The 144,179-nt window shown below is 36.8% G+C and overlaps 8 protein-coding genes across 15 annotated transcripts; 3 read left to right on the forward strand and 5 right to left on the reverse strand.

The window, feature by feature from the left end:
* Window positions 1-1,715: 1,715 nt before the first annotated feature.
* LOC132104162 (protein asteroid homolog 1-like) lies at window positions 1,716-8,935 on the reverse strand. Its single transcript, XM_059509420.1, has 5 exons — window positions 8,806-8,935; window positions 5,099-6,484; window positions 4,811-5,024; window positions 4,483-4,675; window positions 1,716-3,149 (listed from the first exon to the last, which is right to left on the reverse strand). The coding sequence occupies exons 2-5, from the start codon at window positions 6,467-6,469 to the stop codon at window positions 2,801-2,803; spliced, it is 2,127 nt and encodes a 708-aa protein (XP_059365403.1). The 5' UTR covers window positions 6,470-6,484; window positions 8,806-8,935; the 3' UTR covers window positions 1,716-2,800.
* Window positions 8,936-9,836: 901 nt separating this feature from the next.
* On the reverse strand, window positions 9,837-19,756 carry LOC132104163 (KAT8 regulatory NSL complex subunit 1-like). The gene is made up of 12 exons (XM_059509421.1): window positions 18,046-19,756; window positions 17,140-17,281; window positions 16,987-17,060; window positions 16,744-16,909; window positions 16,456-16,606; window positions 15,846-16,040; window positions 15,364-15,479; window positions 15,152-15,273; window positions 12,763-12,889; window positions 12,532-12,635; window positions 11,488-11,656; window positions 9,837-11,176 (listed from the first exon to the last, which is right to left on the reverse strand). Exons 1-12 carry the CDS (start codon window positions 19,737-19,739, stop codon window positions 10,868-10,870), a joined length of 3,369 nt encoding a protein of 1,122 aa, XP_059365404.1. The 5' UTR covers window positions 19,740-19,756; the 3' UTR covers window positions 9,837-10,867.
* A 607-nt stretch (window positions 19,757-20,363) lies between these two features.
* smarcc1b (SWI/SNF related, matrix associated, actin dependent regulator of chromatin, subfamily c, member 1b) lies at window positions 20,364-31,627 on the forward strand. Its single transcript, XM_059509423.1, has 28 exons — window positions 20,364-20,601; window positions 21,278-21,397; window positions 21,608-21,693; window positions 22,362-22,443; window positions 22,535-22,627; window positions 23,827-23,896; window positions 23,999-24,068; window positions 24,179-24,254; window positions 24,423-24,545; window positions 24,671-24,750; window positions 24,910-25,031; window positions 25,108-25,167; window positions 25,257-25,291; window positions 25,590-25,702; window positions 25,941-26,012; window positions 26,105-26,218; window positions 26,313-26,466; window positions 28,042-28,152; window positions 28,306-28,365; window positions 28,813-29,071; window positions 29,183-29,335; window positions 29,786-29,835; window positions 29,956-30,049; window positions 30,243-30,376; window positions 30,483-30,617; window positions 30,919-31,078; window positions 31,161-31,232; window positions 31,329-31,627. Exons 1-28 carry the CDS (start codon window positions 20,425-20,427, stop codon window positions 31,373-31,375), a joined length of 2,922 nt encoding a protein of 973 aa, XP_059365406.1. The 5' UTR covers window positions 20,364-20,424; the 3' UTR covers window positions 31,376-31,627.
* Window positions 31,628-32,837: 1,210 nt separating this feature from the next.
* Window positions 32,838-52,382, forward strand: cspg5b (chondroitin sulfate proteoglycan 5b). Of its 4 annotated transcripts, XM_059509424.1 has the most exons (7): window positions 32,838-33,588; window positions 41,203-42,007; window positions 45,859-46,047; window positions 46,584-46,659; window positions 47,001-47,057; window positions 49,072-49,197; window positions 51,607-52,382. In XM_059509424.1, the coding sequence occupies exons 1-7, from the start codon at window positions 33,495-33,497 to the stop codon at window positions 51,895-51,897; spliced, it is 1,638 nt and encodes a 545-aa protein (XP_059365407.1). In that variant the 5' UTR covers window positions 32,838-33,494; the 3' UTR covers window positions 51,898-52,382. The 4 variants fall into 4 exon arrangements, with proteins under 4 accessions (XP_059365407.1, XP_059365408.1, XP_059365409.1 ...); XM_059509425.1 differs by lacking the exon at window positions 47,001-47,057; XM_059509426.1 differs by lacking the exon at window positions 51,607-52,382 and having other exon boundaries at window positions 49,072-49,924.
* Window positions 52,383-63,982: 11,600 nt separating this feature from the next.
* Window positions 63,983-69,564, reverse strand: LOC132104684 (large ribosomal subunit protein uL3m-like). Of its 2 annotated transcripts, none has more exons than XM_059510247.1 (10): window positions 69,331-69,564; window positions 68,894-69,072; window positions 68,647-68,738; window positions 68,045-68,143; window positions 67,216-67,315; window positions 66,904-66,964; window positions 66,547-66,658; window positions 65,478-65,555; window positions 64,788-64,865; window positions 63,983-64,351 (listed from the first exon to the last, which is right to left on the reverse strand). In XM_059510247.1, the coding sequence occupies exons 1-10, from the start codon at window positions 69,423-69,425 to the stop codon at window positions 64,208-64,210; spliced, it is 1,038 nt and encodes a 345-aa protein (XP_059366230.1). In that variant the 5' UTR covers window positions 69,426-69,564; the 3' UTR covers window positions 63,983-64,207. The 2 variants fall into 2 exon arrangements, with proteins under 2 accessions (XP_059366230.1, XP_059366229.1); XM_059510246.1 differs by having other exon boundaries at window positions 68,894-69,075.
* Window positions 69,565-71,946: 2,382 nt separating this feature from the next.
* LOC132104166 (copine-4-like) lies at window positions 71,947-96,005 on the reverse strand. 2 transcript variants are annotated; one of them, XM_059509428.1, is made up of 17 exons: window positions 95,775-96,005; window positions 92,929-93,111; window positions 90,614-90,793; window positions 89,232-89,303; window positions 89,067-89,141; window positions 88,561-88,644; window positions 88,383-88,472; window positions 83,445-83,543; window positions 81,390-81,431; window positions 80,984-81,070; window positions 80,584-80,643; window positions 79,831-79,964; window positions 79,363-79,417; window positions 78,449-78,500; window positions 77,806-77,939; window positions 76,542-76,778; window positions 71,947-73,296 (listed from the first exon to the last, which is right to left on the reverse strand). In XM_059509428.1, the coding sequence occupies exons 2-17, from the start codon at window positions 93,097-93,099 to the stop codon at window positions 73,165-73,167; spliced, it is 1,704 nt and encodes a 567-aa protein (XP_059365411.1). In that variant the 5' UTR covers window positions 93,100-93,111; window positions 95,775-96,005; the 3' UTR covers window positions 71,947-73,164. The 2 variants fall into 2 exon arrangements, with proteins under 2 accessions (XP_059365411.1, XP_059365412.1); XM_059509429.1 differs by lacking the exon at window positions 81,390-81,431.
* Window positions 96,006-104,303: 8,298 nt separating this feature from the next.
* Window positions 104,304-123,574, forward strand: LOC132104167 (cytoplasmic dynein 1 light intermediate chain 1-like). Of its 3 annotated transcripts, XM_059509433.1 has the most exons (14): window positions 104,304-104,458; window positions 104,687-104,760; window positions 106,259-106,375; window positions 107,676-107,906; window positions 108,109-108,269; window positions 109,081-109,174; window positions 109,498-109,633; window positions 109,845-109,956; window positions 110,057-110,116; window positions 110,251-110,295; window positions 110,501-110,621; window positions 111,237-111,368; window positions 112,051-112,069; window positions 122,018-123,574. In XM_059509433.1, exons 1-13 carry the CDS (start codon window positions 104,355-104,357, stop codon window positions 112,056-112,058), a joined length of 1,395 nt encoding a protein of 464 aa, XP_059365416.1. In that variant the 5' UTR covers window positions 104,304-104,354; the 3' UTR covers window positions 112,059-112,069; window positions 122,018-123,574. The 3 variants fall into 3 exon arrangements, with proteins under 3 accessions (XP_059365416.1, XP_059365413.1, XP_059365414.1); XM_059509430.1 differs by lacking the exon at window positions 112,051-112,069; XM_059509431.1 differs by lacking the exon at window positions 112,051-112,069 and having other exon boundaries at window positions 110,501-110,591.
* A 5,709-nt stretch (window positions 123,575-129,283) lies between these two features.
* On the reverse strand, window positions 129,284-133,846 carry cmtm8a (CKLF-like MARVEL transmembrane domain containing 8a). Its single transcript, XM_059510248.1, has 4 exons — window positions 133,496-133,846; window positions 130,413-130,580; window positions 130,090-130,209; window positions 129,284-129,839 (listed from the first exon to the last, which is right to left on the reverse strand). The coding sequence occupies exons 1-4, from the start codon at window positions 133,637-133,639 to the stop codon at window positions 129,759-129,761; spliced, it is 513 nt and encodes a 170-aa protein (XP_059366231.1). The 5' UTR covers window positions 133,640-133,846; the 3' UTR covers window positions 129,284-129,758.
* Between the last annotated feature and the right edge of the window lie 10,333 nt (window positions 133,847-144,179).

Below are 144,179 nucleotides of genomic sequence, written 5' to 3' on the forward strand. Positions count from 1 at the left end.
CTGATTGCCTCCATGCCACGCCGCATTGAAGCAGTCATTTCTGCAAAAGGATTCCCGACCAAGTATTGAGTGCATAACTGAACATAATTATTTGAAGGTTTACTTTTTTTGTATTAAAAACACTTTTCTTTTATTGGTCGGATGAAATATGCTAATTATTTGAGACAGGCATTTTGGGTTTTCATGAGCTGTATGCCAAAATCATGAGTATTAAAACAATAAAAGACCTGAAATATTTCAGTTGGTGTGCAATTAATCAAAAATATATGAAAGTTTAATTTTTATCATTACATTATGGAAAATAATTAACTTTATCACAATATGCTAATTTTTTGAGAAGGACCTGTATATGAGGAGTTAAATTAAATGAAATTACATTTTTGCATTTAGCAGACGCTAAGGAGTTGTATTTTGTTCTCCATCTTACTTAGTTGTCTGGGGAGGGACTTCGCTACCTTTTTCTGTTCCTTACCTGTGGTCCAACGGGTTCAGGAGGTCCTGATGGTCCTGCCACACAGAATTCCTTCACAACCTCCTCTCTTACACTCGTCACCTCCATACGACTAGGCAAGCTCTTGAAAAACAAGGGTCAAATCATTTCAAGACATCATTTAGATCCCGGTCTAAAGAATAAACCACAAAACCGACCTAGATATTTGTATGAAAAGGTGCATATGTACGCAAACATAACACAAGCCACACGTTCTCATCACAAACTGATAAAACCCTCACGAGCGCGTACACACATTTGCTCTCTCATACCTGTAGGAATCGGGAGGATATTTTCCAGATTGTACAGTGAAAGGTAGGCCGACACCGAGTACAGCAGAAACTGCAGCTGTAATCTAGCTCATGGCCATATTCCTATATGAGTGTGTCAAAAATACACAGATATACTCAATCCCTCTCCCATCCAGTTTGAACTGCCAGCAGCTCCCCTTCTCACACACAGCTTTCGGCTGTCTCGGTCTCCTCTGTCAGTGTGGCTGTTATTAAGAATGCTTATCACAGAGTTTATGGGAATCTCCAGGTGTGAATGCTATCACAGTCAGGGTTCTGACATCTGATCCATCCTCTACAGCCCCTCATGCAAAAGAATAGACGCCTGTACAACTAACTATACTTAATGCACAGGACAACAAAATTACCTGATGTAATTAGGGACACGAATGAAAAAAATTATATAAATAAAAAAAACTGTACAAAATGGTGCATATGTCAGTCATAAGACCATCACGTTCTAAACTCAATGTGAAAACATTTGCAACAATTTTATTAGGTAGCAGGTAACTTGATTTGTAAATTGAGCGTATAATAAATTAAGTCCATTAGCACATTTGTCTATTTACACTTCAGTTCAAAACTTCAGGGTCAGGTTTTTGTCCTTAGGGTTGCATTTATTTGTTCATAAATTCTGTAAAATCAATAATACTGTGAAATAATATTAATTAAAAAAAAAAACTTTTATATTAGAATATATTTTAAAATGTAATTTATTCCTGTGGTGCCAAAGCTGAATTTTCAGCATCATTACTCCAGTCTTCAGTGTCACGTGATCCTTCAGAAATCAGTCTAATATGCTTTCTTGTTATCCATGTTGAAATCCAATTAAATAATCTCAGAGTTACTGTAATATATTAAATATGCAATACAACAACAAAAATAAATGTTATTGAATACACCCCAAATGTAATAAATCTTCCAATACATACAAACACATTTGAACATAATATTCTTTTAATAATCCATGTGGATTTGCATTTTATTACAAAGATGAATTATAATTCATTTTCAATTCATATTAAAACACCAGAACAAACAGGTCATGTTCAACAAACCTCATGAGATTAAAATTCATTGAGCAGCCCTGACATCATTGGGCAAGCCAATCAATTTGAAATAATGTTCACTTGTAAATTGCTTTTTCTACGTTTATGTTAACGTGTTTCCATTTAGAGTCTTTAATCATCAATATGACTTTTCATGTTTAGGTGCAATCAGACTTTTCAGAATCAAATACTTTGAAAAATAAATGACACTTTCACTCAATTAAAATTTACCTCAAGCCAATACATCCTTTTTATGCTAGAAACACTCACTTCTGCTACGAGATATGAAATTTAAGACAAGTCTCTTGTAAGGATGTGCCTTGATTGACATCCACTAGAGATGCACAATAACAATAAATCTGCACTTGGTAATTTGGCTATTAATTTCAGTCTGCAGGTAATTTCAGAGCGACAGCAAGGAAGCAAGCTGTTTTTAAAAAAAAAGAATGACACTGAAGGTTTCTACACCATATTAGTGTCTCAATGACACAATAATCAAGCTTTACATAATTAAGGAGAGGAATCTGGTCCACTTAAAAACATTAATTGCACTAGCCAAATTATCACCATAAATATTTAATAAAAAGGCATTGGTCCTAAAAGAGTCATTTGATAATATATAAAATCCACATTATTTTTCATAGAAGTTCATTCAATTAAATAGTATGAAAGACTACATGAAACATACCATTTTCATGATATAGCTGCAAAACAGATTAACTTAGTGCATGTAAAACAGCTCTCATAGTAAAACATTAAAAAACATTGTGTTTCCTGAAATGAAGTTGGTAAAAGCTACTCTCTTCGAAAAAAAAGTGGCACATCCTCAGCCATATAATACTTTTATAGTGAAAGGCAGCATAAGAACATAGATAAAACATATCTATCTCTGAAACTCTATGTTCTCCTCTCCTACACTCCTACACTAACCTTTCATATCTAATCGATAATTTCCCGCTCCCATTTCAAGCTCACCACTGCTGATCTTCGTCAAAAGTCAGCAGTGCAAACCTGTTGTCCAAAGCATTGTCTGAAGAGGTCATTGCTCTGCTTCTGTTGCCCCTCCTTCCTCCCCCACTGCCCCGCCCTCTCCCTTCATTGCCCCGCCCTCTCCCCTCGTGGCCCCTCCCTCTTTGTTGTGCAGGTCTCTGCCCCTCTCCTCTACCCCTGCTTGCTGCTGCTGCTGCAGGACCCGTCAATGCCTCAAGCAGGATGGAGTAGAGCTGCCAAGCAACGGCGTCCCCTGCAAGCAGAGACTCACACTGGTGACCCCCTCTTATGGCAGCCTCGAGACCATGCAGCAGAGTACCACTGAAAACCCTTTGAGAAACACAGTCACCAATATGATCAAATAAATATACTGTACATAATATACATAAATTAACATACTTATAAAACTCTTAAATAATAAAGTAATAATACTGTAATACACTTTTAATAATATTTTTAATATATCTAATCATATGAATTATGTAAATGTATATTTTTTATATATTTAATGTGATTTATCAAAAAATATTACATATTAATATAAAATTATTTTTAAATATTTTAAGTTATTACCATTACTTATATACATTTATATATAGTGTATTACACACTCAACGGCCACTTTATTAGGTCCACCTATTTAATTGCCTGGTAACACAAATTGCTAATCAGCCAATCACATGGCAGCAAATTAATGCATTTAGGCATCTAGATGTGGTGAAGATGACTTGCTGAAGCTTAAACCGAGCATCAGAATGGGGAAGAAAGGGGATTTCAGTGACTTTGAGCGCCCCATTTTAACGATCTAAATGCAAAGTGTAAAGCGCACTGCGCAGGTGCACTCAGGGCATGTCCAAATTCACTTTTGCTATTTTAACGACGGAAAAACGGTTGGCACGCCCGGGCACATGGTCTAAACGGGTTGTCCCTATTCTCTTAATGAGTAATGGGTGTTTTTTGGGTGTTACGTGCAATAAACCAATCAGAGTCTCATCTTCCATTCCTTTGAAGAGACAGTTGCACTCGTGCCATGACGGATTTGCTATTTACACAGTGGAATTTGGCAAGCGCAAAGACAGAACGCGTCTCCGAGATGAAACGGAGCTGCTCGTGTGCGAGCAAATAGTTTGTGTGCTGCTGTGCGTCCCTGTGTTTAATAAGCAGCGTGTACGCTCTTTAAGCAACAAAACATTGCGCCAGACTTTAGACCAGGTTTGAGTTGTACTTTATTAATATGACATTTCCTTTCATATAAAATATATATATATATATATATATATATATATATATATATATATATAATTCTAGTCTACATTCTGCAGTGTTATGGATTGTAGGCCAAAGGACACATGACCAGAACCCAGTACTAGCAAGGTGTACCTAATAAAGTGGCCAGTGAGTGTATAAAGTAATAGTATATGTGGGGAAAATACAACTATATACTACAATATAATCATATTTGTATAATATTTTTGGACAAAACAACTATATATTTAGTCCAAAAATATTACATACAAATATGATTATAGTTTAATTATTTTTTTCCATATACTATAATCTTTTTAGGGCAAATCTGATAAATGAAGAAGGTGATAATTTATTCAAAACAGCAGAGGAGAACTACAAAATATTTGACTGGGATTGTTTCATAGCCATACCCTACCAGGCACATTGAGGTTCAGGAAGCGGGAAACACAGTAACTGGTTCAGGAACAATGCTGCCCACATACATGACTGCCACTGGCTGAGCAAATGGGCCAAACCCACATCAAGACCCCTCCTTTGTCCTGGAATGACCCTTAGCTGAGATAATCTCTGACATACAGAAGCAGAAGCTTTGCTGCCAAATAATGGGTCTGCATGACAGAGAGAGCAAAACAATATATGAAGTGAAATAGATTTTATCTACAATTTATGTGAATTTCTCAATATATTTTTTCTCAAACCAAACACCTAAGATAGATGTTGAGTAAAAAATGGATCAGAGATACCGTTAGGATAGGCCCTTCTCCAGCAGAGATCCCCATACACAAGTCCCAACAATATGGCCTGCAGTAGATGATGACTGGCCTTTGGTTTACAGTTGTTCATCCAGAAATACGTCACACACACTGGAAGGCAAAGATGAGGGGGTAAAGGCTGTAAAACACTGTCCATCACACCGAGTGTTCCCAACAACACCTGCAGCCTTACTTGTGCAGACGCCTAAAATACAAAACCAAAAGGTAATTGGTTTAACAATATACAGACAATATTTATATGCAGAAATAGTTTCTCACCCTGTCAAGTGCCCCAAGAGTCAGCGATGGCACACAGTTTGGTCGGTGAGCCTCCACTGTGTTTTTCTTGAGATTCAGTTCTTGTCTGTCATACTCATCAACACATGGGATGTCACATTGCTGTCCTCCTTTACCCTGAGATTGTCTTCCCCTTCCTCTTCCTCTATGGGTGACTCCCTGTGGCGTCTGGCTATCCCGTCTTGCCTTTTCAAGCAGAAGGCTGTAGATGGTCTTTCGGATACTCAGTGAGCTTGTATGACTGCTAGGCAGGTGACTATTCTCCACCTGTGCAACCAGCAGAACCTTCTGGTGTACAAGCACATCCAAGACAAAGGACGAAAGCCTACCCGATGCAACCATCCTTAAAAGCCATTCAGGTTGAGAAACAAGTGCTGCTGGGAGCCCCTGGGCATCTGGAAGTGCAGGTTGGGGACTTGAGAAGTATTGAGCCAAACTGCTACTGTGAGGAAGCTGGTAGTCCTGTATTCCTGCGGAGAGCTGCGTACGTAAGGTTCCTTTCCGTTGTTCACCCAAAATCTCCAGGACTTCATCCTGAGCAACTACTGGGCTGGTAAACCGAGACAGCCACAGCAAAAAGCCTTCGATTCGAGGACTGGAACTTTGTCCGTACCTCCGACCGCAGGGTACTCTTTCGAATTCCACACGGCTGAAAAAAACCTCTGTTATTTTTGCAGGTGTGTAGTCGTTCCCGATGACAACAGCAAATAGAGGAAGGAGCTGCTTGTTCATGTGGTTGAAATGTGAGCAGAAGCGGTTCACGGTGAAATGGCGTGCAGGGATGTAGCGTTCTGTAGCCTTACCGCTGATGTTATTCCATTGAAAGAATGAAAATGGTAGGTAGCCACCTTTGAGGTCGAAGATGTAGAAGTCACTGTCATTGGTCAGAACTGGACATCCCCAGTGTTTGGCAAGAGAGGCTATTTCAAAATCAGCTTCGGAAATGCATTGAACGAAAGGTATGCCAAGCTCTGAAAGGACCTGTTTGAAGACTTCACATGTAAGCAGAGGGAGAACGCAGCCGTGCGATCCTCGGGAAAGAGCATTAGCCTGTCGAATCTTGCTTTGGGCTCTTTCCTGTAGTGTCTTGAACTTCTTGTCTGTCTGGTCCATCCCACCATCTAACACCACGAACGGCTGCACTCTGCATTCAGAAAGTGCTGCAAAAAACTGTCGAACCAACACCACAAATGTGTCATAGTCTCCACCCCGTGCCTGATCCAATCCAGAGTTGAAATATAATCGAAAATACAAGCTACACCCATCAATCACAAGGCAGCAGTCTCGCAGTCTCATATCTGTGAAGAACTGACCATTTCCTTCCACAAAACTTGTAAGTCCGTGAACCCCCATGATGCCACAGAAATGCTGCAAAGAAAACATAAAATGAACCAATAAAATGGGACAGTGAATTTTCCCAGATTTCCCCAATACTGGAAGATTCTTAATAACAACCTTTGTGTGTGTGTGTGTGTATCTTCAAGACAGTAGCCATGCATCTGTGTTGTGTCTTTTTTGTTATTAATTTATAATCATTTAATCAATCATAATTATTTATGTTTTAATCCTTTTTATTTGATTGATTTTTATTTTACTTACTGTCCTTGTGTTTTTATTGTTGTTTAGTCTGATGATTATGTGGTTTCAAGGGACATTTGTCTTCAACAGTTAGAGATAAAAGCAGGGCTTAATTTGTGCCGGAACAAGCCGGATCCAGATCCGGCACCTACGAAATCGCACAGCCTGGAGGAGACAGATCTCCTCTTATTCGCAAAGCAAGGGTAAACAAATAACTGTTTGAATAGTACAGCATTTTCTTTACTCAAACACTATGTCTGTAAAGGATAATGTCTTTGTGTGTTTGAAGATTGGAGAAGTAAGTTTTTTGCCATCTAGCCAATATACTTTTGTACGTTTTGAATATCCTGTGCATAAGCGCTTTATCGTTTATATCATGAGACATTGGCCAAGTTTACTAAACAAAAAGAGAAAAACTAATCGCACATATAGCAACAATAAACGTTATATAGCCTGTAAAAGGTGATGATAGCATATAATGCGCTGCACTTGCCTCAGACACGGAGAAAACACAGTTCTCCTCATTCGCCGGCCAAAGACTCCATTTGAGCTTGTTTTTCATATAGCCTAAAATATTTGATTTCACCCCCCTTTTCCCCCCCCCCCGCTGGGAGATTTGAGAAATGGGCCCTGTCCCAAATCGCGCACTTCATGTGGACTTTCGGTCTCGTGGACTTGAAATGCGCGTGCTCGCCGAGTCTACGAGTCTGTAGGCCGTCCCATTCAGCATTTTAACGCTCCGAAGTGTGCTCAGCAGCGCCCCCTTTGTACCCTTGAAGCGGTCTTCCGCGAAGCCCGCATAGAAGCAGGCTCCACGCACTTCAACTACCCAGGAATCCTTGCGAAAGACCAATCAGACAACAGATGGGAGGATATTTCGCTCACGGACTGTAAACATGGCTGAGAAGAGAATATTTAAGTGTAAAAGTATCAATGTTTTTTATGACATAGGCGTACATTTTACCAGTTGTTACTTACAGTTATACAAACATTATCGACCAGTTGATATCTCAAACATAATAATAGCGCGTTAAATAATACGATCGCATTATGATTCATTACATAAATAGAACCGAATGTCATGGCTTTATGAGTCATATAAACGTAGTATGAATATTGAAACCTATACATTTTTCTTAAACTCATTTTAATTTTGTGTTAAAATTTAACATTATGTATTATTATGTACAAATGTATTTATCATTTAAATAACCATGACATCTATTCTAATGCCCAGGTGGCATTTACAATTATAGAACTGTAAAAGCAGGCTGTGTATTTCACATGGACATATTATTTGGGAAATTAAAATTAATCCTGTTCTCTATGCTAAAGACTGTAATTTGTTTAATGATATTTGTGATATTTTTCTAATAAAGGGACTGATGAGATGACCTTTAAGTTTATTCAGCTCCGTATGGAGAGGGATAAGTCAACCAGACCTTCTTCCTGTTTCCGGCGTGACGATCGAGTCTGTCCCAAAATACCTCTCAATGCACCCTCGCGGACTCGCGCTAAGGGCCCTATAGGTCTACACTACATGACGTCACCGAAGTGTGGACTCTGAGGAAGTCCACAAGGCCGGAGTGTGCCATTTGGGACAGGGCCTTTAATGTTCGTAAAAATGAACAGTGTAATGTTTTCAGCGGGGTGGCAAGGACTTCGTTTAATTTTGCAATTGCCACCCCAACTAGCCCTCTGGCTCCGGCACAGCTTCAAATAAATCAGCAGCTACGTCTGTTTTTACACTTCTCAGCGCTGCAAAAACACGTTGAAATAGAAATCGATCTCCAGAGCGCAAACCATAGCTCATTGGATAGTTTTGCCAAATCTGCAATAAAATGCCATTATAACAGCTTTAACTTAGGGAGTTTTTGATTTAGTTTGAGGGTATTTTCAGCACCCTCTAGCACCCCTGTAGAACCGGGCCTGCTGTAAGAGGAGGAGTGACTGTCTAAGGCAGAGGAAGTGTCTGTCTGCAAAAGTTATAAATAAACCAAACATAGTGCTGTCCATTTTATAAAACAAGCACCCACTACTGCAATGTATATATAGCAATTTTTTTCCAGTCCTGAATTTTAAGCAAACATTTCTTAACAGGTTGTACTTACCAGAATGTTGTCAGGTGTTATTCTCTGTATTTTCTTCCCGCAGATCGATCCGCCTCGTGGTTCGTCATTTGGACGTGACAGACTATTTTAGCGCATTAGCGCCACCTGGTGTTATGGAAGAGAGCGCTGTTGTCCCGCTGTGTAAAGCGCATTTATTGGTTATTAAATCCTTAAAATGTATGGAAGGATAACAATGCTGCAAACCGGTTAATACAAGTTTATACAGGAATTTAATGTGTTAGGGAAGGAATCAAAAGACAGAAAAAATCATAAAACGCGATACTTTTAAAATAGCAAGTGCGTTTAATTTATATTGTTCATATTAATATTACTGTGATTCATTTCATCTAGCTGACGCTTTTATCCAAAGCGACTTACAATTGCTGTATATGTCAGAGGTTGCACGCCTCTGGAGCAACTAGGGTTAAGTGTTTTGCTCAGGGATACATTGCTCACAGTGGATTCGAACCCAGGTCTGTCAGACCAATGGCATGCGTCTTATCCACAGCGCCAGCGCCACCCCTATTATTAATAATTAATATTAATAATTAACATTGTTCAGAGGCGTAACCAGGTCTTTGTCTACCAGTGTATATTTTTTATGAGTAAAAGTTACTGATCTATAATATACAATCATTATATAGATAAGTGGTAAAAGTATACTTAAATGTTACTTTTGTGTCTTTCCATTTAAAATCACCATCTTCTTCAATGTATGAAGACGCCAAGATCTCCTTTGTGTAGTACAGAATAAAGGAAATGGGTCGGTACTCCATGGGGCAAGTAAACGATGACAAAAACAAAACAAAACAATTGTATACATATATAATAACAATGAATAAATGAAATATTTATGAAATATTATTATCCCTTTAGGACAAATAGGCAGGAATATGAAGCCCATTTTCAACAGATGTCATCATTTGAATTCTCAGAATTATTATTGTCTCATAATAATTAAACTTTGTGTAATGTTTTTTTAAAAATGCTCTTCCATACAGGAACATAAGTAAATAAGCATCAAGCAAAAGTAGTTTGCATTTGTGTTTACTCCTTTTATTATGTCTTTGCATTGAGATCATCATGTGCGTTTCAAATATAACTTCCATTTATTTTTATCTTCTCCTGTTGTGTTCCTACAAAATGATGTTTTTATTCACCAAGACTACCCCCTAATGCAGCAGTACCACAGACCTGTCTAAATCACACACACACACACACACACACACACACACACACACACACACACACACACACACAAACTCTCTGATTAACACAAAAACTATCACTCTTCCTTTAACATAATATACACACATAGAATGTCATATGTAAATAATAATAAAAAATACTTCTTGTGTTGAGCCCAAAAGGGAGGAGGAAAGACATGGGTAGCATCCCAGAGAGCATGTAACAGAATTGAAATGCTATGATTCTTAGGCAGTATGCATACATCTCTGCAGAATACATACAATAAAACACATGAATAAGGTAACCAAGTCACAGAATATGAAGATAATATGTAGGGCCTTAAATGGAGATCAAGAACCAAGAGTTTTCAAGTTGGGTTTGTTCCATGTTGGCGTGACATTGTTATCTGTGAAAACAGCATAGAGCTTTAAACAAGGATTTAACTAAAACACAAAATGACTGACTGACATAGCTGGAGAAAAAGCTTTAGACGTGTCAAAAAAAATGAATAAACAACGGAAAAACAGACACCATCTGTTCATTACAGTAGCATCAGATTGAACGGCAGCTGTATCGGGGGCAGGCTGGTGAAGAAGAGTTTAAAGGATGTATAAGGAAGGACCAGAGATGCTCACTGTCAAACTGGGCTGTTGGTGAAGATGCACTTGTTATTGGGCGAATGAGTGAAGGTTTAAGGGGAAGATTATAAATAATAGGCTCTGTGGTTTTATGTAAGGCTCCAGAGGGTTCAGGGAATGAGCTAAGGATGTAAAGACACTAAGGTGCTCGTGTTTAGATAAAAGGGTCAATGGCATTGGGAGCTGTGGTTTTGTTCTCATACTAGAGCAGAAAAAACAGTTGGACAAATGATGGGCTATGATAAAGGAGAGGGTGAGTGTAAGGAAAGAGGAAGTGTGGGAGAATCCTGAGCTGTAGAGACTGTCGTCGGGGTGGCTGGTTTGCAGGACAGTGTGTGAGGGGTGGCTCGCTCTGTGCCTGAGTGCTGCTGAGGGGTCCTCGGGGAGAGCTCCAGGCTGCCCACAGAGATGCCCGAGTCCGTGCTTTGGCTGCGGCCGCTGGCGGTGCACGGGTCCTCGTCGGGCTCCGCCTCTTCCTCCTCCTGCAGCCAATGAAGTTCTGACTCCTGCAAGGGGAACGACCGGCGTTCCCATGGCAGCGCAGTCTGCAAGTGTAGAAGAAGATGATTCATTGAGGTTATTAAACTCCAAAACACTGGGTTTATTATATGCATATATATTCTCTCACAATGTAAAGAATATTAAGCATATATATCTTTCAGGATTCACAAATAGCCCCCAAAAGAAGACTCAATGATTTAACGATACATGGAGAAATAGAAAAAGGCAGACTTTTTTTTTAACTACAGGATGTTCTTCCAACTAAATAATTGCCATGGTTACAGCAATAATAAAGTTGAACAGAACATTAAGTCCTCCTCCTCTCTCTCTCTCTCTCTTTCTCACATGCACACACCTGCTGTTCATCCTCAGCCTGGCTGAAGGGATCCTCCGCTCCAGTACAGAAGGCACTGCATGGCGAGACATCTCCTTCTGCAAAATGACTTTGCCTGGAATCTGGAGAGCCAGGTGTCTGCTCCAATCCCCTGGAGCTCTTCCCATCCCCATGGTAGGAGGAAGAAGATCTGAGGGAGGAAGTCAAGCAGAGACCGCAGCTTCCTGCAGTTTTGACATGCTATACTTCATTTAAAACTATTTTAAAACTACCCACTGGATTATGGCCACATATTAATCGAGAGAGTGCTTAAAATAGCTGTATATTTAAGCTTCAGTACCAAACTAACAATCTGTAAATTTTAACCTACATTCTTGAAGTTATTTGCCAACTACACAAATACATATTTTATGTAAAAGTTGTGATGTGACATCACATTGACCATTCATGCAATCTGTTTCTAACTTCTATTGCAGAAATTTGAGGTCTGCAAGATGTTTGTTAATGGTTTCTGAAAGAAGTCTCTTATGCTAACCAAGGCTGCATTTAGGTGATAAAAAATACAGTAAAAACAGTAATATTGTGAATTACAGTTTTAATATTTTAAAGTATAATTTATTCATGTGATAGAAAAAAAATAATTTTAGCAGCTATTATGCCTTTTCAGGATTCTTTTAAATAAATATCTTTGTAATATTATGAATGTCTTTACTATCATTTGGTCAAATTTAATGCACCCTTGCTGAATAAAAAAAAATAAAAAAAATAATATATATATATATATATATATAATTTTTTTTATTTTTTATTTGATATTCTTTTTGTGGTTTTTCTTTTATGTCATTTAATATTTTAATTATTTTTGGAATTTGTTTCACCCTCATAAGCCTAGTGGCTTAATATGTTGGAGAATGTGCCCTAAAAGCTTATCTATCTCTAACCCATTGAGTTTAATATTCCAAACATACAGCACTTTAAAAATATTTAATTAAAAATCGATCCCTGTTGTTAAAAGACATTATACTGACACCCGTTTAAATATTCTCCATCACATATGCCTCTCACCTGCCCCAGCGACGTCTGCGAGCCCAGCTCCCCCACCGACTCCTCTCTCTGCTCTCACACACTGCATGGCGCCTCAGAAAAACAGTGTCAGAGAGATCCTCCACCTATTCAAACATTGCAAACAAGTATTGTCATACTAATACAGCGATAATTTTCAATGGTAGGCAAAATACCAGGTATGTTTCTGAGAAAGCATGTAAAAAAAAAAAAACTTGTTAAAGGCATACACACCTCTCCCTCCTCATTGTCCAGTCCTTCCCCATTGGGCTGGTACTGTGTGTTATTGTAACTGAACAACAGGGCATGTGCCCCTTCCTGATTTTTAGAGAGCGCTGAGAGAGAGTCCAGCTCCCTCCAGCTAAACACATGACATAGGACACACATTTTTCATCAACGATAGTGCTAGACTTATATATCAGCCAACAATTTAAGACTATCAGGATCAGTCAAAAAAATAAAATAAAAAATAAAATAAAAAATAAAAAACCTGCTAGCTTGGCCAATTAACAGAAGTGACAGCTTCTCTCTCTCACATACCAAATCTACTAAAAGCTATGTCAACAATGACAATTTTTTTAAGTAAATGTAGTGTAAAATAAGAGTTTGTTTAATCATTTGCTCCCAGATGTTGTGTATATTTTGCGTGTGTGTATGTGTGTGTGTGTGTGTGTGTGTGTGTGTGTGTGTGTATGTGTATATATATATATATATATATACAACCCGAATTCCGGAAAAGTTGGGACGTTTTTTAAATTTTAATAAAATGAAAACTAAAAGACTTTCAAATCACATGAGCCAATATTTTATTCACAATAGAACATAGATAACATAGCAAATGTTTAAACTGAGAAAGTTTACAATTTTTTGCACAAAATGAGCTCATTTCAATTTTGATTTCTGCTACAGGTCTCAAAATAGTTGGGACGGGGCATGTTTACCATGGTGTAGCATCTCCTTTTCTTTTCAAAACAGTTTGAAGACGTCTGGGCATTGAGGCTATGAGTTGCTGGAGTTTTGCTGCTGGAATTTGGTCCCATTCTTGCCTTATATAGATTTCCAGCTGCTGAAGAGTTCGTGGTCGTCTTTGATGTATTTTTCGTTTAATGATGCGCCAAATGTTCTCTATAGGTGAAAGATCTGGACTGCAGGCAGGCCAGGTTAGCACCCGGACTCTTCTACGACGAAGCCATGCTGTTGTTATAGCTGCAGTATGTGGTTTTGCATTGTCCTGCTGAAATAAACAAGGCCTTCTCTGAAATAGACGTTGTTTGGAGGGAAGCATATGTTGCTCTAAAACCTTTATATACCTTTCAGCATTCACAGAGCCTTCCAAAACATGCAAGCTGCCCATACCGTATGCACTTATGCACCCCCATACCATCAGAGATGCTGGCTTTTGAACTGAACGCTGATAACATGCTGGAAGGTCTCCCTCCTCTTTAGCCCGGAGGACACGGCGTCCGTGATTTCCAACAAGAATGTCAAATTTGGACTCGTCTGACCATAAAACACTATTCCACTTTGAAATAGTCCATTTTAAATGAGCCTTGGCCCACAGGACACGACGGCGCTTCTGGACCATGTTCACATATGGCTTCCTTTTTGCATGATAGAGCTTTAGTTGGCATCTGCTGATGGCACGGCGGATTGTGTTTACCGACAGTGGTTTCTGAAAGTATTCCTGGGCCCATTTAGTAATGTCATTGACACAATCATGCCGATGAGTGATGCAGGGTCGTCTGAGAGCCCGAAGACCACAGGCATCCAATAAAGGTCTCCGGCCTTGTCCCTTACGCACAGAGATTTCTCCAGTTTCTCTGAATCTTTTGATGATGTTATGCACTGTAGATGATGAGATTTGCAAAGCCTTTGCAATTTGACGTTGAGGAACATTGTTTTTAAAGTTTTCCACAATTTTTTTACGCAGTCTTTCACAGATTGGAGAGCCTCTGCCCATCTTTACTTCTGAGAGACTCTGCTTCTCTAAGACAAAGCTTTTATAGCTAATCATGTTACAGACCTGATATCAATTAACTTAATCATTAGATGTTCTCCCAGCTGAATCTTTTCAAAACTGCTTGCTTTTTTAGCCATTTGTTGCCCCCGTGCCAACTTTTTTGAGACCTGTAGCAGGCATTAAATTTTAAATGAGCTAATTAAGTGGATAAAAGTGTAAAATTTCTCCGTTTAAACATTTGCTACGTTATCTATGTTCTATTGTGAATAAAATATTGGCTCATGTGATTTGAAATTTGAAAAAAACGTCCCAACTTTTCTGGAATATATATATATATATATATATATATATATATATATTAGTACGATCTTGTCGGTCACTGTTGCACTACATGCTTATGTAACTAGACTGGCTCCAGTTTGGTATGTACCTGTAATACTTTATAAACGATGGGTCACAAGGAAACTGTGGATACTTGCCAATGTGTTTGAAAAACATTTATGGGAAATTACTTTAAACCAAAGCCACTTTATACAATGGCTATCTGACAAAAGAACAACATGCTTCAAATGTTAAATGTTTATTGTGTAATCGCTCATTCTTGTCATATTTTTGAGTAAGTACTAAGTAGTACATATTCATATTCAGTGGCATTATTTGTACCTTGGGGTGATGATTTCCTTGTATTGTAATCTTTGTACTCGTGCTCCTAGTCCAGCCAGGCCCAAAGGCATCACCAGGTTGTCGATGTCAAATGAGCTTTCTGCTCTCCTCCTTCGCAAAGGCTGAGGAACAAGAGAGAGGTTTAGGAAGCCATCCACAACACATAGAATTGTGAGCTGCTGACATTTTGCTTTTTTTTTTACCAGATGTACCTGAGTGGGTGTGTCTGTCATTGGGGGTGTTGCTGGCAGAGTGGGCAAATCTAGAGCTTGTGGATGAAGACAGTTGGGAATAATCACTCCCCTCTGACTTCTGCTTCCAGCACCACCTACAAAAGCATTTTTGTTAACTTCTTAAAAATGGTTCAAATATTTTAATCTTTTTGCTCAACAAAGTTGCAATCTGTTTCCACAAGTTATTGGATGGATAGGAAGTTCAGAAGAACAGCATTTAATTGTAAAATTTAATTGTAAAAACAATGTTAATTGCAAATAAATATCTTTACGGTTTGTCCATGATGTTATATATATATATATGTGTGTAATGTTATCAATATAAATGTGTTTACTGCTGAAAGAAAGCCCTAATTTCTTATTATATATAAAACTTACTGTTACCTTCAAACATTTGAGCAGTAGTGTAATACAGACTGTTTTTGTGTGTTGATATAAGTGACAATATATATTTCACCCACCAGGTGTGTTAAATAGAGGAGGCAGTGCGTTGTGCGGACGAGGACAAACTAGTCTCCTCCTCATTCTCCCAACTTGTCCCTGGCCCCGTCTCCCTGGCCAAGAGGACATTGATGACATGTCTGTCCACTGTAGTGAATTCTGAGAGTGGTGCCCGGCCAGCGGGCGTATCCCACAATGCAGTGCAAGGGGTGAATCTGCAATGGAGGAAATTCAAAGTATAAGGACACTAAAGCCACACTTATACACACACACACACCCTATATATAAATTCAACCGTAAGTATATATAATACATACATACATTATATTATTATCTTTCAATAATATATAATTAAATAATTATAATTTAATATATAAGTATATAAATAAGAAAATTCCACAATGTCAACAATCGTAAAATGAAAGCCACGCAGGATACTTTCAAGGACATTGATCTAAAAAAAAAAAAAAACACACATTTAAACAACCTTGTACAGTTTGTACTGTTGAAATTCAAGCTAAATATAGATGGATTTAAATAATATACAACTTAACACAATTCTGCGCTTTCACACAGAAAACAAAAAACTAATAATCTTGAGATTATACAGAGAGAAAATCCCAATTTCACCTGATGGCATTGAGAGGACAGGGTGAACAGACATATCGAGCCAGGTCTGACGCATCCACAGATGCTTGATGTCTGAGGGGGAGCGAGGAGTAGCACCAGCACATAACACACACACAGCCGGTGGTTCACACCAGCACTGTAATGAAACTTCCTGAGAGGGACACACAAATTCATGAATTCAGCATTGAGTCCTGTTTTTTATCTTCTCTTCAAGGCATCATTCAAAATGAAGAGCAGCCAATAATAATAAAAGTTATTGTGCAACAGAAAAGAAGCAACTGACTTCACCTTTGACCCCAGCTCTGTGCAGTCTTCCAGGCGAACGAGTCTGTGATGTCGTTGCCAGAGTAACGGTCGAACCCGTGCGGCAGAAGGTGGAGGACTGGGCATAGTTTGTGGAGAGGTGGTGTCTTCTGTCTGCCACTTCCTGTTAGGATCACCAGCAGAGGACAGCCTAGGGGGTAGTGCAATAGTACATTAAATGTCAAACCAAAAATCAACCAGTGTGTGTTTGTATGCAAGTCTACTGACTTGAAGTTGTGTGATGCGGAGGAGGGGTTTGATGCTCTGAGGGGTGTGTCAGGGACAAAGTAAGTGGACCGAACCTGGATGAAACATCAAAAATACAGATGAGTCAAACCACCTATAATAACTGAAAAATATACAAACTTTCACCCGAAATACCTTTCCCTGTCGAATATGTGTGTAAAGCTCTGTCAGCGCACGGATCCGATACTCAAGCTCTGATACTTGAGTCTGCAGCCACACCCACCTGCTGCCAAGCCACGCCCTACTCTCTGCCCACTGCCATTCTTTGCCAGTGACACTAAAAGAGAAAAAACTAAATATTGAGTAAATGCATAAAACACATGATCTTGGCGTTGCTGGTGCCATGGTGTACTGTTCAAGCTACAGGAATGCAAAAACATTGCAAGTGGACCATTTTGGAGGTCCTAAAAAATTGAGGATGAAGCTTCTTCTGACCCATTTTTATTCCCAACAGCCAGGCGTGAAATGGCTTGATAGCCTCCCAATATGGGAGCCATGAATCAACAGCCAGTGCAGCATGTACACTGCAAAGTACAATGGGGATTCAAAAGGCAACACCAACATGCAATGACTCATCTAAAACTTTTCTACATATGTGCATGTAGGTGTACATGCATGTATATACAGGCACGCTGAGCACTTAAAGGAACAATCTCCCCCAAACTGAAAGTTGTCATGACTTACACACCCATATGTCTTTCCAAATCTGTATGCATTTATTTTCTTTGCTGAACACAAAAGAATGAATGTATTTTGAAGAATGATTATAACCAGTTTTGGTTCCCATTGACTTCCATTTTATAAAAATACTGAAAGTCTTACACAAAAAAACAAATGCATACAGGTTTGGATCAACATGAGGTTGAGTAAATGATGACAGAATGTTTTTGGATGGACTATCCTTTAACACTGGGTTATTTTGCTCCATCTTGTGCCTGGGCCTTTTTTATATTTGGCATCTCATGATGGAAAAAAAAAACATTACTTAACTCTGGGTTAAGAGATCTTAACCTGAGGTTAAGCAAAGTGATAAAAGCTTACATTGATTTTATTGGCAGTGGCCTAAAGCGATGACCCCCTCTCTCCAATCCCTCATCTTCCTCACTGTCACTGTCACCTCCGGAGCTGCTGGCCGTGTGGTCCGAGTCCAGGGTGCTCTCAGCAGTCCGAAGGATCTCGCTGCAGCTGCGTGCCAGCCTGCTCAGCTCGGCTGAGTTTCTGGATATAGCACTGGGCCTTCTGGTGCAGCTCAACCCCAGCCTCCTGTGTAGGCCATGCAGCTGCTGCATGACATGCCTCTCCACCTGCTTCACCTGTATGGCATGCAGGCGCCGCCAGAGGTGGTCGGTACGACCCTCCAGCTCTGCCTGCCTGCGCTCGGCTTCACCCTTCACTGCCTCTATTTGCTCCATGCTGGGGCCCTCAGTCCCATGTGCATCAATAACCACACCTGTATGGTCACACTTCGGTGGCTCTGGCTCTGTCCCGTTAGGAGGGCCACTCTCAGACTGAGGAGAAATGATAGAGAGGCCACACAGGGGCTTTTTTACACAATCACGTAGGTCGGGCTCAGCTTGGAGGGAGGATTGCAGTGGGAGGCTATTGTGAGGGGCACCATTTCCGCTGACCCCGTTGTTATAGTTGGCAGAGCTGGAAAGAAAGGAGCGCACCCTGTACAGTCTGACGCGTCCCTTCGCCGTCCTGCATGTGGGCAGCTGGGCACTTTCATCAGGCGGGCACGTTGCGAAATTAATTTTTTGGGCCACGGTCGTTATTTCGCAGTGGTTACGACGTAAAAAAGTGCGCCTGAAAGTCTCGGCAGTGCTCGCGGAGCTCTTCACATGAGCTTCACCATTGGAACCAACGCGGGCCGCGGCGTCCGAGCTGCCGCAGTACGTGCCCGAGAAACACACCCTCTTGGAGGCTCGGGTTAAACTGCCTCCCCGGCGCTTGATGACCGCGGGCTCGGAATTCCCGTGACCACACCTTGCAGCGACTGTCAACATCGCGTGCGCGGTCTCGGCGTGAGCCGTGTGTCCTCGTCGGGCTCTCGCGGTGCGCACCGGCGGCAGTCTCGCGCTCGCTCTGCGCTCGTCCCTTCTTGACTTAGCGCTCATGAAACACCGCAAGCCAGCTCCTTCATGATCAATATTAATGGTGTTATCCTCGCCCGCTCCAGTGCTTTGTCTACAAAAACGCCCGCGTCCTCCGCCGTATTCCCCCGAATCCGCGCATTCGTCTCCCTCCCGTGTGATATCAGCAGCGCCGTTCGTAAAATATCCCTCCTCGTTCATTTTCTGGGCCGGATCTGCATCGCTGGAGGTGGCATCGTCCCATTCGCGGAACGCCTGGGCCTCGGCTACGCTGCTCCCCCTGTCTGAGCTCCGCACTGGGGCAGCGCTGGTGGCTGTGGCCGCAGCGGCCGAGCTTCCGTCACCGCTGACGGGCTCACCGCAGCCTCCTCCCCCGCAGCAGCGACTGGCGCTATGCGGACACCCGGCCCCGCAGATCTCCACTCCAGGCCCTGCTGCACTAACGCTCATTTTATTCCGATTGCAGTAATAATACATCGCTGTGTCGTTGGCATGGCCGGGTGTGACATACAACGAAGCTCCCTTAACGTATTTTTTTTTTCTTTTTCGAAAGGAAGACGGGCTTCTCTTTTCACCCGTCTTGCCTTTCCCTGCACTGCTGGCTGTCTCCAACACTCCCTGTTCCCACTGAGCATGCGCCATTCACTGGCCCGTCCTTCAAGTAAAGAATTAGGGGTATTTCAAAAACTAGTTCACATTATACATTTTTTCACATGTCCTGGGTTGATCTTAATTGCTTGCAGTATTAAGTTTTTAAGGACACATACATCATTTATCTAAGGTCGTCTGAACGTCTGGTTTGAAAAAAGTAGTGTTCAAGGACAGCTGCATTTCGACATTCATAACAATGAAAACAACATGATATGATTTGTACTATGATGGACCCTTTTTTTTTTTACATTTCTCCGATTTTATTATATTTGTATATGTAGCAGCAATTAAAAATAAGAAACGGTATATATATATATATATATTTAGAGAGAGAGATAGAGAGCAACAATTAATACAATTATATTTAATTGCCTCTCTCTCTCTCTCTCTCTCTCTCTCTCTCTCTCTCTCTCTCTAGGACCGTATATAAATGTTTTGTCATCCTAATCTTAAATATCCTTCAGATTGCCTGTTACAGTTTTTAATTTCTATTTACTTGTACCTACCGTTTATTGTTTCCTTCTACTTTTGTACTAATCTAACGAAATGGCAAGTACGCAGTTATGTACAGTGTGTATGCAGCAGGCGTCGTTGGCGCCTTTTTTGGTCTGGCCGCTAGAGGCGCTGCGGAGGCCTCAGTTATTCTGGGCAGCGAAGGCTAATTTAGCATGTAACAATGGCTACACAAGCGCAAGGATCTGCTGCCGCGGGACCTACGACAAGTCAAGCCGGTTGCAGCTCTTCGTTGAGTCGAAGAATGGATGGTGGACCGTGCTGTAAATTCTGGGAAAGCCCGGAAATAATCTCTCAGTTGGAAACGGTTCGCAGTTGGATTGGAAAACATTATAAAAAGGTTAGCGAGCTAGATAGCCGGAGGACACCATGTATGATGTGGTTAACTGAAGCTTTCTTTTTGATTTCTTTACAGACCGCTCTGGTTGTCTTGTGATTTTAGTGGTTTTCTGATTCTTATTACCGCCACAAACTGCAAAAGACTGTTTTATGTGGTAGTATTTTGTCTGTTTGCCTCATATCTAATAAAGGAATGAACCGCTAACTCAACAGAATACGGTCTCAACGTAATTACGTTACTTGTGACAACTTTCATTCTGTTAATTTTAGCGGTAAAGTTACATTTATATCAAGCCCCACAAATCCACCGTTTGAGTCAGCATAAAAAAAGACTTCTTTGTAGTTTCCATGTGACGCGGTGTAAGTAAGTGTTGATGTTAGCAGCATGCTAGCAGCTTTAAGTTTGCAGAAACAGGTTTGTGGTCAAAGGTACTTGTTTACATTGACAGACACACCCCCTCTCAATTCCATGGCATCACTGTAGGTAAAACAGTAGGTAAACTCTTTAAATGTGTAAACCATCCAATAGTACTAGTACAGTATGTAGCAGAATCCATTGAAGTGAAAGCTCTTAGACACTCAAAAGTGTATAGGCCTCTTTGCAGTTGTTGTCAGTTTTTGTTGCAATTTGTATTAGGTTTTAATAATACAGTATTTTGTTTCCCCCCTCTCTTTAGTATGTACAGACTGATGCTCCCTCCAGTAAGTCTCTGTCTGGGCTGGTCATCCAACTGCTGCAGTTTCAGGAAGATTCATTTGGCCGGCGAGCAAATAACCCAAGCTTTACAAAACTCCCAGTGAGTTGCTGCTTTTCCTCTTCTTTCTCTGACAAACCATCCATAATCACTTTTATTCCTGTAGATTTATGTACATTCCTTTCCATTTACCTTTTTGATATAGTCAAGTAGGTAATCATCACCACCACAACCAGATCAGTCATAGCATGAAACCTAGTTTTGCAGAATTATGAGTGATCAGTTGTTTCACTCTTGTTTCTTTGTCCTCAGGCAAAGTGTTTTCTGGATCTAAGGCCAGGCGGTGCTCTCTGTCATATTCTGGGATCAGTGTACAAGTTCAAGACAGAACAGGGCTGGTTAGTAAGAATGCTAAATAGTGCTGGATTGTATAATGGAGGAAATGTGTATTTGTTATGCATTTGAAAGTTTCTTATGCTCACCAAGGTTGCCTTTATTTTATTAAAAATGCAGTTAAAACCGTAATATCGTCAAATATTATTACAACAATGAGTGTAATTTGAAATGACTCTTTTCAGTCTTAATATATTTTAAAATGTAATTTTTTGCCGTTTTAGCAAAGCCGAATTTTCAACAGTCATTACTTCAGTTTTCAGTGTTACATGATCCTTCAGAAATCAGTCTAATATGCTGATTTGCTGCTCAAGAAACATGATCAATGTTGAAAACAGTTGTGCTGCTTAATAGTTTTGTGGAAATGAAATGGAAAGTTCAAAAGAACTGCAAATCTTTTGTCATTTTTTATCAATTTAATGCATTCTTGCTGAATAATAATAATAAAAAAAACTTACTAACCCCAATCTTATAAACGGTAGTGTATATATATATATATATGAATGATTTAATTACAATATAGTGATATTAAAGTTACTTATACCATGATGTAAGTTTTTTGGCCTCATACAGCTAACAGTAAATGTTAACTGTAATTCTTTAGCCAATAAAATTGAGTGTCCGATAAAGATTTTAGACTTACGTCATCCACTTATTTTATTTTTTATTAAAGGAGACGCATTGATCTTCAGAACTCATCCAGAGTGGATCGCAATGTGGAGATGTTCATCTCTGTGGAGAAAACTCTGATACAGGTATTTGTGCTTGGATCTTTTGTGAAGTCAGAGATCTTAAGCGTGTCTGTGTATGGTGCAGTATTTGACCTCTGTGTTTTGTTCATGCTAGAATGACTTATTAAGCAGACCTGTGGTGTACCTGTCTCCTGATCTTGAATCGAAGCAAGCTCTTAAACTCAAAGACATTGTTGTGCGACACCAGGTCAGTGGGAAAAATAAAAGAACCAAAGAAATGGTAAAATATATCCAATACACACTAGACTCTTCAGATGTGCATTTAGAGCAATTTTGTAGTCAAGAACTTAAATGCATAAAAGCTGTTAAAATGTAAAACGTTACAAGTATGATGCATATATGCCGTTTCAGTGCTAATTTCAACCAGTGCTTTTTATTTAAGAATAAATAACCAGTTAATAACTGGGCTTTCTGTAGAGTAAAAAAAAAAATTAGTGACAAAAAAAGTGTTTTGTTAGTGAACTAGTTGATTACTAAGGGTGATTTTTTTTTTGGGCCAATAACCGATTGTTGATTACAGGAAGCAGTATCTGCTGATACCGATCACTGATACCAGTCTTTATGAAGCCTTATGTTTATCATGTAGAATTATTTATAGTGATGCTCCAGTCATTCTTTTTACAAACCTTCATTCAAGGCCTAAATTTCTTTTTTGAAAATGGGGGAATTCCCCTCTTAGGTGAATCTGTGATTGATTGAGGGGGGCAATATAATCATTATTTACATTTTTCTTTAAAGATATATAGTCGCACCTAAATGTTTGTTCATGCAGTGCATTTTTGTTTTTACAATGGGGCAATTGTTGGCAATAGCTTAGACACAGCACAAGCCTGGGTTCGTGAGCTGTATTTGAGGCAGCCTCATGCCAGGTTCACACATAGGCCTTATCCATTTGCAGTGCGTGTGCAGTACGTAAGGGGTACAGAAGCAGCACGGACTCATTGTGCTTTCACACAGGAGCTTGCTACTGATCCATGGCTGTTTACCTCGAACACAACATTTATCCATTTTGATTTGAAATCCAAACGTTGTTGCTAAAATTGCTTTTTGAGCATTGTGATTATGTAAGTTATTTACTGAAGAAATATGAATTGTACCTCACCTTCAGCATAGAATTAATATAAGTATTTCACCCATGCCAGACAGAGATTGAGGCAGTGCTGATGCATGTCATACCAAACCTTTCATGGCAGGCGCGTCATCAGCTTGAGATAGGTTTATGTGATCGGCCTTTATAGAGACTGCCGATCAAACTTCCCAAGCCATTATTGTCTGATAACAATTGGTAGCTGATCAGTCGGAGCACCCCTATTGATTACTTGTGCACATCCCTAATATAGACATTATTGATTAGTGTATTCACAATTTTTTTGCTTGCATTTTCAGGGCACAGTGACAGAGGAGAAGTCACAAGCCACCCACCAAATACATACATCACCCTCCACAGCAGATGAAGGTGTTTTAATTTTTTGGATCTTTCAATCCATGCAGATTCTTAGTATATCTGTGGAAATGTTCCCATCTTTGTGTATAACGTTCACTGTTGGGTCTTTTTCAGAAGAGTGGCTTAGACCAGTCATGCGATTGGATCGGCAAGTGATGGTACATTGGGGCATGTGTCCAGACAGGTAGAGAATACATCACACCCACATTTGCACATGTGCTCTAAATGTTCAGATTAGTAAATGCTACTTTTTGCTCTGTATTCAGTATATGTTTTCATATTTAATTTTTTCAGTTATGACTCACTTATATCAGCAAGGGATGTAGATGGAGAAGTAGAAGAACCTGCCAACCCAGACAGGTGCTGGAAGGTGAAAAAAATCTTTTTATTATTAATACCCTGAGTTCCCCACACTAATCTTTGCATGTCATCTTGTATGTTGTTGGGTTCCAACAGTGATTAAAATATTTAGATGGGCTTTTATTTGTAGTTATAAGACAGTAAGAATGTCTACTTAAATGCCAGTATCTTTTCTCAGGTTTATACCAAATGGGTTCTCGACACAGACACATATAATGAGTGGATGAATGAGGAAGACTATGAGATTGACGAGAATGGGAATAGAATAAGTTTCAGGCGACGTATCTACCAAAGCACAGAGGTATGTTAATACATAATTTCATGCCATTGTTTAAAATCAGTTAGTTGTTTTGCTAAATTAAGTGTAGTTTTGTAGTTTGGAATTTTGTTTTTATTTGAAAGTATTTTTTTATTTTTTTTCACAAGGAACAGAAACCTGTAAAGAAGCGACGGCGCTCCCCGTCTCCACCATCCTCTGAGTCTAAGAAGAAAGGAGGAAAGAAAAGGTTTAATCTTACTTTTTTGTCAATGTTATGTCACATTTTTGTCACCAATGCAAGTTGATGTTAGAAGTCACTGTAGCCTAGTAAATCAAATTCTCTTAAGTTCGAGGCAAAATTGCGTTTGATTTTTATTAACGTATTTGATTTGGCATTATCCAATAGCTCAGGTGTATATAAGAAGCGTGGTCAGCCAGAGGAGGCGGAGCCAGAGGAGGACCTCACTAAAGAAATGGAGGATCCCACGCCTGTCCCTAACATGGAGGAGGTCATTCTGCCTAAAAATGGTAAGTTTCTTTTTCCCTTCTGTGTTAAGTTCTTATGTTGATGTCAAGAGTGTAACACGTTATTTCTTTTTCACAGTAAACTTGAAAAAAGACAGTGAAAACACTCCAGTCAAAGGAGGCATCATGGCTGATTTAGGTAAGTTTGTCTGTGGAATTGACTGTTCAGTGAATCATGATCCGTTTGTATTTCATCAATAACCTTAAATATCTGTGCATTTCTCTCAGATGACCAGGAAGAGGACCTGCTTTCTGGTGTCAGAGTAAGTCAGTCTAGCTAAACAAAATGTACATGACCAAAAACTTCCAAGAATGCCTTCAGAAAAGAGCAAAAGGACAGCACACTGCAACAGTGCTCTTAAACTCAATTCTAATAGTGAACAAATAATGTTTCGACCCTTTCAGCCATGCGTTAGTCTGTCATGGTTACTTCTATCCAGCCTTATACAGAATCTACAACCAGAAGTCAGTTTAAAGTCAAGTCCCAGTTTAAAGGAGCTCTGGCTCACATTATCTACCATGTGCTTTAAATATGTACGTTCTGACCTATCGTGTGTGTAGGATGAGGAGGAGCAGAGGGAGTTTGGCCGTGGGATGGAGGGGGAGGAGAGTGCCACAGAGCAAACACATCACATCATTGTGCCCACCTATACCTCCTGGTTCGACTACAACTGGTGAGGGTTGAACTGTAATAGTGTCCAGATTACACCAACTCATGTTCTCAGTATTACATAGTTGACAGATTTGAGGCCTAGTGCTCTGAACATATGCAGGCATTTACTATTCTTATATATATATAAAATTACAGATAAACAGATAAAATTTGACTCTTTAAAGTTTATGTATTTACCATATTTTAATTATTATTTTTTTTACGAGGAGTAATACTGCTTTTTTATTTTTGTGCGTCAGTATTCATCAGATAGAGAGACGAGCTCTGCCTGAGTTCTACAATGGGAAAAATAAGTCCAAAACACCAGAAATGTAAGTCAGTTTGTATACATTGATACAAATAGTATTTGCATATATGATTCATCATCTTGAACTCTTAATAAATGTTCATCTCTTGTTTGAAGATATCTTGCATACCGCAACTTCATGATTGATACATACCGGCTAAACCCTCAGGAGTATCTGACCTCAACCTCCTGTAGACGAAACCTGACAGGAGATGTGTGTTCACTAATAAGGTGTGTATAAAAGTGTCACTTTTACCCACTTAATTTGACTCCAGTTTATGAATAATTTGTAATTCATTTATAAACCTGCTTGTGTGCATTTTAGGGTTCATTCATTTTTGGAGCAGTGGGGGTTGATCAACTATCAGGTAGATGCAGAAAGCCGACCCCTCCCCATGGGCCCACCCCCAACACCACACTTCAATGTTCTCACAGACGCTCCGTCCGGACTTGTCCCACTACAGCACAGACCCTTACAGGTAATACAGAAGTACTTTGACATTACATTGCCAAAAAACTAATTTGTGCTTTAAATGATTAGTCGGCCGTTCGTGTCACAAAATAAATCCCAACAGACTTTTGACTGTGCCTTTTTCCTGTTATTACTTAAGTGTCTTGTCTCTTTTTTTTTTTGCATTGGTTTAATTTTACATGCATAAACAACATAACAGGAGGATTCACATCATCACATCATGCACCTGCAGCGTAGAATAAACTCATATAGCCTGTATAAAAGGAAAAATATGCTAAATATATTAATTTAAACAAATAACAGATTAACAAAAGAAAGAAAAAACTGTATGAGAAATTGTAGCCTACGCACGTCAATTCTAATACGGCTAGACATTGCAGCCTGTTCATTATCAAAAATAAATGAAAAATAAAATACCAAGTAACATTTGTAATTTTTTTTTTTCGTAGGCCTATAAGGACACTTCGGAGCTCTAAAAACATGAGAAAAAAAATAACCTTTCTGTTTTTGGTCATGCAGAAGGAACCAATTTGTTTTTAATTGCTAATTTTTGACAAATAACAAATATCTTTTAGCTTGACCAAGTGTAAAAAAAACAGCGCTACACGTTAAGGAAATTAAACGTATCATTCTTACAATCACCACCAGAATGTCCACCTTCACAATGAATTGTTAAACTCTGTTCAGTTCAGCAATTGTCTTCATGAAACGAAAATCATTTCAAATACTGGATAAGAGCAGTGTAGAAATTAGCAACACTAACATAACAATAAAGCTAATGTTTTATATTAAGCACAAAGTAAGAAAAGAAAAACAAACCTTTTAATTAAATTAGGCCTACTGAATCGCAGGCTACTGTCAGATAAAGTGCAACCAAACTGATGTGTGTTTATGGTTCATGTCAGCTATGTTGTCTCTGGCAGGGACGGGACTTGAATTAGGGGTGAATGATTTTGACAAATCATAATTGTTGATTATTCCTTTGAAATTGTAATTGTGATTTATTAATTACAATTATCACAATTTCTATTGAATGATGTTTATACCATTTGTTTGATGCAACTGCATGCCGTATTTTTATATGAAAATAAACCAGCTGAAAGCACTCGAACTGAAAAACCTTTAGTGCTTTTCTATAGTAGCCTCAAATGTCAACTATACATCGGATTGGTTTCTTCTTTAAATGATAAAAAAGTAAAAAAAAAAAAAAAGAAAAAAGAATGGTATTATGATGTTATTTTAAAATTTAAATAATAGGAAAAACCCTTAAGATAACCTGTAGAAAGAAAAAAAATGCATCTTAAGCACGCCGAATATCATAAGTGGACTTTGAACGATTAATTGTTGCTTTGAACGATTACGTAATTGTGGCATCCATAATTGTAATCGCGATTAGAAATTCGATTAATTGTGCAGCCCTAGCTTGAATAAGACGATATTGTATTTATTAAATCGATTATTGATAAAACATATCAATAATCATTTTAACATATTGGCCAGCCCTACCTGGAACCGTTATACAGGTCAGTGATCATTACAAAAATAAAAATAATAAATTGAATGTATTTTTTTGTGTTTGAAGGTTTCAGCTTCTCAGCATATGTTGCACTTCCCAGAGAAATTGATAGAAAAACCATCTGACCTGCAGAACTTTGGTCTACGGAGCGACATTTATGCTAAGAAACATCCAAAGGTAAAAACCACAAACAATGTTTGCAACATCTTTTAAGTTTAGCAGTGTTTAACAAAACTTTCTAGACTCTCTTTGTGCATTGAGATTCGGCACCTAAAAAATTTGTGCTTGCTTTCTGTCTTTTTTTTTCTTTTTCTTGCTTTCATCTTTTAGAGTAAAGGCGCAAGTGCAGGGAGAGAATGGACAGAACAGGAAACACTCTTGCTTTTGGAGGTAAGCCAGTCAAACAGTCAACAAGATTCTGAAAGCTTCAGTACTCAGGAGTCTTCAACAGCAGTACTGCCGGGGGTTGCCAGTTATCTAAAAAAATGTTTTGCCCAAAGCTAAAGTTAAGAATCTAAAAATCCAGCTGTATTTTTTTTTTTTTTTTTTTACATTTTACATTTAACAGTTTTTCATTGTCTTTCTCACATAAAAATGTATTTTGTATTGTATTTTGGGTGAAGTAAAACATTAAATGTATATGGCTCTGTACATGTATCACAATAATTATGATATAAAGACATATACGTTTTATGCAATAATGATTTAAAATGGTTTAAAATTTTATACAATGTGTAATATGGAGGACCTGCTCCATCTCTCTCTATCCTCTAGGGGTCCTTGGCCTGAAAAAGGTTGTGATTTATTTGTTTTTGTATGCCATATCTCTCTTTTCAGGCACTGGAGATGTATAAGGATGACTGGAATAAGGTGTCAGAGCATGTGGGCAGTCGCACACAGGATGACTGTATTCTTCACTTCTTACGGTTACCCATCGAGGACCCATACCTAGAGAACTCTGAATCCTCAATGGGTCCTCTAGCCTATCAGCCTGTCCCGTTCAGCCAGTCAGGGAACCCTGTAATGAGCACGGTTGCTTTCCTTGCATCTGTGGTTGACCCTCGAGTTGCCTCTGCAGCCGCCAGGGCAGCTTTAGGTAAGAGTTAGTCTGTTAGTGTGTGTGTGCGCTGATTAGTGTGTGTGTGCGCTGATTTGAAGATGTGTGTGCTAAGAGAAAATATGTATGTAATGTTTGAACTGTCTTCAGAGGAATTCTCAAGAGCAAGAGAAGAGGCCCCACCTGAGATATTCAGTGTTAGCTTTCACAGAGCACAGAGAGTTGGGCATAATTTAGATCCGGCCTTTACACTCCAAACTGGCAGCATTGCAGAACTTCATCCTGACCATTCAGAAAAGACTGGTACTTACTTTTTTTATTATTTTTGTATGTTTCAAGTGTATGTTTGAGTCAAGATTAAAAAATAACTCTCCACTTGATTTCACTTTTGAAATGCATGTTAAGACTGGTTATAAGAAACTAAATGTCTCCCCCCTAGTAGTTAAATAATATTTTTCAACATTTCTGTTTTTTACAAAAAAAAATGTTACCCAATAAATGCAGCCTCGGTGAGCATAAGACCCCAAACTGTTAAATGGTTGTGCATGTTAAAACCATTTTAGAGTCATTAAAGAATAATTGGAGTGGTTGTACTTGAAACATCCAGGGGAGGGCAGTAAGTGAAAGAAAATGTTCATAATGTTTAATGTCATTTAATCAATCATCTTATATGGCCTCTGAACATCCAATATTATATAAGGTGGCTTATGATCAACATTGGAATTATGACTAATAAATTTTTATTTTTTTTAGATGGGAGTGGTATAGAAACAATGAGCACTGAATATGAGCAACATGAAAAGGTATGAGAAGCATCTCCAGACACAAATAATCATCCATTCTGAAGTTTTATGTTGTTATTTCACAAATCTTAACAAAGAAAGTTCGATTGCTTGTCTCTGAGACTGTGCTGTCTTTTGTAGCTTGAGGGTGATAGCATCTTGGGAGAGGTAGCGCGTGTGAAGCATGAGGAGAAAGAAGAGAGTGAAGGAGAGAGGGGAGAGGAAAGCACAGCAGGTCAGAGGATCACCAATGCTCTGCATATTAAATCTAGGCATTGACAGTAGTTTATATGCATGCTTTTTTTTCTCAATCATGTAATCTTTGCTTCTCACAAAGTCTATTTTCGGGACAGCTAGTGAAAAAATGAGTTGTCATGCAATCCCTACTGCATTTCTTCATCTTTATAACTCTTCGTATGTCTGTCCAGAGGAGAGTTTTGACATGTGCCTCACCCAAGGGGATGGAGAGGAGATGAAAAGGAGGGTGGAGCTTGAGTTGGTGGAGGGAAACATCGCCACAGCTGCTGCTGCAGCACTGGCCTCTGCAGCTACCAAAGCAAAGGTATATGTCAAACTACTTTTCTGGCAACCGCTTTCATGACCTTTAATAGTGACAGAAAAGCCATTCATCTGAACTCACTGTTCTCTTTCTTCTTCTGTCCCTCTAGCACTTGGCTGCAGTAGAGGAGAGGAAAATCAAATCTCTGGTGGCTCTGTTGGTTGAGACTCAGATGAAAAAGTTAGAGATCAAACTGAGACACTTTGAAGAGCTGGAGACCATTATGGATCGAGAAAAAGAGGCTGTGAGTTTAGACTGCCTTGTTCAAACAAGATCTGGCATCACTCCAAAAAACTTTTGAGAGCACACTAAATTATATTTCAATGTTTTACGACCTGGCGTTTTAATTGCTATTTAATTATTTTTAGATAATCTCTTAAAGGGATATTTCACTTAAAAATGAAAATGTTATCATTTACTCATTTACCCTAATGTTGTTTAAAACCTTTTTTCTCTTTCATTTAAACAGAGAAAGATCTTGCTGACTGCATTTTAATGTAGATATTCAGGGTGTTTAAACTTCATTTGATATCTGTGTGTTGTAGCTGGAGCAGCAGAGACAGCAGTTATTGTCGGAGAGGCAGAACTTCCACCTGGAGCAGGTGAAATATGCTGAGATAAAGGCACGACAGAATGTGGAACAGCAGCAACAAGCAGGATCCACACAGAGCAGCAGTAGTACAGCATACAACCCTCTTCACCAGGGTATACTCTCCTACATCAGTTAACCCTTTTGTCTCATGCACACTGCTATACTTAATAATATTGTTTTTTGCATCCCTCTCAGGACGTTCGGTGGGCAGTGCTAGTACTGGACAGATCGTGGGTGCTCGGCACTCTGGAGCTCCCAATGGCATGTGTGAGTAACGCATGCCTCAAATCAAATGCTGATCAACATCGGTGCAGTGTTCAAAACCTTTTGAATCCTGCTGCTTTCTGTTTTTTTCCAACTCAGACCAAACTCCACCATCCTCACAGACTGATGGGGCAACACCCATGTAATGTCTTCACCTCCTTAAGACCCAAGATGACATGAAGGACACGGTCAAATCATTACCCACGTTCATCTCTACAATAGCACTTCTTCTGTGTATATTTAATATTTTTTAAGCATTGATGCTGGCATATAAGGATAAGATTTGAGGCTTTTCGTTGCCGTATGTGTCTGTACTTAATGTTTGTAGAAACGTTTTTGTATTGCCACCAAGCACCAAAACATTTGTTTTAGTAAGAATAAATCTTTTATATGGAGTTATAACTTCTTGAGTCAGCTCATCTGTTGAAGTTTACTTCAGAAGATTTTCTATTACTTGTATATTCTTTTAATTTAGTAGCTTATTCTCTGATGCGTTTAAAACATTTAATTTGATATTTGTGGTACAGATATTTCAACAGTCAACTATTTTAAGGGAACACTCCACTAATTTTAAAATAGGCTCATTTTAGAAGCCATTTAGATTTTAGAACTCCCCTAGATGTTAAACATTTGGATTTTACTGTTTTCGAATCCATTCAGCCGATCTCCGGGTCTGGTGGTAGCACGTTTAGTTTAGCTTAGCGTAGATAATTGAATCTGATTGGGCCGTAAGCATCTCGCTCAAAAGTGACAAGAGTTTCTATATTTTTCCTGTTTAAAACTTGACTCTTCTGTAGTTACATCAAGCCTATTTTCAAAAATAGTGGAGTGTTCCTTTAACTATGAAGAAAACTTGACTGCGCCATTACTTGATCTGTTCCAGATGTAGTTTTAACCGCTTTCATTTTTAAAGGAAACTCTTAGATCACCGGTCACTCTAGTGCACAAGGGTTGGGAGAAATTATTAAATGCTCTTTTCCATACACGTGACTAAATGAAGCTCAAGTGAGATTTGAGGGCGTCAGGGAAAGATTTTCAGCAAAAACACTTTTAGTGTATGGAAAGGAGCGACTTATTTTCCTTAATATCGTGTCCTGTGTGTTTGACTGAAGACAGAGTCATAAGTTTGGAACAACAAAGATGAGTAAATAATTATAATTTTATGCTGAACTGTCACTTTGAGAATTGTTGAATAAATCTATGAAAAATGTTAAAGAAATATTACCATGGTTTGTTGAAGTACTAAAATTATTAAAGCTAAAACTGAAACAAAATTAAAGCTATTTAAATATATATATATATATATATATATATATATATATATATATATATATATATATATATATATATATATATATATATATATATATATATATATATATATTAATACTAAAAGAAAATTGCAACAGTACAACAAAATTACTATAACTTGGAAACTGAAAATATTAAAATCTAATTCTAAATATTTATAAATATAATTTAAGATTCTACATAATACTACTAATATTGATTTAAAAAAAATGCAAATACAAATTGTCCTCTTTGACCAAGGATAATTTCCAGAGATTGCTGTGATTTTTGTTATAATGTAGTTAAGGAGCCTCCCCTCTACAGGTTTGGGCAGTCGTCTATGGGTGACCCAGTTTCAGACGCTTTGTTCGGGGGAACCGCCTGCATCAGTTTTGTAGGCTACCTTTATTCAAAAGAGGTCAGTTAAATTATTTATAATGAAACAATTTATATGACAGTATTTGATATATATAAGTTAACTTCAATGCATTTGGGAACAGCAAGTGGGGACATATTGGGGACATTTTAGTGATTCTCTCACACGACACAAATTGTGTCAGTAATGAGGCGCATGAGCAGATTCAGATTCTTCACATCAACCGAGAGTTCGACTGACACAAAACACTCATCCGCTGGAATTAACCTACTGTAGTCGGTGGCAGCGCTTTCGTAGTGGACCCCTGATACTGGCTCTCATTACCAATGAGACTTGGCATCTTGTTGGAGTTGGATAAGAAATGACGGGTCCCTAACGACGCTAAGTGTGGACTGAATCTCAACCAAAGAGGAATAACAACTGAAGACAACATCTGAAGTTGAGCATGAAGCATCGCGGTTCGTAACTCATTCAATCGAAGTAGATTTATGTCTAGGATAATTGCTCAGATTCTCCGAAATATTTCCCGTATGACTATATGTTAAATAGAAGATCCACCTGGTTCAGCTGAAGTGTTTTGGAAGCCCGTCTGTGTGAGGATGAAGTCCAGGCGCAGGTTGTGTTCAGCAGGCTGGGAGTCAGTGGTGCTGTCCAGCGTCCTGCTGCTTCACATCGCTCCTTTGTGTGTTAATGGTGAGTATATGAGTCGTTATTATACAATCTTTCTAAATGCCTGCCTTTAACAGGGACCTTTGTAGTTTGTTTCTGTTAGAGCTTTTTAAGATAAATAACAGAAACTGCAAATTTGAATCAAAAATGTAATAAACTTAATCGATTCACTCGGACCAAGCAATAAATGGGTCTCTAAGATGTCCCCAAACCAGTGTTTGCATGTAAATTCAGTTTAATTGATAATACATAGCACAATTACTCAAGAAAGCTCGAGTCGTTTGAGGATTTCAGAACTATTTACCTTTTGAAAATGTACGCAACTGAGAGAAAATGTAGCTAATCGCAGACTCGTATCTTTTTTGTTCACCTTCTTGCCATTTTTATAAATATCTAAATTTAATTTAATAATTCCTCTAGTTATTCATCTTATTCATTTATGCGATTTTATTCGTTATGTATAAAACGTATTATTTATATTGGACTATATAACTGGCATACTGGCATATAAAAATGTTACCTTTACCGTTATATATATATCGTCTCTTAATTACAGCTGTATTTGATGCTTTATTTCTTAATATAAGTTTATGTTTACCAAATGCACATATTTATAGAATGGGGGTTGACCCTTTACCCACTGACAAATATTTGTTCCTTTAAAAAAAATTGTTGCTGAGCGACACCCAAAGAATAGGTCGATAGGCTTTGCTGCACGAGTACCAAATTGTCATGTTGGTGTGGTTGACCTGGATCACACAACAGTTGCCTCGGCCTCACTCTCTAATGTCTAAGTAAAGTAGGAAAGTATCATTTGCATAAGGAGCTTTAAATGGTTGCACTTAGCTGATCCTCTGACCTCTTGGCCAACTTCCCAAAGTTGATGTATTATCACATCACTGTCTCTTCAGAGACATGAGTCTTTCATCAAAACAGGATTTTAAGCAAGCTCCGATGATAAAATTGACTTAAGCACTCATGGCCTTATAAAAAGCAATTCAACCCTTTTATTATAATCAAGCCATTTAAGAAATCCAGCTGCTCTTGTCTTTAATTTGCTTTTGTAGCGGTTGCAGTCAGTCCAGAGTTTTGTTCAGTTATGCTGATCTGTTGTCATTCTAATTAAATTCTTTGTTAAATGTGAATGAATGGTGACTGAGTGTGTATGTGAATGGGAACGTGATGTAAATGCTGCAGTTGCTCTGACATGTTGCTGGAATTATTGATTAACACACTTCCTGGCAAATGATGATTGACAGTATTGATTAGAAAGATAGACTGCAGAAGGTGTGCTTTAAAGAATTAGTTGACTGATATAGATTTTTTTTTTTTTATGGCTGAAGCCGATAAATATGATATTACACTATTTAATTAAAAGATGCTTCAAAAAACATATTTAAAAAAACAATACAATTAATGGATGAAATGGATTAATATAATACAAATTTAAACTTGCTAAATGGTAAAAAAAAAAAATATCAAGTTGATTTTGTAATATCATTATAATACTTCTCCCAGATAAAGTAGCTAAAACATGAATAGAAAGGAAGTAAACACTGTAACCAACAGTGCATTCAGTAATATAGCAAGTTTGTGCTCAGTGGGAATCATATAACGAATTTTACAAATAAAGATTTTTACATCTTGGCACTGTCAAAATAAAAGTTGGTTCCAAAACATTGTCTGCACAGAAAAAAATACATATCGGCTGACACAGATAAGTTAAAAGTGGCAAATGTCAGACAAGACAGTATAACAATATTGGTCGACCACTTCTTTAAAGTCAGGACATTCAAAAACACTCTTCCTGTGGCACTTCTTCCTTAAGAAGAACAATTAATCAGCGCACATTATTACAGAAAAAACTTTCTTGTATATTGGGAATATTTCTCACCTCTGACCACTTGTCAACGATGGCTCTTTTTACAGTCCATCAGTTCTCGGTAACCAAGTCCTGCCCTCAATATTCCTATTGAATGTCACGATTCTTTTAAACAATGCCACACCATTTTAAATTTAAGTCAACTTGGATAGGTCAGTCAAATCACTTTCATATTAATTCCTTAGGCCAGTGGGTTTCAACCTTTTCGCGGTGGTATTGCAGGTGGGCCGCCAATTATTTTCTGTTCATTTCCAGTCCATTCTAGGGCTGTGCGATTAAAAGAAATCGTCATAAAATCACGATTTGAGCGTGCGCGATTTCTAAATCGCTTTATAGCACGATTTTCCGCGGCCCTGACCTTCCGTAGTATGCTATCCGATCCAATCAGAATGCAGCGCGGCTAGCACGAGAACAGAACAGACTGGGCATATGCCTAACTCCAGGTTCACACACTGTCTGTGATGGGCCTTTTTTCCGAGCCCATGTTAACGGATCAGAGCGTTCACACTGCAAGCGGTAAAAGGCTAGAAATAAAAACGTGCGAAAATAATTAATATCTAACACATGAACATAGAGAGAGTTGTGAGTGTACAGGGTGAGTTTAAGTGAGAGGAGACACGTTTTAAGTGTGCACACTCTCTCCGCGCAGAGCAGCGTGTATCTGAGCAAGCACGTCTGGTTTTGTGACAGAGCAAAGGAAATCTGCGTGCGAAAAGAGAGATTCGCGCTCGTGGATTATTTTAATGTGCTTTCGCGTTATATTTATGCGCTCTCGCTGCTGACCGCATACACATACTGTATACACACTGCAAACACCTGAGGCACCGCTACAATTAATGAGCTCTATGAACAATGCATGGCAAAAAAAAAAAGTCCCTGTACACGGGAATTTTTTTTTGTTTTGCCATAAGTCTATACATTTTGTTACATCTTTACTATAGTGATAATTTTGACTTATGTCTGTTCTAGAGACGTTACAACTTTTTGATAAAGCTGTAATTGGTTTTCTTTTGGAAATATGTTTCAAATTAATCCTGAATGCATTTATGACTGTAAAAGCATATCGATGTGTGTCACAATCGCTAAATTGATCAAAGAAATTGCGATAGGTTTTTTTTTTTTGTTCATATCGCACAGCCCAGTTCATTCAATAAATACAGTTAACAATCTAGCTTCTGAGTACTAAGTTATTAACCCAACAATTAGGTCAGTTCATTTTTTTGAAGTGGGCCGCGCAAACATGTGGTTGTGTGGGCCGCGAGCTGAAAAAGGTTGGGAACCACTGCCTTAGGCTGAAATGTGTTTTGTTGTCAGCTGTAGCTATAGTGCCACCTTCTGTAAAAATTTTGTGTTTCTATTGAGGTTATGCTAAACTAGGGCCAATCATTACTATAATAGAACATGTATTGCTAGTGCCAAGTTGAAATTAGTGGGCATGCTGTGACAAAAGGCTTTTACTCTTCTTTGTTGTTTTCACCAAGATAAGGACTTACTTCCTCATCCTTAAGTGAGTGAGAGAGAGAAATAAAAAGCCACAGACAGGATGCATTCACAAAAATGTTCACATATTTAGTCTTTGAACCATGCAATGACATTACTCTGTCTTGATGTTTATTTTCAATCTCAGATCATTTTTTTGTGCACTTTTTCGCTAAACTTGCTTAGATCCTTTCCATGCTTGGCACGAGAGCCATCTGCCGGTCTCATAACAGCAGAGACTTTCAATGAGCATTAGCATCAACAAGCTAGTGTTAGCGCCCGCCTAGCCTTCCCAGTGAGGGCCAACTGTGTTTGTCATATCAGACGCTGACACTAGAGCTGCCTACACTGTTAGAAACTTATGGAACTACACAACCTGTTGGACACTTGCTGATCTTCAGCATCTGTGCAGTAAAGAATTACAGTAGAATCAATCATGTCATTGATCCAGTTTTGTACTTGTTAAACTCAGTGACTGTGATGAATGATGTGTTGGACAAGGGGACCGATCTCTTCCAAACACTCTGTTTGGTGCACAGACACTGACCATGTTAATGTGCACTAAAAATATCCTTGCATCAACTGGAATTTTGTACATTTTGATTATCAACCAGCAATGTGGATGCATTAACCTGATTAAGATCAAATTCATATTTCTAGAAATCATCAGTTTTCTTTTTTCTTTTGTCTCTGCAAACATTATTTGGAACATCTGTCAGTTAAATATGCATGTCCAAATAAAAGTTAATCTATTTGTGAAATGTTTTATATGTATATTATTGGTAACACTTGACAATAAAGTTCAATTTGTTAACAATAGTTAACTACATGAGTTAACAATCTAACAGTGAAAAATACTTCTAAAGCATTTATTAATTGGACTTAATGTTGCTTCGAACAATTACTAATACATTATTAAAATCAAAAGTTATATCTATTAATGCTATTTAATGGACCTGAGCTAACATGGACTAACAATGAACAGCTGTATTTTTTTATCAACTAATGTTAACAAAGATTAATAAATACTGTAACAAATGTATTGCTCATTGCTAATGTTATTTAATGCATTAAATATAGTTCACAAATGGAACCTTATTGTAAAGTGTTGCCATAATGTGTAATAATACAATTTTATAGTGTAATAAAATTTAAAATGATTATTTTAGTCAATTAGAAAATATTTAGAATGTTATGAATAACTAAAATAATTATTTATTAAAAGCATTCATTAATTAATCTTAATGCTTAATCACTAATGTAAAATATGATCAGTATGAAATTAGCATCCACACCAATACAGTAGATGATAACTTTGTTTTTTTGATAGATCTGATAAAATATGTATCTTTACCTTCTACAGTACACATTTTTTGGACTAAATATTATTGAAATGTTCTTTCCTGGCATACCTCCTCTGTATGTACACTGGTCCTCTGACAGTGTATGGGTTTGTATCTTACACAGTGGGACAAAAGAAGACTTGAAAAAAACTCTTGCTTTCTTTGATTATCATTAGTTAAAAAAACAATAACTGATCCTCTGTAATCTGCACAAATGCTCATTACTGGTGCATGTATATGCCCAAACTAACATTTATATGGTGCATTATCTCAACACATTGAGTGCAGTTTTTGGCTCGAATATTTAATTTGGCTGGCATAATTAATAATGGGACATACTGTACAACAGTAGCACAGGTTGGGGTGGCATTGTTAATCCTACAGGTCTAGCATCTCTATAGGTCTGTTTGTCTTGCACTGATACTCCTGTGAATCTACACCCATCCTTGATGCCAAGGACATCCCTGCCAGCTCCCCTGCCAAGCAGCATCACAGCTATTTATAACTAAGCACATGGGTGGCACCGTGGCAGTGTGGATTTTATTCAGCAGAGTTTAGGATGACACTTGCCTTTAGGACACCAAGTTATCAGATTTGAAAATAAGGTGAGGAGAATTAAATGTTAAGTTGTCTCTTACATAAAGAGTATAGACTTCATATAAATAAATAAAGAAATAGTGACAGATCTTTTCTTGTGTATTGTAGTGTACATCTGAAATGGATTATCAAAATAGAAAAACATGTAGACCTGGACTTTTATCCATTGGTTGTTGATTGGATGGAAGCAGATCTGAATGTGCTTGGGGTTGGGGTAAGAAAGTGGTGGGGTTTAAGCAGACTAAATGAATGGAAAAGTTCTGCGTACATCACCAAAGAGAAGTCATTTCTGAAATCTGGCGAAAATCGATTTAAGACATTTTAATTAAAAATGGCAAGGTCAAAAAAAAGAGAGAAAGAAAAATAGTAAATTACAGTAAATTGAAACTGTGATGGATGAATTGTTCACAAAAAGGTCAATAATGTGTTTTGAAAATAGACTATTGTCTTTTTATGCTGACTTTGGATATTTTAAGCCAATTTATAATGAATTAATTAATACCAATGTTTTGTGAAAAAGAATTGTTCCCACAAAATTTCTTTTAAACACAAAATAATATTTAAAATGCCTTTTCTGCACACAAAGAAAGGCAATGAGGTCCATTGTTGTTTTGGACTGTCTTGGGCTTTAACTTTCATTTTACGGACAAAAAAAACTGTTTAAATATGCTTCTAAATATTTTCCATTTCCATGCATTATAAAGAGAAGAGAAGTTGAAATTTGCAATTTTCAATGCCCTGCAACGTGTTTTTTCCTCCTCAAGAGTGTTACATAAGCAAAAAACAATGTCAATTAGAGACAGAGGAAGAACATGTGCTGTTTTTAAATGAAGGTGAAGAGAGAAAGTACAGTTTTGCTTTTACAGTACTATAGCAATAAAGTTTGACTTTTGGTCTTGTCTGATCATCATTTATTAGAATTCCGTTTCTGAGTCTATGTGATATTAATGGTAAATAGAGGCCATGAGCACAGTGAGAGAATGAAGATGGCAGACACTTTTACAAATGTAAATGTCTCACTGGTGAGGTCATGAGAAAATAGTTCTCTTCCCTATTTCTTTCTTGCTCTCGATCATCTTACCCCCCCCCCCCCCCCCCCCTTTCCTCCCTATCCCACTCGCTCTTGCAGTCTTGACATGCTTACTAAATAGGGGACAGAAATCCTTGTCAAAGGCTTTGGCACTGGTCTTCAAATGGCAGGAAAGAGAAACACACTCTCACTGTCACATTTTATCATCTTCACTCTATTATAGCAAGTGTTTTGTGTTATTTCTCTTTCAACAACAGTTTTCCTCTTGTATCCTCTCCCCTGCTCTGTCATTGAGCTGTTAAATATTTCCAAATAAAAGTAAAAGGATCCAACTCTTGCATTGATATTAAACTATGTGTTGCTGGGAACCTAGATGAGAATTAAATAGAATACTTGAACATCATGTGAGGTGTGTGAGAAATAATTTATGCACACGCTGCCAGCTCTGTTAGCCTCCCTGGGGGGATTGTGTGAATAAATCAATGGGAGACAGAGAGGAAGTGAATCAAGTAGAGAGAACAGAAGAGTCTCTGTTTTACATGGCTTTTGAAATGTTCCAAAATGGCAACCCCTTTACATTGCTTCTTGGCAATGGTGTGTGTCTGTGTGTGAGAGAGAGTGAGTGAGTGTGTGTGTGAGTGAGTGAGTGAGTGTCTGTTAGGGGTTCATGTGTGACTTGGATTTAATTGACAATGAAGAGGAATTAAACCAAGAATGTCCATGGAAATGGAATTTCACACTGTCAGTCAAAAACGTAAAGTAGATTGCTAAAAGTCAATCAGTGAAATTTGACTAAATATTCCTAAGGTCTGCTTTTTGTAATGGTCTTAATTCATATGATCAAACAGAATTGACATGTATTTGTCAAGTGTGTTTGTATTTGAGGTGGATTGCATTAGAGCATCAGTAAAGGCCAATCAATTAGGTCAGTGAGATTTTCCAGCGCTGAAGAGGAATTCCCTGTTGTGTGTTTATCATTGTGCATTAAATCTTATCCATCCAGACTGACCAATGCAAGTCTCGACCTACAGCCCTTAATCCTAATCTGAATCCCAATTCTCGCTCAGGCTCAGTAATTTACATTAGTAAACCAGAGCTGCTAATCCAGCTAACACAAGCAGCTTTGGAAAGAAATCTGGGGCCTCGCACACTGCAGTGTATAATTAAGCAGATTTGTCCTGGTTTGTGTGATGCAGAGTATACATCTTGTCTTTTGTTCTCTCTCTGCATGACTGTGGAGTTGCTAAATTGTAAGTTTGTGACTAACTTTTTTTATAATTCTTATTATTTTTTTGTTTGTTTTCCAGGCAGTTCATTTATCTCCAACTCAACTGGGACTAACTCCTCAGACCTGAATGGGAATGGGCTTAAGCTTGCACTTCCTATTGCTAGGGCCCACGTTCACTCTCGGAAACCACGAGCTGGAGAAGAGTCTGTCAGCCTTGGAGAAATCTCAACCAGTGCTGTGAGGGACAGCAGTTTTGATTCAGCTGAAAGGAAACACGTCATTGATTTGACGATAGATGGCATGGCTGCCCGGCTGCCCACGCTGGCTGAACCCCGGACACGTGGCCTGTCCCAGCTAGACTTTAACGAGGAGAGAATTGAGGACAGTGCTCCACTCTGGAAAAGCGAGAGACTACAAGCGGATGGGACGTTTATAGATCCGGCCACTAGTCCTTCTCCTGAGTCCACCCCTTCCCAACCAGAGGAAGTTATCACTGTGAATTTTTACAATCCTTCTTACCAACAGAGTGTTCTTGATCCTCCTGCTTGGGTTCAGGAGCTCCAGGGTGGTTTTTATGATTATCTATCACCTGACTATTCACCCACTGAAGTTTATCTAGAGGAGAGCCAACCATTGCCACCTGACATGGAAGATGAAAATGTTCCTCTCATAGCCAGCACAGTTCCCTCCAACACTAGAGTTATTACTCTTGATGAGGGATCTGGAGAATCTTCAGCTGGAGCATCGGATGTGCTCACCTCCGGTTGTCTCTATGGTTTTGTGCGTTACAATGGCACATGTATCTCGTCATGCGACATCTTCCCTAGTTACTGCTTCAATGGAGGACAGTGTTATGTGGTGGACAGTATTGGTGCTTTTTGCCGGTAAGATGCACACATTCATGTGTTAAGGCCCATTCACACCAAGAACAAAAACTATATTAATTAAGCATCCTCAACAATTCACAACACTGTTCTGTTTTTGTAAATGTTATGTCTTCTGTTCTGCGGCATTAAACGCTTGATCTCATTCACTGGAATCTCACTGGAAACAAATGCTCTGAAAAGTATTCTAATGATATTGTGTTTTCATTATAATTGTGGTGTGGACTTCACTGTTCTTTTAGAATTAGAACGATTATTAAAACTTTACAGTTATCCTCCTTGGTGTGAATAGGTGTTAACAATCATAATGCAAGCAAAATCTTATTTATATTTTTTTTCTAGAAACTTTTCCATGAAATTAATGTGTCTTATTTTAAACAAACTTAGTTGAGGTTTTTGTGTTGTGGAAACATAACTGAATTAATAATGAATGCTTTTGAAATGCTGCTTCATGAAGCTTAAAACATTTTGGGAATCTTTTGTTTCGACTTCAGATCGTATCAAACTGGCCGAGTCACTCCATTTCAGCTGTTTTAAAACTTTTTGTAATTTTGATGGTTGCCACTACAATGCATTATTCTGGTAAAACTATGAATTAGTGCTGGATATTGTTTTAAGGGATCTTGGGTGGTTTCATAATTTATGTTCAGTTTTAATTAGTCACATGTGTTTAATGGAAAAATGGAGTGTGGTTGTCTCCAATTGGCCTGAGTAGCCATGTCCACTAAAAAAACACACTAAACAAGATATACAAATTAATGAAAGAACACAAGTAATACAGTACAGAAACTTAATATTTAACATTTATCGATCACATCTGTTGGTTTGTGTGTTTGGGCTGTATTTACGTAGCGAAACGAATGTGCAAAAGACCACCCTGATGTTTCTGCTGGCATAGTGGGCATCTGATCAAACATTCATAATGAGTTTGAAGATGAAACTCAATCCTTCGGTCATGTTCGTGCATCTGTTCATGGTGTGGGATTATGATTTACATTTCCAAGAGAAGCTTAGTGCTGGTCTCTAAAATGTCCCAGAATCAAATGTTGGGATTGAAGATGGATTGAGTCTCAGTTGAAGACTACATTTAGCCTCAATGATCTTGAAACAGGGCCGAGCTCATGCAAACACGTGGGACTGGGCTAACCATGTCATGGAAGCATTTTTTACACTGTGCTGCAGTTGCCACAGGGTTTAGGAAAGCTTTATTTAAATGCCTAATGTAACATTCTACCATATATAAAACAAATAATAACATATTAAAAGAAAGTTCTTAAGTTCTTCAGTCATGTGTTATTTGCTGCTGCAAGAACATGATGGCGCCTTGTTGTAGTTTGGAGAAATGTTTTATGGCAATAGCACACTTATTCAATTTATTACCCCCCCCCCCAATCTGTTAGAAAATCAATAATCATTCAATGATCATTAGATCTTGCCTTAAACATGCTTGGTCTAGTATGTGTTTTGTGGTTGGGCAGAACAGAATGATCCAGTTTTTGTCATCAATGTCCTTCGAAATCCAATTGCTTGGTAATTCATAGACAAGTGACCAGATTTAATTGCCATACCTTACTATACATTAAGTTTCATAAATGTCCTGTGCACAATCCCAAAACCATGAAAAAAAAATTAAATTCAAAAAAACATTTTGTAAGAAGTTCAAAAAAACTGTTTCTGCCTCCGAGAAGGAGAGAAGAAACCAATTGGAAATTCTAAAGCATCTCATAAACGTGACTTGACGTGAACTGAATATTGTACATAAGGCATTATTAAATATAAATACTACTTCAAAACACCAAAGAACTGTAAGTGACTTAGTCATGGAGATTAAACAACATGTTCAGTTGGTTTGTTTAAGAAGTTTGTTCCAGTTTGACACAAATATCAGAAAATCCTCATTCTTGAGATCATCCAGTATACCGTACATGTTTAGCATTTGTCTCACAGTCCACTGCTGTTATTTCAGTACCACACTCATGTGGTCATCGTGGTTTGGCGGCATATCATTCTAAACCAGTATCCACTACTGCCACAACTCTACTCAGAGACCAGTGCAGACACTTATTAAACATTTGTTCAAAGGGATTCGGGTCAGAGCTCAGATCTGAGAATGAGTGTATTTCAGTTTAAGAGCTAAAGACCCTGCCTCAAGCTGGTGCTTTGAGCCATAATAGTGGAGTTTTAAGAATCTTGTTTTTGAAGCTTCAATGCAAGATGATGTGATGTGATAAGCTGTGTGTTTGAGCAGATGACTCTACTCTTGATGCACCCTTACATCCACAGCTTTAAAGTCAGAATGAAATCAGCACAGACCCTTGCTTCCCTGCCTTATTGTAACTGAACAGTGTTCATTATCGCAGAAAAAAGTTTGAGACTTTACTGTAGTCAAATATTTCTATTTATTTTAATATCAGTAACGTAATAAAGTAAAATGGATAATCAGGCATTTAAAAAATAATGCACTTTACAAGTGTATTGATTTATTATAACAATATAAACTAAGGAAAAATATGTAAAAAAGATATATTAGATTGTTAATATGTAGATAAATAATTAAAATTAATATTTGTATTGATTATATTTATATAAAAAAATTAACTTTAATTTTATTCAATTATATTAATTAATTGGTCTGTTTTATTTATTAAATTTTTAAGTAAAACCACATTTAGTCCAGCTATATTTCGGTATGCACTAGTAACTTTCAGTCAGGCGCTGGACTTTGCACATGCCACAGGGCTAACTTGTCGATCACTGAGAGAAGGCATGACCGGGTGCTGTCTACATTAATGGGTCAGTGCGATTAGAAAAGACCAGTTTTCAATTGTAGTGCACATAAAGAGTGAATTATTAGATGAACATATGGTCTGTGAGGAGGTGCATTTGCTAAATGTGTAGCGCAGCTGATGGTTTACACTAAATTGATGGGTAGTTAGTAGAATTGACCGTAAAACTAAGTTCAAATTGATCTTTTTAGGCTAAATAGTAAACATGGCCTACATGCACACTAAGCAATGATTTCCTGCATTATTGATTGGCATTTCACTCACTACAAAACGTACCCATATGCTGCAGAGTGTAAGTATATGTTTGTGGTTTGTGTTTGACCAGCATCATATGGCCTGTCCATTAGTTTATTGGTATTTGATTGGGCTTCATTTTAAACTATAGTTTTTGCTCTTCCAACAAAAATGTAATTAGAAATATTATTTCTAAAATGTAAATCACTCAGTATTATTTTTGTATTGACCTATAGGCTAATATGCATTACATAATACTTCAAAAGGATAATGAGCACCTCAGACACTATGAAAACACTGGTAAATGAGAGAATTTGTAAATCTATTTTGGAAGCTGTGAACTGAGCACAGCTCAGGTGCTTTATTCTCTGTGGGACCTGCACAGATAGAGGAGCACATACAGTACATGTCCTTGACAGGGCCATATGTCCAGTCATGCAGCTGTAGGAATAACCTTGCAGTCAAATCATGGTAATGATAAATGTGTCAACAGGCCGTACAACACACTATAGTGCTTCTCACGCTTCATCTCTCCACAGATGTGTTTGTAATGGCCAATTTGTTTGAATGTCTGTAAAAAACTAAAATTCCATAAATCAGTCTAGTTCCTATTCTATTGCAAGTCTATTTAATTTCTATTGCATTTGTAAATTTTATGGTTATTTCTAAAACTCTTGACCAAATTTCCTTCTGTGTTCATAGCCTGCATTGTCCTAAATTATGTTTATACAACATGACATATGAAATATCACAGAAGTGAATTATTATATATACCAGTTTGTATGTTTGCTCAACTGCCTCTTTTCTAACACCTCTCTCTGTTGTTTGTAGGTGTAACATTCAGGAGTATATCTGGAACAAAGGCTCAAGGTGCGAGTCGGTCATTTCTGATTTCCAAGTGATGTGTATAGCAGTGGGTGGAGCTGCTGTCATGTTGTTACTCCTCTTCATGGTTATAGTCTTTTTCTCCAAGAGGATGCACGTGCTAAAGACTGAAAACAGGCGACTTCGCAATCACAGGTGAAATGTGCATGTAAACACTTCTGAGAGCCCTAGTTTCAGATTTTACTTTTTAAATTTTGCTCGATGGAGCTAAATACACTGTAGCACATACAGGCTGGAGGACAATAAAATGTACAGTGTAAACATGGACTTTGAAAACAATAATATCACCCTTCTTTGCTGAAAGAAGGCCAGTCTGACAGTGCAACACAAGAGTGACCTATATACTATGCAGCCAAAGGCATTTAAACACAGGCCAAGAAAAGGGTACGTTTGAGAGCAGAGGAGTGGAACAGAAAGGAGAAAATTGGAAGAGATAAAGGGAAGGGAGTATAGTAATGAAGTCAAAATGACAACAGTGGAAATTGTTCATGTTTGAGTTTTAACTGCCCATCAGGACTAATCCACTGTGTTAAATACAGCAGAAATGTCCAAGCCACTTTCTATTTCTATCATCCTTTACTGAAGGATCATGTGACACAAAGAAAACTGATAATTAGTCAAATACAAATGACGTTTTATTTTGTTTTATTTACTTTTTCTTTGTCTTTCAGTAAGTTTCGTCCAAAGTCGGAGCAGCATATCGATAACTTCTCACTGTCCACTGTCGCAGAGGGCTCTCAGGCAAATGTAAGGAAACTCTCTGACACCCCGACTAACCTCCCACCTGTTGTCATTGACTTGCATGTGCCACCTGAGTTCATGTAGAGGACTACTGGCTGTGTGAAGCAATGTGGAAACTGCATTATCTTATATGTTTCCAAACATACTGATCATATTAGCGGTTGTGTAGAGGTTAGGCAGTCAATGCAATGTTTGTCAAACGCTTTTAGTCCTAATTGCTCTTGGGGAACAGTGAATTTAATGGAATATCTGCTGAGGCTGAGGTGTTGATTAATTAAGAGAGAATGATAACAAACTGTCAGAAGTGTATCAGTAGAGTAATCCACTCCTGCCACCCCACTCATTAGAAAACCATGAGCAGATACACATGGGAATATAAACCCAAAGAGGATCCCTGCAGCGAGGTAAGACGTCTCAAACTGACCGCCTCCCAGTACGCTATGATTACTTTATTACTTTAAACTACATTATTACTCACAACTATCACCACTCTCATAGTTGAAATCCATCTTAAGCCTTTACTTCCCAATAAATTATGTAGAGAAGCAAATTTAGCGGTTTAAAATAAACGCTTCCTCACAACAGTTGCTATTGTGACTTTAGTGTGAGAACTTGATTCCTGCAACTTAAGATTGTGAGGTATATTCAAAGTCATTAATGCAAACACAAAACATTATCATGACATCGACAGTAAATGAACAGATGGATGAAACAGGGGAGGAACATTTAAACTTTCTATCTGGGAAAAGATTCTTTCTCTGTGCTCCCATCTTTCAGAGTAGAGTTCATCTTTAATGAAAGACCAAACAGCGGTCTTACTGCTGTATACCCTGCAGTACCTGGTGAACCTTGAACTTGTCAGATCCTGTTCTCCAGCACTTCGGTTTGGGTCATTTGTTTATTCTGAGGTGAAACTATAACCTAGTCTAGTTTCTGACGATCTTTTGATTATGTGGGGGTTACATTGCCTGCACAAATAACATTTCTTCACATCATTCAACTCTACCGTTACATTCCCCAAGTGATCTCATAGTGGAAGAGACTCTTTTATGATTAAAAGAGTTTGACAGTTTCACTGTGCAACAGGGAGGAGGAACAGAACAAGATGCTCTGAGAATGAGGGCTGACTAATGACAGATCAGAAACGAAAGAGCTTTGAATATATCCCTAGGTTACTGTGTTTATTTGTCAGTTGTTGACTTGTTTTTTTGCCTCAGGGGGGAGAATTTATTTGACATTTTTCATCTTCTCTCTCTTGAGAATAAGTATTTACACGTCTGATTTCAACAGCATGAATAGTCTTCTTTTCTTTCCTCTCCATGGCATGTACAATCACTGCCTTTGTGGTTTCAAAAAGGGATATCATATCAAGTTGTTCTAAAAAAAAGCTTTGCTTTTAAGTGACTTGTAATGCCTAGCATTAGTAAATAAGACAGTAAACATTGTGTTGAAAACACTATTTTAACAAGTATCGTTATGAATACTTATGAATAAGCAAGGGTTAATGTTAGTGCCATAATATCCAGTTTATATAACCTCGGTGCTTATAGTGTGCTGATATCTTTTGCTAAATAGAAAAAAAAACGGCTGATATCCATTGTAATTTCTGGTAGTTGATCAGTTTATGCTTTGAAATTTACCATTTACTCCACTCAGCTGTGAAGTAAAAAGTGAATCCAGATCCATGCGCTCACATCATGAACAGTTTTGTTTATGTTATGGTGCTCCTGGGCCTGGTTTACAACTGATATTATCATCCGCTGATCAGACAGATCGAGGTGTAAACTGCATTCAGTGCATCTTGGAAATGGACTCAATCTTCATATATTGAAGGCCATTTCCGCCACATAAAAAAAGTCATTATGAGAGAAAAGATTTCATTGACATACTAAGAATCTCATAATTGACTTTTAGCCTTTGTTTACAAAACGTTTTACTTAATTATAAGAGAATTGTGTTGTTAAATATGAGCGACTCAAATGAGTATAAAGCCAAAACTGACATATTATTATTAAAATATTATTATTATTGTTTATTTATTTGTTTTTGTTTTTTTGGCATTGGAAATGGCCTTCCAAACAGAAAACTGGCTGGCATAATGCATAATTGCTCTAAAACTACGGCTTACCAAATCTGGCACTTTTATTACTTACTCTCACTCATGCTATTCCAAATCTCTTTTTGTGTTTACGCTGGTTTTTTGAAAACTTGGTCATTAGGGGGCTGCCAAGCTCCAAAAAGCACTACAGGTATCAGAAATAGTCCATATGACTGTTATGCACTTTGTGTGATTGTATTGGAAGTGGTCACCGGAGACACATTTGAGATCTTAATGCCAGGTGTAAAAGGCTGGAGTGGAACATTTTGTCACTTTTTTCCCTTCATTGTCATCTTGTGTGAATGTGTGTTACTCCACAGGATTGCACTTGTAAAGAAGAGCCATGCAAATGTCCCCCTAAAGAGGACGAGTCTTTGAAGAACCAGAACTCACTCACGCCAAAACTGGAAAACGACAAGGCTGCAACAGAAGACAATGCAGAGGAGGTAAACTCACTGCAGAACAACCTGTAGTAACACCCTTTGCACTTTACACTGTTGCAGGACACATTTTTGACACCTTGAAATGACTAAAATTCCCTAATTAGTGGACTAAGCACTCTTGGCATGGCACTCTTCCTTGCACTCACCTCAGGATGGCTAAATGTGGGCTTCAAAACAAACAAAGTACTGAACTAGCATGCTAACTTTTGCTTGTACTCTGTCATCACAGTGGAGAGTACCATACCAGCAATTTGGTGTTGGCGCATTCAACTTGTCCTTGCTTGCTGTCACTGCTGATGTCACACTGCATTCTGTCATGTCAAGCTTTTTTATGCTGTGTTCATGCTATTCTGTAAAACACTTCACCCATGACCCAAAGGTTTAGCCTCCAGGTTTTCAACCTTTGACCTTTAGTCCTCACCGTTGTGTCATCTCTGAACTCCTGTCTGTCCTGTCTTACTCAAGTCAGCATGCATTGGTGTTCTTTGGTACATAGGAAAACGTAGTTATTTAGACCGTGTAAAACTTATTCAGTGCATACATCTAAATATGTATATGTACAAATACTGCTTAGATTAATATTTATTTGCAGTATCATAATTTTAATGCTCATTGTGTCTTGAAACGAATTTATTTCAAATTATTTTGGTGTATTGATTTTTTTTTTCTTTTTTGAATGGGAATAAATAAAGGCAGTTTGTTTGGAATAAAACATTTTACCAGTACGTGATTGAGTGCCAGTGTATTCCTGAACTCCACTGCTCCTGTTTTGACTCCTTTTCACTCTTTCACTGCTCCTCCTCACTCTTTTGCTTCGCTTCTGTGCATGGCTTTAGCGTTCCTCGGGTACTGCTAACCACACAGGACATTTCTTGAAGGGCTAGGGTTGACTTTACATATTTGGGTTTGCATAATTTAGACAAAACATGAATATTTTTTGCTGTCCATTCTGGTTGTGAGTTGGCAAAGGGAAATAAAAAAATTGGACACAAATCAATATATCATATAACTAGAACATGTTCATAAGTAACAATTTTCCTCTTTCCAAAATGAATTTTATTTATATTTTTACAATAGCTTATATATAATATAAAAAAAAAATATATATATATATATATATATATATATATATATATATATATATATATATATATATATATATATATATATATATATTTAGAAAATATTTCATACCATTTAAAAACGTGGGGTCTTTTATTTGGGGACTTGGGGTAATATATATGTATGTATGTGTATATAATAGTTTGAATAATAGTTAAAAAAAAAAAAAAAAAAAAAAAAAATATATATATATATATATATATATATATATATATATATATTTTTTTTTTTTTTAACTATTATTCAACAGGGATGCCTGGAGTAATTGCTGCTGAAATTTCAGCTAAATTCATGTTAAAACGTATTAAAATGTAAAAAAACTATTTTAAATTGTACTTATAATTCACAATATTACTCTTTGTACTATATTTTGGATCACATAAATGCAGCGTTAGTGAGATTAAGAGACTTTCAAAAACATTAAAAATCTTACTGATCCCAAACCTTTGAATGTGAATATAGAGGAACTTTAACTTAGCTTTGAGGTGCTTAGTTGCTTGTTGAGTCTTGCACCACTCATCAATAGATTAACTTGTAAATTAGCAAAATAATTCTATCTATTAACTGCTAAAAATGAGATGAAGCTACAGTAGTACTGAAGTTTCCAACCTAAGTGCAACACCTTAAGTTTGAAAAGCTGCTTTCCTCTGAAAGTGTATCCAAAGAGCAGAAACTGAGTTTTTTAATCTAATCTGTTAAGAATTGAATTACTGATGTAAGAATTAGACATTTAAATTTAAATTGGTAGTAATGCCAGATGTTTGCAGAGGATTTATAAGCAGACCAGATCAGAACTAGCAGGCACTCAGTCTAGTAAATTTGACAGCTGGAAATAAGGTATTACAAAGGCTTTGAAAAGATTAACCTTGGCTTCTGTTTAATACAGAGTGCAAGTGAAGTACAATCCTTTGTTTACTCCAGCTTACATACTTGATAATAAGAGATCAACTAAGCTGATTACTTGCTCATGCTCACCTCATTCACCACTCATAGTTTGTGCCAGGTTAGTGTCAACCCTCAAATCACTCTATAATGTTCACAAAAAAAAAAAGATCTAATAGTTTTCTCTAATCACTCTTAATTTAAAAAATGTTTTGGTGCTGAATGGAGTCGTTATCAGCAGTTCATGCAATTTATATGTTGAATTCTTTATAATTTCTTGCCTTTTCTTTATGAATGGGTTTGTCAATCTGTGTTGTATGTGCTTTAAAAAAATTTTTTATTATTATTTCTGTTTGTGTTGTTATGCTTGTGCACTGTGCCTTTGTGTGTGTGTATGTGTGTGTCCAGGGTGGTGTGACCATCGACTTAGAGTTGCTTCTCCCCGAAGAGGCGAAAATGCTCCCCGAGACAAGCCCGCCACTGCACTACAATGTCTTTCTCTACAAGCACCCCAAATCCCCTAAAAAGTCACCTGTGCTGCGCCTTCCTCCTGGCAGATCTGTACAGGGGAGGCCTGTGTCCCAGCTCTGCCCCAGACGTAGCTCTGAACCCAGCTACAGCCCCATTAGCACACGTTCCCTACCGGGAGTCCTGTCCGGCTCATCCAGCCCTCACCTGGGCATGGACTACACACCTTAACGTGATGTACAAAGAAATGGCAAATTTATCCTACATGCTACTTGACTGTGAGAAATTTAAGACACTGATTGTTAATGAGTGAGTCTTGTGAATAAACAAGAAATGAAATGGGATGCATTTTAGCGTAGGCCTTTACCGAAACAAAATCACTCAGCATCACAATAAAGGTTAGTAGATGATAAATGATGAAATGAATTAGCATTGTTGTGTAACAGGAGTATAAAGGGAAAATAAGTCGAGAAACTGTTAATTTGGTGTTACAGACAAACATGGATCTCAGATATGTGTTATGGTGCCATGTTTTATGTTGTATTTTGTCAAACAGCACATTCATATTCATACACATGCATTCACAAAAATGATGGAACCTGTAAACATTCAGGCCAAACAACTTGATAACTATTATTATTAACAAGGTGCTTTTTGTGTGTTTTTGTTGTTAGATTAATACTTTGAGAATAAATAATTTAATTGTATACATCTGACAGTGTTTATTGTTGGTTCCTTGGACAAAAATTTGGTCCAAGTTTTTCTAATATTTCTCTCCAAAATTATTATTTTTTTCTTTTATTTATTTCACAGCATGTAGGCCTAATGCTAGGCAAAAGGAACAATGAGGGGTGTTACAACTGTTTAGCACATATTTAGATTATATTGTCACCTTCATTTGTATTGCGTTTTGTGTCAAAGCAGCTTTACAATATTAAACAGGAAAGTAGTTTGTCAATAATGCAAGAGGGCAGTAACAGAGGCAGTTTTACAGCCAAAGCCAGTTCATTGATGATTCCGTGATATTATCATTCAGCTCTCTTCCAATAGTGTATGTGAAATCTGTTGCATGCTAAATTGTTAGCTAGCCATCTTTTTTTTTTTTTTGTACCTAAAAAAACAAAAAGGCAAAATTCTATGCAGAGAGAAAAAAAGAAAAAAAAAATTGGTGTGAGAAAAGGTTCTGGGGAGAGAAATCATTTTTGGAGAGAGAGAGAGAGAAAAAAACAGTACGGTACAACGGTACATTTGTCAAAAAGTTCAGTGTTGTCTTGCACATGCAGTGTGCATGTGACGACTGACTGATAATCTAAACTAATACCATGTTCTGTCCTTTACAAATGCTTCAATGCAAAGAGTCTGTTATTCTGTTCAAGCCAAAACCATCTTATGAAGAAAAACTGGGTCAGTTGCTCTCCCAGCATTCAGTCCATCGTAGCAAGTCAAAAGCAAGGGATGCCATGCACAGACAGCTGAAATAAAAAACTCTCGGAAGAGTAAAGGGCAATTGAGCTCACTAATACAAAACGTTTTCTGACTAGCAACAAACACATATTGTGCATGTTTGCCATTTTCATGTTCAACAAAATACATCAATACTGTGTTCAATAGTAGATTCCAGTGACAACCCACTACGCATAGTGTGCACTTTGTGACCCATCCTAATTATCCTCTCTATGACCCGTTTATGAATACAGTTTGAGAAAGAGAATTTTTTTTTGTAATTGACTTAGTCTCTCCAAAAGACCTGACTCAATGTGAGCATACCTGTTTAATTTACAGATATTTACTGCAGGATGTACGTGTAGTAATGTGTTTAATTTTTTTTTTTTTTTGTGCCCGAAGCAAATGAAGCCCTTTGATTTAATCTAGACAGCTCCATTAACCCATGCAGAAAGAGGGACACATAATAACACGCTCATAGTAGTCAGTCCTACATTGGAACACAACCAGACACTGCCATCATATGGCCATATTAGTGGCGCTTTTAACAAGTACATTAGCACACAGCAGCATGTTTATTGTATGATACTCTATATAATCTGTTTTGGTTATATTTTATATGCAGTATTAATAGAAATACCTACCACAAAACTTGCAGGGGGAATCTGCTCTAGAGGACAGAGCTCAGACTAGTGAAAATTCACCTTTCACAAGAAGGACCCTAAAAACAACACTGGTGTGACATGGGGAACAAACCCAAAGTACTGGCTTGAGTGCCACTGCAATGGGGAGAGACCTGAAGATTGTTCACAGATGTTTCCTATGTTTTACCAAGCATTACAAAAAAGTGAACAACTGCATGTCCAGGTGCGTAGAGCTTGTAAACACATGTAAACACATTTTTAAGTTTAATTTCCTTTAATTTTGAATTTAAAACAGAAGCAACATCTCCACATCAGACAGTACTGCTAGTCTTCGGTCAAAACATGGTTGTCCCTTTTTTATTATTACAATTTTATGCTATGTATACAGAGCTAAAATAAAGCTTTGTTTATACTTCAGAAAAGACATCCTAACAGAAAGAACCATAATCACCTCTTCCTCATCATCATCATCATCATAATCATCGTTCTCATTACAGTGCAAACTAAAGTGCTATTTAGGAATAGAAATAGAGTGAAACTGGACACACTATTAGAGGACTGCATAGAATTACAATGCAAAACCATTTTTCTATTTGCTTGTAGTACATTTGCTAAGTCATAATGTGTAATTACAGATACAGAGAGTACAGTGTTACTTTGTGTTGGTACTGGCCATGTAGAAAAGGCAAGTATTAGTGTGTGTTCACTCTTCAGGCATCAGATCTAGTGTTGACCATAAAGGATCCAAATCACCTAGAAGATTTTTTTTTTTTTTTTGGCATCCCCTGTTGACTGTTGTCATTTTTAGTTATGGTCTGCATGGTATCCTGACTACCACTGACTGCATATGCACATTTGTTTGTATGGGAATTGGTTTGGGACTAAATGCTGAGATTATCCACCTTGTTTTGAAGAAAATCAAGATTCATAGTGGAGTCAGAACTTATCTTGTGTTCCTGTTATACTTATATAGTGTTCCTGTCGCTCAAGTGGTGGAGCATTGCATTAGCAGCGCAAGGTTGTGGGTTTGATTCCCAGGGAGCACATGTTAGGTATAAAATGTTAGCCTGATTGCACTTTAAGTCGCTTTGGATAAAAGTGTCTGCTAAATGCATAAATGTGAATGTAAATCTTGTCAGCCGATTTTTTTGATGTGGTTTGTGGCTCTAAATTCTGGCTCACTAAAGAAGAGGACGTCAGATCAGGTCTAGGAGTGGAGATCTGGTTCTGGGATGAAACCTGAACAGGAGATGGAGTCGGTATTAGGGCGCTGCCAAGTTAAAGTGGAACTGGATTGTCAGTCACTGGGGTAACTGCTTGTCCAGATGATGAGTAATCCACATTTTTAGGGGCAAATATTTGGCTTGTGGCCAGCTAACAGGGGTTCCAACATGAGAAACAGGACTGGAAAGTACTGGACCTCGAAGCAAATTCAGATTTGGAGGAAGGCTTCCTATTTCTTGTGGGAGATCTTCAAAAGAAGCAATAGAAGGACCTACAGATTCAAGACTGGAAGGGCCGGACATATGACCAATAACTTTGGCCGACGGAATTTGGATGGAATTTGACATGGAATATCTTTAGTACTGAATAGTAATAGTCTATTAATTAATGATTTGAGCTGATACGTAGGTTGCAGATTAAATATATACAGAGTCTACATACAATGATGATTTACTAAAACCTGAATTTTGTCTACTGCAAGTCAAATAATCACATACAAAATCTAGCCAAAATATCACATCGTTCTTACTTACTTTTCCAGCAGGGCAACTCACTCTTTAAATGTGATTGTCTTGCAGACAGGGGCATACTGCACATTGGCTTCTGTTAAGGCTTTCAGGATGTTATTCTGGGCAACCAAGTTCTGTTCTATATATCCCTTCAGCTGATCATATTTCAACTGCTCCGCAAAACATTGTTATCACAAAGATGACAGCATGCTTTTTCCTCTTTTTTGTCCCAGTACATTCAAAAAACTATGGTGAGAACCCAGAGAACTACAGCGAGGCAATGAAGAAGCTGGAGCAACTTGGACAGGTCAGTTTGTGGTATTATCAGTGGAATTGTGGGAAATGTAGTTGCACACTGGCATATCATTGCAGTTAGCATGCAATTTAATAAGGTTGTTGATGAAGATTGCATTGACAGTCTCTCTCATTCTTAGAGTTTGGTAAACGTCCCGAGGGATTTTGAGGGCTGCAACACTCTTAGAAAACACTGTGGTCAGCTGCACTTTCTGCAGAGTCGTGTTCCAATGGCAAACGGCCAGGAGGCTGCAGTGCCTGTGACATGGTAAAATGTTGCTCATTTTGATATGAGACCATACTTGCTACCGTTGATATGCAAGATAATTGGTGGTCATGTCATTATAAAACTCTCTTGCTTCCCTGCAGCTCCAGACAAATCATCGGCATCCTGGGAAGCCCCCCATTGTGCCACCACGAAGTAAGTTACTAAGTTTTAAGTGGTTTCATACAATTTGTGTTTTACTTCTCTAAAAAGACGAAGCTAATTAGGTCTCGATTTGATCAGAAACCTTGACGTCCAGATCCGCCTGACGCTCCCACCTTTGACTCTTCTTCACAACACACACGTCACCGGAAGTGTGTCCCCATACATAAGCGATGTAGATTAACTTTATTACCTTGTTTGTTTCAAAATATGTTAGCACTTACTCGTTTTGTGGAAAATACTCAAACTGTCCCAGTCCCAGTCCTTAATTCTAAAAGAAATTCTTAATTTTGTATACACTTAAAGAATATCACAAACAAAAGGACTGTGTGCCTCATTTTAAATAAAATCTTTAATCTTTTAATATTTCTTAAAAATAGAACAGGTAACATGATTTCATAATATACTTAGGAAAACGAGTGTATTATAGGAAATGCTATAAATGTTATAGTGATCATTAATATTGTCTTACAATTCTTGTACATTGAATTGACGCATTTAGTGTTTTTTATTTCTCAGAAATTTTTAATTTTATTAACGTTTATTATTGTTTTACCCTCGATGCATCATTATACTGTGAATAATCTTTATTGACAATTGTTTTTCTCATTTAAATTTAGGTTTCTGTTTTTTTTTATTATTAATTTTGTTTTTATGTTATTGCTATTTATTTTGTTTTATTCTTTCTGGTTTATAATTTTCTGTATATCCTATATTTGCTATGTTATCTGTATTGTCCGAGTAAGTTGTGTTCGCTCCCCTTACCCTGTCACTCTCATGAGGAGTAAACGAAGAATTTCATTGGACTACTAGCCCTACATATGACAATAAATAAAGCTCGTGACTTTTTACCCTTTTCATGCTGATTTGTATCCACTAGGTGGCTGCAGTGTATCAGTTTTGGTCAGTGTTTTGATGCGGCTTATTTATAATCAGCCATAACAATGATTTATGAAGTTAAGAACATTCTCACAGTGAACGACAAATGTAACATTTGGAATGTCGTTGTGTAATATTTTGTGTGCTGTTGATAAACAGAATTCTCCCAAATGCTGATCCTTTAATAAAAAGCTAGTAGAAGGATCATTAAAATGTTAGTTTAGAAATGCTTAACATGTACAATTAAAAAGGTACACCAGAAAATCTATAGGTCTCTAAAATGGTTTCTCATTAGCATTATGTTTGTCTCTCCTGTAGATAAACAGTCTTATCAGACAGCAGATAATGATGGTAGTATGTAGTATGGAGATAGCTCCATACTACAGGTACATACAGCAGTACACAGGGCAAGGCCATAGGGAATCATAACTCTCTCTCTCTCTCTCTCTCTCTCTCTCTCTCACACACACACACACACACACACACACACACACACACACACACACACACACACACACACACACACACACACTTTTAATAGCTTCCTTACACATGGCTGGTCCTGGGCGTTTGTTGCTCAGATCTTTTGTCATGTGTCTTGCCCATTCCAGCTGCTAAAAGAATTAGTTTCAGAGCAGGGGAATGTCACCTGCATCTGTGTGAGGGTGTATAGGCTTGTGTGACAAAGGGTTTATACTTGGGGGGCTTTACTGTGAGTCTCAATGGTTAGGTTATAAAAGAAGAAGAGCTTCATAAACACAGATTACAAATGTAATTTAATTTTGTACATGCATTCTTTATTTTCTATATGCTAGTGGAATATTTGGAGCTTGAAGTAATTGTTGACATGTTAAAAAGCTGATTTTCTTTGAAGTTTACTGATGCTTGGACCTGAAAATGAATCGTGTAGCAAGATCTCTTCGAGTCCTTGTTTCCCCAGAGGTGTCTAGAGCACTGGCACTCTGTATTGATTGTTTAACATCCTACAGTCTTTCCTGAGTGCGAGGCCTCCTTTCCTCCCTCTTTTGCAGGTGGGGGGTGGGGGTGTGCTAATCTGCCTGCATGGGGCGGCCATGACATTTACCCAGGAATTATGGGAACATAATAAACTCTTAATCAAAGAGGCAATGACTTCTACACAGAGCAGAGAGGGATGTATCAGAGTGTGAGTAAAAGGAAAGAGAGAGATATATAACAAGTCAAAACTAGACAAAGATGCTTTCACTTTAGTGTGTAACTATTCTTGAAATATTGATGGCTAATTTACATCTCCTGTCTATGAGACAAGACTAGTCCATTAGCACTCCTTTGCGTTCTACATTTATGAAGAAGGTACCGGTATTTAATTTTGATTGGTAGGTTAGACTTTTCTTGTTGCAGCATTATTATCGTTAACTAAAACCGAAACAGTTTAAAATATATTTTTGAAATGTTTGTTTTAAATAGAAATAAAGCTGGGATCAAATTTAAATACAAGATTAAACACTTTTTTTTCAGTTTTGCTCAAATTTAAATTTTTTATTTAGTTAAAGCTGTAGCACTAAAATTAAAAACGGCAAATAAAATAAAAATAAATTAAACCTGAACAGTAATATTTAAACTAAGCAAAAACTAATTAAAATGGGAAAATACATAACAACAGTTTTACTACAATTAAAACTGAAAGTACATAAATAAAAGCTAGCTCAAAATATTCATAAAAACTATAATTGTATATAGCAAATGACATCTTGTTTCTTGTCTACTTTGGGTTGTATTTTTAGTTTTTGTAAAGAAAAGAATGACATCCATTTATAAAGCAAAACAAATATAAAGACACAATTTGAATGATGCAAGATTCTTGAAATCAGACCTTTCCTAAATGACATGAGCGAAACGATCACTTCACGAACAGAAATAAAGGGATATTTAATGTAAAATACTCAGACGCTTAGTGGATTCTCTGCGGTGACCATCCAAAAAATGTGATCTATTTTAATGAGTTGAAATCATTAACCAATAATTAATAAGATGTTAATATTTTATGTCTCATCACTCATAAGCCCAGCTGGGTCCTGCCTCTGACTAACAAATGACTGACAGCCAGCAGTCTCTCTGCCGTAACCATGGTGACACCTGGTCTCTCATGGACTCAAGACTTGGAGACTTTAATTGGAGTTTACTGAACTGAATCAGAGTTCGCAGAATTAGAGTGGCTTGAATAGATTATATAAAAAAAGAGAGACAGAGGAAAGGAAAAGATATGAATGGGTTAACAATGCAAGAAAGTTTGAGTGTGTTTGACAGCTACAGAAGAGGATAACGGAAAGCCTGATGTCATGAGTGTTGTCATGGCGATAACGATGCAGGGAAAAGATCAAAAGATTTCCGGAATGGTGGTTCGGCATTCTGCGCTCATGATGATTGGATGATTGTACATTGTAATGTGTGCTGGTTTGTCGGGGAAGACACATTCTTTAATATTAATAGATGCTAATGTGCCTGAGCAGAGAGCAGTGCATGTTGGGTAATACAGAAAGTGCTGGCCACAGGGCTTCTCTTGGTTTGAACCCCCATCCTTCCTTCCAGACCTTTCTTTCCCTCTGTCATTCACATTGAGTGTTATTTAATTATATGTGGATTTTCGTTTGCTATGCAAATTGTAGTACATAGAAAATGATGGGTTACTGAGCTATATGGGAGTATATAATGCTCTGTATATGTGTGTGTGAGTGGCAGCATGGTGCCAGGACACTTCAGAGAAACCACTCACACTCACCCATCGCAAGGTCAGCTCCAGAGAAGCTGCTTTCAAAGGTCACCTTCTTCATACAATGAACATACATCAAATGAGATGAAACAAAGGACTTCAGACAGAAGATTGAACTTCAAATGTTCTTCATTAGGTCACACCTATTTAATGGATTGTATTAAAAAATATAATTTAATATGACTGAATTAACTTGATTAAATTAGATCCAGGGACCCCCAGGATGTCACAAATAAAAAATGTAAGAGAAAAGCAACTTAAATGTAGTTTAATAGTAGGAAATACAACTCAAAGGACACTTGATGGCTGCTTTTACATCATTGTCTACTCCTACGCATCTATTATAAAAATAATTTCAAGCATTTAAGAATTAAATCTTCTGATGAGAATATACATTGGTGAAGTGTTGCTAAGTAGAATAAGAGTGTAAATTAAGACACAAACATTCGGGGTCATTAGTTTTAACATTTTTGAAAAAGTCTCTTATTATCTATGATGGCTGCATTTGTTCGATTAAAAATACAGTAAAAACAGTAATACTGAGAAATATTTTTCAGTTTACAATTTTCTATGTGAATATAATTTAAAGTTTAATTTACTTATGTGATTTGAAATCAGAATTTTCCGTAGGCATTACTCCAGTCTTCAGTGTCACGTGATCCTTCAGAACTCATTCAGTGCTTCAAGAAACATTTCTTATTATCAGTGTTGAAAACAGTTCAGGCTTCTTTGATGTAAGATTATACATGTATTTACTGCTTCCATCCTGAAGAGAAGTATTCATTTTTAACAAAAAAAATCTTTAAAATGTTTTTAAAGTAGCACAACTGGGAAATCTATGGTTTTTAAAAGGATGATTCACTCAAAACTGATTATTCTCATCATTTAACCATCCTCATGTCATTCCAAAACTGAATGACTTTCTTTATCAAATAAAGAATGTCTGTTGTTGTTGTTGCTTCTATACATAAAGTAAATGGTTTTTATTATTTGGACAATGTCTTCAAAAGTTCTAAATATCTTTCACAGAAGAAAGAAATACAGGTTTGGAAGAACATGAGGGTGAGTAAATGATGACAGAATTTTCATTTTGGGTGAACTATCCTTTTTAATGTGCCATCATTGAATGAGACTCACTGTTGATGGCCTCCTGTGGTTTCCACTCTGACACACATGGACACAAGTGGCTTGTTTCTCTTTCCAATCACATCTGGCAGAGGTGTGTGTGTGTGGTTGTAGAGGAGGGGTGCTGTGCTGGCAGGTGTGTTTACAGGAGGGGGTGTGACTGCTGTGAGGTTCGGTGGAGTGATCAAGAGCAATTTGGGGGGCGGAAATCTGGAGGGACAGGATGTGTGTGTGTTTAGAGGATTAGATTGGCAAGGAGTTTGGCATTATGCTCTCACTGGGGTCCACACACACACAGACTGTTACACACTCTACGGGAGTGCAGATGTCCCATGGTTGGGGGGTAGATCCAGAAAATCAAGAGCTCACCGTGTTGGTGGGTTAAACAATGTGTTTGGTTGTACGTGCATATGTGTGTGTGTGTGAATTGAGTACAAGCGAGTGCCGTTCAAGCTTGATTAGCCAGTTTTCAGTGCAGCGCTGACATCAGGGAGTTCACTCATCTGGTACAGAGATTAAAAAAACTCTTTGCATTATGTATGTGTGAAGACAGCACTAAACATTACTAGGTCAGGCATCTGTGTGAATGTAGGTTTGTGATGATTTATACGGGTTAAATCTTGATTCTTGATCGACTGCATCATAAGAACAGTTTGGCATCAGAAGACTCTCGATATGCTATAGCCCACATATAGTCTTGAACAAACCCAGTTATCATGAGTCACTTTTCATAAAACGTGAAATTTTGATGGGGAAAACTAACAACAGAGCAAATGGGAACTTTAGGAGAAATTACAACTGTTTGTGACATGCAGGCTAATGCGCAAAGCGCACGGTAATGAAGGAGACTCCAAACTGTAGTGCAAACTGGCAGCAGAGGAAGGTTTTCTTACTCAATAATACATGAACACAATATGTAACAGCTCTGTTATTATACATGAGACTCACATAGCTTGTTAACTTTAAGAAAGCATGACTGCTGCCATCAGACGTTCCAGGGCTAAGGACTTTGAAACGGTTTAAATGTTGAAATTACAGTAAACTGCCAGCTGAGGTTTCCACTATTTTTTATTTACCACATGAAATGCAGTGACCATGTTTCACGCATTACAGGCATTTTGGTAATGGTATATTTTATGAAAGTATAGGCCTATATAATAATATACCATCCTAAGGTCATTTCAGGTAAACTGAGGGCCCTTTTTGAGATGTGGCCCAATTTACCTCAAATAACCCTGCATTTAAGCAATAAATTACATACATTTTAATTAAAAAAAATGTTATAATTCACATCAAGACAAACTGTTATGAGGCAATTCATGATTTAATTATATTAATAAGAAAATCATTGTAATATGCTGATTTGCTGCACAATGAATATTTCTTATTTTTATCAATGTTGAAAACAATTGTGCTGCTTAATGTTTTGTTCAGGATTACTTGAATAGAAAGTTAAAAAGAACAACATTAATTTGAAATGGAAATTCTTGGTAACATGTCTTTGCTGCTGTTATACTCGATCTATTTAATGTATACTTTCTGCACAAAAGTTTTCGGTAACACTTTAGTATAGGGTCCAATTCACACTGATAACTAGTTGCTTATTAACATTTCTATTATTAACATATTGGCTGTTTATTAGTGCTTATAAAGTACATACAATGCATGACATCCATAATCCTACCCAATTCCCTAAACTTAACAACTACCTTATAAACTATAAGTAAGCATCAAATAAGGAGTTAATTGAGGCAAAATTTATAGTTAATGGTAAGTTAATAGTGTGAATTGGACCCTAAAATAAAGGGTGACTAAGTTTTCAATTATTAAAAAACTTTAAATGTCACTATAAATATGGTAATTAAACGTAAGCAGTTAAAAGGCTTTAACTGTAGCATTTTTACTTTTTCCATTAAAAAATATTTTTTTTTACATGTACGTTAGATGGAGTCATTTCTTGTTTTGTTGTTGGACTTCCATATAAATGCCCACTGGCTGTATCCATTACTGTGCTGGTGTTTCTTAAGAAAAAAACAAACAAACAGGATGGAGAGAAGACGATGTACATAAAGTGATTACATGACCTTTCTTCAGTGTAATAAGGCTGTGTGTAGAAGATAAGGTTTGAGGGCTTTCGACTCTAATGTAGCCACTCCATCCATCCACACTCACTCACTCCCTTCATCTGTCAGTGAGCTTTAACTCATGCAACATTAATGCCTTGATTTATTCCTCTCACTTAGAGAGAGAGGGAGAAATGTCAACCATTGTCAGCATCTATTCATCCTTTCGTCTCCACCTCCTCCTCCTCCTCTCTTCTCTAATGCACAGTGGGCCCATCAGGGTATTCTTACAGAGTTTTGCTGTCAGCTTGATGTATTTGCATTTTTCTGTCCTTCAAGCATTTTGTCAAATAAGATCAGAAATGCTGACACCACTTAAATAAAAATAACCAAACTTATAATAATGTTTAGTTATAAACAATTTGATTAGGTGATCACAAGTAAGCTTCAGAAAAATATTATCAAGAGAGTGGATTTCTCACATTTCTTATACGTTTTGGGGGTCATGCCTTTTTCAAGATACATATGCATTAAGTTTCAGTTTAGTTTAATATTAAAATTAACAATTAATTTAGTTCACTAAATACCAAACTTCATAGTAATTCATACCCTCTAATTTCTAAAAATTCTAGTTATTTTATTCACATTTAAGGTGATTATTATTTCATATTAAAATTTATATTTATACAATTAAATAAAACAGCTACATTAAATTACTGTATTAATATAATTTAATAAAATTATAAAATTCTATATATAAAATAAAATGACATTTTATAATTGACAGAAAATTCTAATCATTTTAAAGCTACATATAAAACATTATAAACTAAATTTATATTTTACTTACACATTTTTGATTAGATACATTTTATATATAGCTTAAAGTAACTACTCACCAAGTGCTTACATGCAATGCTTTATCACTATAACATATGAAAATAAAACAAATTCAGTAATTATATCAAACAGGTTTTATTGTTTAAATACACAACTGCATTTGACACCTTAACATGATCCAGATGTTATACAGAAGTATGAGTTTACTCGGTGTCCCTGAACACCTGTATTTATGTGTTTACTTGAGACTTCTTTAAAAGTCTTTCAGCCCAGCAGTGCTGAATCCACTAGATGAAAGACGCCAGTCTTTTACCAGCGGAAGCAAGAATTGTGGGGTCACAGCCTCATTCAGGCATGGGCTCCCCAAACTGGAACATGTCCTCATCGAAAAGGTCTTCAGGGAGCTCTTTGTCTCCTTCAGCAAAGAACGTGGGGAATGGAGGGTTCTTGTTATTCTCCAACCGAGTGGGCAGAATTGAGTCCCTGACCTGATCAAGCAAATGTAAGCACTGTGATTAAACATCATCTGTTCCTGAATGAAGTCAAACTTTGAGAGAGTTCAACTTTGGGTTGAGTGTGTATGTAAGCAAAGTCTACAACTATATGAAATGCTGACCACATGTGATCGATTCACTGATGCACTTAGGACACACAACCGCCTCTGTGAACTGATACAGAGGAATCACTCAGCTCGAGTGTGCACTAGCATGCCAAAGTCAATGCTTGTGCTGGCATGGACAGTACAGTACACAACACTTTTTTTTTTTTTTTTAGCTAAACACTGCTGAAAGTGAAGACAGATGCAGAAAAGATAAAAGCAAAAACAGAGGAGGAAATCCTTCACCTTCAAAAGATATTCTGCCTCAGGACAAGTGCACTTGACTTTGCACATGTGAGATTTTGAGTATTTGAGAGGCATTTTACCTTAACAAGACAGTTGCGGTGACCCGGGACAGATCCGTTGACATAGAGGATGTTATACTTGGTGTTCACTCTCCATACCTGTCACAGTAAAGACCTTAGTGAAACTACACATGCTTAAATTATTTTTCTCACTGTGGCACTGGGTGACTTTACAGCAGGTGTCTCCTGAGCAGTTTACAGTTTAATTTAAGCTTCACAGGCGATTTCATGGCAAAGATTATACATTAAAAATATAGTAGAACACAAAATACAAATACAATAAACAAATGAATAAAACAAAGTATCACACATTACATTTCTATAAAAGATACTTTAAATTTACTTTTGAAAGAAATTGTAAAAAATTTTCTGCGTCCATTTATAAAACAAGTCCTTAAGAGTTTGACCTGATAATAACTTTTAGGGATACATGATGAATATTGGCCGATAATTAATGCGCATCACGCAAATCCATTCATTATAAGCATGAATTTGCGCAGCTTGTCATTTAACAACAGCTCGGTGTAGTAACATCTGCTCTATGTGAAATCATGCACCTGATGGAATTTACCGCTGATAAGAGAACCGGCTTTACTGACGAGATGCACATTAATTATTGGCCAATATTTATTGTGCACCCCTAATAACTTTTTTTTGCAAATAGTTTCTAAATTATTTTAAAGTAGATTTTGTGCATTCTGGCAGGTGTACCTTCAAGCCATGATTGGTGTCGTAAATGTTTCCCATCCTGCCTGGCATCTTCTTTCCTTTGAAAACTTTTGCTGGGTCCTGAGAGCAAGGAGACAAATTAATAAACTCATCCATTAACCATTCGAAAGGGCATACTGAGGTCATGCTAAACTCTCCTGAGAGACCATACGGGACAGTTACAGCTACCCCAAATGATTGACTTGAAATCTCTCAGAGAGGAGAGTGCTTCAATATCTGAAAATATACAATGTGAGGGAAATCTTGTGTTCCTGAGAAAAAATTAATAAATCAGTTCCTAACATATCTGTAACAGAATATTTAATCTGGATCAAACAGGAGATGAATACACAACTGTTCAGAATTTTAAAGGTCAGTAAGATTATTCTTAATATTATTTTTAAAAGAACAATTTTTAAATCAAAACAAAAACTATAATATAAAAAAACAGTTATAATGGGAAATATTATTACATATTCAAATATATTTTGTTACATTTATTTCTATGTAACTATGTAATTTTTATGTACTTTGTAATTTATTCCTGTAAAGCCAAAGCTGAATTTTCAGCAGTAATATTACTGCAGTGTTCTGTGTCACATGATCAATCTGAAATCATTCTAATATGCTGATTTGCTGCTCAATAAACATTTCTTATTATTATCAATGTTGAAAACAGTTGAGCTATTCAATATTTTTGTGGAAATAGTGATACTTTTTTTTTTTTATATATAAATAACTATATATTAGTTTTTTAAATTATAGTCTTTGCTCAACTTAAAGCACACTTGCTGTATAAAAGTATTAATTTATCTTTAAAAAATCTTACTGACCAAACTTTTGAACAGTAGTTTATATATGAAAACAAAAAGAATTACATACACTTGCCCATATATCATGCATCCCTAGAAAAAAAAAAAAAACACAGGAATCACCCTGCAAAACCCACTGGCATGAAGTGACACTCTATATGGGGTGTTGGCGTTTGGCAATTGTAAGTCACTTTGGATAAAAGCGTCAGCTAAATGAAAAATGTAATGTAATGTATAAGTACAGAAATAAAAAAACTGACCCCTCCCGGCCCCAGAGAGCCTGGCCTCCTGTGTGTTTTAGTTTGTCCATGGGAAGCTGGCTGACCTTTGAACCCCCAGCGCTTCATAACTCCCTGAAAACCTTTGCCAATTCTACAATAAAAAGAACATTGAGTCATCATACACTGTGTAACAACATAAGAGATATGAGGGTGAAGCCACAGACAGGCAGGATCTCAGGCCTGAAATGTGAAGTTAGGCTCTGTTCATTAAAGATGATGGGTGTCATAAGAATTTAACATGGAGAAAAGTCATCATTTTTTTTATTTTTTTATATTCATTTTTAATATTTTCACCTTAAAGTGTATTTACACTTTATGTGTGTGTGCTTGACTCACGTTTTGGCTGTGACATCCACATATTGTCCTGGACGGAAGTGAGCTGCATAGAGAGGAGTGCCTAGACCAGAAAATAAATAAATAAATAAATAATAATAATATTAATAAAACAAAAGAAAAGAACAACAGAAACAAAATTGAAAATAGTAGAAAAAAAATTTAATAATTATTTTTAAAATACACAAAACATGACAAGAAAAACTAAAAACAAACCAAAAAAATACAATAAAATTATGAGAGTAAAGTTATACAGCTGAAATGACTTAATTCTTTATCTGGCGATAAGCAAAGAGTTTTGACAGGTGAAGTAACCTGGTTTGATGACGGCGTTGTCTGACACACAAAACGTGGTGAGTTTCTGTTTGGGAGGAACTCCTGCATTCCGGAAAACCTCTAAATATCCCTCTGGCCTCTGAAAAAGATAGACTGACTTTCAGTTACTTCAAGGGATTCACTAACATTTATAATCCTTCAAAACTAGAAAGGGAGAATGAAAGAGCGAATACATTAAACCCAAACTGCCCTGCTGTGTTTTTGGCTCTAGAGAGGCTGAAGGCTCAGACTGAAGGTCAGGACATTTGACAATTATACTTCAAGCAGCACTTTGTAGCAGCTGTCAAATATAGACAGAAGACACAAATATACACCAGCTTACTGCCAAAAAGGAAAAAAGGGACACTGACCAAAGCTTTTATTCATTACAAACTCCATAGAACAGTTTAGTTCAACCTCTTTATATCATGCTCACAGCTGTCCATCTCTGTTAGTCTTTTTTTATAACATCAATAGAAAAAAACAAGTGAGGAGAGAGAGATAGAGAGAGGTGCGAGAGATGTATACAATTAAAAAAGTTGCATAAAAGAAAGAAGTCCTAGTTTTCCCGTTTAATTTCCCTTAATATGCACATACACACAAAGGTGACCTCTACATCTACAGAGAGCTCAGTAAATTCTCTCCAGGAGCTCTTCAGGTCTTATTATACTCCCTCTCCAAAGAAACTGAAAAGCTCCAGTCTAATATACAGAGAAGTCAAGGACTGACAGAAAGGTGAAGAGGTAATGGTTTGTTATGAGGAGAAGAAAGTGTGTGGACAAGAGCAAACACTTTTTATTGAAAAAGGTTAAAGTCAGATCTTACTCACATGAAATGGAGATACGTTTTTTCCACCCACAATCAGGGCTGCTGTGCGTCCGTTATACTCTTCCTTGGGTAGATGTTTCACAACATGACAGTCTTGCACCTGACAGAGATATGGATGTGTTACTCTTATATTTGATTGAGATGCCATGAGAAGTGCAGCTTCCTGGAACAAGCTTGGAAAAAAATACCATGCTCAGGGACACCAACTCCATGGAGTCTGATTCTGGTGTTTTTACAGATCTTTAACTATGTGTAACCATGCTTCCATACCTCAGCAGTACAATATAATAGACTAAATTTAATGAATTGTATTAATCACTAATGCACCAATTCAGCATAATTTGGTGAATTTATGTCACAACACGTTAAACATATCCTACTGGACAAAATCTGTTAAAGAATCACAATATTGTTCTTAAATAAAGTATTATTAATATTATGTGGCATATGAAGTGGCCCAATCAATTTATTAATTAAAATGTAAATATATAAATCACTTTGACAGGTTGTAACTGTGTGTAATTCACAGTTTTTTTTAAATATTGTTCTCAAAAATATATTTAAAAGTGCTGTAATAAAGTGATGAATTGGAATCCTCTTTACCTGCAGCATTGTCACTACGTGTTTCTCTCCAGATTTGGTCCACACAGGCATCATTCCAAGTTTTACGGCCACAAGACCGACTCTCCGACTCCCTGAGGAGATGCAGATTACAAAACAATACAATCATAAAAACTGAATTAGTAATCCAAGTACAAAACACAATTATGAGCACAAGCACGCTGCCTCGTTTAGGACTGGAACGGAGCAGACACCAACAGACTGCAGGGGTTCTGATGGTGAGACCCACCTTCTGCCCACTCATGTCTGGGCCAGGGCTCATCCTTGAGAGGATTAAGTTTGTCTGTGGTCTGTTGTTTGTATTCCTCTGTAACAGCCTTCTTTAGGAAGGAAGCATTATCTTCTGTGAGGTGCTCGTCCCACCAGGTGTTTGTCCGATGCGTTCTTATGCACTGAATGACAGGGGCTCTGCTGAAGACAGAAAACAAGGCTTTTTACATAAATATCACGTTAAAAAGTTGATAATGTGATACTACTGACAGTGACACCACATAAAGTTGTTAAACCTGATGCTACTGTAGAATACGCCTTATAAGAGTTGCTGTTTATATTTATATATATATATATATATATATATATATATATAATTATATAGATATTTACATGATACTGAGTTAAATATTACATTGTTTTATGATGTTAATATTCTGTTTTAACAACAAATACCTCTGCAGCGCTGCTCCAACTCGGTATACGGTTACTGGCGCTCCTCTTAGCAAACCATCAGCTAACTTAATAAACCTACACGTCAATGCTGTCATTTTTATTATTTACAATGATCATACAACACAACTACAGCTCGTTGATTTAGCTCGGTCAAATCATTATAGCAGACATAACAGTCTCGTGTTCGTCCTGGAGTAGAAGGACGTTCCTTCCACTTCCGGTGTTACGCGGAAAAATGGTCGCTGGTCCCTGACGCTTCAAAATATTGTTCCTTTAAATTAGTAGTTCCCTAAGCACTCAACAGCGTGTTATAGTTTGCATAATAGAAAATAAAAGGGAAACTATTTATTTTTTCTATTATATTGTTCATTTAAATTCCTTTTCATATTAGTTCCCTCATAATGCATAATAGAAAAGAAAATGCAAACCATTAATTTTTTTCTATTATATTTTTCCTTTAAATTACTTTTTATATTAGTTCCCTAAGCACTCAGTGTGTTATAGTTTGCACAATAGAAAAGAAAATGCAAACTATTTATTTTTTCTATTATATTTTTCCTTTAAATTATATTAGTTCCCTAAGCATTCAATAGTGTGTTATAGTTTGCACAATAGAAAAGAAAATGCAAACTATTTATTTTTTCTATTATATTGTTCATTTAAATTCCTTTTTATATTAGTTCCCTCAGCACTCAATAGTGTGCTATTGTTTTTGCTGAGGACAATAGATTTGTTCGGTTTATCGTTACAGCTCTAATTTTAAAATGACAAAACAATATTACAAAATCATGAATACAAAAATTAATTGTTCCTCACAAAAATAAAAACGATAAATATTAATCTAGTCAATTGATATTGTTTTAAAATTTGTGCATTATATTGTGTCTCTATATAAAATTGGAAAAAATAAACAATGTAATTAAAACAAATTGTTTATTTTCTATTTATTGGTCTACTTGGATTAATACATATTGTTTGATTAAGCAGTTGTTACATCCCAGCAAAGCTTTAGCAGGTCTTAAGATGTTTACTATGAGTTCTGCTATACAATATACTAAAACATCCATTTTACTGAACTGCAAAATTCCTGTTTCCAAGCACTCTTAAAACTAATTATTATTACTTTTTTTACCCTGTGACATGATTGAACAATTTCCTAACAAAACAATAGAATCAAAATATGTTCTTTGCAGATATTCAATCATGTGTAATAATATGTAGAACGAATTTGGTGAATTTCTTTTGTCTTGCAACACCTTATCAAAGCTGAATCAGAACTAAAAGACTCTGTCTCTGCCAGACACTCACAGTGGAGCAACAAAATTGTTTATCTCCTATTTAATTATGATATATTATTTTTTTGAAATCATACATTTCAGATGCTAAACTGAGCTGCAGAAAAGATCAGGAGGGTGACGGATTTGAGGAAGACCTTAGTGATGTTCTGCCTACCATGGGTTTTCCTTGAAGACCTCAGAACCACTGCAGATTGAGCCCTAACCACAATTCAGCTGCTCCCTTTGTCCTGCCAGCTTCTGCTCCCATCATGCTGCCGGCTAGCTCAACCACCCTGCCAGCTGCTTCTTCCTACAACCTGCCAGTTGCGTTATCCTCTGACCTGCCAGTTTTCTTAACCATCCTACTATCTGCCTCATCCAATATCACATGTTGTCCAGCCTGCTGCCAGCAATGTTCACACTCAGAGTTCTGAGGAGTATTACGCATGTACATATTTCAGCAGCAGGTGATGATCATATTCAGACATCAGGATAAACTGACCACACAGATTTAGACATCTGAGAGTATGTAATGGTACACAGAACCTGAATCACATCTGTTAACCAATGAAACATATTAAGATTTTTTAGGCAATCAAATAAAATGAAAAATAATTAACATACATATATATTGAATAGAATATTTATTAAAATATTAAAGTCAAATATTAAAGTTGGTGGTTGAGATACAGGAAATAATAATTAAACAATTACATAAGCATTGAAAAATATAATACATGCAGCATTTTATATGCATAATCATGTTATTTAACATGCTTATAATTTAAAAGATAAAGAAAATATTGATGAAAATATCCTTGTGAAAGATATTCAACCTCAGATTTCATTCCCTGCTGCAAATTGTTTTGAATGAGAAAATATCTGCAAAATCACTGTTGTACATAATCTGTTGAATCTGACTAATGGATCTGTTGAATATGATAAATGACATGATCTCTCATTCTCCTGATATCTCCTGGTCTTGTTCTGCTGATCCAAGTGTTTAATTATACATGATGGAGCTAATTGAAAGGCTGTGTGCATGTGTGGAGAGAAATGTGTGCATGTTTGTGTTTAGACTTCAAAGATTCTTCCGAATCAAAGAGTCGATCACGCCTCAAGGACTCCATTTCTCAAGGTCTTCCGATGCCTGTCAAGAGCCTTTACATTCAAGCATCCCTCTAAATTTTGCATTGAGTGTATTACAGTATTGTAGCATTAAACAAACTCTAGATCAATTTTATGGTTATGAGAGAACTGTGTGTGTTTGTAATGCGATGCTGAGTAAGTGTATCCAGTGAACATCAAAACAAAAAGCAGAGAACAAAAGTGGGAAAAACTTTTTTATTATTGGCAACATGCAAAATACAGTCCTGGTTTCAGTAGTGAGCAAGCATACATACACACACGCTCCAAACAGAAGAAAGAAGGAAAGAAATGCATAAAAGGAAAAGAGAAATCTGTCAAATACAGCACCAGAAATACGCAATTACTATTTCCAAACGTCTGAAATAACTTTATAGTATTAGATTATATAAAGAAATTCTGCAAAACAAATGTCAAGAAACCTGTAGAAAAGAACAAAAACAATGAATGTCTAAATACTGGAAGTATCCATTCCACATGCTTTCAAATACATACTGTATGTATTTGTTTATAGAGCTATATACAATACACTTAATTGTATGTAACAATTGTAAGTCATAAAGGCCTCACATTAAAAATAATTTTTAAAATAAATACACTACTGTATAAAAGTTTGAGATGGGTAAGCAAGCAAGCCTCTGTGAGCATAAAAAAACATTAAAATCTTACCGACCACAAACATTTTGCAGGTAAATTGAATAAAGCAATACAATTGTTGCATTTTGGATTATAAAGGACTAACAGTGTTTACTAACTGAGCATTGGTCATGCACTGGCCAATAACTGATAATCACTTGCCTCCTAAACTATTATGCATCTTAATATTGTGCTATATTGGACTATATAGCCCTTGTATAGCAGGTCCACCAAAAATAACAGTAATAAGGTAACAAATGCCAACACTAATGAACAAAAACAAAGGAAGACAGTCAGGTAGAATGTTTAATTCTTTCGGCTTTCCTTCTAATTACACAGAGTAGGTGAAGGCTGATTGAAAAGTGCTGGCAGATTGGTTTGATTGCAATTAAATGAATATTTTCCATTGTTATATTAAAAGGTGGATTCGGTGATTTCAACAATATTTAATCCTTTTATACATAATTAATAATACTTTTTAGAAATGTTGGCCATGTTGAGATCATATGACTGAATACAACTCTTCCAGGACAACTGCCATATAAGCCAGGGAAACCAAAACAAAAAATGACTGAGTGCACCGTTAATATAACTAACAACTGCATAAAAAAAATATGGACAGCTAAGGACATCTTTGTCCAGTGCTATTGGAAACCTGTGGAAAAAACAAAACAACAACAACAAGGATGCTTGTCGATTCTTAAACTGATGCAGCAAGCTCTGAAATGATCAATGAAGATATCTTGAAGTTGAGACGAATATGGCTGTGCGTAGCTCAGGGACTGAACGCTCTGGAAGACTCAAAGTCCGACAGGCATTTGGGCTTGATGCCTTTTCCATTGTAGTAATCCACCACTTGATTGGGAACCTCAGCCAGAACACTTTTAGCCAGCGCTGCAGGAGAGGCCTGTGAGGAAGAAAAGACGGAGGGAAGGATGAGAGAATGGAATACAGATGAAATCTCACACTCTCTTGTGCTTGAGTAGGTGATACAGGAAAGGAGTCACTCCTATTTCACTCCATCCGCAAAACAGACCCGAAAAAACCCAGCAGGACAGAGCTAAAAATAACGCACACACACATGCTCAGTTTCTCGCCAAAGTATTTGTATTGGACAACCAACTTCACACCATCAGATTTGCGCAATATTTATGAATTGTGTGATATTGCAGAAGTTGACCTGAGGTAGCAGGTTTCCTTCCAAACGTCTTCCAGAAGAATGCAAAACAAAACCCTTCTCTGGAGTTTACTGCACATGAAGCCTTAGACAAAAGGTTCAATAAATCAAATGAAAAGCACAACTACATCACCAGTTACAAAAAAACATCAACACAAAAGAATCTGAAAAAAACAATGGTTGCCAAGTGTTGCCAAGAAGATACAATAATAAATATTTAATAATTACAAAAAATTAATAATAATAATTTTAAATAAAACACTGAACAATCCTAATGCTAATAATAATAATTTTTATAAACATTAAAAAAAATGTTTAATTACTCCGAAGACCACATTTCTTTTCACATTTCACATTTCTTTTGATTCAATTTGAAAATCTCTGGCCAAAAAAAAAATTATATATATAAAAAAATCTAAACTGTAAAGCATTTTGAAAAACGAATTCTTATATTCAATAAAAAATTATGCATTGTTAGCTAAGCTACAATCTAATGTTACTGTATTGAAATTAATTATGAATCATGTCTCTCCCATGTGTTCCTGCCAATCTATTCCATTTTTTTCTTCTCACAGCTGTCACTTTTATATAGGCAATACATGATTTAGAAATTATTAAATACTAAATCAAATGATTATTTATGAAAAATATTGAATTAGTAATACAACCCGAATTCCGGAAAAGTTGGGACGTTTTTTTAATTTTAATAAAATGAAAACTAAAGGAATTTCAAATCACATGAGCCAATATTTTATTCACAATAGAACATAGATAACGTAGCAAATGTTTAAACTGAGAAATTTTACACTTTTATCCACTTAATTAGCTCATTTAAAATGTAATGCCTGCTACAGGTCTCAAAAAAGTTGGCACGGGGGCAACAAATGGCTAAAAAAGCAAGCAGTTTTGAAAAGATTCAGCTGGGAGAACATCTAGTGATTAATTAAGTTAATTGATATCAGGTCTGTAACATGATTAGCTATAAAAGCTTTGTCTTAGAGAAGCAGAGTCTCTCAGAAGTAAAGATGGGCAAAGGCTCTCCAATCTGTGAAAGACTGCGTAAAAAAATTGTGGAAAACTTTAAAAACAATGTTCCTCAACGTCAAATTGCAAAGGCTTTGCAAATCTCATCATCTACAGTGCATAACATCATCAAAAGATTCAGAGAAACTGGAGAAATCTCTGTGCGTAAGGGACAAGGCCGGAGACCTTTATTGGATGCCTGTGGTCTTCGGGCTCTCAGACGACACTGCATCACTCATCGGCATGATTGTGTCAATGACATTACTAAATGGGCCCAGGAATACTTTCAGAAACCACTGTCGGTAAACACAATCCGCCGTGCCATCAGCAGATGCCAACTAAAGCTCTATCATGCAAAAAGGAAGCCATATGTGAACATGGTCCAGAAGCGCCGTCGTGTCCTGTGGGCCAAGGCTCATTTAAAATGGACTATTTCAAAGTGGAATAGTGTTTTATGGTCAGACGAGTCCAAATTTGACATTCTTGTTGGAAATCACGGACGCCGTGTCCTCCGGGCTAAAGAGGAGGGAGACCTTCCAGCATGTTATCAGCGTTCAGTTCAAAAGCCAGCATCTCTGATGGTATGGGGGTGCATAAGTGCATACGGTATGGGCAGCTTGCATGTTTTGGAAGGCTCTGTGAATGCTGAAAGGTATATAAAGGTTTTAGAGCAACATATGCTTCCCTCCAAACAACGTCTATTTCAGGGAAGGCCTTGTTTATTTCAGCAGGACAATGCAAAACCACATACTGCAGCTATAACAACAGCATGGCTTCGTCGTAGAAGAGTCCGGGTGCTAACCTGGCCTGCCTGCAGTCCAGATCTTTCACCTATAGAGAACATTTGGCGCATCATTAAACGAAAAATACGTCAAAGACGACCACGAACTCTTCAGCAGCTGGAAATCTATATAAGGCAAGAATGGGACCAAATTCCAACAGCAAAACTCCAGCAACTCATAGCCTCAATGCCCAGACGTCTTCAAACTGTTTTGAAAAGAAAAGGAGATGCTACACCATGGTAAACATGCCCCGTCCCAACTATTTTGAGACCTGTAGCAGAAATCAAAATTGAAATGAGCTCATTTTGTGCATAAAATTGTAAACTTTCTCAGTTTAAACATTTGCTATGTTATCTATGTTCTATTGTGAATAAAATATTGGCTCATGTGATTTGAAAGTCTTTTAGTTTTCATTTTATTAAAATTTAAAAAACGTCCCAACTTTTCCGGAATTCGGGTTGTAATAATAAAGTTACACTAGCCAAACCAAAGACAATTTTGTCTCATTATAACTAACATAGGATTTATAGAAAAAAACAAATTGGAATAAAAAACCTGAACTTTGCATGAACTCAACTTCAGTGGCAGGAAATTAGCTGGGTTAAAGCAGGACAGAATACGCCTAACGTCTCCTAAAAAAGTCGCCTTCATAATGAAGACTGTTCTACATGAACGATTTCATTCTCCTTAATTAAACTAAACACAGGCCTGTAAAATCTAAGAGCTTTGATGTTTTCCTTTCCTCTGTTCCAGCGCCGAGATGCTTGTTATTGGAGCTCAGAGAAACCTGAGAGGAGAGAGATGAAAAGAAGCCTGGATGCCTTCAAATGTACGGCATCCTCTTGTAGTTTGGTTTCCTGACTATGCCCTGAACCGAGGTACCATACAGCTTCTCAAATCACCAAAGCTGGCATGATGCATTCCTCTTCATTAGAAACATCTGTTCATTAAGCTTTGACTTGTTAGTAATCACTTAAAACTTTCAGGTTTGGCTTTCTATGTTCTTGGTTTCACCAGATCCCGACCGGATTCTTTTAAAATTATTTAAAATGTTAATATAAAGAGAAGTGTAGGAATATTTTGTCATTATTTATTCCAACAATGTGACTGAGAGGAAATAATGACAGAATAGATTTTTGGGTGAACTAAGATACTTCTGTTTTTGCTCACATGTTTGAAGTGGTGGAAGGGCACAAATTGCACGATGTCCCTCAGGACGGGTTCTCCTTTAGGAGAGCGGAGGATTCCATCATCACCGTCCAGCATCTGCATGTCGCTGAAATCTGCGTTGCCTATGCCCACAATGATGACGGACATGGGCAGGTGGGATGCGTGAACAATGGCCTCTCGTGTGTCCGCCATATCTGTGATCACTCCATCCGTCAGGATTAGCAGTATAAAGTATTCCTAACGAATGAGGAAAAAATCGAATGTGAGTGAACATTTAAATATCGAGACTCACACTAATATGATCACAGGGTGTTTGTCTTTGTCTTGCACTCAGAGCGCTATTATAATCAACAAACTGTTTTATTTTCAGCATAAACCACACTAAATTTGCCAAAGTAAAAAATGTAATATTTAAATATATTAAATATTACAATTTAAAAAAACATTTTCTTATTAAATATATTTGTTTACATTTAATTTATTTCTGTTATGGTAGTACTAATAAAATACTCAATTAATAATAATGTTTTTTATTATTATCAATGTTAAAAACAGTTTTTGATGCTTAATGTTTTTGTGGAAACTGTGATTTTTTGGGGGATTCTTTAATGAGTAAAAAATTCATTGAACAACACTGAAACATTTGAACACAGAATTATTTTAGACTTATTTTGAAATAAGTCTTTACTGTCACTTTTCAACAATTTAATACATCAATGTTGAATAATTTTTTTTTCTTTTTATTTGATCATACTTACCCCAAACTTTTGAATGGTAGTTTTCATAAAAACAGAAACAAATATTTTCAACACTGCTAAAAATAAGAAATGATTCTTGAGCATCCAAAGCATATTAAACAATAAAGGCTAGAGTAACGGCTGCTGAAAATTCAGCTTTTGCATTTAAAAAAGGCTTTTTCCATTAAAAAAATAATTACTTAACAGGAATTTTTTTTATTTGACAGTCTGTATTTTCATCTTAACAAATTAGTAAGTAACCAAGTAAATAAACTATTTTCTGAGAACGAGCCCTATTTGATGCAGTTTGGCTTTTCAAGTAAATTTATATTGCTAAAAGGATGTTTTAATATTATATAAAAAAATTCATTTTGTTGTGCTCTTCCACTGCATGTTTTCTTTTCTTGATGCATCAGCAACTTGGGTTGTTTTTGTGAAAAAAGGAGCAGCAGTAAAGCAGATGGAGTCAATATGGTGCTGTGTTCTCTCTCTCTCTCTCTCTCTCTCTCTCTCTCTCTCCGACTAACCATGGCCTCTTTGGTATGCATCTCCTCAGAGGCAGAGTTGGCAACTTTCTGGATGATGGGAGCAATATTAGTGGGACCGTACAACTGGATTTTCGGGAGGCAGTTCTGATAAGCCTCAACAACACCTTGTATACCTGCGAAACACACATAGCCCATCAGGTCAATACACTGACTTGTTTTTGAACATATTGTTCAACATAAGTTCATTTTAAACCTCACTAAATTTTGCAATTATCTTTTACGCATAAAACAAAATGTCAGTGCAGTAAGAAATAAAAAGTACTGTAAAACATATTCTCTTAAAACTATTTTCTGCACTGAGCAATTATCGGTTCTGTAATGTGACATTGAATGGATGTTTTTTTTTTTTTTTTTACAATGATGGTCATTTACATTTACTGACCTTAAAATGTCAGATTAAAACATGACCTTTGACCCAGAGGTTGTATGGGGTGCTTGTTTGTTTATGAGTTTGCTCATTTAAAGCAGAGCACAGCCTCATTCAAATGCATGAGCATCAGTTCATAGTTTATGCTTCTGTTTGCCACTGAGTGTGTGTGAGAGATGTTTGGATTTCACTGAACTTTCTCTTTGAAAAAGAAAACGCTTGTAAAGGCATGAAGTTTACACTTTGATGACTCACCAGCACATTCTGGGTTGTCCTCATCAAAATTCACAGCAAAATCATGAGAAACCTAAATTGAGGAGAGAAAAAAACACACAGTTAAGTGACAAAAACTGAGAGATCAGAGGCAGCGATGGCAGAGTGAGTCTACACTGTTTTGAAACAAATTGCTTTTTTCAAATGGTATGGAGAAAAAGACTTGATTTAAACTTTTTAACTTTGGTGATTAAATTATGATATTAAACTTCATATAATAAACTGAAAGATCTAAAACATTTAGTCTCTTTATTTTATTCATAGGCTCTTATGGTTCAATTATATTCAGAGTTATTGCAGCCAATGGAATTGATAAAACCATGCATAAAACATGGAGCTTCCCTGTGGATTGGACTGTGGTCAACTACATCCAACCACACTGTGGCCATGACCTCTGATTGAAACATGGCAACCAATCAGATGACCTGATTTTGAGTGATTGCCATAGATTAGCAGGAATCATGAGGTGATTATAGTAAAAGGGCATTGGCAGTTCATGAATTATTCAGAAAACTCCCGTCAGGTAATGGTGAGGGATTCAGAGCACTCTGGCACTTTGCATGGCGATTTATTGTACTGTATGGAAAAGTTCTTGTAGTCTTAAAATAAAGTAACAGATTCAGTTTGTTTAATCTTAGATGAATCAATTTAAGCATTCTTTAAAAAAGAACATTATAGGGGATTGCGTAAATATTTAATCTTAAATGTAAATTTAATTTCAACTTGTGAGTATGCAATGAATCTAACAGTCAAATGAAAACTAGACTCACAGTAAGTGTGTTAAAACTTTTTTAAATTAATTTTCTACTGCAAAATTACACATAATTACAAAATGGTTTGCCCTTAAAGTATAACTAAAAAAAGCTGTTTCTTTTTTACATGCAAAAATAACTTACTTTGAAGTCTGGTGGGATTTGGGCTCCAAATCCAAAAGCAGGAAACATTTTGTCGCTGGAAACAGATCAGAAGCAGGCAGGATTAATGAGTGTGCATTGACCCCAGAGATGAGCAATGGGGATGAGCAAAGCAGGGATGTAATATTATAAAGGGTCAAATATAATTGAGTTTAAGTGATGTATTGGAAAAGAGAGTGATTGAAGTGTAGAAAGACAATCCTTGACATGACAGCTCTGCATCCTTCAGGAGCAGGCAGTCATAAGACTGAATGCCTGATTAATCAATGTAATGTGTAATTGATAGATGAATTAGTCTGAAAGTTTGTTTAATGGCCAGTACTGAGAAAATAACTGGTGTAAACATTTTGTAATGGAGTAGTCCATTAAATTTCATTAGGCAAAATTCAAGGATTGACTGTGTGCTTGATTGATTAACTGATTTGACTGAGGGTTTGATTGGTGGGTCACCTATCATAGTCCTGGCAGATCTCCCCAACCGCTATCAGGGCTTTGAGGTACTCATTGGGCTGGTAAGGGTGGATGTAGTGGAGGGAGCAGCTGTTTCGAGGGTCACCATTTGAGGCAGTGAAATCAATAGCCACCTGCAGAACAACATTGGTTGAAGGGATAGTTCACCCCAAAAAAAATAATTTGGCATTAATTACTTAACCTCAACTTTCAAGCCTCAAAAAGGGTGTAAAAAATACCATAATAGTATTCAATGTATATACAACTTGTATACCGATAGCTTAATTTAAGACTAAAATTTAAGTAATTATTCTCATAAAACTATAAACATTTTATATGAACAATTGCAATCAAATTAGTGATTGGAATTTGAATGATTCTGATTCGAGTAAAATGATTCATTGAAAAGATCTGAATCTAAATAATCAATTATTCATGAGTCGGACATTGCTACAAATTTGAAAAGCTTCAGTCTCCATTCACTGTAACTGCATGGAAATAGAGCGAGCAGCGAGCAGCGCAATTCTTCAAAATTACACTTTAGTGTTCTATTCAAGAAATAAAGCCTTACGATTTGGAATAAAATTAAAATGAGTAAATAATGATAGATTTTTTATATTTAGAGAACACATGATGTGTAAACACAAGACATGCAGGTGGAAGCTGAACCACCAGACAACTTACAAAATCCAGATAGATATGACAGAAGATAGTGGGGGAAATGTCTTCCAAATGTCTTCCAAAACTACTTACTGTGAACTGAATCTGACATCCTCCCATGATGTAATCCAGGAAAGAGTGCATCTTTATGATCTGAAACAGCGATAAAATAACACGTTTTTAACTGAAAGTTCTGGTCCTGGATACAGATAATTTCAGTGGTACAAAAATACAGTAAGTAACAGCTATGACACAACATATCTGGTTACCCACAGTAGCTACTGTGAATGCACAGCAAAGTTATCAACCCATTTAATAGAGCATATATCATACTATACATATGTGTGTGTGTGTGTGTGTGTGTGTGTGCATTTTTAAAAAATAGTTCTAGTGCAATAGTTTTTTTTGTTTTGTTTTTTACCCAAAATGACTTGATTACAGGGGCAGTCATAATGGTGGTATATATCAGACATAAAGTGAAGGAGTCCCTCACCTTGCACATGGTAAGAATGACCATTCCAGAATTTCTGTAATTCTTCTTCTTCACTTGGTACTTAGGATTAATACACTCCCACTGGATCTGTTAGAAACATGTTAAACGTACAACAGTAAGACAACAATTCAGCACTATGCCATTCACTCAGCTCTGTATTGAATTCCATTGAGCCACAAGATGAATTGCTTGGGCTTGCAGGTATTTCATCTGAAGTGGGCTTGTGATATATCTGTATGAGAGGAAGATGCCCACAGACCGAGAGGCACAATGATAGACGGATGTCTAAAATACTCAGCATAACATAGTGGCTGCATTTGAGCCTTTCAGAAAATGTGAGAGTGATTGGCTGTAAGCTAGCAGTGCAGGCGAGACTTTCACAAGCATGTCAGTGTTGATAAGTCACCTTTTGGCCAAGATCAGTTTGTAGTTTCTCTTGTGATGATGCCTGTCAGAACAAAAAAGATATGTCTATCCAAGCCAAACAATTCTTTATTCATTTTACATTTCTGGTGTGAATACAACAGCTCAGTAATGGCAAAAATACAAAGATCTGCCTCAAATCTGTGATTTATTTTGAGCACAATTATCTCAGAATGTTCTAAAGATCTCAAATCAGGTCTTGAAGAGTATGCGAGAAGTTTTCTTCCACCACTAGAGACTGAAAGAGTATTCTGCTGAAAATGAAGCACTTGAACCACGCTAGCAGTGCAATCAGCGTGTGCTGACAGACGAGGAATTCCACTGATTAACAAATGCAATGAGAATGCGACTTCGCTCCTCTGAGCATTCAAGGGGATGATGGTGAATATGAAGGTAATGGAATTAAAAGCAACACAATGACTACTAATCTGAACAGCTGGCAATAGATTTCAAATGAGAGAAGCAACGGAACAGAGTGAACTCATTCAGACGCAATAGACTGATGCATAAGAGTGTATGCGGCACGATAACACTGTGTGTGTGTGTATACTCTATATGGCCATAAGTATGTGGACACCTAAACATCACCCAATAGGGATGCAGAGATTTGCTTCTACTGAAACAAAATGTAACTAAATTGGTTTAAAATAAATGATTTACCAATTGTGTCCTTTTTGAAGCAAAATATATCTGTATAAGTCTATAACTCTGTTATATAATGCTAGTCTTACTGGTTGTGTGTGTATATATATGTATGTATGTAGTTCATCACTACAGTGCTCTAAACTCTCAAAACACTCTCATTCATCTGACACAGCACAAAAACACAACACTCTCACATGCACTCTTTTGTTGCCGCTTTTTCTTTTTTCTTCTATTGCAATATTCTCAGTGTATTCCTTGGTGTGTCCTTTCCCTCCTACTCTGTACTGTACCTCTAATTATTCTCTCTGTTTCTCTGCAGATAACATTGTGTCCATGGTGACAATAGATCACAATTCTCTATAAAATCAAGAACAAAAATGCATTCAAAAGAAAAACAGTGAAAGACGCAAACAGACAGAAAGATGACATGATGAATTCAGTGTCTGTTGTGATACAGGCAGGGTGAGTACAGAATAGGAGATGAAAACTGAGAAAATGAGACATATAAAGATCAAAAAGCAAGTGTTAGGCTTGTTTCACACCACCTGCAAGAGAAAACGCTGCATAACTGTAAGAGCAGGCTCATGTTGAAGCTTTCACACTGACTCAGTTTCCACTGCATAAACAGACCTGAGGCTCTCGACAGAAAATAAAGAGATTCAGGGAACCTGCATGAGGATCTGGAATGTAGATAATATAATTGTAATTATATATTTAATCACTGATGCACTGCACTCTCTGACAAAGGGGAAAATATTTTGAAGTATGCTAATTAAAAACAAAAAGATTAATATATTTTTATTTTCTCAACCAAATGTGAGTGTTGCTTGTCTGTGTAAAGCTTGATGCCATTAGGATGCTTTGGGTGGTTGCCAGGGTGTTGCTATGCAGGTAGTCTGTTTATATGTTGTTGTTATTCCATTGCTATGGTATTCTGGATGGGTCAGCAGTTTGCTGCTTTGTGTAAGTCTCTATCATAGAATTATTAGAACAGAACTATTATCTAAAAACCCTTGAAGACCCATCAGGTTGGATAGGAACTATTTGTGAACGCCAAAATGTTTACAAAAGACCCCACGTGCTTAGAATTTAAACTCAAATGGCTAAATTTTAGATTCATCAGACCACAGAATCTTCTTTGAATTTCCACAACCGTTTGCATGCCCATGGGCAAGCTCCAGTCGAGATGTGATGTGGGTTTTTATTAATGAAGGCTTTCTTCTTTGCACATATCCATCAGCTGGAGTTATGAAGTATGCTATGTTCCATGTGCTTCAGGGTATATACTTGAAAAATGCAACAAAAAAAAAAAGTACTTTGTGTTGATGAGAGCAGGAAATCTACATTTTGGAAGCAGGGTCAGTTTTCTGACTGTGTGTGTGTATGTTTATACCTGCTTCCCATCCATCGCCGCCTTTATCTCCTTGAAGGTGGTTTGAAATTCTCCTATAAAGTCGTGCTTGCCATTTGAATCCCAGTCCCATACTGTACACTACAACAAGAAAAAAAAGCTAATCACACAGAATTTACAATTTGCATCATATATTTATAATACAGTTGAATAAATTGAAACATAACTGCTATTTGATTTATTCCACATTTTTAATATGCTGAGCCAAATGCATAATGCAGTAAATAAATCTGTGAATAAATTTAGCTCTGTGCATGAGGGTGTGAGACTTCCGTCCCTAAAGAACCGTGATAAATATCCTGTGCTAAATAGTTTTCTCCAGTAGTATTTATGGTCACATTATCTCTCACACACACACACTCACACAGACACACACACACACACACACACACACACACACACACACACACACACACACACACACACACACACACAAGCACACACACACACACACATACACACACACACACACACACACACACACACACACACACACACACACACACATAGAAACATACAGTACAAACAAAAACTCATGCTATAATGATACACCTGCAAAAATTAAACCGCTAAATTGCATTCAAAAATTAAGACTTGTTTGTGGGAAATTTTGAATTATGTTTGTTTTCTTACCACATTAACAAATCGTTTTTCCTGTTGTACAATTTAGTGAGACTATTTTGCCAATTTAAACTTAAGTATTATTATTCTTTTTATGTTTCTCTGTTCTGTTGAACACAAAAGAAGATATTGTGAAGAATGTTCAGTTAGTTTTAATCTTAGAGTTGCTTCAAGGAGCCACAACAGCAGTGTCTCAGAAATGATAGATTGTACGTAAAAATGCACACAAAGTAAACAGTGTGTCCAAACACCAAGAGCTGAAATAATTAATAACTTCCACAAGTACAGGTATAATGAAAACAGCATCAGCTTTTCTTGCTACAATGAGACTAAAATGTCACAGTTCATTTAGAAGAGCTTTTATCTAGTTGGTGCTGAATCTGGAACAAGCCGAGGAGTCTAAAGTTTCAAGAAGGAATAAAGGATTGTGAAAGCAATGTCAATGCAGTGATACAAATGTCATCTTGTTATCGTAACACTTCTTCAGTTTTAATACCTTGTGTCATGTTGTTGATTTAAAGATTTAACACTCTCGTTGGTACGCAGGCCGTGTGTGTATATGTGAAGTTGTGAATGTGGGTGTGTGGCAGGAGTGACAGGAAGACAGCGCACTGTAGTGTTGCTGTTAATGAATCATTAATGCTGAGACATAAGCGGGTGGTAATCAAAGTTTGAAGGCCATTTAAAATATTAATACAGAAATGCTGTGGTTGACTTTTCAGCTGAAGAAGTGAGAACCAACAATAACTCAAATTTTAACTCACACAAAGTTTTCCTAACTAAATTTTAAATTATAATTGCAAAATATTTGTTGTCTTTGAGCCAGTTACATCCATATTGGTCAAAGATTTCATAAAGTGCTTAAATGATAATTTGCCATATTAAAATCTGCATAAACATATTGTTTACTGTGGTAACTGTAAATTACCTCACAACTGTACTTTCCACCACTAAATGAGTTTATGCAACTGTATCATGCTTTAAAACAGATTGGGCTCAGATATGCACGAAATAATGGAGAAATTGAGCTCTCAACATTCAAAACAAAAAGGTTTAACTGCCTTGTCTTATACAAATATAGATATAATCCCACAACATGAATAAAATGTAACTGCAGTGGCTCCATAACTCTGTGAATCTGAATTCAGTGTGTGTTTTCACTGCGGAGACATTGCTGTGTGTAGTGCCTTGAGTGTAAAGAAGTTATGAATATTAAACAAACCAGTTCATGTTTATTCAGGGACATGTCACCCTAAAATAAATAACCGTTTTCCCATCTGTCTGACTATGAATGTCCTTGACTGTCCAACATCATCTATAAATATTTGGATTCAAAACAACAATTTTTGATAATTTTAGACTGAAATTGTAATTTATTCTGCTATAAATGAACATGTTGCACAACTGCTCATTCAGTCACTTAGTATAATTGCCAAAGGCTTAATTCAAAGTGGCTTGTTTCCAAGCATTTAAAGCATTAGTTAATTAGTAAGTGGTGGTTATTTTCAAGTAAAGCTGAGAGCAGCAATGTAAAGTGCCAGCATGGAGCTGATCAAGGGATTCAGCTCTCAATTTAACATACTGAGACATCAGCTCTTAATTTTGCTCTCTCTGTCTCTTTCTTGGCCCGTTATCTTTTACTTTCTCTAAAATGTCACCTGCACAGTATGTGAACATTTCAGAAAGGCTTTTCTTCCAAACAGCTTTTGTGCAGAATCTCAGTATAGTGCTAAGACTAAATCTCATCTTAACTTTGTTATGAGAATACAAAGAGAAGCATCTTTAAAGACAGATTATTACGATACAGCTCTCCTGTCACCACTTCTACATTGGCATACCAATGAGGACCTTACACCTGCATTGCTGAGATCTGAATGTGTGTGTGTGACAGAGAGAGAGATTAAAGAGAACGAAAGTAACACAATCTTAGGAACTTTCATGAATAAATAAGCAAACACACACATACACACAAACTTTATGCTTTTAAAAAGTAGTTTAAGGCCAAGGATGATACTACACACACACACACACACACACACACACATACACACACACACACACACACACACACACACACACACACACAGTACAGGTACATGTTTAAATGGAATAGACCTGATTTCAGTGCTGCACTGTTTTACTGAACAACTGCAATGTAATAAATCATAAGTAATAAAGACCTAGAGGTTGACATATTGGAGTTGTTAAAAAAATTGGAGTATTAATGTAAGTATTAATGTGCTTTGAGTACAGTAGCTTGTTTGTTTGTTTGCTTTTATTGGAATACCAGCATTTATTGCTATTTTAATAACAATATCAATGTATTTTAAAACAAATAAAAAGTATTAACATAGAGGAGCAATGAAAAAACAACATCTGACTACAAACTCACGTCATTATAATAAACATTATATACGATTTGTCATTTCTATACTTGGTATAAAAAAAAATATATTATTCCTGGTCAAAGTTTTTGAAAACATCCATTACAGATCTTTTTGATCAAAAATGTTCAAAAAAACTTTGTTTTTTCATTTTAATAAATACTTACATAAAGTACAGTCATATGTACAGTCATTTTAAATCAGATTAAAACTAATTAATTAATTACATATGTGTAATCTCACAAGTATGCTTCCATTAAAACGTTCAGGGTTAGTTTTAGATTTTTAGTCTTTTATGCTTACCCAGGCTACATTTATTTGATGACAAATACAGTTAAAACTGTGAACAACTTTATTCTGATTTTTTCATTATTATTATAAAATATAAGTTGTCTATTTTTATATATTTTAAAATGAAATGTATTGCTATGATGGCAAAGCAGTCATTATTCTTTCTAATATGCCATAAAATATTTCCTATTATTATCAGTGTTGTGCAAATTACTTCCAAACTGTAATAGATTATAGATTACTTGCTACTGTCATTTAAAATTATTTCCTTACCTTACAATATTACTGTCTCAGAATTATAATGTGTTACATGGCTCCTGTATTAATTTTGAGTTACTTTCACCAAAATAACTACAGAAGTAGAACTTAACATTCTAAAATTACAAAATGTACTGCAGAGCATTTTACATTCAGTAGAGGGCATATTGATGTAGCATAATGACTGTTGGCTATCCAGGCAACTAACAATAAATAGTTTATAATTGGCAAAGTGAAGGCTCAAGACAATGCAAGCCAGTACTAGCCGGGGCTAACAGCGAGGTGGGCGGAGCTAATAGCCTTGGACTTCGAGCACAGAGGCCGAAATCATGTCACGTCATGCCATTATCCTCGCGGCACTTCTCTAAATCCCACCCTAAACACACCTTCGCTTAAAAGGGTTAAGGGTTAAAAGGGTTAAAAGTGTGTTGAACATGTACCGAGTAAAATATTACTGAAAATGTATAAGTAATGGCTTACACTACTGCGTTACAGCAAAAAGTAATATGTTACTGTAATGCATTACTTTTGTAATGCTTTACTCCCAACACTGATTATTATTATATATTCCTACTTTTGTGGAAACATGACTCATTCTTTTCAGGATTATTTGATGAATAGAAAGTTTTTAATAATAGGATTTATTTGAGATAGAATATGTAAGAATGTAAAAAAAATGATAAATGTAATGAATTTTTGCTGAATAGAAGTTTATATATATATATAAAAAAAAAGATAAACAGAAATTAAAATACTGAATATTAAAAAGGCCACAGCACATACAGTATGGGAAGTCAACAGAATAGTACTTTGAGTCTACTCTAACTTTCTTATCTAAAAACTGTAGTATCGTATAGATAACATGATTACATGAAGTAACATGAAGTCTTATTAGTGTTCTTTTTACAACTGGTCCCAAAGACAGAAAGTTCTCCAAAACAGGAGGATTGTGTGGACTTGAATGGACTAAAGGGCAGTAACATCAATTTCTGTCTTTGGTTCCACCATGTCTGTTCCCCTCAAGAAACTGTCAGGACCCTCCAAACAGACGGCTGCATTTACCCACTCAGTAATTAGCTCACTATGAAAGATGTCAGCTGCAATGGTGAGGCAGAATGGATAGGACTGCCATTACATAAATCTGCCAAGATGATTTTAATCTAATGTGACCAAATGGTCATGCTGAGACCAGAATAAAGAGCAAAAAATAAGGGAGTGTGTCACATTGCTGCAGTATACCTTTCAATGAGATGATTCACTGCTTTTTGTCAAAAATATATCTCTAGTTATCATAACAGTATGCAAATGGGTAGGCTTTTGGTTTATGTTAACATAATAATGGATATAGTCAAAATATCTGTCATACCTTTAACTCCCGCTCATGGTCTCCACTGCAGAGTGTATTTAAAGAAACTTTGAATGATTTCCAGACAGGACTCAGATTGTTCATAATGGTCTATAAACAGAAAAATACCAGTTGATACATGTACATCATTTTTCTTCAACGTGTATTTAATATGGATGTGTGCATCTGTCCATCTCACCTCTGTTCTGTGCACCAGTGATGCTGTGCCATCATCATTCACTCTGAAGATTTCCAGAAATGGATCTGACTTGCTAAAAAAGTCCTAAACAAAGAAAGAATCAAACTTATTCTTGTTTTTAAAGTAAATATAACATCTACAAACATGAGTGTTCTGGAAGCTCTTCATCCTTTGAAATTCCTTTTCATTTGGTGGCGCTAGCGGTGCAGAAATGACACAATTGAGCATTAATTAATTTTTGATTAATTCATACATCAATCCCAGGCACATTTATAGCGTCCTGACTTTCTCTCATTTAAAGACTATATCCGAATGCACATCATTTCTTAATTTTTCTAAATGGTCTGTGCCTTTAGACTAAAAGTTGTCCTCATTTTGTAATGAAAAATTAAAAATAGCAGTATATTTTAATAAAGTAGTAGATTATGCATTGCTCCATTTGAATTTTGTCTACTCATAAACCAGAGTAGTAAAACAGAAAGGGGATCAGATAGAGACGATGTCACCTTGTCATCCAGTTTCTTGGCACTGAAGGCGAGCTCCACGTAATCATCATTCCCAGACAGCTCTTCAGCTGTGACCTGTGGTTTCCAAGAAGTCATCGCTCAGTTATGACAAAAGAGCATAAACTTGCAGTGTGAATTAATTGGGGGTGAGACATCTATTCTTACTGTGATAGATGATTTGCCAGCTGTGTTTCCTTGCTTCAGTAAAGCTTTGGACAGTTTTCTCTGTGATACAATCTATGAAGGAAGAGGAGAGGACATAAGGCAAAAAGATACAGTACATGCAGACACACTAACAAACTTGTAAACCCTGACAAACCTTAATATGAAGGAATTCTCCTGGTTTTTCATGGCTGTTTTACATGTTGAATTAGGCATTGTGTTGTGTTTTAGGGTTGAAGGAAATATTCATAAATTAAATCAATAATGTTAAATTACCAGTACGTCTTTCATTTTTCCGATTTTTTCTTTCAGTGTAATCTGACTAAATTCATATAAAATGGATGAAAATGGTTAAAAAAAAAGAATGAAATGTTCTTGTTCTAGTTTATTGAAGCTTTAGACTAAATAAATATAATTTTTGTGTTTTAAAAAAAAAAATCATATTTGGTATTGACTTATAATTTACGAATCACAATAATTATTTTAATGCCAAAAAAGATGAAACAAAGTTAAATGATAAATATTTATATATATATTTTTTTTTTACATATATTAAGAAATTAATGCTTAATATATTAAATTAATTCAGCAGCAACAAGGTTGCAACAAGGAGGCCGGCATATTAGAAATGATATTAAAAATCCTTCTACTTCATGAAGAGCAAAGATAATCCACCAGGAGGCAGAAGATTTTTCCACAAATTATTTATAACTCCAATGATGAACTACCCTACAGATATTATTAACCATGTGACAACTTTACAGGATCAAAATATTTTTTTTTCTAACACACAAGGTGCACCACATTCACCAACAATATATTTACATGTCCCCATATTATAGATGGTAACATTAAATTTGATATTTTTATCTAATCAACCAACAAGAAGCACTGGAAACAACATTTACTGATCTAGCATTTTCAACTCACAAAAATAAGTATTTTCAAACCACATAATATACACTACTTGTCAATTGTAAGTGGTGAGAGCTAACAAAAAAAAATTACCATTTACGTACTGTAGTTAGTTCTCACCATTTACTACTTATCAGTTTAACAGCCTGAAACAAAATAATTCTGTTGTTAGCATCCAAATCCTTCAGGCCCTCACCCTTACATGAACTCTCCTTCCCTCAAGTCCTCTTTACCCTCTTATGTTCCTTTATCTACCACTGGTTGTAATCTTGTTTTATCATAGACTAGATAAAAAAGAGTTTGAAGTAATAGTCCCTCTGCCCACCGGGCACCTTCCTGCTCCAGTGAGCTCTTTGCTACCCTTTTGAATCCACACAATCCCTCTCATGCACTCATCCTCTCTCTCACGCACTCATTCCATTCACTAGCTTTCATCTTCCCTACTGCGCTTCCGTTAAGTGTGCATTCACCTGTCCGAGTGTGCACTCCATGGCGCCCAGGAAGTCAGCCTCTTTGAGTCCATTGTGGTTGCTACTGATGTCATGAAGCTCAAAACGGAGGCGCTGCACTTCCTCAAAATAGTAGTCCACGGTGAAGACTTTGGAGAAAACCGGACTGATGCTGCTGCGAATCACCTCTGTCCGGTCCACCTGGAATCAATCAGAACACGGCAACGGTCACACTCCAGCTCTGCTGTTTTAATTTAATTCCCATTTCTAGGAACTAGGATCGATGACATCTATTCCTGTTCTATTACGGGCTGATTGTTTGGATGATGACACTGATTTTCCCTAATCCAGTTCATATCCTGGATCAATTCAGTTCACATTCAGTCGCATCTCAAATCAATGTCAATGGCCCTTAATTGAATAGATCCATAGGACAATGGGGTTATTGTCCTTAAAGTGCATATCAAATTTGTGAAAGGTTATTAGTGGCATTACGAAAATAACAAACCATTATAAATAGTACTGTACTCAATCCCAAGTATGTGCCATCAATAATTTAGTGAATCTGACAAAGCATGTCAAGAATACACAAAATGTGGGGTCAGTAAGATTTGTACATGAATTCAGCAAGAACATATTGTTTAAAAGTGACAGTAATGACTTTTATATTGTTAAAAATACATTTTAAGTTAAAATTGTTCTTTTGAAGTTAGGTAAGGTAAACATACATAAATGTATATTTCATTATGTATACAGTAAATTCTGCTTCGGTGAGCATAAGAGACCTCTTTCAAACACATTAAAAAATCTTACTGACCCCAAAGTTATGATATTATATGACAAATGATAGGATATGTGCATGCCCCAGTAATTTATAATTCTTAAAAATAAAAATTGCATAAAGACATTCAATTTAAGGCACACATTTATATTACATTATTTCAATTCTCATTACTGTAATGCATCTGACAATCTCCTTTTTCACTACCTCCATTATATGTAGTAATATTTATTGTTATATATACATAGTATAGTTAAATTAAAATAAAATAGTATCAGTAAAAATAATCTAATTTGATAAAACAATCAAATTATATCAGTATCAATTGCAAGAGATAGTTATGAAAAATTAACATGACATAACATTTTAGTTTTCATTGAATGGACAACAACAACAACAACAACAAAAACATCTATTTCTTAAAATATCTTATTTTATGGTCCACAGAAGGAAGAAATTCAAACAGGTTTGGAAAAACATGAAGGTGAAGACAGAAATTATGACAGATTTGTCATTTTTTGTGTGAGCTATACCTTCATATAATATAACTTTTTTGTCACATGACGGCAACAAGAATATGAAAATGACACTTTTGGTTGTTTTACAATAGTGGCTGCTTTACAAAAGTAGCATGAATGTAGATAATAATCTCGCGAATAACATCCAAATGCAAGCCATATTTATGGTTCTTAAAACCTGCTTAGTCTTCTAAATATATAAAAATAATTATGTATTTTAAGTGAAATATGAGCAGTACATTTTCTTGACAGGTTTCGTGAGATTTTCCAGACTGCTGGCCTTCAACCCACTTATATGGTTTCAAACACATCTTTTTTTTTTACTTCAGTGCTCACAGCTAGAGTTCAAATGGCACTGCTTTATTAATTATGGATCGTAGCCTTAACTATGCCAAGCAAAAGCCCTGTATGCCAGAAACACCTGTTTTGAACTGCAACTGAAACCTTTCACAGATACCTAGCAAAAGCTAACAGGCCACTTCACATTATTTTTTGCAGCACTGCACTTCCTTGTCATTGGTTATATTATCGAGGCACAAGACAACGTGATGATTAGAGCACTTTTTGTGATCTAACAGTGCTGTTTTATATTACTTTCACATTACAGCATCACAGCTGAGACTACAGTCTCAGAACGCTAATCAGCCGTTGACATATGCATGAACACATTCAGTATCATAAAGAGCCAGTTCTTCTGTTAGCGTCTGTTCAGTCCAGATTAGTGTTTGTGAAAGGATTATTACTAAAGTACTGTATCCTCGGAAACTTACAATAGCATCAGATGTTTGCTAAAAAGTCACTACATGTGCAGCAATTTCAAAGCGAGGAAAGGGAGTTTGTGATTGGATGAAATATCTAGGGTATGACACACAAACAGCTGTTTCTTTGAAATCATGTATGAAAAAATCCACTGAAAACTGTTATGAAAAGTACATATACGATAGATTGTGTTTTGTGCAGGTGAAAATTATATGTTCCTTCATGAAAAACATCATTCTGTTTGTGCTAGAGAAACCAAAACATGAACACGAACAGACCTCGAACCACTGTCCGTGGGACTGCATCTTGAGGATGCCGCAGGGGTCAGGTTTGGACAGAGCATCTCTATCAGATATTCCTTTACAGGCCACACGGAGCTCTACTTTTGTCAGACATGGGCTGTTGAAGAGGCCCAGCGTGGTGGCAGCAGACTCGTAGATGTTACTCATTTTGTGTTCAAGCTGCAAAAGAAATTTTTTTTAGAATAAAATGTTAAAGCATGATATAGAACAAATATGAGATACATTACCATCCAAAAGCTCAAAAAGGGTCAGAAAGATATTTTTAAAGAAATTAATACTTCTGTTTGGCAAGGATGGATTAGACTGGTCAATAGTGATTGTTGCAACAAAACAAAATTTATTTAAAATGCTGTTTTTAACTTTCTATTCATCAAAGAATCATGAAAAATATTGTGTCATGATTTCCACAAAAATCAGCTGGACAGCAAGAAATGTTTCTTGAGTACCAAACCACAGATGCAATAATATTTCAAAACATACCATTTACCGTGTTTTTGATCAAATAAATGCAGAACTGATGAGCATAAAAGGCTTTCTTTTTTTCTTTTTTTTTGATGATCTGACCGACCCCATATTTTTAGAACATTAATGTCCATTAATTGGTAGCCTCTGGATCATCTTTCTGAGGATTTACATGGTGTCATTAGTCATCAAACAGTCATTAGTTGGTAAAACCTGATGTACAGTAGATAATAGATCATCAGCTGGTCAGGCAGAGACAGACCCAGTACCGTGATCAGAATGAACCAGCTATAATTTTTCAGAAACCACCTTGACCATGTTAAGATGCTTTTCCAACAACAGAGATCTAATTTAACTAAATTCTAACTTTCATCACTTTTCAAAGAAGAAATGTACTATAACGACATTCTGTAATTGTACACTGCAGAAGCATAGTTGCTAACCTTGCTAACCAGCTAACAGACAAACAAACAAAAAACATCCACAAAACATGTTAAACATCCACAATCACCAAATTACGTTAAACATTAAAAAGAAAATGTTGAGTTATTTTAAATATTGTTTTTCATATATTATTATTTGAATATATTTTTTGTTAGTTAGGATCATGGCACCACAAAAAACTCACGAATCTATATATAAAACTGAATAAAACTGCACCACTATTTGTTTGTTCACTCGACGGTTACGTACCTCATCTGACCCTTAAAAAAGCTTTCATAGGTGCAGTCTCATGATTGATTCAGTTATATTAAAAAATACTTTTGAACTTAAAACCAGTTTTGTTCACGTGAAGTATGTTTTATAGGTTAGCTGACAAAACATTTTTACACTGTAGTCCCTAGAGGATGGCAGTCCTTGAAATAATTTGAATTAATTATGTTACACTTTTGAATAGACAAGTTCAAGTATGATAAGTCTGTTGATTAAAACAGAAAACGGGTGACTTGTTAAGTCAGAGACCCCGATAACATTGCTTTATAATGAAATTGCTCTTCCATCAGGCACCATGTGGAATGAGCTCAGCGTGGTCCCCGTGGGAGAGATTCCCTGGAACACAGAGCGAAGCATTGACCCCAATACTCTGAGACCATACCACAGAGATGTGTATCTCTGTGTTACTCAATTATTAATGTCCTCTGCTTCCTTTGAGTGCCATATTTTTTTTGTTATCATTATTGTTATTTTTAGATAAAAGAGGCTGACATGCCGTTACTGGAGGCTGAAACCCTTCAGAGCCTTATAGCCCTGCACGATGGACCAAACTATTGCTAGCAACCCCTAGGAGTTCTTAAAGTAAGCAATCCTAAGCGTCCCACTTTGGTGCAGTATTTTAATGCACCTAGCCAGATTAATAGAGGTGACTGCATGTGAATAGTACCCATGCAGTTGTTCAACTATGCATATACTGTTATGCTCCTCCCATGTATTTGCATTGCCTGTATTTAAATAATCCTGGAAAGCATGAAGTTTCCTATAATATGAAGAATAATCAAGTGTTTATATGGGACATGCTGCTGGACAGCCTCATGTGGACCAATGGCATAGTTTTTCATGCTGTTATTTTGAGGTATACAAAACTACATAGAAAACAGATGCAGATCCACCAATTTATGTATATTGCATCAAAACCTTTGCAAACTCTTACTTCTCTGCAGAAAATGTCTTCTAGGCAATATGAATGAACAACAGCTATATGAATCCAGTGAAGCAATCGTCAATAGTCATTGAAAGTAGTAAATCAGTATCTTATGGCCAAGGGCTGACCAAAACTCGTATGACCACTTAGAAAAAGTAAACAAATTGTAAAAATAAAAAAAGTGTCTAATGTGTGACAAAAAGCCTTTCAGTATGACCTCTTTCTTAATTAGTCTTCTGTCAGTTACACGGCCTGGGTATTTTTTTTTACACATTTAGTTTCATACAAAAAAATCTAAATGTCTTTTAATTGAGAAATTGAAGAAAATGGAAGATTATCACAGTCATGGATCAGGATTATTCAGATAATTGTTTGTGCATTTTTTAATTTTTGACAGTTTTTTTTATCTTAATGACCCATAAACAACTATAAAAAATTTAAATACTAGACTGACCCCATACGATCTTGTACCACATGCGTACTATGCGCACAATCATCGGCACCACTATGCGATTCTGCGAAACTGTACAACTCCGAAATCTTTTTCAAAAACACTGCTGACAGGCAGCTTCTGTAGGCATAAAATGTTAAGTGTACCCATCAAAGTTCTTATTTGGCCTTGTATGCATTGAAATGTGAGGTCAAATGATTATTCCATCAATGCGTAAAACATAAAATTCAGCGCGTTATGATGTTTTGCTATTAAAGGAATACAACTTACCCACTGTTTAAGTATAAGAACAAATCCCAAGCGACCAAAGAAAAAGTTCCTCAGTGTTAAGATCGTTCTGAGTGCAGTTTGTGCTCTGGACTCATTTTTCGTTCGATTTCATGTCCGAATTGTCTACGGTGATATAAGCAGCTCCATCGGGCCGAGCGTTAAAGGTGATGGATAGTCCGACCTGCAGTATCCTCTCTCAACATAAGAGCAGGACAGGCACGCGCGCCCCGCTTAACTTCACTGTTTAATCCTCTGTTATAATAGCTGGAGAGGAAGTGCAGGATGCGAACACAGTGTAACCCTGCACTCTGGCGGTTACTTTAGTAAATTACAGATGGTGTGAGATTGGTGAGCAGTACCTTGGTGGATATAAGCAGTGCTGGGTAGATTACTTACAAATTGTAGTCTGTTACTGGTTCCAAGTTACATTAAAAAAATCATAGTTAGTAACATGATCAATTACATTACATATTTTAGGTAAGATAATCAGTCTACTTTTTTTATTACTTTTGACCTAACATGCTTATGACATTGATTTAAATAGTATAATCTTGTACTATATTGATAAAAAATGCAAAGAAAAATAAAATTTGTTGTTATTAACGACAAAAAGTGCAAAAAGTGCATTTATTCAATACAGTGGCTAAATTAACGAAAAATAAAGCCTCAACAAGTGTTGACATTTCCCAACACCACAGCAGTAATGAGTTTATGAACTACTTTACTTCTAAAATCGATACTATTAGAGATAAAATTGCAACCATTAAGCCGTCAGCTACAGTATCACATCAGACAGTGCACTATAGACCCCCTGAGGAACAGTTCCACTCATTCTCTACCATAGGAGAGGAAGAATTGTATAAACTTGTTAAATCATCTAAACCAACAACATGTATGTTAGACCCTATACCATCTAAGCTCCTGAAAGAGGTGCTTCCAGAAGTCATAGATCCTCTTCTGACTATTATTAATTCCTCATTGTCATTAGGACATGTCCCCAAAACCTTCAAACTGGCTGTTATTAAGCCTCTCATCAAAAAACCACAACTTGACCCCAAAGAACTAGTTAATTATAGACCAATCTCGAATCTCCCTTTTCTGTCCAAGATACTAGAAAAGGTGGTATCCACACAATTATATTCCTTCTTAGAGAAAAATGGTATATGTGAGGATTTCCAGTCAGGATTTAGACCGTATCATAGTACTGAGACTGCTCTTCTTAGAGTTACAAATGATCTGCTCTTATCCTCTGATCGTGGGTGTATCTCTCTATTAGTTTTATTGGATCTTAGTGCTGCGTTTGACACAATTGACCACAACATTCTTTTGCATAGACTTGAATACTTTGTTGGCATCAGTGGAAGTGCATTAGCATGGTTTAAATCGTACTTATATGACCGCCATCAGTTCGTAGCAGTGAATGAAGATGTATCCTATCGATCACAAGTGCAGTATGGAGTACCTCAAGGCTCAGTACTAGGGCCGCTACTCTTCACGCTTTATATGTTACCCTTGGGAGATATCATCAGGAAACATGGTGTTAGCTTTCACTGTTATGCTGATGATACTCAGCTCTATATTTCTTCGCAGCCCGGTGAAACACACCAATTTGAAAAACTAATGGATTGCATAGTCGATATAAAAAACTGGATGACGAGTAATTTCTTACTGCTAAATTCTGAAAAAACAGAGGTGTTAATTATAGGACCTAAAAACTCTGCTTGTAATAACCTAGAACATTGTCTAAGACTTGATGGTTGCTCTGTCAATTCTTCGTCATCAGTTAGGAACCTAGGTGTGCTACTTGATCGCAATCTTTCCTTAGAAAGCCACGTTTCTAGCATTTGTAAAACTGCATTTTTCCATCTCAAAAATATATCTAAATTACGGCCTATGCTCTCAATGTCAAATGCAGAAATGTTAATCCATGCATTTATGACCTCAAGGTTAGATTATTGTAATGCTTTATTGGGTGGTTGTTCTGCACGCTTAGTAAACAAACTACAGCTAGTCCAAAATGCAGCAGCAAGAGTTCTTACTAGAACCAGGAAGTATGACCATATTAGCCCGGTCCTGTCAACACTGCACTGGCTCCCTATCAAGCATCGCATAGATTTTAAAATATTGCTTATTACTTATAAAGCCCTGAATGGTTTAGCACCTCAGTATTTGAATGAGCTCCTTTTACATTATAATCCTCTACGTCCGCTACGTTCTCAAAACTCAGGCAATTTGATAATACCTAGAATATCAAAATCAACTGCAGGCGGCAGATCCTTTTCCTATTTGGCGCCCAAACTCTGGAATAACCTACCTAACATTGTTCGGGAGGCAGACACACTCTTGCAGTTTAAATCTAGATTAAAGACCCATCTCTTTAACCTGGCATACACATAACATACTAATATGCTTTTATTATCCAAATCCGTTAAAGGATTTTTAGGCTGCATTAATTAGGTAAACCGGAACCGGAAACACTTCCCATAACAACCTATGTACTTGCTACATCATTAGAAGAATGGCATCTACGCTAATATTTGTCTGTTTCTCTCTTGTTCCGAGGTCACCGTGGCCACCAGATCCAGTCTGTGTCCAGATCAGAGGGTCACTGCAGTCACCCGGATCCAGTACGTATCCAGACCAGATGCTGGATCAGCACCTAGAAAGGACCTCTACATCCCTGAAAGACAGCGGAGACCAGGACAACTAGAGCCCCAGATACAGATCCCCTGTAAAGACCTTGTCTCAGAGGAGCACCAGGACAAGACCACAGGAAACAGATGATTCTTCTGCACAATCTGACTTTGCTGCAGCCTGGAATTGAACTACTGGTTTCGTCTGGTCAGAGGAGAACTGGCCCCCCAACTGAGCCTGGTTTCTCCCAAGGTTTTTTTCTCCATTCTGTCACCGATGGAGTTTCGGTTCCTTGCCGCTGTCGCCTCTGGCTTGCTTAGTTGGGGACACTTCATCTACAGCGATATCGTTGACTTGATTGCAAATAAATGGACAGACACTATTTAACTGAACAGAGATGACATAACTGAATCCAATGATGAACTGCCTTTAACTATCATCTTTGCATTATTGACACTGTTTTCCTAATGAATGTTGTTCAGTTGCTTTGACGCAATGTATTTTGTTTAAAGCGCTATATAAATAAAGGTGACATTGACATTGACATTAAACATTACATCATGCTAGAAACTTCCAGGCAGGTGTGATGAGGCAGGGCTAGCTCTGACCAATTTGGTGCCCTAGGCAAGGCCCTGGTTGCCCGATTCCTAAAACGAACCATCTCCACCCCTAAACCTACCAGTCTCCACTCCCTAGATGTGGATCCAACCACGCACCCTGGATCTTGTGTTCTGCGGTGAGGGGATAGTGAAGATTTTAGCTGGTGCCCCTTGCATCGTAGCCAGTTCAACCACCAATCATTCACATAGAAACTGCAATTAATAACCAGACATTAACTCAGCTAGCTATTTAAATTAGAGAACTTTATCGTCCAAAGGCTTCTACAATACTAACATTTAAATCTTAATTTCTTAATTTCAAACATTCACAAATTTTGGGATGCACTGGTCTTAATTTAATCATGGCAGAATCCAATACTGATTTTTAATGTATTTTATTTAAGCAAAAGACAAGAAAGAATAAAAATATGAGTGCATGAAGAATATATTTAGTTGCTTCAATAGCCTATATTTTGATCTAAATTAGACAGTATAATTTAAAAATCTGAAGCAAAAACAGAATGATCTGACTTTAGCTTTGTGAAATTAGGCAACACAAAACATACCAAACAGCAGATGGGCTGAATGAAAATGCAAATTCACTCTATGTCAGCAGGTGGCGCTTAAGGAACAGCATTTATGCATTGTTTCCCTGTGTTATGGAATTGTTTAAATTTGCATTGATTGATCTCACTCAAATACATTTATCTTACATATATCTTTTTTAGTTGGCTTGAGAAAGCCAACTTACTGAAATCCGTCTTAAACTTATTATTATTATTATTATTCTTTTTCTGAGACTAAATGTTCTGACTCTAACTCCTCCTAGAGCTTTAAAGGTGCTCTAAGCGATGCCGGGAGTCGTAACTTCTTGTTGACGTTCAAATTGTTGTCAAACAAAACGGAGGCTAGCTAGACCCTCCCTCCTCCTCATCCGTGCACTAATGCCGCGTTCCAGGCAACCCGTAACCCGTGTTTTTCAAACTACCCGTGAAACTGCACTGGAACAGCAGTCAAACCCGTGACTTCCCACCTGTGAACTCGTACTAGATAGATGTACTCCGAGTTACGAACTCTGACGTCACATAGCTTGCGAAACAACAATGGCAGTCTCTACGGATAATATTGCCTATGGATGCAGTGTTTACGCAAGTGGTGCATGTTAAAAAAACGATTTTAGGACAATATAACATTGCAATAAAATTAATAATCTAGCTACAATTGCTTGCGCTCAGGAAGTTTGGCGTGACTTGCCTGGAATGCTATAAAGTCGTGAGTCGTGGTTTGAAATCGTGACTTACGGGCTCAAAAACCTGCCTGGAACGCAGCATAACCCCCCAAACCCCACCCCCAAATCTTTCTTGTTGGTTATTGGCTGGAACAGTTTGTTATGTTTTGTGGTGCGGGTGAGCCCAGTTAGTTTTTCTTGTTGTTTGTGGAGCCTGTGGTGTCTAGAGAGACCCCGTTTTTTTTTTACAGTGTGTTCAGGGGACAAGCAGCTAGCGGATAGTGAGGAGATCTTTGCTGGATGTGACAAAAAATGTTTTGGCCTAAAAAATGTGTGACATCACTTAGAGCACCTTCAACTCTACAGACTCCAAACTCAGCCCAGCTCTTCAGACTATACCTGCCAGGTGTGCTATATCTTTTCTAACTGATTGGACTTATGATTTTCATAAAAATGAATATTAAAAATCATAAAAATCCCATAGACTTTCATTGACAGGATGTTCAGATGACCAAAGCTCCAAATCCCATTAGAATCAATCAAGCTTCACTGCTATGAACTATTTCTAATCAATTAAACTTATTCAAACTCATCTATCTATCTATCTATCTATCTATCTATCTATCTATCTATCTATCTATCTATCTATCTATCTATCTATAACAACATGCTAATCATGCTGAAATCATGCTAGCAACATGCTAGTTGCATGCTAGTCATGCTAGAAACATGCTAGCAACATGCTAATCATGGTAAAAACATGCTAGTCGCATGATAATCATGCTAGCAACATGCTAGTTGCAGGCTAGTAATGCTAGAAACATGCTAGCAACATGCTAATCATGCTAGAAACATGTTAGCGACATGCTAGTTGCATGCTAGTCATGCTAGAAACATGATTTTAGCGACATGCTAGCAACATGCTAATCATGCTTTAAACATGTTAGCGACATGCTAGTCACATGCTAATCATGCTAAAATCATGTTAGCAACATGCTAATAATGCTAGCAATATGCTAGTCTTATGCTAGTCATGCTAGAAATATGTTAGTAACATGCTAATCATGCTAAAAACATGCTAACGACATGCTAGCAAAATGCTAATCATGCTAGAAACATGTTAGCAACATGCTAATAATGTTAAAATCATGTTAGTCGCATGCTAGTCATGCTAGAAACATGCTAGCAACATGCTAATCATGCTAAAATCATGCTAGCAACATGCTAATCATGTTAGCAACATGCTAGTTGCATGCTAGTCATGCTAGAAACATGCTAGCAACATGGTAATCATGCTAAAATCATGCTAGCAGCATGCTAGTCGCATGCTAATCATGCTAGAAACATGCTAGCGACATGCTAGCAACATGCTAATCAAGCTAGAAACATACTAGTAACTTCCTAATCATGCTGGCGACATGCTAGTCAAATGCTAATCATGCTAGTGACATGCTAGATACCTTGTTAATCATGCTGACTACATGCTAGTCACTTGCTTATCATGCTAGTAACATGCTAACAACTTTGCTAATTATGCTAATGACATGGTAGTCACTTGCTTGTAATGCTAGCAATATGTTAATCACTTTCTTTTTTTAAACTTAAACTTTTCAAACTTTTAAATCTTTTTAAACTTTAAACTTTTTAAACTTTTCACATTTTCAAACTTTCTGGTCAGGCTTTCTCAAGCCAACTTAAAGTTTGTCTTTACAAACTTTTTTATCTAGTTGATATTTTATATCTTTTGAATGTCAATAAGTATTCAATGATCAAGGTATTGTGTAGTCTAGAGAGTAAATGGGATTTCTTGTGTAACTCTTAAGGGGTCACTCAGCTAGTGTGAATCTGCCAGGTGAGTGCATACATGTCAGTCTTTACATGTTTTTATGAACGTTACCAATATGTCTCAGATATGACATGGCGTGATGGAGGCGACTCTTCAGGGAGCCTCCTGGTTAATCAAAGGCTGAAGACCTAAGGGATTTCTTTCGCACCTTGAAATGTAACTGTTGTCTTTATAAACTGATATGAGCCAGTTTGTTCATCTCTTTGCTCACAGACAGCAAGCTGTGTGTAAACCAGATCATTTTCTGAAGAAAAATTAAACCAAGACAAAGACAAAACTTTGTTTGGTATTTCATTCTCAGTCTTCAAAATTATTTTATCACTTTATTAAATCAGAATTCCGGCAACACTTGATTACCGCTGTAAAAACAATGCATCAAACTGAGGCAAGATTAAAAGAAAATGCCATCTAAACTTTTTTTAAGACAGCCAGTTCCCCTCAGAGATACATTCATACTTGGCACATTGTGAACAGTGAGCTTGCTCCGTCTGCTAATGTAATATTTGAAGAGTTCAGATGCAAAAGCCTGATGCAAGTTCAGATGCAAATGTGCCATCTGAAATTTTCTTCTAAAATTAGCATTTTTATCAGGCTCCTATTTTTAGGTTCAATAATTTTACTTTAATGGCAATGTATAGGTAATTTTCTATGTCATTAAAGTCAAATAACTGAACTTAAATATAGGAACCTGATAAAAATGCTAATTTTAGAAGAAAATTTCAGACACCTCTCAGAGGCTTTTGCATCTGAACTCTTCGTTTTCTCCTCTTTGGGTTATACAGACAAAAAAAAAAAATTATTATTATTATTATTCCGCTTTATGGACGATGGCTTATCTGTGCATCTCTGCTCAAATTCAAATGTTAAACTGCTTTTATTTTATTGGTTTGCCAGCAAAGAAATGCAATACATGTTTCAAAATGAAGGAGATGGTCCTCAGTGCAGAACACAAGATCCAGGGGGAGTGGATGGATCCACATCTAGGGGGTGGAGATTGGTAGGTTTAAGGGTGGAGATGGGTGGGTTTAGGGATCAGGGGGTGGAGACGGGTAGGTTTAGGTATATGTAAGGTGGGAGGAGTTGGATCTGGATCTTGTGTTCTTGTGTTTAGGCAAGGGGTAGGTATGTACATTAAAAACAGCCTCAAACCACATGAATAAAATACTGATAGCGTAGCACCATCTGATAGGTACCATTTTTCGCTATCAGTTTGTGCTACCTATCTTTTTACTGGGAGGTAGCACAATCTGAGTGGGTAGCACAAATCATCAGAACACAAAAGGTAAACTCTGCAGGACACCGGCCCTCCGGGACCGAGCTTGGAGACCCCTGCATTAGCTAGTGGTGTGAAGGGTTGGAATGATTCCTGAGGTCCACACCAATTTCAGTGGGACTGAAGAATGATCCAGCACAATAAAATTTGTCCTTTTTATATTTTACAGTCAGTCATGCAAAAGTTAGTGGAGATGCTGCTGTAGAAATAATCGATTGCTCATTCCATTATTAATTTATTCAAAAACACTCAATAACAGGGATAACCCAGATTTAATGTGTCACGTGATCTCAAAATGTCTGCCCCCATGAGGACAATCATGTAAACTAAAACAGTGTTTGCTGCTACTGATATAGACTGATATAGGCCTACTGTAACGAGCATCTTCAGCTTGAGTGTGCATGAATCATTACTTTTTCAACTTTTTAATGTGACGTTTTAATTCTATTCTATTCTATTCCTATTTTCTTTATTTATTTCTGTAATGATTTTACATTTCCAAGTGTCCTCACACTTCTCTGGGAATCTTTGCATAAAGACTCTTTTTGTTTATCCAATTAATAAAATGGTTTTATTATGAGTTTATTCATATTCATCCCATGGATTATTTTACATTTATTTAAGAGGCTTATACTTCTATTATATTTTTTTTTTATAGTAAACGTATTCTATTATATTCTGGTATCCTTCTGTTCTGTTACTGAGACTCAGTGGTTTGTTGTTTTTATTTGTATTAATTCAATGTATGGTTAGAAATATAATGAATTGAGAGGCGTATATTTATATTAAGTTAAATAACTTTATGATATTTTACAATTTTTTATTTTTCCATCTTAGATACCAAGAAATAACCTTTTTTAAAGATTCTATTCTATTCTATTCCCCTGAGCTGTAGTGCAGTGATTGCGGCTCGCAGTGGTCCACACCCAGCAGAAAAGCAACCTCGGCTCTGTGCGAAACATCCGGGACTCGATCAGGGGTGTCACTCAAGCCTGCGAAGATGGCGACGACGGGCAGAAATACACTCCAATCGGTTAGCACAAATGTAAATAACAGCACTTCCGAAAGCCAAAATAACGAGGAGGATGACGGACAGAATTTATGGTAGGCCTAGCCGGTTCTTTTATCCCCCATTCAATCTCGACTGTATGTGCAGACCGCGCCTTTTGGTGGCTCAGAGCCGCATGTGACAGTTGTTAGCCGCTAACTTGCAAACTGCCCCAGCCGGGCAGGTACACACAGGCCAGTCTGAATCAATGGTCGCAGTGATGCATATTCTATAAAGCATTGTGATTTAACAGCTAATGCCACCCTGTGTTCCTCTACGTTCAGGTCATCGATATTGAGTGAGGTGTCGACGCGCTCCCGATCAAAATTGCCATCAGGAAAGAATGTGGTGGTTATGGGTGGGTGTTTTTTTCCCCTCTGTCACACATAAATGCAGTTTAATTTCTGCTATTCATCCTATTGATCTGCATCCGCTCTTTTATTATTATGAAATATCCTGCAATGCTGACTGAATGCAAAGGTTTGAATGAACCGATCGCTCGCTCTATATGTGCACTGATGTGATTGTAAGCGTGCTGCTATTATTGTTATTGGGCACACGTCATTGTCTCCAGTCGTTGCCGTCAGACATCGCGCGCACAAAACACATTTGTGCCTGTCTCGTGAATTTTACTCGCGGCTTTTATATTCGGAAATTTTATTGTCTTAACGATTTACATATGGTACGGACATTCGGGTTTGGTGAATTGAGATAATCCGCACTCTCAGACAGGGGCCGTGTCATAAAACCTACCGTACCGCCTACTTGGACAGCAATATATGCGTTTTGCCAGGAACAAAATTCTTCATTTGAATTATGCTAGATACCAAACATGCTGTGTATGTGTCTGTTATGCATATAAAATGCTGTCTTTCCGTCTATTATTACTGAAAATGCTGTCTGGATAGGCAGCTCACTAGTTTTTAAGACGCAGCCAGTGATTGGCTCATGTTTGCTGCCTCAGTGGGTGAGCTTTACTTGTAGGGCGTCAGACATAACAGTCATGCAAACTGTGTTGAATGAATACATTTTCAAAAAATACTTGTTTATTAATATAATTTATTATTATTCTCACAGCTGTTTTTTTAAACTGTTTTTTTTTCTATATTAAGATAATTTTGTTTTATTGAACTTTCTTGAGCTTCATAAAACAATCTGTGCCTTTCCCTCATTATTATTACTATATAAAATCACAATGTGTTGTCTTTGACATCTATTTGATATATTAAGACATATTTAAGAAATATATCAGACACGTATATCAGCAACGTCTTTGGCACAATCTTTGGTTAATTCTTAAACTTTGATGTTTGCAATTTTTTTTTTCCATAAAAAAATTCATTAGAATTCCAGACATCCATGTTTCTGTTCCAACTTTTTGTTTAGCACTGCATCTTTCATACAAAACCTTTTTTTTGTAGATTATTTATATATTTAAAGATTAAGCACTTTCGCATTTTTTTTATTCTTTCATTATTTATATGCGTTAAAAACATTGCCGCCAATTCTCAGTTCACCTGATTTATTAATTGCATAAATAAATGATTTGCGTAAAAACAGAAGAGTGAACTGCAGCATGATTATATACTATACGGTATGTTTATTATTAATTATATTATTATATAACCAATCAATATTATTTCATAATCAAATTAATAAAAAATAATAATATATAATGATAATCATTTTATATATATATTTTCTATATCAAATTAATAAAAAAGAATAATATATAATGATAATCATTTATATATTTATATATATATATATATATATATATATAAAGCAGGATCCAAATATATCTAAATGTTATTTTTAATTATTTGTTGGTGTGTTAATCTGACTTTGTGTTACAGGTGAGGTGGGGTCTGGTAAGACCACCCTGGTGGCCAAACTACAAGGTGTAGAAGAGTACATGAAGGGCCGGGGCTTAGAGTACCTGTATTTCAGTGTTCACGATGATGATATCGATGGTAAATATTAAAGCGTTGTCTACAGTTTGATACTGGCAATATATACAGTGGGTATAAAAAAAAGTCACCCACCTTTAAAATGATCTAATTTTGTTGCTTTGCAGCCTGAAATGAAGACGGACACGTTTTTCATTTTATCCAACTGTATTTATTCGTGCAACTTATAACATCCAGGTGAAAGATATAACACCAACATGTCAGAAAAACAAAAACAGATTCACTGAGTTGGAAAAAGGATCACCCCTTCATGTCAGTGTTTTATTGAACCACCTATTGCTTTAATTTCAGCCTTTACTTTGTTGGGATTTGTCTCTGCTAACTTTGCACATCTAGAGTTTGCTGTATTTACACGCTCTTCATTTCAGAACTGCTCAAGTTCAGTTAAATTTGATGGTGACTGTTTGTGGACTGCAGTCTTCAAGCAATTCTTCAGATTTTCAGTGGGGTTTAAGTCTGGGCTCTGACTAGGGCATGCAAGGACATTCACCTTTCTCTCCTTCATCCACTGTGTGGTCAGTTTTACTGTGCGTTTTGGGTTAGTGTCATGTTCCAATGACAACTTTCTGCCAGAGGGCAGCAGATTTTTTCTCATGAATTTGAAGGTATTTTGCCCCATTTTTAATCCTCCTGCTGCTTCTGCAGAGACATACACCAATAACAGGATATCACCACCTCCATGCTTTACTGTAGGAATGCTGTTATTTGGATGGTGAGCTGTTTTGGATTTCCCCCAGATATATTTTTGGGTTTTGAGGCCAGATAATTAAATTTAGTCTCATCTGCCTCAGAATCTTCAAGGTGCGTTGTGAAGAAGCTCAGTTGTGACTGCATGTGGCCTTTCTTCAGAGTTGCTGTAGGCCTCTTGTAAGCCTCTCTGAACAGTTTCCTCCTGGCTCTTTCATCCAGTTTGTAGTGACATCCTGATTCAGGGAGGGCCTGTTTTTTTACAGATACCTTCCACTTCTTAATAACTGACTTCATTGTGCTTCTAGGCATTGATAAAGCCTTTGAATTTTTTTTGTATCTACCTCCTGACTTGTGCCTGCCTACAACTTTATCAACCCGGAGATCTTTTGGCAGTGCCTTGATTGTTGATTGTTTGCTTCAGTTGCACTACCAAGGACTGAGATGCTGCAAGAAAGCTCTTTTCTTGCTGAGCTGATCAAAATGACCACAGCTTATCACAGTTGAATGTCAAATGTCTTTGTGTGCCATCGAGAAAGTCATTAGCTGCACCTAATGACCAACAGTAGGTAATTCAATACAGACATGCTAAATCGAATCAAACTCTTTTTGTCAGATCATGCACGGTGTAATGCATGGGTGCTGGATGGTGACCTGTACCACAAAGGCCTGCAGAAATTTGCTGTATCGACGGATAACCTGGAGGACTCGCTGGTTCTGTTTGTGGTTGATCTGTCCCGGCCCTGGCTGGCCCTCGATTCATTGCAGAAATGGGGCAGTGTTGTGAGGGATTTTGTGGACAAACTCAGAGTTCCCCCTGAAACCATGAGAGAGCTGGAGCACAGATGTGAGTAGCGTCTTTGTGTGTGCCTTTAGATTGTGTGTGTGTGTGTTTGCATGCCAAGTACCCTGTAGGACTGGTCTATTTGGTGATGCATTTTGATCTGTGATAGTCCTATATATTGCTGCAGGCACCAACGGTTCTTATACTTGCATAAATGAGATTGTAGTGGGTAAATTTCTGAATGTTACTGTATTTTTGTATTCAGTGGTGAAGCAGTTTCAGGAATATGTGGAACCAGGAAGTGACCTGGACGCTGTGCCCCAGAGAAGGAATCCTGAGTCGGAGGAAGAGAGCGTCCTGCTGCCGCTGGGAGATAATACACTCACACACAACCTGGGCCTGCCTATAGTGGTGGTCTGCACTAAGGTACAGCGGCTGCCTCAAATCACCTGTAGACACATTTTAATTACATGACACAACACTACATACACTACCTTTCAAAAGCTTTGGATCATTAATATTTATATATTGTTTTTTATCTGAATATATTTTAAAATGTAATTTATTCCTGTGTTTTCAAAGCTGAATTTTCAGCATCTTTACTCCAGTCTTCAGTGTCACATGATCCTTCAGAAATCATTCTAATATTCCAATCTGCTGCTCAATGTTTTATTATTAATGTTATAAACATTTGCAATGCAATTTTTTTTGTATTTCACTTATTATTAGCCTAATATGTGACCTTTTGAACAGTGCAGTTCATATCACAAATTTGACTGGTAATCTAGGAATCATGTGGAATTCTAGATATTTCTTACTCTTATGCTTTTCTTAATTTTAAAATTTCCAGAATTTTAAAGCATTCAATTTGAAATTTATATTTTGAATTTACAATCCATTTCTTGTCATTGTTCACCAAGTTGGTTCTGCTTTTTTTTTCACTAAGCCCTGAATATACTTAAGGATAAGTATACCCTGAATATACCCTGAATAAGTCGTGGCCTAATGGTTAGAGAGTCGGACTCACAATCGAAAGGTTGTGAGTTCGAGTCTTGGGCCGGCAGGAATTGTAGGAGGGGGGAGTGCACGTACAGTTCTCTCTCCACCTTCAATACCACGACTTAGGTGCCCTTGAGCAAGGCATACTTGGCTGTATGTCACTTCACTACAAATTACAAAGCAAGGATGGAGTCGTATGTTAATGGAGTCTCTTTTTCATAATTCTCTCTCTCTGTAGTGTGATGCCATCAGCACATTGGAGAAGGAGCACGATTATAAAGACGAGCACTTAGACTTCATCCAGTCTCACATTCGACGCTTCTGCTTGCAGTGTATCCTTATACATCAGCACATCTAAACAAAGCTGTAATGATGAATATAACTCACCCTGTGCATCTTAGTCACGTGAAGGCCAGGTTATTTCCACATTCATTTTTATCTTTAAATGCCATTAGTGTAATGTTTTTGTGCATCTGAATACAATAACAGCAGCTGCACAGGTAGATGTACTGTATTTTAATGTTTTGGTAACATGATCTGCTGACCTGTAATAATGGCTGCTTTCCAAAAATCTGTAGAGAATCAAATTGAGGAGCTCACATGCCCTTGCTTAAATGTAACCTCACCTTGTGTTCCTTCACAAGCAAACTTTCAGATGGAGCAGCACTACTTTACACATCCATGAAGGAGAACAAAAATCTAGACTTGTTATATAAATACCTCGTTCACAGGTTATACGGCTTTCCCTTCAACATCCCAGCTCAGGTGGTGGAGAAAGACTCTGTGTTTATGTAAGTGTTTGGATGTCAATGCAAACTAACACTAATTACAATCAACATGAAATGAAAATCAATTGCATATTGTTTATATGTGAAATAAATGATAAAAGCACCATTTTTATTAGCTAATTAATTACAAATGGGTAATGGAGTAAAATGGGTTTATTACTTCAAATGTTTCTTTAAATGGAACATGTGTTCATATAATCTTTCTCATTTTCAGTCCATCAGGATGGGACAATGAAAAAAAGATCGCCATCCTGCATGAAAATTTCCAGACTGTAAAAGCAGATGACAACTTTGAAGATGTAATAGTGAAACCTCCAGTTAGAAAGGTAAGAGTACATGCTTAATTCGTTCTCTGCCAGTGGATGTGCAGTTAGCTATAGGCTCTGTCTAATCTAGTAATTACCTATTTCTTATCTGTCTTTCCAGTTTGTACATGAGAAGGAAGTTCAAGCTGAAGATGACCAAGTATTTCTACTAAAGTTGCAGGTAATTGTATAATATTGTATAACATAATCATCAAAAAATGATTATTTCTTGATTTATCAAACTTATCATTTGATGGATAAATCATTGCCTGAATATTAAAGAAATAAATGGAATTATTTCTGTTCTGCTCCCAGTCTCTGTTATCTAAACAGCCTCCAGTCACTGCAGGAAGACCAGTGGTGAGTGTTTTACATGCGCTTGATTTACATTTCAGCCCACAGTGTTATTTACCGTTGAATCATGTTTGGGCTAAAGACTTTTCCTGCTGCAAGACATTTGCATTTACATGTATTCATTTAACAGACACTTTTACCCAAAGCGTTTGTTTGTTTTCGTTTGCTACATTTTATCATCCTGAAACATTTCTATATGTGTGTATAACAGGACCCAACAAACAGAGCTCCCACAGGCTCACCGAGGACGACCAACCGTTCAGCGGCAGCTAACGTTGCAAACGTCATGCCCATGCAATCAGGTACCATGAAGATTGATCCCAACATGAAAGGTGTGTATGAGTGCGCCATATTCAGGATTCATGCCTCCGTTTCCTCTCCATCTTCTGCATTCCTTCCTGTATTTTCTCTCCTGCATCTTTCCAACTACTTGGAACAACAGCTTTTGGAGTCACACCTTTCTAGTTCTTGGGGATTTATTTCGTCCAGTCTCTGGATCTGGTTTCATGGCTTTCACCACTCTCTCATCTTGGGAAGAATGTGACCTTCAACATGAGATCCCATCTTATTTCATGTGGCTAAGCTTGTGTATAGACTTATAGGGGGAAAATATGGTTTATTTTGGGCAGCACTGATCATGAATGACACTTAGACTGTTTCCTTTATGTAGATACGGAGGACTTTACTCTCATAGGTTCAGATCATAGAAAAATTGCTGACATGTTTGGAGAGGATTAGGAGAGCTTGTTGGGATTAAAAAGATAGTTTCCTTGCTGAACTTATCGGCGTTTCATTTTTGACTTTTTACTTTACACACACGTTTTTAATTCCAGTTTAGGGTTTGGTAGATATTACTGTGTTGCACTGACCTGAGACTAGTTTAGGCTAGTATCTGCAAGGGTGTCAGCTTGTATGATTGGGCTAATTATTGTCATTTCTTGTGGCAGGAGGTCAGACCAGCGAGGGCGTGCTGGCTAACTTCTTCAACAGTCTGTTGACTAAGAAAGCAGGCTCACCCGGCCCGGGCGGCCAACCCACAGGAGGAGGGAACAACACCCCAGGAACAGTCCGCAAATCAGGTGAGGGATCCTCTGTGACAGTATCACTCCTTCATTCATATCTATGTCCACTATCATGGTGCATTTGAAGTGTTTTGACTTGAAAACCTTTATTTTGTTTAATCTTGTTTTTTTTTTTCTCACTGGAACTCTGAATATTTTGACTGAATTTACAGTAATCATCTTATTCAACGACTCTAGCATTGAGCTGAAGCAGTAGCATTACACTGTCATTGAGACATTAACACCACCTCAGTGCTGACAAGATCGCAATCTAATCACATACCATGTAAAAAGACCTTTACAACTATTGAATCTGGTGAAATTCACTCTAATATATTATACAAACTGGACTGAGGCCTGTTTTAATGGCTCTCCACAATTTTTCAACATCAGTTTTATAAAATTACTTTGACCAAAATACCCTGTTTCTGTAGGCCTTGGGAGTGTTTTTTTTTGGCTTAAATTAAAAAATACGCAGCCCTCAGAAAGAGTTGTGTTGACAGTAGATGATAGAAGCTTGATGTTGCAAATGATGGAGGTCTGTGAGATTATTATCTTCAAAACACTTCAAATCTTGTCTTGTTCATGTTGTACACATGTGCGGTCACTGAAGTTTGTCAACTGCTCTCCCTTTTTGTTTGTTTGTCCATATATTGTCCTCATCACCTTCCTCTCCTGCACCTTTATCCTCCCAACCCAGATCTTTGACATCAGCGATGGTAAAATAAAAATATATTTGATAATCTCATCTGCATGTGCAGCTAAAAACCCCACTAATAATCAAGCAATTAAACAACCCTCATTGTTCTCAGTGCATCAGATTACTTAGTAATAACCCAGTAATCTAACACAAAAATTAGCTTACACAACCTCCTAATGGAATGAAATTTGTCTTTACTTACTCACCCTCATGTTATTCCAAACCTGTGTGACTGACTTTCATGTGTGGAAAACAAAAGAACATACTTTGGAATGTCTGTGTTTTTTGTCCATATAATGAAGGTCAGAAGGGTTGTTTTGGACCCCATTGACTTTCATTATATGGACAAATACAGTTGAAAATATCTTATTTTGTGTCCCACAAAAGAAAGTAAGTTATACAGGTTTGAAATTACATGATTAAATGATAACAATTTTCATTTTGGAACGAACCATTTAATTAAATGTTGAAATGGACAAGAACTTGATAGTAATAGGTGTGAAAACGAGAAGGAAAAAAAAGCTTGGCAGTAACTGCATTTGTTAAGATGATTACTAAGGGTTTCTACAGATTTAACATTGACCTTACAGGCTCTAAAACTAACAGCAAGTGCAGAGGCAACAGCGGCAAGGAACCAAAACTCCATCGGTGACAGAATGGAGAAAAAAAACCTTTGGAGAAAACAGGCTCAGTTGGGGGGCCAGTTCTCCTCTGACCAGACGAAACCAGTAGTTCAATTCCAGGCTGCAGCTGTCAGATTGTGCAGAAGAATCATCTGTTTCTTGTGGTCCTGTCCTGGTGGTCCTCTGAGACGAGGTCTTTACAGGGGATCTGTATCTGGGACTCCTGTTGTCCTGGTCTCCGCTGTCTTTCAGGGCAGTAGAGGTCCTTTCTAGGTGCTGATCAACCATCTGGTCTGGATACGTACTGCATCTGGGTGATTGCAGTGACCCTCTGATCTGGATACAGACTGGATCCTGTGGCTACGGTGACCTCAGAATAAGAGAGAAACAGACAAATATTAGCGTAGATGCATTCTTCTAATGATGTAGCAAGTACATAGTGTGTTGTGGGAAGTGTTCCCGGTTCCGGTTTACCTAATTAATGCAGCCTAAAAATCCTTTAACAGATTTGGATATTAAAAGCATATTAGTATGTTATGTGTAAGCCAGGTTAAAGAGATGGATCTTTAATCTAGATTTAAACTGCAAGAGTGTGTTTGCCTTCCGAACAATGATAAGTAGGTTATTCCAGAGTTTAGGCGCCAAATAGAAAAAGGATCTGCCGCCCGCAGTTGATTTTGATATTCTAGGTATTATCATATTGCCTGAGTTTTGAGAACGTAGCGGACGTAGAGGATTATAATGTAAAAGGAGCTCATTCAAATACTGAGGTGCTAAACCATTCAGGGCTTTATAAGTAATAAGCAATATTTTAAAATCTATACGATGTTTGATAGGGAGCCAGTGCAGTGTTGACAGGACCGGGCTAATATGGTCATACTTCCTGGTTCTAGTAAGAACTCTTGCTGCTGCATTTTGGACTAGCTGTAGTTTGTTTACTAAGCGTGCAGAACAACCACCCAATAAAGCATTACAATAATCTAACCTTGAGGTCATAAATGCATGGATTAACATTTCTGCATTTGACATTGAGAGCATAGGCCGTAATTTAGATATATTTTTGAGATGGAAAAATGCAGTTTTACAAATGCTAGAAACATGGCTTTCTAATGAAAGATTGCAATCAAAAAGCACACCTAGGTTCCTAACTGATGACGAAGAATTGACAGAGCAACCATCAAGTCTTAGACAGTGTTCTAGGTTATTACAAACAGAGTTTATAGGTCCCATAATTAACACCTGTTTTTTCAGAATTTAGCAGTAAGAAATTACTCATCATCCAGTTTTTTTATATCGACTATGCATTCCATTAGTTTTTCTAATTGGTGTGTTTCACTGGGCCGCGAAGAAATATAGAGCTGAGTATCATCAGCATAACAGTGAAAGCTAACACCATATTTCCTTATGATATCTCCCAAGGGTAACATATAAAGCGTGAAGAGTAGCGGCCCTAGTACTGAGCCTTGAGGTACTCCATACTGCACTTGTGATCGATATGATACATCTTCATTCACTGCTACGAACTGATGGCGGTCATATAAGTACGATTTAAACCATGCTAATGCACTTCCATTAATGCCAACAAAGTGTTCAAGTCTATGCAAAAGAATGTTGTGGTCAATTGTGTCAAACACAGGACTAAGATCCAATAAAACTAATAGAGAGATACACCCACGATCAGATGATAAGAGCAGATCATTTGTAACTCTAAGGAGAGCAGTCTCAGTACTATGATACGGTCTAAATCCTGACTGGAAATCCTCACATATACCATTTGTCTCTAAGAAGGAATATAATTGTAAGGATACCACCTTTTCTAGTATCTTGGACAGAAAAGGGAGATTCGAGATTGGTCTATAATTAACTAGTTCTTTGGGGTCAAGTTGTGTTTTTTTGATGAGAGGCTTAATCACAGCCAGTTTGAAGGTTTTGGGGACATATCCTAATGACAATGAGGAATTAATAATAGTCAGAAGAGGATCTATGACTTCTGGAAGCACCTCTTTTAGGAGGTTAGATGGTATAGGGTCTAACATACATGTTGTTGGTTTAGATGATTTAACAATTTTATACAATTCTTCCTCTCCTATAGTAGAGAATGAGTGGAACTGTTCCTCAGGGGGTCTATAGTGCACTGTCTGATGCGATACTGTAGCTGACGGCTGAATGGTTGCAATTTTATCTCTAATAGTATCGATTTTAGAAGTAAAGTAGTTCATAAAGTAATTACTGCTGTGGTGTTGGGAAATGTCAACACTTGTTGAGGCTTTATTTTTCGTTAATTTAGCCACTGTATTGAATAAATACCTGCGGTTATGTTTGTTTTCTTCTAAAAAAGAAGAAAAGTAATCGGATCTAGCAGTTTTTAATGCTTTTCTGTAGGATAGGTTACTTTCCCGCCAAGCAATACGAAATGCCTCTAGTTTTGTTTTCCTCCAGCTGCGCTCCATTTTTCGGGCTGCTCTCTTTAGGGTGCGAGTATGCTCATTATACCATGGTGTCAAACTGTTTTCCTTAACCTTCCTTAAGCGTAAAGGAGCTACTGTATTTAAAGTGCTAGAAAAGAGAGAGTCCATAGTTTCTGTTACATCATCAAGTTGTTCTGAGGTTTTGGATATGCTAAGGAATTTGGATACATCAGGAAGATAACTTAAAAAGCAGTCTTTTGTGGTAGAAGTGATGGTTCTTCCATACTAGTAACAAGCAGTAGAAATTACAATTTTGGCTATATAAAGTTTGCACAAAACTAAATAAGTCATCACAGTCATCATCTTGTGCCCTGATTGTCTTTCTTTGAACATGTTATCATGCAACATCATAGGGCTGGACGATTAATCGAAAAGTAATCGAAACCGAAATTCAGAACCTCTAACCGACGTAATTTTCCCATGTCGGTTATTTTGTTTTTTTTAATCCTGTTAATACTTCCCCCTTAAAAGCATACTACCGCGTGTGTAGCCACATGACTCTGCCCCATCCAGTCAGTGGCATAAAAGCAAAACACGGAGGTGAACGCCAGTTCAACACATAGTGATAGTGATAGCCTTGTGTGTTCACTAAACTTTGTCAGTTGTATTTGTTTTATGGTTTGGACATTCAAGCGATTAGATGATCGGATGTGTATTATTATATCGAGCTACCATGTTAGCGCTAGGGCTGTCAAAAAATAAAACATGAAAAAATCCACATTAATTGTAGGTGGCGGTTAAGGAGGCAGCTTTAAGGCCCGCCCCGGGTATACTTCAAATTCCGCGTTCTGTCCCGTCTCACACAGCTTCATCCGCACAGCTTTCAGAAGACGGACGAGCTCGACAAGCAGTACCACTTCTGTCATCATTCACCCCGTCCGCGTGCAGGCACTTTTTGAGGATGGAAGGATGGATGCGCGGCTGTCCGCGAGCCCTTTTGATGACGAAAATTACATAATGTTTACGGTGCGCGGATGCGGATGGTCAAATTATACTTTGGTCTTTATCAGTGGTGCACGAGATTGCGATGATAATATAAAAGTGTCATTGCATTAGAATGTTTTTGTTAACCTATACAGTTGAAGCAACTAGATGCAGCGCTGCTGCGATGTTCAATCAAAATATCGAGGAAAAAGAGAATGTGGAGAAGATCTTGTTTACGTCAAAACTGAAACCAAGCCATTCACACAAAACGCATATTTCACGCATTTTCTAGAGAGGGACGTCTTCTATTACCCTTGCACTCGCGTCTCACACAATAGAGCCGCATGTTTAGAAAGCCATGTAAAATTAAGGTGGGTTCCGTTTTTTCCAAAAACATTTCTTGAGATTTGTGGGTTTTCCCCATCCTACTGCATCTCATGTTTAAATGAAAAATGTACTCTTGTGTTATTGGCTTTCACCCCTTTGAATTAAACTATGCATGCACACATGGTGCTGTTTTGTTTATAGTTCTTTAAGCTACTTAATTATAATTGGTTTATAAACATTATTTTAAATATTATGCACTTTTTTTCAGTCATATTTTCTTATGCTTTGAATAAACGTGCATTAATAATATTTTGCCCAATGCGCCCTCTTGTGGCCTCAGAAGAGAAGCCAAACGCTTTTCTTCACCCTAACTAAAATTATGAATTTTAAATTGGAATATAATTCGAATTTGGATAATATTTAATTGCAAATTCGAATTTAGTTTTTCAGCCATTTTGACAGCCCTAGTTCGCACAGCTGCATTGTGGCACGAAATCTCATATAAACAGTAGCTGTGAAGATCGCGGGCACAGTGGAACGCAGAAACTAGTTGACAGCGCTGTCCTGTGATTTATCACTAAAGTAGATTAGAATCTCAAAACTTATTATAGCATATTTTTATACTTTTGAAGGAACTAGGCTATTTACAACCCACAGCTTCACAATAATATAGAGACGGTATGACTAATTCACACACGCAATCACTCATACTGGTACTGTGCTAATTTATCTTTATCTGATCTTTATTTATCTCTTACACCGTGCAATAATCTGTAATAAATGTTATGAACATAGATAAAATAACTGCTGATAGTGAGCTATATTGTCAGATCGCTCTTTCAATAGGAAAAAATATCTCACCTTTAATAGTCAATAGTATTTACAGTTAGGGTTGTAACGATATACCGGTATGACGATATACCGCGATATAAACATATACGATTATCATACCGTGTACATTTGCTTATTTACGGTATTGAGAGAAAATAACAGACACAGAATCTAATCTGCACCTAGGCAACAACTTTCCACCTAACTGTTCTCTTGCTTCACCCACACATACAGCGGAGAAAACAGCAGAGACAGAGGCCGTTATCTCTAATCTCTATCCCACGTCAAAATACGAGTTAAAATTGGCACTAGTATGGGAATACTTTTTATATAGAAAAGTCGAATGCTTATTTGTACTTGAGGGCAGACACAGTTTACAAAAACTGGTCGGAAAGTGGCTGCAAAATGAGGAAACACATCGAACATGTTTACCTATTCAGAATATCATCCCTCCGAGTTGATACAGCTATGTCCCTTTTATAATTTAAGGTTAATGCATTATGATTTCTGTGATGTGGTGTGAAGCACAGAATCCAGTCATGACAATGAATTTACAGTAGCTAGCTACACTGCAGATGTCACATAAAATGTGTGATTTGATGGATTGATGAATAAATAACAAACAAAGCTGTAAAATAATGACAAAAGCATAGCTGTATAAATATATAGGCTAATCTGTTTGTTTTGAAAGTCTATCTGTGAATGAGCAGCATTGTCATGTACTACATACTCAAGTATGCACCAGCGTGGCTTAAAGTGGCAGGTTTAACAGTGCCTGCTGTCTCACTATCTGAGGACGTGAACACAAACACTGAGAGCCTCACTGAGAGAACAATTAATAATCATTTCATCATTTTATTTGAGAAAACCACTGTCAAAAACAAATACATTGACACTCAAAGCTCTCCAATACAACCCGCCCAAATAAAAGTCTGCTTTTTAACTCAAAGAAATGTACAGAAATTACGATTGTACTATAATGTAGCCTACTTCTAAAATAATAATAATTTACATGAACATTAGGGAATATAATTTTCCCCTCATTTTAATTAAGTAAATCTCTGTTGTGCAGCCCTTTGCAAAAACATAAAAGAATGTTTTAAAACAATTAAATTGTTACATTTTCATTACGAACATTTTTGATATATTTGTATTAAATCATAAGAATCCAGTACAGAATCCAGAAAAAATAAGTCAAACCAGAATATATGAATTTGTATGAATTATTAATGATAAATACAAGTTATTAAACTAATAAATAATCAATGGTAAAATGTTTTTGTTTTTGATTAATGAGATTTGAATAAATAAATGCTTTCAAACATTTGGTCAACCCCTCCCCAAAACAAAACCCTGTTTTGATTGTTTAATACCGTATACTGTGATACCGTAAAACCATGATATTTTCTGAGACGATTATCATACCGTGAAAATCTCATACCGTTACAACCCTATTTACAGTACAAACCTTGTCAGTCAACTATGAGGGCAAAAAAACTAAACAGAAACAAAATAATCCTTCATTAATCGTAATCGAGGTAAAATGTTCAATTAATCGAGGTTTTGATTTTAGGCCATAATCGTCCAGCCCTACAACATCACCTTTTTTTCTTCTATACATGTGTGTGAATTAGTGAGAATCTACATTCATGTTCACTCTGCTCATTAGTCATGATGTTTAACCCCTTTAAACTGTCTTTCATCATGTCTGTTAGCCAGGGGATGTTGGCCACGCTAAGGTGTGTGTCCCTCACTTGCATTCTTTTAATTTAACCACTGTTGCATCTTTCTTTAAGAACTGCTATAAATTTCTTTTAGCACTTTTACACAAATATGCATGTTTAACGCTGGCCTGTGTTATACGTCTCTGTCCTCTTAATTTCAGACTCCACATCTTGCTCCACTGTGACTAACTGTGTACAGTTTAAGGGCGCGTGATAATCACTGCATGAAGCCTCATTGAAGTCATAGGTTATCTTTAAATTTGCAATGATTTCAGTTACTGATTACCAGGTCTGGAATTTTTTTTTCTCTCTTTTAATTTTCTGCAATAAATAGTTTACTCACAAATGTGTCTGCCACATATTTAAACATGGAGGACAGTGATGTTTTGTTTGTTCGGTTCTTACATTGTAAAGGCAGAGGATCATGTCAAAAACAAGGTCTAGCAAATTAATTTAAGTTGCAATCCACAATTGCTGCAGGGCTAATTGTTAACACATAATTAGTGAAATTAAGACAAGATAAGCCTTCAAACGGTGATAACATTCCCATCAGAGCAAAGCTTTTTGTTTAGCTCAAAGGATAATTTCTGAATCAACTTTGTCTCAGTATTGTGAATTGTGCCTTTTAAAGCACTAAATACGCAGATGGTTCACTTTCTTAACACATTCAATTAGATTTTTTCCTGCATGCTTAATGTTATTCTGTTGGCTGGAATTATTTTTTTTTAAACCAGTTTCAGCCGGAATGCGTGTGTGAGTCTGTGTGAAGGTTCATTGACAGTCTTTCATCTCCACTTCATCGTTATGCATTTACTTTTCTCCTTTAAGCTCAAAGATTTCTGAACATTGCGGAACATTGGTATAAGAAAAGCAAAGTTGTCTTAGGCTTCCCACTTGTTCTTGTGCTGAATAGTACACTTACAGACTCACAAATACTGACACGCTAAGGTTTTAAGTGTATTGCCATCCCTTGTCCCTGAGTTAGGAATATTCTGGGTTCAATACAAGTTAATCTCAAACATAAAACACAATGTTTAATACCATGAACATTCATTTTGACTTGTACCTCTTTTACTTAACAAAAAAAAAAAGGGTTACATTGAGGTTCTTGCAATTTAAGTGAATGTGTACATATTAAGTAAACAATATGCATGTTAAAATAAAACCATGATAACTATCTATTATTTACATTTTATATGTAAAGTTATATCCAAATTTACAATGTCAACATAACGCGTGAAACCCTGAAACAACCACAGAATTTTTTTAAAAGCGTGTAAATTTTAACTATAGAATAAAAGTGCTTTTGTAAGTTTTTACATTTCTTACTTTAAAATCTCCCAAGATTTGACCCAATTTATCTCCTTTCACCCATAACCCTGATTATATATATATATATAAATATAAAAAGTGCTGGTCATATAATTAGAATATCATCAAAAAGTTGATGTCACTAATTCCATTCAAAAAGTGAAACTTGTTTATTAATATTCAATCATTACACACAGATATATTTCAAATGTTTATTGCTTTAAATTTTGATGATTATAACTGACAACTAAGAAAAATCCCAAATTCAGTATCTCAGAAAATTAGAATATTACTTAAGACCAATACAAAGAAATGATTTTTACAAATCTTGGCCAACTGAAAAGTATGAACATGAAAAGTATGAGCATGTACAGCACTCAATACGTAGTTGGGGCTCCTTTTGCCTGAATTACTGCAGCAATGTGGCATGGCATGGAGTTGATCAGTCTGTGGCACTGCTCAGGTGTTATGAGAGCCCAGGTTGCTCTGATAGTGGCTTTCAGCTCTTCTGCATTGTTGGGTCTTGCTGGCCAATTAAGAACAGCTTTGGCACTGTGTGCAGGTGCCAAGTCCTGTTGGAAAAGGAAATCTGCATCTCCATATAGTTGGTCAGCAGCAGGAAGCATGAAGTGCTCTTAAACTTCCTGGTATACGGCTGCGTTGACCTTGGATCTCAGAAAACACAGTGGACCAACACCAGCAGATGACATGGCACCCCAAACCATCACTGACTGTGGAAACTTTACCTGGACCTCAAGCAACATGGATTGTGTGCCTCTCCTCTCTTCCTCCAGACTCTGGGACCCTGATTTACTAAATTTAAATTTCATCAGAGAACATAACTTTGGACCACTCCGCAGCAGTCCAGTCCTTTTTCTCTTTAAACCAGGCGAGACACTTCTGACACTGTCTGTTGTTCAAGAGTGGCTTGACACAAGGAATACAACAGCTGAAACACATGTCTTGCATATGTCTGTGCGTAGTGGTTCTTGAAGCACTGACTCCAGCTGCAGTCCACTCTTTGTGAATCTCCTCCACATTTTTGAATGTTTTTTTTTTTCACAATCCTCTCCAGGTTATCCCTATTGCTTGTACGCTTTTTTTTCTACCACATCTTTTCCTTCCCTTAACCTTCATATTAATGTGCTTGGACACAGCTCTGTGAACAGCCAACCTCTCTTGCAATGACTTTTTGTGTCTTGCCCTCCTTATGCAAGGTGTCAATGGTTGTCTTTTGGACAACTGTCAAGTCAGCAATCTTCCCCATGATTGTGTAGCCTACAGAACTAGACAGAGACCATTTAAAGGCTTTGCAGGTGTTTTGAGTTAATTAGCTGATTAGAGTGTGGCACTGGGTGTCTTCAATATTGAACCTTTTCACAATATTTAATTTTCTGAGATACTGAATTTGGGATTTTCCTTAGTTGTCAGTTATAATCATCAAAATTAAAATAAATAAACATTTGAAATATATCAGTCTGTGTGTAATGATTGAATATAATATACGAGTTTCACATTTTTAATGGAATTAGTGAAATCAACTTTTTGATGATATTCCAATTATATGACCAGCACCTGTAAAAGTCAAAATTATTTTTTTTGGCAACATTATGTTGTCCTGTCGATTTATACTTAATTTGTATTGAACCCCAAATATTATTTTAAAGCTTTGGTTATTATTTCTTTTAAATAACGTAATCTGAATTTTGGCCAACATATTAAAACTAATTTGATTTAATCTTATCTTGTTAATTTTCAGGCTCCAAGTTGGGGTTGACAGATGTCCAGGCTGAGCTGGACCGGATCGCCAACAAGTCCGACTTGGACTCTTCAGCCACTAACGCCACTACGCCCCCTGCCGAAAATGACGAATCCTAAGTGAGAAACAGGGATCATTCACTGACAAGCTCCTCCCCCTTTACACTGCTCTCTCTGCCTCTCTGAACCTGCCTCCCTTTTGCCACCTCTCCACCCTTCCTCTCCCTCACGTTTCCTCTTGATCTTGTTCAGAAAGGGGATTTATTCCTATTTATTCCTTTTACCGCAAATGACTTGAAGCTGCATGTTGGCAAATTGCGATCGCTAAGTCTGTTTCCACACACGAACACACGTACAGCGGACGGGTCCGTAAAAAAACATAGACAGGGTTATCATAGAAATGAAGGACTTTAGATCAGCATTGGACACTAAAAGAGAAGCTTAGAGAGGAAATGGGGATGTAGAGAAAAGACGATGAAAGAGGTTTGTGACTTTAAGTGTGTATATATGCAAGTTAATCTTTTCTTTGTCTTTCGGTAGTGAATTATCTTATATGAAGGATCCTGTTCGACCAAAGTAAAAGTCACTCTGCTTCTGGTAAACAAACGCACATTTTTACTTATCTAAACATCTTAGCCTGATCTGAACAAAAAATGATTTAAAAATAAAGGAAAGTATCACATTTCAGTCAGAGAGAGATTCGGTTAAACGATTCATTGGATGTGGTCACCTTGTGTTGGTGTTTATTAAATGGTTATCTTTGGCACTCTTAAGTGTTTTGATCACAGGACCAGAACAAATATACTGACATGATTTCAATGCTTTATAATATTTATAACCCTTTTTTTTGCTGCTGTTAAACTGTCAACAGAGTCGCCAAGTCAGATTGATGTGATCTGTTGTGTACTACAATTAAAAGTATCTGAATACTGCACTATTACACAATGGTAGGCAATGACACTGAAAATGATTTACAATGCTGATTATAACAGAATAGTATATTTAACTAGGGAGCGATAGTTTTTAGCTTAGACATGGTTTATGAAGTCATCTGTGTAACTGCTGATCAAGACTATTGATGAGACTGACAACTATGTCCAGTATAAACATTTTTGTCTGTTTGATTTCTAGGCTCATAAGAGCTTGAAAATGGGATGTTTCTGTACATGTGTGTTCTCATCTCTCAACTACAGCCAGTTAACTGTTAATTAATGGATGCACTAGAGATCATGCGAACAAGAGCAGTATTATTGTCTATTAATTTCTGTGTGTGTGTGTGGGGGGGGGTATAAATTCAGCCAGAGATTTGTCTGTTTAGAGACTTTAACAGCTAGAAATTAGTACCGTACCGGGAAGGGGGAGGGGGGAGGGGGGGGGGTTTGCGGAGGTGGCAGGGCAGGTGAGATCTCACCCTCCTCACCTGCATTTACAGTCATCAGCCAAACAGAGAGGGAGGGGAAATAAACACGCTAATATGGTCCCATAATTTCACAAGATGTAGTGATGTTTCTCTGAATCAGGTCTGTAATCATTCTATTAAAGTTGTATTTATTGGGAATCCTTTGACGTTCTTTTGTGTGGGTGAAGACCGTTATGACACAGGAAGTCTCTGTGATCTCAGTAGGTCAAGGTCCTTGATAAGAAATCGGTATATTCTCATCATTGTCCAATACTGGAAAAATATAATTTATTGAGTTGGGAAAACACGATTAAGTATTGAAATGTATGCTTGATGTATAAAATTATTTATGGTTTATCTTCTCCCCCTCTTGGTCAGCTAGTTCGTATTAGAACAACTGATTATCGCTCTACAAGAGGTGCATTAAGACAAGACTGTATCATACCACTTAGACGAAGTAAATTTAGTCAATCTGCTTTTTCTGTTAAAGCTGCAAAAGAATGGAACACTATTCCAACAACTATAAGAGATCTAGACACTTATGCTTTATTTAGGGCTCAATTGAAGAATTGGTTAATCAGTACTCAGATCTGTCATCACTAGAATCTTATATCTGCGTATTAGATATAATATTGCTTAAAATATTATTACATCCTCTTATTGTTTGTATTTTGTTGCATTGTTTTTAATTGATTTTAAATTGTTTAAATAGATTTTTTTATTGTATTGTGTAATTATTAAAATTTCTATTATGTATTCTTAATCATATTTTGTTTAGGTTGACTTGTAACATCTTGTCCAGGGACTACGGATGAAAAATAGCCCTTGGCTAATTCTGGTACATTTACAGGAATGTTTTTATTAATGTACAATGTCCCTGTCAAACTAAATAAATAAATAAATAAATAAATAAATAAATAAATAAATAAAAGTAAAAAACAGTTTTCTTTGGAACGGTTCACACAGAGGTCAACATTTAAAAAAAAAATTTATTTTTGTTTTTATTTCTCGACATTAATTTTTCTTTCCTAAAGCATTAGAGAAAAAAACAAGTTTGGCCACCAAACCAACTAAAATTACAAAAGTGCTACAGAAAATATTTTTTTAGTAATAGTTTAGTAAAAAAAAAAAAGATTCACAAACAACTTACAAAATAAGGGACATTTAAAATTTAAGGACATTTCTTAAATTTTACACCAGTAAATTATTGGCAGGTTATTATAATACATTTCTATACATTTTGCAACAGTAAATTAATTGCAGGTTATTATAATACATTTTTATAATATTAAATATTAGATTATGGTTATAGTATTAAAACATCTTTCTGCAATAAACCATGTGTGGAATAAATGACATTGTGAAAAAATATTTTATGTTCCATGGAAATTTAATAAAACGACCATACCCTTTATCAATTCTATTCCATCCCATCCAAGCTGTTATGTGTTGAGGGCAGTTCGATATTTCAGAAGAAGCACTATAAAGGGCTAGAGTGTTTTTAAATTGGTCGATCTGGAATAGAAATGACATTATAACAGATAAAAAGTTCAGGATCCAGAAGCACCTGAAAATGTTTTGCAGATCCAGCTATGTTCAGTGTACCTAAATATGTTGAAATGCACAGTAAAAACACACACAGCTCATAACTTACCCGCTGTGAGCGACAAGCAGCAACAAACGAAAGTATCACACTAACAAGTGAGAGATATGAGATTATAAGACCACACACCTGGAAAACAAACACCAGAAAAGCTTGCAATATTATTACAAGCAGTTATTAAAATTATTACAAATTTACAAGTTGTTGCAAATTTGACTGACTGTAATAAATCTCAGCAGGCTAAATGAAAACTATTGATCATCAACTGATGAACCCCTTACTGAGGCGGCAACAAGAATGGGGGTTTCATAAGACTTCACAACAGCTACAATGGAACCAGTGGAGATGAAGATGAATCCCAGTGTATCCAGCACAAACTCCTTGAAGAAAAACAGTGCAATATTCTTCATCATAATTTCCATAATCATATACAGTTTCTAATTCATGATCATAATGTGGGTAGCTGCTACCCATTTTCCACATGAAAAATGTGGGGGCAAAAATATGGGAAATTGACTTCTTGTCCTGTAGTCTGACAATAAAATTGACGATAATTAAACCAAACCATTGTTAAACTAAAATCTTGATTCCCCTGGTTGGAAAATAAATTTTAAGCTGCTAACTAGTTTTGGACAGACTGGTTTCTAGCTGTTCAACTACCTTGTTACAAAACTAAAATAAAATAAAAAAAACCTTGACAACTGTGCTTGTTTGTTGAAACGTGTCTAAACTCTCACAAGCTTAATCTGAATTTGATATATCAAAAAGTGTAGAAACCGATGTACCACGTGGAACGAACGCAAGCGAACGCTACCAGGAGAATCACCTGCACACACAAACAAAATGTGGTTTCTCCTAGTACTATAGTAACTGTTAAGATTCACAGGTACAAATAATAGCATATTATAACTTATCTAGAAAAGCGTGTTCATAGGTTAATAGGTCTAATACTGTAATGTATCGATCTGAAATACTTACGAGCTAAGCAACTTTCAGAAATCCTTGTTTGGATAGTAAGTAATCCAGAAATAAAATCCCCATCATCGTTTAGTGGATGATGTATATAACAATACACTGCAAACAACGACGAAGCGCGCTCGTCTAGTATGATGTGATCAGGAAATTGCATGACACGACCTCACTCGCGTTGCTCAATTTCACATCATGATTCATCAGTAATACTGTGCCTTAATACTTGAGAACATGAATCAACTTTTGATATTCAGACCACATCTCTTTGTTCATGTATACCCGGTCTACAGAAAAGATTCAAACAAACAGACCCTGTGACCAAACAGGTTGCACTTTGGACCCTACAAACTGAGGGCATCTTGCAAGACTGTTTTGCTCTGACAGACTGGGATGTTTTTAAAGCTGCAGCCACTCAGGAAGACTCTTCTGTCAGCATACAGGACTACGTTGAATATAGGGCCTTTCGCACTGCCAGAACCTTTTCATAGTACCAGAATTGTGGAACTACCCACTTTTGGGCATTTTAGCATTGCCGGTGTTGTGCCCAATTTTGACCCCCTGCCAAATTATTACCCCCCTCGTTCAAATCGCTACCTGATTGCCTAATCCTAACCCCTCCCCCAAACCTACTCCTAAACCTACCAATACTAAGGGGGTAATAATTTGGCAGAGGGTCTGAATTGGCTACCTACCATACAAGTCAGGAAGTTCCCCAATCACTTCCCCCCACTGTCTTATCAGCTGTGGTACACAAAACGCTGAGGAACATCGACCCCTACAAGGCAGCAAGGCCAGACAACATCCCTGGACAGGCCCTCACAGCTTGTGCTACAGAGCTGGCTGATGTACTTACTTCCATCTTCAACCTCCCCTCAGTCAGAGCATCATCCCCACCTGCTTCAAGACCACAAACATTGTCCACCTTCTCAAGAAGACCCCTGTGACCTGTCTGAACAACTACAGGCCGGTAGCACTCACTCCAATCATCATGAAGTGTTTTGAGAGAGTGGAGCTTACTCACATTCAGAGCAGTATGCCGGACTTAATGGACCCAATGCAGTACACATACCGGCCAAACAGGTCCACCTCAGATGCCATTTCCACTGGCCCCCATATTTCCCTCTATCTGGAAAATAAGGACACTATCAGGGTTGCTCTTTATTGATTATAGCTCCGCCTTCAATACAGTCTTCCCTCAAAATTCACCCACAAACTGCTTGTACTTGGACTGAACCCCACACTTTGTGACTACCTCCTAGACTTCCTGACTTGCAGACCGCAGTCTGATAGGATTGGATATAGGACCTCAGACACTGTCATAACAAACATTGTATTCTCAGTCCCATCCTCTACACACTGTTCACACATGACTGTGTTGCCTCCCACAAAATGACAACATCATACTGAAGTTCTCTGACGACACCGCAATAATAGGACGGATCACTGGCTGGAATGAAGCGGCCTACAGGAGGGAGGTGGCCAGTCTTGTGACATGGTGTGAGGACAACAATCTTACCCTCAACACAGACAAGACAAAGGAGATGATAGTGGACTAGGGTGGCCAATCATGCCATTTTCGCAGGACACGTCCTGGCCAGGATTTTTATATTGCCAAAAATATCCACGTTTTTGCTTTGTTTGTACTGCACAGACCAACTGTTGTATGAAGTACAGTGAGAGCTCTAGAGAGCAGATGGCTTCTTGTGCTTTTGAATCGCTCTCAAGTTACTTTAATGTCATACACAGATCAGTCTGCTCATAGCTGCTTCTAGTCCAACAATAAAATGTACACGTATTTTCATCGCTTTGACCGTTCTCTGTAGATCCCACCTTCTCACGCACCACGATCGGTCGATTACGTACAATGTCTGCATGTTATTGGTCAAACGATCATTACCATCATTAAGTATTAAAACAGGAAACCAAAGCCAAAACCTGGATATTTTAGGCAATATAGAAATCCTGGCCAGGACGTGTCCTGCGAAAATGGCACGATTGGCCAACCTATAGTGGACTTGAGAAAAAAGGAGGAAAACTCACCAGCCATCCGAGAACTTGAAGTGGAGAGGGTGAGCAGCTTTAAATACTTTTGAGCTCCACATCAGCGAAGACCTCACCTGGACACTCAACACCACCCAGCATGGTTAAGAAGGCACAACAGAGGCTGTACCTGAAGAGTCTGAGGCTGAGTTTGGCATGTCACCTAAGATTCTCAACAACTTTTATAGCTGTGTGGTTGAGAGCGCCTTGACGAGCTGCATCATTGTGTATACTGTAAGGGCCCACAAACGTCTGCAGAGTGGTGAAGACTGCTGAAAAGATCATCAGGACACCACTGCCCTCTCTGCAGGCCATTTACCACCGCAGTCCACAGAAGAGCTGCCTCCATCTTTAAAGACCCCACCCACCCCCAACACAAACTGTTCACACTCCTACCCTCAAGACAGAGATATAGGAGTGGGAATTGCAGGATTTCCAGATTAGGGAACTCGTTCTTCCCCTCAGCTATTAGACTTTTAAACAGGTAGCTAGCTAGTGGGCTTATCTAACTCAGAAAACAGTTGTTCAAAATTGTTTCATCTCATTTGCACATTTGTAATGTTATTGCTATTATTACTACCATTGCCTATTTGTTAATATTACTCATGTAGCCTTATCTCAATTTGCTTATCTGTTACCGTTACTGCTGCTATTGTTAACATGCAGTTGCACTTAATTTGCACATTACTGCACTATTGTTTATAAGTTAATACTGTACATTCACATAGATATATATACAGTCTATATTCCTATTCTATACTCGCATATATAGATATACATAGTTTATTTTCCTATTTCTTCACAGTCTATATTTCTACTCCGTACTCACATAAATAGATATAGTGTTTATATGTATTTTTTTCATGATCTACTCGTGCCTACTCGTGCAGCATAGTTTTTATTATTACGTTTATTATGTTTGTATGTATGTATATGTGTATAGTCGTGTATGTATGTGTGTATAGTTTGTGTATGTGTATAATTTTGCACTTGTCTTGGCATTCATTGTAGACAGCAAAATAAGAATTTCATTGCTCAGGGAAACTTGTTTTCCTCACTGGGTATATGAGATTGAGTGCTTTGAATCCTTTGAATTTTTTATTTAGTGTCAGTAATGGAGTGCATGGATACACTTTTGTAAACTTCCTCTTCTAGTTTAATTATGCAATTTACCTTTTTTAAGCCAAATGTGAGCTGCTTATTGTGTGCAGCCAGTTCGACATTTACAAAAGTAAAAAGTAAATGAGATCTACTTTCAAAGGACAAATATAATGACAGCTTTAATTTGACAATGATTTGCACTTATGCTTTGTGAAATATAACAAGGCTTTCATAAATCATATGAAATCCAAACATGTTTTTCAGCATACTTTTAGATTATGCAAATATGAACCAACATTAAACTGCACATTAAAAACACACATATGAAAAATTATGTCTATTCACTCACAACCAGTTAATGAGCATTTTGATAAAACTCCATTCAGTAAAGTCCATATTAAATATGAGAAATATATCCAAATATCCTTTGTGCATTAGACAAATATGTGTTTGTGTGGAATGGTTGTAAATACATGGCCTACAGAGCAAATTTCTTAATATCTTCATTTTTAATATGAAAGACAATCATCAGTATTACATTTTTTTTTCAAGTTTAGTCCATACCTGAACAATGTAAGGGTGCGTCATAATTTTAACATTTGATTAAGAACTACAATCCAGCACATTTTATTCATCTCCTCTGTGCCAGGATTTGTAACTGAAGAATGCACTACCAGCATAACTCAGAGATACTAGGAATGCAAAAAACTAGGAAAAAAAAAAAAGGCAAGCGTTAGAAATTTGATGCAATGTAAACGGTAAAAAAAGGGATTTCACTTTGTAAATGACATTTCACACAATCAAGCATGTAACCATATATTCTGGGCTGGGGAGATCAATTAGGGGAGATCAGTTAAAACTACTCAAAACTCATCGCTTGTCCACAAATATGTATTCCCCTCAAAGTTATGTTGTTTACAGCCTTGCACACAAATATGTACTTCAAACTGATTATTACCGTCGATGCTGCCCAACAGTTGAAATCATGACGACCCTTGACCCCCTGATTCACCAATGTTGCCTCAACAACAGCAGCAGATGTGTACAATAAAGCAGCAGTGCAGTTAAAAATGAGAACCTGGGAGGGCCAGGACAGAACTACAATTATTTAAGACAATCAGCATAACATGTTCCTTAAAAACCATTTAACCACATTGTTTTGAAGGTAAGATAATTTGGGTAAGTTTAGACTTTTTTTTCTAAATTAAAATGCAGAACTATTTGCATCGTTTTTCTACAGCTTTGTAGAGACAAGAATCAACTGTATAGAAGTGCACCTACCACTGTAGTCCAGGGAATGTGTCGGACTTGTCCTCTGGCCAGTTTGATGATGAGAAGGAAGAGGGTTAGAAGCCAATAGAAGACAGTCACAAACATCACCCATCCAAATGGGGAAAATCGGAAATACTCTGTGCTTGCAATCAGTGCCCATACCAGCAGGCCCAAGACCTGAAGAATAAAAGAATTCCTGTTGCTTTCAAATGTTTAATCATCTGGAAAACCTAAATAGAAATGCTGTAGAAGAGTGGTTCTTTTTAACCCCTCACTTTTTTATTTATTTATTTTTTTACTCAAATGTTCTACCGAATAATATTTTAGACATTGACAATGACAAAAATGTAAATTCAACATAGAAATGACCATCGAGCTATAAGATTTTATTAATTTAGATGACTTTAGATGACCCCACTTTTAAAATTATAATTCCAGAAGTTTCTAGACAGTAAGAACCATTCTCCTCGAAGAAGAAATAAAATGGTTGAGAGGATTAAATTAAGACATATCTTTATTTTATAAGTTATTGTTAAAAATCTTGGTTTAAAGTAGCTTATTTTAATGTTTGTTTTGTTCTAATTCTAATTTGTTCCAATTCTAATTTATAGCCTATAAAAATGTTGCCTATTTATAGCAATATAGAAATTTAGATGAACAGAAACACACAAAAAATAAGTAAATAAACCTGATTCTATTATCTTGAACTGTTCATTTGTGAAATGAACATTACTTGGACACATTCACTTCTTCTTTCTAATGTAGACACATGCATTTTCTGTAAAGCTGCTTTGAAACAATGTGTATTGTGAAAAGCGCTATACAAATGAATTTGAATTTAATTGAATAGTTCAACATTTGTTTATTTAAATTGGTAGCTCTATCACAGTCTCACTTCCTCTGCTACACATTGGCCTTATCTTCCCTGCATTGAAACAGAAAGAGGAACATTCACACCGACCACAATCACACGCTCCAAAAATGAGTTTCACTGCCAGGTTCATGTCAGAATCAGCAAAAAAGGGGAAAATGGGCTCTTGCAGTTACATAGAAATAAATGTGAATCGAAGGCAAGGCTTTTCATTAATGATCTTGTACACAAATCTCATGAACTCTTACTCAGAAGCTAGATTGTTAACTGTATTTATTGAATGAATTTGGGCTATGCGATATGGACAAAAACAAAACTATTGCGATTTCTTTGATCAACTTGAGATTTCGATTTTAATCACAATTTTGACACACACAGATATGCTTTACAGTCATAAATGCATTCAGGATTATTTTGAAACATATCCCCCCCCCCCCAAAAAAAACAGAGCTTTATCAAAAAGTTGTGAGGTCTCTAGAACAGACATAAGTCAAAATAATCGCTATAGTAAAGGTGTAACAAAATAGACATAGCAAAAAAAATAAAATAAATATATATATATATATATATATATATATATATATATATATATATATATATATATATATATATATATATATATATATAATGAAATCCAGTGTCCAGGGAGTTTTTTCTTTTTTGCCATGCACTGTTTATAGAGCTCATTAATTGTAGCAGTGCCTCAGGTGTTGAAATAGATTTGTTATACATTATACAGGTTCACACGTAGGCCTACTCTGTCTGCAGTGCGTATACAGTATGTGTAAGCGGTGCAGAAGCAGCAGCGTGTTATTGTAATGCGAAAACACATTGTAATAATGCACGAGCGCGAATCTCTCTGTTCGCACGCAGATTTCCTTTGCTCTGTCACAAAACCAGACATGCTTGCTCAGATACACAATGTTCTCGCCCGGAGGGTCTCCTCTTACTTAAACTGTGTCCTTTGCACTCACAACTTTCTCTATGCTCATGTGCTAGATATTAATTATTTTCGCACGTTTTTATTTCTAGCCTTTTACCGCATGCAGTGTGAACGCTCTTATCTGTTAACATGGGCTCGGAAAAAAGGCGCATTACAGACCATGTGTGAACTTGGAGTTAAGTCATATATCCAGTCTGTTCTGGTCTCGCGCTAGGCACGTTGCATTCTGATTGGATCGGATAGCATACTGCGGGAGGTCAGGGGCGCGGAAAATCCCGCTATAAAGCGATTTAGAAATCGCGCAAACTCAAATCGTGGTTTTTTTTGACGATTTATATTAATCGCACAGCCCTAGAATAAACTGGCAATGAACAGAAAATAACTCGGGTTGGCACCGCTCAGCAAAACGGGAAAACCAGATCCAGGCAGAGCTCAGCAGCGGGTAGTCAGTTAGCCGAGCAAGCAGTGAGGAGGGAACATGTTGATAGTCATTTATGCATGTTTGAATTTGTTGTTCTGTAGCATATGCAGCAAAAATATAAATTGGTGGTTTATTACTTAGTTACAGTTTAATATTTATTTTTTGTTATTTAATTATATATATATATGAAATTATGTTATTATGTTATGACTTAGACATTTTTACATATATTAACAATATTATTATTTATTTTAATAGTAATTGGCGGCCCACCTGTTGAAAACCACTGGTTTAGAGCACCTTTAATATTTCCTCCTGGTTGCACAGGCAGGCGTTTTTACAGCTGCTACAGCTGTCCATCTTGCGAAACAGAAAATCTGCCTTTTATCGACAAAGCGAACAAGTTAGAAAAATATGCATAAACTAAAATCAACATGCAACCCATTGTTGACAATTAAACTGATTCACCGATTTAAAGGTGAATAGATATACAACGTGCAAAACAACAAAGCGTACAATTTTATAATGTGTTTTTAACACGAATGACTTCGGATGGGCGTTTACCTTAAGTCACATTTTGAGATAAACAGTGCTGCATAACTTCGTTTTGGAGAGGAGAATGGCCTACGTTCGGTTGCCTAGCAACCACGCCGTCCAGCGCGCGCAATGGCTCTTAACAAAGCGCTATTCAACTTGTGCAAATTCCAGGGCAAAATCAAAAGGAAAGATAACAGAAAAGACAAACAGTGCCTCACCATTAACCAAAAGTATTTACGACAAGCTGTTTAGCTTTCTTCTTCAACTACCCATTTGATTCGAAGGTAAGTTTTAATAAAGTTCTGTAATAAAGTACTCACAACTTCGACAAAGATGAGGTATTTAGACACGTTCAGCACGGACTCTTTGTCGTACCACGGGGTTCCTGTGCTTGAGTTCCCGCATTCCAGGTAAGGGCTGCTCTCGGTGGTTATTACAGGTCTAGAGTTTGGATTCTCCGCCATAAATGCGACCCAAAATCTTTCTGCTCCACTCCTATCAACTATTATTATATTAAACGTGTATTATAATGTAACCTATTTATTTAACCCCACTTGCAGGTACAGAATATGGCATTTCTATACTTTCAGTAAATCCTAGCTCCACTGCAAACTATCAGAAAACTGTTTATTTGCATACTGAGGTTGCTGCAGAAAAGACTCCGCCCAAAGACCGCCCCCAATCACAGTCGACTTCCTCTAGAAATACACCTGATCAGGTTAGGTACTGCATTTTCAAAAGAACTGTTAACATTTTAATGAAACTATCTATTCAGAAAGCAAGCTGAAAAAAAATTGCTGTTGGTATTATATATATATATATATATATATATATATATTTTTTGCATTGAGTCGTACGTGCACGTGCAAAAGTGCCCAGAGTACTCGTGCGCATCATCACTACAGATGCTGGCTCACATGAATGGTGGTTTCACATTACTCCACTAGATGGAGCAACAGTCAAATAAATCCTCTACACACAGTTTTCCTGCTAAACGAAAACCCAGTAGAAATGGACACAAATACATTTTGTTGGTGTTTTGATGGTGCAATATTTAGAAAATATTTTAAAGACATATAAATAAATATACATTTATTCAAAAGTTTGTGGTCTTTACAAAAATGATCAAACGTGACAGTAAAGAAGTACAATTTTACAAAAGAGTTCTATTTAAAAAAAAAAAAAAAATATATATATATATATATATATATATATTATTTTTTTTTTGCTTAATTTTCATCAAAGAATTCTGGAAAATGTTTCATGGTTTCCACAAAAATAATAAGCAAGCAGCATAGCTGTTTTAACACTGATAATAATAAGGAATGTTATCAAGCATTGGGATCTTATGATTTCTGAAGGATCATGTGACGCTGGAGACTAGAGTAATGGCTGCTGAAAATTCAGCCTTGCCATCACAGGAATAAGCAACATTTTAAATTATATTTTCTAGAAAACAGCTATTTTTCACAGTTTTTCTGTTTTTACTGTATTTTGATCAATTAAATCCAGACTTAGTGAGCATAATAATAAAAAAAAAAGAATCCTACTGATCCCAAACTTTTCAACAGTAGTGTAAATAATCTAACATAATATACAGTACTATGATAATAATAATAATAATAATAATACTTTTTGGCTACCTTTGATGTTGTTGATGAAATTGAAAAATTTTAATGTTAAGTGCTGTTTTAAGGTTGCTCTTAGGGCAGGTGTGTCTCTAAACAATGGGATTTAAAAAAACTGCTAATCTATCAAAAATTTGATCAGTTTGTGTCGTTTGGACTTTTACAAACTCCTGTACCTAAACTACGGTTCTGCATGCAGTTATTAAATGCACACAGTTTTATGCACAATCTTAACAGCTCCGTTCAAACATTATTTCTCTGTGTATGTGTGGAGTTTTAATGATTGACATAATTTACTGAAAAAAAAAATTCTCTACTGGCACATATAAATGATTAATCCATTAATGTTCAGATTCATAACACATATTATTCTGACATGTACTCATTACTCAGTCAAACGCTCTGTGCATGTGATTTTTGTTGTATCAAATTTAATATTCCTCTTTGCGCTTTCTTTACTGCCTTGAAGGCAGATTATTGAGAAGAAGTCTCACTGGCTGAAATTGGATTGATAAGTGGCTGCCTCAAATTTGCACAGAGAAAGTTATTAATTTTAATCAGTTTTTTCCTTTAAGTGGATGTGTGTGATGGAGCTGCTGCTGAATGCTCATTTAATAGGGAAAAAAAGCATTTTGGCATATAGGCACTGGAAAGGGAATGAAACAGAGAAAGAGGAGTACAGAGGAAAGAGAAAAAGTTAGAGGCATCTGTACCAAACCTTTCACAGATTAAATCAATTTATACAAAGCGAGTGGGAACATTGGATGACATTAGCAAGGACTGTACTGATATTTTTTTACTCCAAAGTGCATGAAGAGCTCTATACATCTAGAAAACACAAAAGCATGAATTAAAACAACAAAACCTCATGTGCCGTGCGCAGTATGTCTCTGTTTGTGTGAGGTTATCCACATAAAACAGAGAGTCATGTCCTTATAGGCTCCTCTCCCACCTGTGCTGAGACAACAAAGAAAAAGGATTTAAAGAAAAAAGATTTAGCAGCTTTTGAGCGGATCTGAGAGTATGAAAATTAGTCTTTCTCTGAGATATAAAACAAAGGAGAAACATGTCTAAACACATTCTCTGTATCCAAACACATCACACAGAAGGCCCTTAATAACATTTAGAACTGGTCTGTAGCATTCGAAACTGAAGAAAAATGTAAGCTGGTCTGATTATTGTTGTATTACTCATTATTTACTCAAGATTCAGATCTAAAACAAATATGGCTTTATTGGCTTATTGCTGCCTTGAAAGCTTCTACAGCACATTTAGGGGTGCAATGGTGCTATAAACATTTTTTTTATGGTCTCAAAGTATATGAGGATTAAAAAAAATATCTAAACTTGCTGGAGAAATGAAATGGTAAAGAAGTTTTTTTTAATGAAAGATATTTAAAAATAATAGCAGCTAAAGGTTAAACTGGGTAAAAGGCCCCCAGGGTCTCAATAATAATATAAAATGTGTCCTCATCTACAATTACTTCTGATGTAATAACATTCAACTAAATATGTCAAGCTTCAATGATTTTATTAGCTTCAAACTCAAAACATTTTTAATCTAAGAGTAAAGTAAAAGAAGCATAAGTATTAAGGATGGACGTGTCTTGAGCAGACAAGAGACGAAGAACAAGGAAGAAAAAAATGACAGTCCTCTTCTGTTGACAATTGAGCGGGGAGTGATTGTTTTACAAGGCGACAAATAAATGAAATATATATTCATACTACTGCACCAAAACTCCATCTCATTAACCCTTGGAAGAACTATTTGATAACGCAATTCATATGCAAATAGGCTTAATCCATATTTAATCTGTGTCAGAGTAGTTGGTGCAGGAATTGTGTGTTTGTGGATGAATGTGTGACTGGGGTTGCTCATTATCGCTCATATCACTGTATGCTGTTGTCCTTCCTGTTTATCACTGACTTTGACAAATTCAGAGGAGAAGGCAAAGAAGGACGAAGCAGCCACTCATACAAACTCCTGCACACAAAATCGTTTTATACTTGTGCAGTGCAGTCTTTTATGAAAAGCAGGATGCAACTCGAGGTTTGATTCAACTGAATTCCTGGCAAAATCCAGCTCATCTAGAATATGAAATTTGAAGGAAAACTTTTTGATAAAATCTCTTTAAAACATCAAAGCTTACAATACATAGAACAATTATATTCATCTTTAAATCCAAAACAACTTTGTTGGCATAGTGGTTCACACTCATGCTTCTAATACATTGAACCATGGTGCTCATGTGGGAAATGCAGGTTCAAGTCAGGCCTGCAATGCCCCTAATCCCATCTCTCTTTGAGGTTATCATATTTATATAGTTATATCATATTTAATCCATAATGGATGTATTTACAGTGTCTCGAAAGTATTAGCAAATTTAAGTAACTAAAATATATGAATAATTCATACATTATTTAAATATGACTTGTGTTAAATAAATAAATCACCCCCTGGATTGCTTAGATAATGAAGATTATATAATGTTTATTCCATAATGAATGTGTTGAAAGTGGCCCAAAAAGTATTTAGACATTAAAGTATTTTATATATATATATATATATATATATATATATATATATATATATATATATATATATATATATATATATATATATATATATATATATATATATATATATATATATATATATATAAATAATTCATAAATTATTTAAATGTGACTTAAAAACAAACAAACAAACTCCCAGAAAATCAATAACTTCAGCTGACTTAAGGTCACTGATATTCAGAGACATATTCATAAACTGTCCTGTCTTTCTGTAGTGTGTGTGTGTGTGTGTTAATGGCCTCAAGAAGTCAGAGACATTGGGTTCAGTGGCAAACTTTATTACCACTGTCTAGTGTGTGCAGAGAGAGAGAGAGATTAGAGTCTCTTGGGGAAACCAGAGATCCCAGCGGCCCTCATTATCTGCCTGTTTGGTGTCACTTGTGGTCAAGCATAAATATGTATTGAAAGATCAATGTTTGTGAGTGTGTGGGTGCAGGTGTGTGTTTGCTCACTCCCAACATCATTGCTGGGGATTTATGCTCATTGAGACACAGGCCAGACTCTGTTTACTTCAAAGAGACCCTTGTTCACGCCAAGAATTATGTGCATTAGTGTCATATTCATTTACAAAAACCTATTACAGTCTAAATACTCTCTCAAGCCACAAACAACAAGAGCCACAGACCCATACTACAAATTACATTATTCTTTCATGATGAACATTACTTTGAATTGCATAGTGCAAAAATCATATTAAGGTGCATATGTTTTCACTCAGGATCAAAGACATTTCTTTCATATGTGTGTATGCTTTCAAAAATCATATATATTTATAAAACCCCTCAGTTCATTTCAGCATTAGTTGCATCTCTTTCACTCTGCAAATGGCTGCATCTTGGCTTTTTGCTTAAAATAACTTGCTTAATTGAGAGCCTAACCAACCATATTTCCCTTGGGAGAGAAACCGAAGAAACTGGAGAGGAGGCTTTCTTGGGACCACTGCAAAGTCTTCTGGGAGCTTGAGGGAGTGTCTGGTCATCAAAAAGGGGCGTGGTTGCATCCAACCATCAAAAAATCTCCAATCCCCTGGGCTCAGGCCTCCCGTCCAATTCATTCGCAGGAGCTGTCAGTCAAATGAATCGCCTCACTTCCAGACACTGAGGTGCTGCATTACTGTTCCCAATTAAATGATGGACTCTCTTCTCAAGTACAACATATAGGAAATGCAGCTGGTCCACACAATGGTCATTCATTAGTATACTTTTCCCACCCTCTGGGATTTTTGAGTTGTCGAACTTCATAGCCCTGGGCTATAATTGATGAAGTGATTGAATTTGAGATTTTTGCATGTTTTTTCTGCAGATACAAAAGCAACTTACAGAAGAACAAAATCTATCGAGATGGAAAATAAAAACATTTGATGATGTTTTTATGGTTAATGATTAAAAAGTACCTGCTCCATATGTTGAGGTTCCAGGCCTAAAATGCAAAGTTTTTGTCAGTGAATGTTTCTCCAGGTGGTGAATTAATGATTCATTCACTGAACTTATTCATTCAAAACACTGATTCATTCAGATATAAAATAAGTATCTTAATGAAAGAGGCTTTGAATCTTTCAGTCAACCAATTTGTTCAAAGACTCTAATGCATTCAAGAATAAATAATGAATGACTCACTGAATCATTCAACATATCAATCAATTTGATCAAAAATACTGATTAATTTTGGAATGACACAAGTGACTATATGAGGGTGTCACTGAATCACTCAATTAACGGATTCATCTAAAAACACTTAGTCTGAAGAATTAGTTTTTTTATATATATATATATATATATAAATATATACATTTGTTTATGGGTTTTTAAGAGTGTGTTACTAAATCATTCAATAAGCTGAATTGTTCAAAAACACTGATTCACTGAGGAATGAAAAAATTATCTTTATGAAGGAGTCACTGAATCATTTAATCAACTGATTTGTTAAAAAAATCATTCAGAGACGAAACATCACTACTGAGTATTGCTCAGAAAGACTCAATGATTGATTTTTCCTTTTAGAGTAATTTTCATTCATCGAGCAAAAAAAAAAAAAAAGGCAATATTTTGGCTAAAATGTAAGTTACACAATGTTAACTTACAGCAATCTTCCAGAACACCCAAAAAACTACATGAATATGTGCTAAAATGACTCATCATTTTATATACAGTAGGACATTTTCTGATTTATACATGTAAAACACAAAGCTCAATACGGACATGAATTGTTTCACCTGTTACTCATGTGGATTACTTTGTGTAGGCTTGTAAGTTGAGCTTTCATTAGCAATAGAGATCTCACTGGAGGGATTGTCAGTCACAATGATCTCTGTTGTGATAAACACACATTGCCTTTGCTCTCTCACAAAGACACGCACACATAACAGAGCTGCTTATTAGAGCAGATAGGGGAGTCTGGGAGGTCATCGGGTCAAGAGATCACAGGTCACCGTGTCTGATTTCCCTGTGCACTGTTATGGGTTGGAGGGGGTGTGGTTTGTGATAAACCTGCCTCTGGCACTAAGATAGAGAATGTCTCCTCAAAGCATGATTGACACCCTTGCTGCCTCCAGCCAAGTGTTAGGGGTGTGAAGGTCACATACAGTATGTTTCAGAGAATCATTGCACACACACACACAAACACACACTGCTCAATGCCTGTAAATGGTGCTGAAGGTGAAGATGCATTGAGATTATGAATATGAGTATCAATTATGTTATAAAGAATTTGCATTTGCATGCATGATTAAGACTTCATATCTGAAATCATCTAAGATGCAATAAACCAGTTCTTATTTTATCCAGGAAAAAAAATCCTCTTTCTGAGGGGCATTTTTTTTACCTGAAACTTTATTTAGTTCCTGGTTCCTGCAGTGGAAACACAACAAACACACCACAGTACCAGCCCAAAGTCCCTAGTTCCTGGGTAAAGTTCCTGCGGTGGAAACTCGGCTTTTGTGCTACTGTCCAAAGACAGGTGATATTCAATTCTCACTTCTCTGAAGACCCTTTCTGCCCCCTGTTTTCCTTTCCTTCATTTCAGTGCAACAAAGGATCTACTTAAAATATAATTACAGCCCAAGGCTGGCAGAGATTAAGAGACAGTGGGAGAAAAAAAGGAGAGAATATCAACTGAAATTGAGTTTTCAGAATTTTTTTTCTCATAGATATTATATTTTGATCTAGGCAGGCTTCTTCTTCTTCTACTACTACTTCTTGTCATTTGCATTTACCGTTTCTTTTCTCTCTCTCGCTCTGTTTTCACACGTTTATCAAACAACTGTGGTAAGTTGGAATCATTCAACAATCGCGGTGTGAGTCATAGCTTCTTCTCCTGTAACTGTTGCTTGCACTATTTGCCACACATATAGTGTAGCCTTCTCTGGCAGTGGTGAGGGATTCATATGTGATAAATGCAGGGAAATAGTTAGGCTGACAGAGAAGATTTCAGAACTAGAGACATGGATCCAAACTTTAATTGATGATATCAAGAATGTGAGGGCCTTGGATACGGCTTTGGATATGAGATAGCTTAGTGAGTTACAGTTTACATTGTTTGGTTCTGGTTGCAGAGACCCTGCAGCAGGGGTGGCTGTGAGGCGGCCAGAGCTGGGTAGTAACTGATTACATGTAATCTGGATTACATAGACAGATTCCAAAAATTATGTACTTGCAATTAGATTAAATTACATGAAAATACTTGTAATAAGACTACAGTTACTTTTTTATTGATTACATGATTACATATTACATTCAGAAAGACTTACAGTTTTGTGGACATTCACACAAAAAGACCAGTCACTAGTCAGGTGGTCACACAGCATTTGACCACTCAATTTAAAAAAATAATTGTAATTTTAAGAAGTGTCTTCTCAACATTTCAACTTTGCATCAACAACTGATGTTGACGTTAATTTTATTTGAATTATCACTCAGTAGGTTATTTAACTATGTATTAGCATGGCGTGGGAAGGTTTTTTTTTCCTTTCTAACACATTCAAATGCACAAATTCATGTTGAAAGTGAAATTGAACAGTTATTTCCCAACAGCACAGCATTAAGACTTTATGATCTTCTTTACTTTCAAGATTGATACTATTAGAAATAAAATTATAAACATGCAGCCGTCAGCTACAGTTTTGCATCAGACAGTACACTATAGATTCCCTGAGGAACAATTCCACTCATTCTCTTATATAGGACAGGAAAAATTGTATAAACTTAAATCACCTTAACCAACAAAATGTATGTTAAATCTTATACAATCTAAGCTACTAAAGGAGGTTCTTCCAGAAGTCATAGATCATCTTCTGAATATCATTAATTCATCATTGTCATTAGGATATATCCCAAAAACCTTCCAAATTGTTGTTATTAAGCATTTCATTAAAAAACACAACTTGAACCTGGAGAATTAGTTAATTACAGACCGATCTCAAATCTCCCTTTTCTGTAAAAAATACAGTGAATCATATAGTTCACAAGTGCAGTATGGAGTACCACAAGGCTCAGTCCTAGGACCATCATTACTTTTCACACTTTACATGCTAACCTTGAGAGATGTAATCAGGAATCATGGTGTTAGTGTTTACTATTATGCTGATGATACTCAACTATATTTCTTTGTGGTCAGATGAAACACAGCAATTTGCAAAACTAACAGAATGCATAGCTGTATAAAAAACTGGATGACTAGTAATTTCCTACTGCTAAATTCTCAAAAAACATAGGTGTTAATAATTGGACCCTCTGCATGTAATAATCTAGAACACTTTATTGCCATACTGTCAATTCTTCATTATCAGCTAGGAACCTACGTGTGCTATTTGATGGCAACCTTTCCTTTGAAAGTCATGCATTTGTAGAACCACATTTTTACATCTTAAAAATAGATCTAAATTACAACCTAAGATCTCAATGTCAAATGCAGAAATGTTAATTCATGAATTCATGACCTCAAGGCTAGATAATTGTAATGCTTTATTGGGTGGTTGCTCTGCATGCTTAATAAACAAACTCAAGCTGGTCCAAAATGCAGCAGCTAGAGTTCTTACTAGAACCAGGAATTATGGCCATATTAGCCCGGTTCTGTCAACACTGTACTGGCTCCCTATTAAACATCATATACATTTTAAAATCTTGCTAATTGCTTATAAAGCCTTATAAATTCTGGACATTTGATAATCCCAAAATCAACTGTCCATTTCCTATAGTGCCCAAATTCTGGAATAATCTACTTAGTGTTGTTCTGGAGGCAGACACACTCAGTCAGTTTAAATCTACATTAAAGATCCATCTCTTAAACCTGCCATAAACATAACACACTATCAAATATGTTAAGAGATTGTTAGGCTGCATTAATTAGGTCAACTGGAACCGGGAACACTTCCCATAACACCCGATGTACTTGTTACATCATAAGAAGAATGGCATAAATGCTAATATTTGCCGTTTTATTCTTATTCCGAGGTAGATCCAGTCCATATCCAGTCCAGATGGTGAATCAGTACCTAGAGACAACCTCTAAATTTCTGTCACCGATGGAGTTTTGGTTCCTTGCCACTGTTGCCTATTGCTTGCTTATTTGGGGACACAATTTCTGGCAACATTGTTGACTTGACACAGACACTACTGGAAGAGAACTGAACTAAGCTGGATGATGACATCACTGAATCAACAATGAAACAACTTTAACTGTTAAACTCTCTGTTTTCTATATTGTCCTCTTGCATTATCAGGACACGTTTTCCTTTTTAACACTGTAAAGCTGCTTTGATAATCTGTACTCTATAAAGCACTTTATAAATAAAGGCAGCTTGACTTGATAATAATGATAATAATAATAATAACAACATTAATAATAATAATAGTAGTGCTTTACATGATTCCCAAAGAGTAATGTTATTACTCAAATTCATTCACTTTCATATTCCATGCCTCAAGATGTTTCTCTCACATCGTATCTTAAAATTGCTTTAAAATTATCTCAAAAATGGAATAATAAAATGAAAACAAATGAAACAAACTGACATTATAATTAAAGTATATTAAGCTATAAAAGATATATATATATATATATATATATATATATATATATATATATATATATATATATATAAGTATATAAGTATATAATTTTGTTGAAAAATATTTAAATCAAAATTTTTGACTTTTGATCTCAGACTTTGGTTTTGTGACAAAAGTGAACACAGTTTGAAACTGTTGAGATCTCTTTTGGAGCTCCAGATGTAGGCTATTTGAGACTTTTACTGAAATCAAGTCTCCATTTGCTTGCAACTCATTGCTGTCTAAGAGGAACAGCTGCGATATAACAGAGATCCTCTGTGATTTTTATATCCTGTCGGTTGGTACTGGAGTGCTGACATCATCATTAACGACATCATACTGCCTCATACGATCTCTCAAGCTCTCTTTGTACAGATAATGAAGCTTCTCTCCTCTCTCTCTTAACTAAAGCACTTGTACATTAGCAGAAAACTCAGTGTCTCTGGGTTTATCTCTTAGTTCATCTCTTTTATCTGAGTAAAAAGCTGGCTTTCATCTCTGTTTCAAGTGTGCGTCTGTCTCCACCCAGCCTCTGTGCTCAACCAACACACACCTGCACACATGTGCACGGATGTGCATGAGCGCCAGAGTGCCTTTAAGTGCCTCTCCTGCCATAAACCCCCTGGTTTCCAGGCAACAGGCCCCTTGCTCTTGTGAGAGGCTGAATAAGCATCTCTCTCTCTCTCTGTGTGTGTGCGTGTGTGTTTATGGGGCTTCCCAACCTTTTATACACTGCAAGCAAATACTTAAATTGCA

This window comes from Carassius carassius, chromosome 25 (assembly GCF_963082965.1).
Source record: "Carassius carassius chromosome 25, fCarCar2.1, whole genome shotgun sequence".
In the NCBI taxonomy this organism is placed as follows: domain Eukaryota; kingdom Metazoa; phylum Chordata; class Actinopteri; order Cypriniformes; family Cyprinidae; genus Carassius; species Carassius carassius.

Coding starts and splice junctions, on each gene's coding strand:
- LOC132104166 (XM_059509428.1), bottom strand. CDS start 93,099: ATGAGTAACATCTACGAGTCTGCTGCCACCACGCTGGGCCTCTTCAAC. Junction 88,645..89,066: donor CCAAGAAACTGGATGACAAG/GTGACATCGTCT, acceptor TTCTTTGTTTAG/GACTTTTTTAGCAAGTCAGA. Junction 81,432..83,444: donor CGGCGATGGATGGGAAGCAG/GTATAAACATAC, acceptor TTGTTCTGACAG/GCATCATCACAAGAGAAACT.
- cmtm8a (XM_059510248.1), bottom strand. CDS start 133,639: ATGGCGGAGAATCCAAACTCTAGACCTGTAATAACCACCGAGAGCAGC. Junction 130,210..130,412: donor ACATTCCCTGGACTACAGTG/GTAGGTGCACTT, acceptor TGGCCCTCCCAG/GTTCTCATTTTTAACTGCAC. Junction 129,840..130,089: donor ACTGTTGGGCAGCATCGACG/GTAATAATCAGT, acceptor TTTTTTTCCTAG/TTTTTTGCATTCCTAGTATC.
- LOC132104162 (XM_059509420.1), bottom strand. CDS start 6,469: ATGGGGGTTCACGGACTTACAAGTTTTGTGGAAGGAAATGGTCAGTTC. Junction 5,025..5,098: donor CTCTTGGGGCACTTGACAGG/GTGAGAAACTAT, acceptor TTTGTATTTTAG/GCGTCTGCACAAGTAAGGCT. Junction 4,676..4,810: donor GAGAAGGGCCTATCCTAACG/GTATCTCTGATC, acceptor TCTGTCATGCAG/ACCCATTATTTGGCAGCAAA.
- LOC132104684 (XM_059510246.1), bottom strand. CDS start 69,425: ATGACAGCATTGACGTGTAGGTTTATTAAGTTAGCTGATGGTTTGCTA. Junction 66,965..67,215: donor CAACGCCGTCATCAAACCAG/GTTACTTCACCT, acceptor TTTCTGGTCTAG/GCACTCCTCTCTATGCAGCT. Junction 65,556..66,546: donor GCTCTCTGGGGCCGGGAGGG/GTCAGTTTTTTT, acceptor CCTTGCTCTCAG/GACCCAGCAAAAGTTTTCAA.
- cspg5b (XM_059509424.1), top strand. CDS start 33,495: ATGAAGTCCAGGCGCAGGTTGTGTTCAGCAGGCTGGGAGTCAGTGGTG. Junction 33,589..41,202: donor CGCTCCTTTGTGTGTTAATG/GTGAGTATATGA, acceptor TTTGTTTTCCAG/GCAGTTCATTTATCTCCAAC. Junction 47,058..49,071: donor AAGAGGATCCCTGCAGCGAG/GTAAGACGTCTC, acceptor GTTACTCCACAG/GATTGCACTTGTAAAGAAGA.
- LOC132104167 (XM_059509430.1), top strand. CDS start 104,355: ATGGCGACGACGGGCAGAAATACACTCCAATCGGTTAGCACAAATGTA. Junction 106,376..107,675: donor TCACGATGATGATATCGATG/GTAAATATTAAA, acceptor TCTTTTTGTCAG/ATCATGCACGGTGTAATGCA. Junction 109,175..109,497: donor TCGACGCTTCTGCTTGCAGT/GTATCCTTATAC, acceptor GCAAACTTTCAG/ATGGAGCAGCACTACTTTAC.
- smarcc1b (XM_059509423.1), top strand. CDS start 20,425: ATGGCTACACAAGCGCAAGGATCTGCTGCCGCGGGACCTACGACAAGT. Junction 29,072..29,182: donor AGCCGCCAGGGCAGCTTTAG/GTAAGAGTTAGT, acceptor AACTGTCTTCAG/AGGAATTCTCAAGAGCAAGA. Junction 30,618..30,918: donor TGGATCGAGAAAAAGAGGCT/GTGAGTTTAGAC, acceptor TGTGTGTTGTAG/CTGGAGCAGCAGAGACAGCA.
- LOC132104163 (XM_059509421.1), bottom strand. CDS start 19,739: ATGGCGCATGCTCAGTGGGAACAGGGAGTGTTGGAGACAGCCAGCAGT. Junction 16,607..16,743: donor GCACAGAGCTGGGGTCAAAG/GTGAAGTCAGTT, acceptor TGTCCCTCTCAG/GAAGTTTCATTACAGTGCTG. Junction 15,274..15,363: donor TGACAGACACACCCACTCAG/GTACATCTGGTA, acceptor CTTGTTCCTCAG/CCTTTGCGAAGGAGGAGAGC.